General features: G+C 36.3%; 1 protein-coding gene and 1 long non-coding RNA gene across 4 annotated transcripts; one reads left to right on the top strand and one right to left on the bottom strand.

The window, feature by feature from the left end:
- Window positions 1-48,461: 48,461 nt before the first annotated feature.
- Window positions 48,462-127,387, top strand: CHD1 (chromodomain helicase DNA binding protein 1). Of its 3 annotated transcripts, XM_047859063.1 has the most exons (37): window positions 48,463-48,915; window positions 51,008-51,203; window positions 73,764-73,965; window positions 74,925-75,038; window positions 76,051-76,115; window positions 78,742-78,891; window positions 79,021-79,289; window positions 80,988-81,213; window positions 81,667-81,767; window positions 81,993-82,171; window positions 83,160-83,287; window positions 84,045-84,261; window positions 84,953-85,042; window positions 86,101-86,291; window positions 87,010-87,198; window positions 88,965-89,127; window positions 90,203-90,355; window positions 93,420-93,491; window positions 93,936-94,085; window positions 100,331-100,479; window positions 101,104-101,200; window positions 101,314-101,409; window positions 103,328-103,504; window positions 105,844-106,004; window positions 107,302-107,343; window positions 108,685-108,815; window positions 109,524-109,662; window positions 110,359-110,509; window positions 111,492-111,614; window positions 112,465-112,593; window positions 113,046-113,309; window positions 113,661-113,801; window positions 119,116-119,294; window positions 120,976-121,072; window positions 122,061-122,112; window positions 122,610-122,820; window positions 124,577-127,387. In XM_047859063.1, the coding sequence occupies exons 2-37, from the start codon at window positions 51,151-51,153 to the stop codon at window positions 124,920-124,922; spliced, it is 5,397 nt and encodes a 1,798-aa protein (XP_047715019.1). In that variant the 5' UTR covers window positions 48,463-48,915; window positions 51,008-51,150; the 3' UTR covers window positions 124,923-127,387. The 3 variants fall into 3 exon arrangements, with proteins under 3 accessions (XP_047715036.1, XP_047715019.1, XP_047715027.1); XM_047859071.1 differs by lacking the exon at window positions 113,046-113,309 and having other exon boundaries at window positions 48,465-48,915; XM_047859080.1 differs by lacking the exons at window positions 113,046-113,309; window positions 122,061-122,112; window positions 122,610-122,820; window positions 124,577-127,387 and adding an exon at window positions 121,315-122,042 and having other exon boundaries at window positions 48,462-48,915.
- On the bottom strand, window positions 64,329-78,800 carry LOC125165782 (uncharacterized). Its single transcript, XR_007152220.1, has 2 exons — window positions 78,722-78,800; window positions 64,329-64,595 (listed from the first exon to the last, which is right to left on the bottom strand). It is a non-coding gene; the product is annotated as an uncharacterized LOC125165782 (long non-coding RNA).
- Window positions 127,388-144,179: the final 16,792 nt, after the last annotated feature.

Raw genomic sequence — 144,179 nt, 5'->3', positions numbered from 1 at the left:
GAAAATACTTAAAGTCAAGGGAAGGAGCTGGGGTCCTGAAAGTCTGGGTATTACCTGGTATAAACACTTAAAAGGAAGGGAAAAGTAACTCTTCATAATAGAAACATAATAGAAGTTTGAGCTTCTGGGGAGTATTTGACAGGGGAAGAGAAGTGAGTTAAGTTGATGGATATATGAGCGAAGGGTCAGAGAGAATAAACCCCCACAGGCATGATTTCTAAGAAAGAACTTCAGAAATCAGTGATGTCCTACAAGAAAATGAACTGTGACATGAAACCATTCCTCCTTGTCCTCTACAGTAGCTCAAATGAAGCCCAGATTTATCACTAATATTTTAGTATGAGTCCATTTTTATACAGAATATCTGAGTTCTGCAACTTAGATGATATAAAGTAAAACAAATTGAGCATAAGGGGATGCAGTAGGCAAGGAAGAGGCAGTTCTTATTGTTACCTTTGTTATATCTTAAGACCACCATACCCAGGTTCTCTCATGACTGTCTACCAGATGGATTGTGTGACATGTGTTCTAAAAGAAATACTCTAATCTTATTACCAGCCAGTGGTTGTGTAGAAATCAAAAGTACATTTAAGAGAAGAGTCAACAGTAGAGACAAAGGGAAATTTTCTAGATCTTTTTTTGTGAAATTGTCTTACTTGATTAAGCCCATAACTCCATATTCTCTAAAATTGTTGCCTATCTCAAAAAGTATGGCAGATACTGTTCTAGATACCCCAAAATTCTTATCTTTGCCTAAGCACACAGATAGATGATATTTCCCAGCCTCCGTTGCAATTAAATGTGTGATAAGATTGAGTTTGAGCCAATGAAATATGAGCATCAATGACATAAGCCACTTTCAGCTTGACCCATAAAAATAGATCTCCTACCTGATTGAAGAGATCTTAGAGGAACTAGAATAGGGCAGAGTCTGGGCCCCTGAAAAATACTTGGAAGCCCTCCCAATCAGGGCCACAAAAATCAGACTGCAAAAGAATAAGAAATAAATCACTATGTTAAGCCACTAAAATTTGGCATTTAACTATTACAGTAGCTAATATTACAACTTAATTAATACAAAGAATAAGTTTTCACTACAAGAAAAGACTCATGTTTTCCAATGCTTAAAAATCACAGAATTCTGGAGTTAAGCATGAAATAAGAAATCATCCAGTCCAACATGTTCTGCATTTACCAAACCCCAAGATTGTCAATAATTCTTCATGAGCGCTCTTCTAAATGACATAATTAACTTCTGGCTCCATTTCTCACGGGCTCTCACTGTTTCCAGACTGGGTTTGCATATAGCTTCCCCAAGTATGATATATGATATCTTAATTATTCAGGAATGGTGCTTGCTTTTAGGTTATTCCCAAGTGGCAATGTAAAGTCATAAGCAAATTACACAACATTATAAATAACAAGTTTTCAAGGTGCTAATGTTGTTTTGGAAGAAATTATACTCCAAACATTTCTGTAAGCATATAAATAAGGTTCAATATTTTCCTTTCAGATTAGTAATATCTGGGAATTTAACACTTAGACTATCGTTCCTGTTAAATAGTTATTGTGATTTTCCATGATTTTACCTTAGGAATATGTTTATTTCTCCTGAATCTATCTTTCTCATTATGGTTACTCTGTTATTTCAAAATAAGCTCCCATATATCTGTCACTGATGAAAACTCTAGAATTACTTTTGATCTTTGGCAAGCCATGATTCTTCCAGAAGCATCTTTTCAATATGGATTTTTTATATATCCACACTTGTAAATATGTAATATATTTTTTGTATCACAAACATTTAGTCTCTATTTAAGAATCTTATTTCAGTGCTTAATAACATTAGCAACATCACTATATGATCTGCTTGATGAAATATTGTTTTGTGGTAAATCTTTCCAGACCACCTTAGGGCTTTCTGCTAACATGTTCTATTCCTTTTTTACAAGCAGTTCACATTTAACCTTAAAGGAAGGACTCGGTTCACTTCTGTTGTACAAAAATGTCTTTATACCTCATATTCCTTTGCTACTATAAAAGTTTATATTATAGCAGGTAATATGCAACAAAATATACCTTAAGCAAATTGCATGTTAGATGGTTTATTTAAATGTCAAAGTAAAACTTTGTCTTTTGAACCAGTTCATAATAAGAGCAACAAATTTCAAGTTCTGTATATTTTCAAGATTTGTGTTCCATTACAGAGTCAGTAATCTCTTGAAAAGCCATGGAGCATCAAAATAGTTCTCTAATATTTGAAACATGTGTAGTCTTCCTGCTTTGTAGTAACAATTTCCATTGCATGTTTTCCAGCATATCTTATTTGCTTCCTTGCAAAATAGATCTCCTTTTTCTGACAAAACAGTAACAGAATTCCCATCATGTCTTAATAATTACAATCAAGATGTTTCATAAAACTTATGTTTAATGTTACTATCTAGAAAACCATTTGATGAATTTTAGTATTATTTTAGTGGGGGGTTGTTTGTTTGGCTTTGAATATTTGTGATTCTTTTCATCTAACCCAATGGAAACATATACAGTTATACTGATCAAATAGTGATGTTTTGTTTTCAGAATAAACAAATACCATTCCTAACTGTAAGGCTTCAAAATAGCTTCCCATTATATTATTTTTATGGACAATATCTATTAGAAAAAATAATATTTCTAATGCTTCCTCCATCTTAATGTCTCATGATTTATTTCTCTTTTCCTCTTTCCAATGACTTATCCTAGTGGGCTAGTTACTGATACCTTTGGACCAGTATGACTATCATAGATTCCTAATTATTCTCTCTCTCTCTCTCTCTCTCTCTCTCTCTCTCTCTCTCTCTCTCAAAACTTCAGTCTCTTCTGTACACAATGGTCTTATTATTTTTCCTAAAATTATTACATCAGATCATTTTCTCATTCAATAACCTTCTATTGCTGACCAAAGTGGTAATTTCTTGGTCAATTGCATCTTATTCATTTTTGTAACCCTCACTCTAGTACCAAGTTCATCTACACTAAATAAATCATTTTAGCTAATGGCTTCAAAATTATTCCAAGTGGTACTAGAGGAGTACAAAGCAAAAGGCAAGTAATTCTGCAAGGCAAAGAAGAAAGTAAAGAAAAACACTATGTAATGAGCTCTTAGCATACTATCTTATATATTCCCCTCAACAGCCTGTGAGCTAAATATCATTATTTTCATTTCATAAATATGAAACTAAAGCTAAAGCTAAAGCTAAAAAGTTAAGTGATGGCCAAGTGCAGACAGCTAGAAAATGGCAAGCCAAAAGTCAAAGATGGGTTTTACTATAAAATCTTTCTTTTCCTCTTTTTCCGGCTCCAGGCAGTGCCATTCTTGTTTTGAAACACACATTTTGGTTTCTCAGCTGGGAAAGAAAGGGAAATTCTATGATAAGGAGAGGAAACAGTATGAACAAATAGGCTTATACACATGGGGCATTTGGGAAAACTTGAGTTGTCAACTATTGTTGGAGCACAGTTCCACCACCTCTTCCATTGGTGAATCAGGTAGATAGGCTGGGGAATCTGTCAGTGTTCTAGATTAGGACTTGGGGTACAGGGTAGATTTACCCACTAAGCAGTTAGCGATATTGGTATATGTGTCACCAGAAGTGCTCTGGAGCAAGATGGAGCTATCAGCTCTCTTATCTTCAAAGGTAACCATTATCCTAACTTCTGAAATTTAGTTTCTGAAATTTTTATTAATGGGACCATGCAGTTATTTGACATCTGGTTTCTTTCAGTCAACATTATATTTACAAGATTCATCCATAATGTGTAGATAGAAATAAAATATATTCATTTTCACTGCTGAAAGTATTCTATTTTATAATAGTGCTACTCATTATTTATCTACTTATTATTATTATTTTATTGTGGTAAGAATATTATGGATTAACTATAAGATCTATCCTTTTAACAAATTTTAGGTGTATATTATTGTTGATTATAGGTACAATGGCAGAAAGCAGATCTCTAGAGTTTATTCCTATTGATTAACAACTCCCTATTTCCCTTTCCACCCAGCCCCTGGTAAACACCATTTTTATCTTTATGAATTTAACTATTTTAGATGCTTCATATAAGTGAAATAATGTAGTACTTGTCTTTCTGTATCTTGTTTATTTCACTTAGCATAATGTTCTCAACGTCCATCCATGTTGTCATAAATTACGGAATTTTCTTTTTTAAGGCTAAATAGTATTCCATTGTATAACATACACACCATGTTTTCTTTCCATTTATCCATTCTAATTCCATCTGGATTGCTTCCTGTTTGTAGTCATAGTAAACAATGCTGTTATGAATTTCCAGTGTAGTTTTGATGTTTATGTGTATGTGTTTCTATTGGGTGTATGTCTAAGACTGAAATCGCTGTCCATTGAGTCCATATGCTTAATTCTATCATTTTTCCAAAGCTGTACCAATTATACTTCTACTAAATGGTATGAGAGTTCCAGATCAATACCAACACATGATATCCAAATCCACATCAACTTTTAGTATTGATATTTTTAATTTAGCCATTCTGGTCACTGCCTAATGTTAACTAATTATAGTTTGTTTTTCTTTAATTTTTTAATGTTTATTTACTTTTTGAGAGAGACAGACAGACAGAATGAGCAGGGAAAGGACAGAGAGAGAGAGACAGAATCTGAAGTGGGCTCCAGGCTCCAAGCTGACAGCACAGACCCACACAGGGCTCGAACTCACCAACTGTGAGATCATGACCTGAGCCAAAGTCAGACGCTTAACCGACTGAGCCATCCAGGCACCCCATTCAATTATAGTTTTAATTTTCATTTCCCTATTGACTTTGATGAGTGCCTTTTCATATATTTATTGAAAATTTGAATATTATATTTTATGACATATCTATACAAGTTTCTTGTCCCTTTTACTACTGTTACCTATCTTTTTTTTTTAATATATGAAATTTATTGTCAAATTGGTTTCCATACAACACCCAGTGCTCATCCCAAAAGGTACCCTCCTCAATACCCATCACCCACCCTCCCCTCCCTCCCACCCCCCATCAACCCTCAGTTTGTTCTCAGTTTTTAACAGTCTCTTATGCTTTGGCTCTCTCCCACTCTAACCTCTTTTTTTTTCTTTCCTTCCCCTCCCCCATGGGTTTCTGTTAAGTTTCTCAGGATCCACATAAGAGTGAAACCATATGGTATCTGTCTTTCTCTGTATGGCTTATTTCACTTAGCATCACACTCTCCAGTTCCATCCACGTTGCTACAAAAGGCCACATTTCATTTTTTCTCATTGCCACGTAGTATTCCATTGTATATATAAACCACAATTTCATTATCCATTCATCAGTTGATGGACATTTAGGCTCTTTCCATAATTTGGCTATTGTTGAGAGTGCTGCTATAAACATTGGGGTACAAGTGCCCCTATGCATCAGTACTCCTGTATCCCTTGGGTAAATACCTAGCAGTGCTATTGCTGGGTCATAGGGTAGGTCTATTTTTAATTTTCTGAGGAACCTTCACACTGCTTTCCAGAGCTGCTGCACCAATTTGCATTCCCACCAACAGTGCAAGAGGGTTCCCGTTTCTCCACATCCTCTCCAGCATCTATAGTCTCCTGATTTGTTCATTTTGGCCACTCTGACTGGCGTGAGGTGATACCTGAGTGTGGTTTTGATTTGTATTTCCCTGATAAGGAGCGACGCTGAACATCTTTTCATGTGCCTGTTGGCCATCCGGATGTCTTCTTTAGAGAAGTGTCTTTTCATGTTTTCTGCTCATTTCTTCACTGGGTTATTTGTTTTTCGGGTGTGGAGTTTGGTGAGCTCTTTATAGATTTTGGATACTAGCCCTTTGTCCGATATGTCATTTGCGAATATCTTTTCCCATTCCGTTGGTTGCCTTTGAGTTTTGTGGGTTGTTTCCTTTGCTGTGCAGAAGCTTTTTACCTTCATAAGGTCCCAGTAATTCACTTTTGCTTTTAATTCCCTTGCCTTTGGGGATGTGTCGAGTAAGAGATTGCTATGGCTGAGGTCAGAGAGGTCTTTTCCTGCTTTCTCCTCTAGGGTTTTGATGGTTTCCTGTCTCACATTCAGGTCCTTTATCCATTTTGAGTTTATTTTTGTGAATGGTGTGAGAAAGTGGTCTAGTTTCAACCTTCTGCATGTTGCTGTCCAGTTCTCCCAGCACCATTTGTTAAACAGACTGTCTTTTTTCCATTGGATGTTCTTTCCTGCTTTGTCAAAGATGAGTTGGCCATACATTTGTGGGTCTAGTTCTGGGGTTTCTATTCTATTCCATTGGTCTATGTGTCTGTTTTTGTGCCAATACCATGCTGTCTTGATGATGACAGCTTTGTAGTAGAGGCTAAAGTCTGGGATTGTGATACCTCCTGCTTTGGTCTTCTTCTTCAAAATTACTTTGGCTATTCAGGGCCTTTGGTGGTTCCATATGAATTTTAGGATTGCTTGTTCTAGTTTCGAGAAGAATGCTGGTGCAATTTTGATTGGGATTGCATTGAATGTGTAGATAGCTTTGGGTAGTATTGACATTTTGACAATATTTATTCTTCCAATCCATGAGCAGGGAATGTCTTTCCATTTCTTTAAATCTTCTTCAATTACCTTCATAAGTTTTCTATAGTTTTCAGCATACAGATCTTTTACATCTTTGGTTAGATTTATTCCTAGGTATTTTATGCTTCTTGGTGCAATTGTGAATGGGATCAGTTTCTTTATTTGTCTTTCTGTTGCTTCATTGTTAGTGTATAAGAATGCAACTGATTTCTGTACATTGATTTTGTATCCTGCAACTTTGCTAAATTCATGGATCAGTTCTAGCAGACTTTTGGTGGAGTCTATCGGATTTTCCATGTATAATATCATGTCATCTGCAAAAAGCGAAAGCTTGACTTCATCTTTGCCAATTTGGATGCCTTTGATTTCCTTTTGTTGTCTGATTGCTGATGCTAGAACTTCCAGCACTATGTTAAACAACAGCGGTGAGAGTGGGCATCCCTGTCGTGTTCCTGATCTCAGGGAAAAAGCTCTCAGTTTTTCCCCGTTGTAGATGATGTTAGCTGTGGGCTTTTCATAAATGGGTTTTATGATCTTTAAGTATGTTCCTTCTATCCCGACTTTCTCAAGGGTTTTTATTAAGAAAGGGTGCTGGATTTTGTCAAAGGCCTTTTCTGCATCGATTGACAGGATCATATGGTTTTTCTCTTTTTTTTTGTTAATGTGATGTATCACGTTGATTGATTTGCGAATGTTGAACCAGCCCTGCATCCCAGGAATGAATCCCACTTGGTCATGGTGAATAATACTTTTTATATGCCGTTGAATTCGATTTGCTAGTATCTTATTGAGAATTTTTGCATCCATATTCATCAGGGATATTGGCCTGTAGTTCTCTTTTTTTACTGGGTCTCTGTCTGGTTTAGGAATCAAAGTAATACTGGCTTCATAGAAGGAGTCTGGAAGTTTTCCTTCCCCTTCTATTTCTTGGAATAGCTTGAGAAGGATAGGTATTATCTCTGCTTTAAACGTCTGGTAGAACTCCCCTGGGAAGCCATCTGGTCCTGGACTCTTATTTGTTGGGAGATTTTTGATAACCGATTCAATTTCTTCGCTGGCTATGGGTCTGTTCAAGCTTTCTATTTCCTCCTGATTGAGTTTTGGAAGAGTGTGGGTGTTTAGGAATTTTTCCATTTCTTCCAGGTTGTCCAATTTGTTGGCATATAATTTTTCATAGTATTCCCTGATAATTGTTTGTATCTCTGAGGGATTGCTTGTAATAATTCCATTTTCATTCCTGATTTTATCTATTTGGGTCATCCCCCTTTTCTTTTTGAGAAGCCTGGCTAGAGGTTTGTCAATTTTGTTTATTTTTTCAAAAAACCAACTCTTGGTTTCGTTGATCTGCTCTACAGTTTTTTAGATTCTATATTGTTTATTTCTGCTCTGATCTTTATTATTTCTCTTCTTCTGCTGGGTTTAGGCTGCCTTTGCTGTTCTGCTTCTATTTCCTTTAGGTGTGCTATTAGATCTTGTATTTGGGATTTTTCTTGTTTCTTGAGATAGTCCTGGATTGCAATGTATTTTCCTCTCAGGACTGCCTTCGCTGCGTCCCAAAGCGTTTGGATTGTTGTATTTTCATTTTTGTTTGTTTCCATATATTTTTTAATTTTTTCTCTAATTGCCTGGTTGACCCACTCATTCGTTAGTAGGGTGTTCTTGAACCTCCATGCTTTTGGAGGTTTCCCAGACTTTTTCCTGTGGTTGATTTCAAGCTTCATAGCATTGTGGTCTGAAAGTATGCATGGTATAATTTCAATTCTTGGAAACTTATGAAGGGCTGTTTTGTGACCCAGTATATGATCTATCTTGGAAAATGTTCCATGTGCACTCGAGAAGAAAGTATATTCTGTTGCTTTGGGATGCAAAGTTCTAAATATATCTGTCAAGTCCATCTGATCCAATGAATCATTCAGGGTCCTTGTTTCTTTATTGACCGTGTGTCTAGATGATCTATCCATTTCTGTAAGTGGGGTGTTAAAGTCCCCTGCAATTACCACATTCTTCTCAATAAGGTTGCTTATGTTTATGAGTAATTGTTTTATATATATGGGGGCTCCGGTATTCGGCGCATAGACATTTATAATTGTTAGCTCTTTCTGATGGATAGACCCTGTAACTATTACATAATGTCCTTCTTCATCCCTTGTTACAGCCTTTAATTTAAAGTCTAGTTTGTCTGATATAAGTATGGCTACTCCAGCTTTCTTTTGGCTTCCAGTAGCATGATAAATAGTTCTCCATCCCCTCACTCTCAATCTAAAGGTGTCCTCAGGTCTAAAATGAGTCTCTTGTAGACAGCAAATAGATGGGTCTTGTTTTTTTATCCATTCTGATACCCTATGTCTTTTGGTTGGCGCATTTAATCCATTTACATTCAGTGTTATTATAGAAAGATACGGGTTTATAGTCATTGTGATGTCTGTATGTTTTATGCTTGTAGTGGTGCCTCTGGTACTTTGTCTCACAGGATCCCCCTTAGGATCTCTTGTAGGGCTGGTTTAGTGGTGACAAATTCCTTCAGTTTTTGTTTGTTTGGGAAGACCTTTATGTCTCCTTCTATTCTAAATGACAGACTTGCTAGATAAAGATTTCTCAGCTGCATATTTTTTCTGTCTAGCACACTGAAGATCTCGTGGCAATTCTTTCTGGCCTGCCAAGTTTCAAAAGAGAGATCAGTCACGAGTCTTATAGGTCTCCCTTTATATGTGAGGGCACGTCTATCCCTTGCTGCTTTCAGAATTTTCTCTTAATCCTTGTATTTTGCCAGTTTCACTATGATATGTCGTGCAGAAGATCGATTCAAGTTACGTCTGAAGGGAGTTCTCTGTGCCTCTTGGATTTCAATGCCTTTTTCCTTCCCCAGTTCAGGGAAGTTCTCAGCTATAATTTCTTCAAGTACCCCTTCAGCACCTTTCCCTCTCTCTTCCTCCTCTGGGATACCAATTATGCGTATATTATTTCTTTTTAGTGTATCACTTAGTTCTCTAATTGTCCCCTCATACTCCTGGATTTTTTTTTATCTCTCTTTCTCTCAGCTTCCTCTTTTTCCATAACTTTATCTTCTAGTTCACCTATTCTCTCCTCTGCCTCTTCAAGCCGAGCTGTCGTCGTTTCCATTTTGTTTTGCATTTCGTTTAAAGCGCTTTTCAGCTCCTAGTGACTGTTCCTTAGTCCCTTGATCTCTGTAGCAAGAGATTCTCTGCTGTCCTGTATACTGTTTTCAAGCCCAGCGATTAATTTTATGACTATTATTCTAAATTCACTTTCTGTTATATTATTTAAATCCTTTTTGATCAGCTCATTAGCTGTTGTTATTTCCTGGAGATTCTTCTGAGGGGAATTCTTCCGCTTGGTCATTTTGGATAGTCCCTGGCATGGTGAGGACCTGCAGGGCACTTCCCCTGTGCTGTGGTGTATAACTGGAGTTGGTGGGCGGGGCCGCAGTCAGACCTGATGTCTGCCCCCAGCCCACCGCTGGGGCCACAGTCAGACTGGTGTGTGCCTTCTCTTCCCCTCTCCTAGGTGCGGGATTCACTGTGGGGTGGCATGGCCCACCTGCACCCTGCCAGGCTTGTGATGCTGGGGATCTGGCCTATTAGCCGGGGTGGGTAGGCAAGGTGCACGGGGGCAGGAGGGGCAGGATTAGCTCGTTTCTCTTTAGGTGATCCACTTCAGGAGGGGCCCTGTGGCAGCGGGAGGGAGTCAGATCCGCTGCCGGAGGTTTGGCTCCACAGAAGCACAGAGTTGGGTGTTTGCGCAGAGCGAGCAAGTTCCCTGGCAGGAACTGGTTCCCTTTGGGATTTTGGCTGGGGGATGGGAGGGGGAGATGGCGCTGGCGATCGCCTTTGTTCCCCACCAAACTGAGCTCTGTCGTCCAGGGGCTCAGCAGCTCTCTCTCCCTTTGTCCTCCAGCATCCCGCTTTCCTAGCAGAGCTGTTAACTTATGACCTCCCAGACGCTAAGTCGCGCTTGCTGTCGGAACACAGTCCGTCAGGCCCCTCCGCTTTTGCAAGCCAGACTCGGGGGCTCTGCTTGGCCGGCGAGCCGCCCCTCCGCTCCGGCTCCCTCCCGCCAGTCCGTGGAGCGCGCACCGCCTCGCCGCCCTTCTTACCCTCTTCCGTGGGCCTCTCGTCTGCGCTTGGCTCCGGCGACTCCGTTCTGCTGATCCTCTGGAGGTTTTCTGGGTTATTTAGGCAGGTGTAGGTGGAATCTAAGTGATCAGCAGGACGCGTGGTGAGCCCAGTGTCCTCCTACGCCGCCATCTTCCCTCTCGCCACAGTCCTGTTACCTATCTTTCTTATTAATATGAAGGGTTTATTTGTTATATGCATTGCAAATGTCTTTTCCTATCTTAGCTTGCTTTATCACTCTCTTGATGGTAGCTCTTGATGAAAAAAAGTTCCTAATTTTAATATTATCCACTACTTCAATATTTGCCAATCTTTTCCTTTATGGTTAATGTACTTTATAATGATGGTCAAGAAATCTTTGCCTATAGAAATGGAATGATAAATAAGAAGTGTCTCTAAGAGTCAGGAGTCAGTTAAGAACAAGATCAAAACAGATACAGAAAAAGAACAAATGAACAAGGTCAAGTCTTATATCTTTAGGTTCATGGTATGTGGATGTGTTTGGATTACTTAAGTCTACAGAGTTGAAATGGACACTACATCCGACTGAGATCCCCTCTGCCAAACAGGGCTCAGTCTAAGTTTCTTTGGAATGACATAAGAAAAAGCTGGTATATATTCAAAGCTAATCTTGGTAGGAGGTTAATTGCAGCATACTAGGTTACCAGTGTACTACTTTTACTATGTACTCAGATTCTGAAGCTATCTGAAGCTATCCCATCTGAAGCTAGGTCCTAGATGTAGAGCAGTGTGTCTGTCAGCCAGGTTTGGCATGAAGAAATAAAAGAGCATAAATGAGCAGGGGTAAATATAGGTGGGGATACTAAAGGGTTGGTTCACTCAGCAAATTATTTTAAAGAACCTTATGAATTATCCTTATAGAAATGCAAGTGTAAATGCCTATAAGGTAGAGAAAGCCATCCAGTGTTTCCCATTGGTCTGTCTGCTTTGATGTTTGGTATAGGTTCTATACACTTTATATTGTTCCTTCCATATTGGATAGTATATTATTCAGGTTTTCCAGTTTTGAGATTCAAACTGACTTCTGGAGAAAAGATAGGAAGGGGAGATAAATCTCTGCTTTTTTAATTGAAAAAAATCAAGATGTTTATAATTTCAGGCATAACTAAATATTCAGGGACTCAAAGACAACTTGGTCTCTGTCACTCTCTCTCTCTCGCTCTCTTTTTTTCTGAAGTCTATGTTTTTGTAAGAGCTAATTACCCGTGCAACATACTGGTAATGAACACAAGTTCTAGATCCAGAATCTAGGTTCAAGTCTCAGCTTTACCACTAGCTGTGAAACTTTGGGCAAAACATTTAGCCTCATTTACCGCATCTGGGGATGATAAATCTTTACCCTGCCTCTAAGGATGATTATAAGACTACAACAACTTGTAAGACTACAAGTTGTGTGGTTGACTGTCATATAGTAATTGCTCAATTAATATTATCTAGCCATATCTTGATTCTGTTTTCACCTGCATTAACTTCAATGTCAGATAGGTTCTTCTTAAGCAGGCTTTTCATACATGGTGGCAAAATTGTCACCAACAGCTCAAGTTGTTTATTATTGGTTTAAATCTGTTATGAAGAGAGATATTTAGCTCCCCAGCAATTCCAAATATAGCTCAGAAATTATTTTCCTGTCTTCTGTTGCATAGTTATCCATGACCCAAGTACTATGGCTCGATTAATGTGATTCTCCAACTGGATCACATAATCAATCCTGGATCAAAGCCAGGAGAGGATCAGTCCCAACCTAATAAAGTGAATTAACAATGGAAGAGAGGTGATGCCCTAAAAAAAGCTGATGGCTTTGTCATAAGAAAAAATCACATGCTGGCCAAGTTAAAACATTAAATGTCTAAGAGAAGCAGGGACCATACAGGTTTTCTTGAGCAGCTCATCCACGTAACAGTCAGAGCCTTGTATTTGGAAGGACAGGAAATGGGGAAGTAAGGATGGAAGCTTTGATTGCATGAATGTTGTGATTAGCTGAATGGGTAGAGCAATACACTTTGAAAATTACACTGTAGTGGATTATGCCTTGGGCTTGTATAGTAAGTAGCAGTGGAAATAATCTTCTAAAACATGGTTGGTGTAGTAACTGGTCTAAGACGGTCAGTGATGGACAAATGGATCTGAAGATACAGAACCTTGAGCAGAGAGTGTTGGAAGTATGTAGAATATCAGGATTAGGTAGTTTTTCTTAATAAATCATATGACAACAATGACTAGGGGAACTGAAGTTTCAGTAAAGAGAATGAGGCCTGCCATTTTGGTGAATGTATCTACCAAGTTTCTGATGTGGTCTTTGAAAGATGTAAGTATTTTATCAATCTAGGGTAATGGTTTTGCAGATGGGCTAGGGGGATTGGAGTGAATAAAGAAAGTCTTCCAGAATGTCCTAATCCCAAAGAAAGAGATAGCTGGGTTGTGCTATAGTATGGGGCATTGTGTTTAAAGAGGGAGAACTGAAATTTCTAAGAGCAACATCAGCATAAGAGTACAATTAAGACTTATGTCTGTATTTCCTCATTTAAATGGTGGAGCATGGTGTTTTTGTCTAGTTTAGGACCTGATGGGGGCTGTGTCTGGCTTACTACCAGACACTAAAAGGCATAATCTCTACTTGTTGTTTCTGCCTAATTGTCTCAATTATTGTCAACTGTGGCCAACTAGTGGACTCACAGTCTGGGCCAGCTTCCCAGTCAGCTCTCTCTTGAGGTCCTCCTGATCTAAGTCATAAAGTGTGGGCCAATTTCAGGCCAGTTGCTGCTAGAAGAACTTAAATTCTACACTTACACTTTCCAATACAGATGTGCTAAATATTCTGTTAGGGTAGGCTGGACATTTCAAACATAGTCTAGAAGATGGCCAGAAACCCACACACAATTCACCAATGGGAAACTGCTAGGTTACCTAAATAAAATTATGCATTTTCCTATGGCTAATTAGCAAAAGACTAAAAATATTACTTTTTAGATTCCATTTCCATTCATTAGAAAGTATTTACTGAGCACTTATTATGTGCCAGGAAACTGTGTGTGTGTGTGTGTGTGTGTGTGTGTGTGTGTGTGTGTGTGTGTTTTAAGTTCTGGGAATGTTTCTGTGATTACAGCAAATAAAAATCGCTGCCTTCATCTAGCACACATTCTAGAAAGGTAGGACAGACATTTTAAACATAGTAAGTAAAATGTACAGTATGGAAGGAAATGCCAGAATGTCTGAGATTTGCTTTAAAATATATCAAAAGTAGTGGGGGTATAGGTTAAATAACATTAGTAAAATATTGATAATTATTGAAGCTTGGTGATGAGACATCGCAATTCATTATACTATTCATACACACACACACTTGTTCATTTGTGATAAATGCTATATAGAAAAGTAAAGCAGAATAGGAGAATAAATGGTAGTTGGGGAACTATTATAAACAGAATGGTCAGAGAAGGCCTGTAGGAAGGTAACATCTGAGCAAAGATCATAGGGATAGGGTCACACATTTACTTCCTACACTCAGATATACAATAACTGGGGTATTTTCATTTTCTGTAACCTATTTGATCTTCCTTATAAGCCCCCACTAGCTTTTGGGAAGCACATAAGAAAAAATAAATAAATAAATCTAAACTTAATCCTGTCCAGGAAAACCGCAGCCTAATCTACTTGTTGCTTCAAAGGTGCAGGATGGGACACACTAATGAGGCAATGAAGACACACAAACTTTTATTATCTCTATACTGAACACGACCTTCTCAGTTAAATATAACAGGGCTAAGGCATCCAAGTACTTTCTATGTATGCAGGTCTATACATATTTATGCCTCACCCGAGTTTATTACCATTTTTATGTTCTCATCTTTCTTCCACAATTTCTCTCCCTTACCCTCCAATTGCTACCTTGTTTTTCCACAAGGTAACAATAACTAGACCACAGGTTGCTCTACCGCTGTTTAACCATGACTTCGTTTTCTTATTTTCTCTTCTTATTAAAATATCATTATCATGAAGAGGGATTACATTGCTCAGGACATCAGGAGTGTGGCCTTCTACAGCATAAGTCAGTTAGAGCCTCTCCTTTGGTCAAACTACAATTGTGGTCTTTAGCTCCTCCTATGCTTATCATCATAAGAATGTAAACATTCTGCAGTTGCCTCATCCTTATCTATTTTTCACAATGTTTTGCTGACCTTACACTTTCCCCTGAATTCAGTGACCTCATACATTTTGCTCTGGATAACCCACATTAATATAATTTCATCCTCTAATAGAAGATATTTTCCTTCTGATCAATTCTACTCCACATCAAGGATTTGAATAGTCTAATCCTTCTGATTCTCTCCCTTAAGCTTTGCCTCAGCCCCTGCTCTCCCGTCCAGAAACTGACTGAACCTCCTTCCTTTTTCTGTCTAATTGAATTCTCCCTTTTAAAAAACCACTAGGCTAGTTTTTTTGTTTGTTTTTTACTCTGATCACAGTTCAGTGTGTTGTGAATAGTGTATTAAAAAGAAATGAAATTATAATGAATAAAGTATATCAAAATACATTGCAAACAATAAGAGTTTTTTATGTAACAGCTTCATTTCAGCTATAACAGAGATAGATGATAGATAGAAAGATGGCGGATAGATAGATAGATACTGAATATAATACATACAAGTGAACTGGGTCATAACACATTGTTTTCTATTGTGATTAGTGGTGCTTTGAAAGCCCAATAGCTATCAGGCCTAGCTTTTGATATGTTAAATGCAAGTAAGAGGAGTTTGGGAAAACCTTTTCACTCTCCAGGTTTGCAAGACAATTCTCTTCCTAGAGAGGTCAAGAAAGTCAGCTTTTGAGTCTAAAGCTCACCAATGCCCTTTTTGGTGCAGCTTCTTTTGTATAATAGTCTCTAGCTCTTTTTTGTGTAAGAAGTCTCAAACCCTGGGGGAGAAAAGATGCAAAAAAAAAAGCACTAAATTGTATCAGTGTTATATTGTAAACTATTACCCTATTAAACATGCCAATTATAAGTCTTGGGCTTCCATGTAGATTTGCAGTTGCTTAAGCAAGAAAGGCATTTTTTCTCATTGACCTCGAGACATGTTTGAGGAGATGAAGCGATGTCGACTTGCAGATCCCTGGGACAGCTGTGGGAGAAGATGCTGGTACCTGCAGGACAAGCAGTTTCTTTTCTTAACTAAGTAGTTCAGCCAGGTGGGTAGGTATAAATATTATGGTCAGCATTCCCCTCCCTCATCTCTGGGCTTCAACAGATGTGCTTATCCCACTAGACTACAAGCATTTTCGTTGACTGCTATATCATTAGCAATCAGAACTGCATCTAGCGTTAGTGTATACTCAAAAAAATTTTTTTGTTGAAAAAAACTGCTGATTTAAAGCGTATTTTTGCACCCATCTTTAGGAAATGTATGTTCCTAGAATCAACAGCCGCAGAACGCCCATTGTCCCCACACAGGGATTAAGTATTAGGCTGCCCTGGGCTACAGACCTTCAAGCATGGGAAAGACCACGGTAACTACATTGACTGCAGAGGCCCAGAATAAAAAAAGTTAAGTCAGAATCTCAAAATTCAAGATTTAAGAGCCAGAACATACACACAAATGCCAAGTTTAGGAAGTAGAAGAGATGGAGTGAAGACTCAGTGTGTGTATAAGAAATGGACCAGAACCAGGGAAGTGGGGCCCAGAATGGGTTTTGCAACCACCACCGAGTAGTGTCTTTTATAGGCCTACAGTTAAGTGACCTATAGTGAATTAGACTAAGAGGTACAGGACTGAGAGAGAAAGTGGGGGGATGGTTAAAGGAGCAAAACTTGATATATAGATGGGCTTTTGGGCAAAAAAAGTAACAAAAGAGAGAGGGCCTGAAGAAAGTCAAGGAAAAAATAGATTTGGGACACATTTGTTTTATTGTAATCTTCAAGATTTGGTGACCAAGTGTTTGCAAACTCTTAAGAATAACCATGATTAAGGTAATCTACTTTGAGGAACTGAGAAGATAGTGATTGTACTAAAAAGGAATGGAGACTATGGGGGAGCAGTTTTGTTTGTTTTATGAGTTTACTTCTGAACATAATGAAGTGTCTGTAAAACATTCAACTTGAGAAATCAAAAAGGCCTTTGGAAAATTTTATGTACATCTTAGAAAAGACATTAGAGCTGGAACTAAAGATTTAGGAATCCAGAGCACCTGGGTGGCTCAGTCAGTTGAGCATCTGACTCTTGATGCTGGCTCAGGTAATGATCTTATGATTTATGGGTTCAAGCCCCCACATCAAGCTCCTCACTGACAGCTCGGTTCCTGCTTGGGATTCTGTCTCTCCCTCTTCCTGCCCCCTCCCCTGCTCTCTCTCTCTCTCTCTCTCAAAATAAAGAAATAAACTTTAAAAAAAGAAAGATTTAGGAATCCATTTGTAAGTGTTAATGAATTTCATAGGAGTAATTTGAATGTAAAGATTGCTCATAGAATCGTATAGAGAAAAAAGAATGAAGCATGGAAGGATGAGGTAGTTTAACATTTAGGGATATATGGAAGAAGATCATCCAGTAAAAGGAATATAGATAAAATAGGGCCAGTGGTATTTAAGAAAATTAATTTGTTATTAAAGTCTTATTTTCTTATCCTTCCCCCATGATTATACTACATGTGATAGCGAAAATTAATCACCTCATTCAGATTCTTCCTTTCTCTCCTCCATTTCCACATATATAAATATGTATATTATTGCAGATTGGGATCCCAGGAAACAGACTCTAAGATTCTAAGATCTGCATGTAGGGGTCCCATGGAGGAGGGAGATTCTCTTGGAAAAAAGAGCTGTGAGAGGTAAGAGAAATAGGATGGGAAAGAGGGTTTGCTTATTTTTAAAAATGTTTATTTATTTATTTATTTAGGCCAGAGCAGGGAAGGGGCAGAGAGAGAGAAAGGGCAAGAGAGAATCCTAAGCAGCCTCTGCATTGATGGGGGGGGGGGGGGGGTGGGGGTGGTGAGAGGAGAGGGGTTCAATCTCCAGACTATGAGATCATGACTTGAGCAGAAATCAAGAATCAGACACTTAACCAACTGAGCCACCCAGGCACCTCGGAAAGAGGGAGAATTTGAACTGTGACGCAGTTATAACACAGGCCTCAGTTAACCCAGTTGGAGCTCGGAAGCCCCTTGAGAGAAATTCCCGACATCAACAGAGGGGGTGTAAATTTGATGCAGGAGTTTTTTTTAGGTCAAGATGAATTTCCAGAGAATACAACTATGAACAGTCAGCAGCCAATACTCTAGGCAGATACAAGCATGGGTGTCTCAGTCCTTAAAGGGTTGAAATCTGGGTGTAAAAGCACAGCATCCACTACAGACTCTCGTTTATATCTTCATAGGCGTGAGCTTGCTCGCATGCGTGTGTGTATTTAGTTATTCTCTGGTTTATCAGTCAGTATATAGTAAAAAAAATGATTACTGATGACAAAAGCATTTTGGCGATTTAACAAATATGTTGGTACACTGACTGAACCTGCTGTTGTTGTGAAGCTACTAGTAAGAACAATTTTCCAACTCATATCCCAGAGGTGGAAACAGCATAAACCTGGGTGGGAAAACCAAGGTCGAGAAAGCTTATCTCTTCCCTAAGAGAAACAGTCAATTAAACTGTCTATTTTGGGGTGCCTGGGTGGCTCAGCTGTTTAAGTATCCAACTCTTTATTTCAGCTCAGGTCATATCTCATGGTTTGTGAGGCTGAGCATTGAGGCAGGCTCCACAGTGTGGAGCCTGCCTGGGATTCTCTCCCTCTCTCCCTGCCCCTCCCCCATTCTCTCTCTCTCACTCTTTCTCTCTCTCTTAAAATAAATAAATACGTATTTTTTTAATGTCTCTCTTATGCCCTGATCTTTACAGTTTGCTTATATTGTAGCATTAGAATGGGAACTGTATTATATTATTCAGAGCTACCTACATAATAACAAATGAGATGTTTGCCAGAAATTTTCACAGCCTATCATAGTGCTTACTAAGGATAATTTTTAACAGACATATAATGTGTTGTAATGATTTTTTTTTTTTTTTTGGAAGGGACTTACACTATTTCTGCTTGGGTTCATTTGGAGCTCTCAGAGGCACTTATATGACAGTGAGGGCCAGGCTCTCGCCAGGACTCTGGTGTCTGGAGGTTATGTGCACACAACATAACCAAGGTTTTAGCTTTTTGGTGGTAAGGAGGGGGAACCATAGTTCAGAGCAGGGAAAGCCCCCAGATGCACCATAAGCAGGGCAATGCAGAGTTCTTACTGACTGAATAATAAAAGAAGCATCTAGTCAAGCAAAGTAGTACAGACCTGGATTTCATATGCAATTATTTTTATAGATCATCCAAACTTAATACTATAGTACAAAGCAAATCTAAGACTTCCACGCTTTATAAAAATATGTTTCTGGGTTGTCTCAAATCCTCTTTGTAAAGAATTCAGATGTATGTAAATACTAACATAGTAATAGAAATAGTAGTAGTCAGTGAAAACCAGGAATAGGATCAGGAAGAGGCATCAGATTTATTTGTGAATTCGGGTAATACAAATTAATAATTTTTGACTCATTTTTTTGAATTATTAAATAATTCTGAGGGGATAAACTTGACATTATTCAAGCCTAAATTTCTTTAGATCTCTTCTAAATCTACTGCAAAGTTCATAAGTAGTTTCCATTTCATGGACACATACTAAAAAAAAATGGTTTGTTGTGTGGGTGATATTAAGGGCAAAATCAAATTCTGCCATCAAATGGTTACATAATTTTGCATATATCACATAAACTCTTTAGACTTTCATTTCATTTTCTTACCTATAAAATGAGGGGTTACACAATTACTAAGGATCCTTCATGCTATAAGGGATACATTTGAGGTATAAATGATTCATTAGTAATGAATTTTAAGAGCTTAAAGAACATAAAACTGAAGGAAGCATCTTAAAAGCAAAATTATAGAATTTTGCCTCTGACATATATGCTAAGCTATAGAATTCTTGAAAGTAGTCTGTTACTGCCCTCTCCTGTTAATTATATGGTGAAGATAAGAAATAAACCATAAGAAATGTGAAAGGTACTAATAGGTACATGAAAATATACACAATATCACTAATCATTTGGGAAATGAAAATTACAATCACAATGAGATATCACCTCACATCTGGCCATCATCAAAAAAAACAAGAGACAAGAAATGCTGATGAGGATGTGTAAAAAAGGGAACCCTCGTGCAATGTTGTTGGGAATGTAAACTGGTGCAGACATGACAGAAAATAATATGGAGGATCCTCAACAAATTAAAAATAGAACTACGGCATGGTCCGGCAATTCCACTTCTGGGTATGCATCCAAAGGTAATGAAAACCAACTCGAAAACACATGTGCACCTCCATGTTCACAACATTATTTACAATAGCCAAGATATGGGACAATCTAAGTATCCATCAATGGATGAGTGGCAAAGCAGTCATTTACCCTCCTACCTATACACACAGTGGAATATTACTCAGCCATAAAAATCCTACCATTTGTTTTGTGACAACGTGGACAAACTTTGAAGGCATTATGCTAAGCGAAATAAGACAGAGAAAGACACTCTATGACCTCACTTGTATGTGGAGTTTAAAATAAACCAAAACCAAAAACCAAAAACCAAAAAATCGAAACTCATAGAAAAAGAGATCAGACTTGTGGTTAACAGAGGCAGGAGGGTTGGGGGAGAGGGAATTGGAGGAAGGTGGTCAAAAGGTACAAACTTATAGCTATAAGATAAATATGTATTAGGGATGTAATGTATAACATGATGACTACAGCTAATACTGCTATATGATATATAGAAAAAAAGTTACAATAATTCCTAAGAGTTCATCGCAAGAAGAAAATTTTTTCATTTTTCTTTTCTTTTTATTGTATCTATAATGAGAAAATGGATGTTAGCTGAAGCTATTGTTGTAATCATTTCACAATATATATAAATCAAACCATCATTCTGTATGCTTTAGTGATGTATGTCAATTATTTTTCAATAAAACTGGAAAAAAGTAAACCAAATATGAAAGATTTTATTTTAAACTAACTTATTAGATTCCTAATACCTCTCCCAACAAATATTCATTTACTCAGAAAGGAGGAAAGATATTAAAATACTGCATTCATGTTGAGATTGATCAAACATTGTAAATTTTTATAGTTAATAAAAAAGCCCATGACTATCACTGCATTAAGAAATTGATCCAAGGAAATAATATGCAACATATGAGGCATCATGAATTCATGTTATTAAATTTAAGTGTAACACTTCCAAAGCAAAAAAAAAAAAAAAAAAAAAAATTAAGTGTCATAAAGGATCACAGCTGATCTAATCACTATTTTGCCTTTGAAAAAACAGCAAGGAAATTTCTTTTATATGCAGGCTTGCCAAAATCTCAAAGTTCAAGGATATATCTCAAATATCTTTAATGTCTCCTGACAACTAATGCTGCTATTAGGTATTTTATGTATATTTCCTGTTTTTATTTTGTTTCCTCTTGTCTTTCGTTGTTGTTGTTTTATTCTGAGCATCAGAAATAAACATTTTACCTTACAACCCAGCAATTGCACTACTAGGCATTTATCCAAGGGATACAGGTGTGCTGTTTTGAAGGGACACATGCACCCCCATGTTTATAGCAGCACTATCAACAATAGCCAAAGTATGGAAAGAGCCCAAATGTCCATCAATGGATGAATGGATAAAGAAAATGTGATACACACACACACACACACACACACACACACACACATACATACAATGGAGTAGTACTCAGCAATCAAAAAGAATGAAATCTTGCCATTTGCAACTACATGGATGGACCTGGAGGATATTATGCTAAGTGAAATTAGTCAGTCAGAGAAAGACAAAAGTCATATGACTTCACTCATATGAGGACTTTAAGAGAGAAAAATGATGAAGATAAGGGGAGGGAAACAAAAATAATATAAAAACAGGGAGGGGACAAAGCAAAGAGACTCATAAATATGGGGAACAAACTGAGGGTTGCTGGAGGGGTTGTGGGAGGGGGGATGGGCTAAATTGGTAAGGGGCATTAAGGAATCTACTGAACTCATTGCTTCACTATATACTAACTAATTTGGATGTAAATTTTTAAAAAAATAAAAAATAAAGTTAGGGGCGCCTGGGTGGCGCAGTCGGTTAAGCGTCCGACTTCAGCCAGGTCATGATCTTGCGGTCCGTGAGTTCGAGCCCCGTGTCGGGCTCTGGGCTGATGGCTCAGAACCTGGAGCCTGTTTCCGATTCTGTGTCTCCCTCTCTCTCTGCCCCTCCCCCGTTCATGCTCTGTCTTTCTCTGTCCCAAAAATAAATAAACGTTGAAAAAAAAAATTAAAAAAAAAAAAATAAAGTTAAATCAAATAAAAAAACTGTACAGCATAGCACATTAACATTGAAATGTAAATTTTGAAATATAATTACTAATAACTGTATTACCAGGTCATTATTTATTAAATATTGATATGTACAATCTGTGCATTAATTTTAGAAATGCTAGCATCTTGTAATGAATACATACATTACCTATAAAAATAAAATTCACAGGGAATAAGACAAAAAAAAGAAATAAACATTTTTAAATTGCTACATGAATTAACGTCTACATTCAAAATGCAACATTTTATTCACTCAACAACTTTTTTAAATGTTTATTTAGGTTTTGAGAGAGAGACGGGGCGGGGGCGGGGGGAAGAGATTGTGAGTGGGAGAGGGGCAGAGAGAGAGGGAGACACAGAATCTGAAGCAGCCTCCAGTCTCCAAGCTGTCAGCACAGAGCCCGACGCTAGGCTCTAACTCACAAAACTGAAGTCAGAAGCTTAGCCGACTAAGCCACCCAGGCATTCCAGCAACTTTTTTAAATTGACATGTAACTCACATACCATAAAATTCACAACTCTAATGTACACAGGGCAGTGATTTTTAGCTAAGTCACAAGGGACAACAACTATTTATCGAATGCCTACCATGTTCCAGGTTTCTGGTCAATTTGATCTTCATGTACTAGCAGAGTTTTCAAATTACAACATGAAAATTCCTTATCTATACCATATAAATCAGGCAGTGTTGGAATAATTCTTAGTTCCTGACCAGAGATGAATTTAGCCAATACAAAAAATGAAATATCCTTCCAGAGTTAAAGACAATTCAGAGTACAATCAAGTTTTGTTTCCCCTTTGGCATAGTCTGCCTTGTTCATGAACCTAGATTAAATCTCTGTTATCACCTGGATAGATGTGGAATGGTTTATAAACAGGTAGAAGGAGATCATAGAATTTTAAGACTGAGAAGTGCCTTAGAGATCACCTATATCCTATATCTCCACTGAGAAAATCAGGGAACCTAAGACCAGAGAAGGTGAATGACCAGCTCAAAATCACAAACTCAGAGCATAGCTTTCAAAATCTTACCTAGGGCTTATTTCTCTGTAACAGTTTCCCAGCTGCATTTCTTAGGGGCCCAGGATTCTTGAAGGAGCCAACAGGACTTCCAGGACGACAGACAGGTAGCTGAGTGGAAGAACCTCTGCAGCCCTCCCTTACCTTCAATTCTACCATCTTTACTTTTACTTCCTTGATTGCCTATGATTCTAAACAAGTTTTTGTTTAAAGATAGCTTGCCTGCTAAAAAATAAATACATTTAAAATTTTGGAAATGCTTAACACCCAAAAAATAAATAATCTAATTTAAAAATGGGCACAAGACATTAATAACATTTTTCTTTTTTAAAAAAATGTTTATTTGTTTATTGAGAAAGAGAGACAAAGAAAGAATGAGAGGGGGAGGGGGAGGGGCAGATAAGGAGGGAGAGAGAATCCCAAGCAGGCTCCATGCTGTCAGTGCAGAGCCTGACATGGGGCTCAATCTCATAAACTGTGAGATCATGACCTGAGCCAAAATTAAGAATCAGAGGCTTAACCAACTGAGCCACCCAGGCGCCACATGAATAACATTTTTCTAAGGAAGATGCACAGATGACCAACAGACACATGAAAAGAAGCTCAACATCACTCACCATCAGAGAAATGCAAATCAAAACTATAGTGAGATATTACCTCATACCTGTCAGAATCACTAAAATCAACAACATAAGAAACAACAGGCTCTTATGGCAAGGATGTGGAGAAAGGGGAACCTTCTTACACTGTTGGTGGGAATGCAAACTGGTGCAGCCACTGTGGAAAATAGAATGGAGGTTCCTGAAAAAGTTAAAAATAGAACTACCCTACAATCTAGGAATTGCACTAATAGGTATTTACCCAAATAACACAAAAATACTAATTCAAAGGGATACATGCACCCCAATGTTTACAGCAGCATTATCTACAACAGGCAAACTATGGAAATAGCCCAGGTGTCCATCGACTGATGAATGTATACAGAAGATGGGGTATATATACACAATGGAAAATTACTCAACCATGAAAAAGAATAAAATCTTGCTATTTCCAACAACATGGTTGGAGCTGGGGAATATTATACTAAGCCAAATGAGAAAGTCAAATACCATATGATTTCACTCATATGTGGAGTTGAAGAAACAAAACAAATCAGCAAAGGGAAAGAGAGAGAGAGAGAATGAAGGCAAACCAAGAAACAGATTCTTAACTATAGAGAACTGATGGTTACCAGAGGGGAGATGGATGGGGGGGATGGGTTAAATAGGTAACAGGGATTAGGAATGCAATTGTGATAAGCACAAGGTGACGTATGGAAGTATTAAATTATTATATTGTATACCTGAAACTGATATAACACTATATGTTAATTAAGTGGAATTAAAATAAAAACTTTATTTTTTTTTAAATTTTTTTTTTCAACGTTTATTTATTTTTGGGACAGAGAGAGACAGAGCATGAACGGGGGAGGGGCAGAGAGAGAGGGAGACACAGAATCCGAAACAGGCTCCAGGCTCTGAGCCATCAGCCCAGAGCCTGACGCGGGGCTCGAACTCACGGACCGCGAGATCGTGACCTGGCTGAAGTCGGATGCTCAACCGACTGCGCCACCCAGGCGCCCCAAAATAAAAACTTTAAAAAAATAAAATAAATTTTGGAAATGACTGAAGTACTCCATATTGTCCAGAGGAGGTATGCACCTTATTACTGCACACAGGGTAAATATTCTGCCTAGAAAACTGCTCAACACCACCTAAACACTTAAGAGGTTTCTTACTAAATGATATGTTTTACAAATTGCTCCTTTTTCATGCTAGCAGGGTTTTAAAAATATATTGTGCATATTTGAAAGTCTAAAAAGGAAAGCATTTTTTCATTTACTGACCTCATATTCAGGTACTGAAACTACAGAAAACAAATACACATGGGGAGATGATTGTATTTATTAACTGAATGTGAATATACATGAAAAAAAACCCAGATTCCTGACTATAGTTTCCATAGTATTAATTAATCCGAATTGAAAATAGATTAGCATCTTCCCAATAACACTTGATTTTTAAAAGAATTTATAAAGGCTTTAAAGTCTAATTATGCCTAAAGGAGCAATATAGACACTTTGCCAAATAGTTTACTCAAATATATACTCAGTACTAGTATCGTACTTCTACTAATATAGTATTTATTTCCTAGGGGAACCAGTTTTCAAGGAGTACAAAAGGCTGATCTGACACTTAGCGTGACCAACTGAACTAGGGGGTAAAAAGAGTGGGGTGAACACAATAGATTACCAAAACTCTGAAAATCATGTCAATAAATTGTCTTCTGTACACTTTGATACTTTCTAGGTCACTTTGTATATTAGTTTTCCCCAAGAAAGTACCACAGATTGGGTTTCTCAGAAAACAGAAATTTATTTTCTGAGTTCTGTGATGCCAGAAGCTCAAGATCAAGGTGTCGGCAGGGTTGATTTCTTCTGGAGCCTCTCTCCTTGGCTTGTTGGCCATTTTCCCCCGAGTCCTCACACGGTCTTCCCTTCGTACCCATTTTCAAATTTCCTTTTTATGAAGACACCAGTCATATTGGATTAGCTTAATTCCCTCTTTTGAAACTTTATCCCCAAATGCAGTCGCATTCTGAGGTACGGGGAGTTGGGACTTCAACGTATATATTTTGGGAAGGCACAATTTAGTTCACAATGCTTACCATGAAGCAATAAATGATGCTTGTAAATGTTTAACAAGCAGCTCTCCAAAAAGGAAAGGTCCTGCATGGTAGCATTTGCTAGTTTCTATGATAAAAATTCTCCCACCACAGCCTATTTCAAGCTACCAATGTGATTTCTCTGAATACAGATTTGGGAAGGGATATGCCACAACACACCATTTTTAAAATTATTTCTGCCATAGAAATATATAGACATAACTAACCTTAAGAGAGAAGGAGTCAACAACCTTTTCCGTATAGTGCTAGGTAGTAAATATTTTCGATTTGCTCACCTCTTGTGTTGTAGGAAGAAAGCAGCCAGGCAGTATATAAACAGAAGGTCATAGCTGTGTTCCAGTAGAACTCCACTTTCCCGTTGGCCTTTGCCTGGTGATACGGACTTGGAGAGATCTAGTGTTGTAATTGCTTCTTCAGTAGCTTTCAATCAGCCCTCCGTATTTCAGCCTTCCTTCCCATCCCCTGGATCAAGTTCTTTGGCTACTCGTTGCTGGCACACCTGAGCCTTCTCAAGCTAGATCTGTAGGGCAGACATGGAAGTGCACTACTTCGATCTCCCTTCAAGATAGAACTTGCAGTTCAGCTGCAATTAATGCCATTAAAGTAATTGCCTCTACCTGCAGCATTTTTGAGTTTTGATACAGCATTCCAGTGGAGACAACCTCTTCTCTGGTAGCCCTCAGCCATTGACTGAGCATGGCAATCACACTAGGGCACAGCCATTTCTCCCAATGTAGGATTTCCCCAACAGGCAATATTTGTTCCAGAGCTCCATGTCGTGTTGTGTGAGCTTTTGTCAGATTTGTACCATAATCTGAAAGCTTTGTTTCCCGATGCTGCTGTCTTTCCCTTTACCTTTCTTCCAATAGACTTCCTGTACAACTAACTTCATGTCATCTTTTTCTTGGAACACTCAAGGCAGCACAGTTGATAAAAGGTGTCGTCTGAGAAAGCAGTAGATGGGGTTTGGGAAACTAAATCAGAACTGTCCCACTGTCAATGAACCTCACCACACATGGTATCTGGGGCACGGAGAGGCACTAGGAGAAATGTGGTGGCCCAGTTATGCCAGTTGGCGCTAAGGCAATTATTCTGAAGCAGAGGAATGCCATGGCTGGAGCAAAAATTTCAGGCAATTCAAAAGTGTGTGTACATGTAGGAACAATACATACAGGGTCTTATTGAGTTGCACAAAGGCCTACAAAAGGTTAATGAAAACCAGAGAGCAGTTAACCAAGTGAAAACTCACTACTTCACTAGTAGCTTCCAAAGTCACTCTTATCCCCTACCCTGGGAAAACAGAAAAAGCTTGAACAGCAAACTCAAAACTTAATTAATCAAGAAAGTTTTAAAACAATTGAAGCCAAGGATAGGTAACTTGTTGGACAACTTGGGACCCTGACACATGGGATATGGACAGCTGTGCGGATGCCCCCAAAGATTCTGGGTGCTGAGACTCATCTGAACACTCAGAGCCTACGTATGTTCCCCACTTTTCTGATTAAAAGTTAGCACTCCCTTCAGGCAGAAAGTTACTATAGTGAGTGGTTCTGAACAAAGCAAAAGGAGGCTCTCTCAGAAACTTACTTCACCTTCTCTCATGGCTGCCATACCAATAACTAGGGTTAAGTCATAGCATAATCCACATGGGAATAAGCTACCCCTGATTTATATCCCAAAGAAGAGCAAGAACTAGTCAGCATATACTGATAGCAAACAGAGGAGTATTTGGGACTGGATTTTCAGAGTGCTTCATCAAGAGAACTAGAACATAAACTAGACAAGGCTGAGCTTATTGACTTGGAAGCGTTCTTGGAATATGGGATTTAACACCCTGGCAGGGTCCCAGGGGATGGTGCAAACCTCCTGTTAGGATGGTTCCTAGAAGTCTGGACAAAGTACTGGTATGCTGAGAGATGTTGAAATACCTGAATTGACATGGCAAGCAATGGAGGGCAAGATTTAAAAGATCAGAAAAGTAGATATATTATTGAGGCCAGGAGCCCACAGGGAAGATTATGTTCCATGAGAGAGGTCAGAGGATACACCATTCACCAAAACATTGGGCATGCCCTGGTAAGAGAGGCATTACCCTTACAAAGAAGTTCAGTGACAGCTTGCCTTTAAAGGCCAGAGTTCATAATAGGTGATATTATCATAGAACTTGGCTTATTAACAGCAACAGGAATGTTGGGACCCAAATGCACAATAGATCCAGAAGACAAAACTTAATGCTAGAAGTCAGGGTATTCACAATTATCCTAATAAGTGTCAAAACCAGCATGATAGCCAAAGGAGTTAACCTGGAAAGAGTTGTAGAGATGTTTTCTAGAACTCCGTGTTCCTAGGGGGAGAAATTGATGGGCAGTCAACAAGGATACTGCCTAATATATGTAATCAAAGAAAGCAAGAGTGGATGAAGATACTTGGTCATAATAGAAAAAAAAGTCATGATCCCTTGCCCAGTTCCCAGATCTGAGCTCATTTTCAGGCCCAGAACCTGTTGATTATAGAGGCAGCCAGGTCCTGGAGGAAAGGACTCCATAATACTATGGAAAATAGATATTATACTGATTCTTCTAGTTAGTCCTTCTCCCAAAGGAACCTCGGCCATTTTCTCAGGTGACTGAACATTAAGGAAAAGGAAATATCCAGACATTTCAGGGAAAATTGGACATAGGGTATGAGTTGACATTGATACTTGGAGACCAAGAGTATTATCCTGGTCTCCCCATTAAAAATAGGAACATATAAAGGCCAGGTAATAAATGTAGTCCGGGACAGATCTGGGCTCGCAGTGACTACAGTGGGTCTGTGGAAACAGCTAGCGCTCTCATTTCTTCAGTCCCTAAAGGTTACAAGTATGATTGACATATTCGGCAGTTGGAGTAATCCCCACATTGGGTTTTAGCTCCTAAAGCAAGAGCTGTTACAGTGGGGAAGGCTAAATAGGAGTCTTGGAAACTAATACCCCGTTCACTTCTGACTAAACTACAAAACCAAAGCAATATATCATATTTTGGGTACAGATGGTAAAGATGAGTGCCACTCCTAAGGATCACAAGGATGCCTGGGTGGTAGTCTGTAACGGTTAATTTTATGTGTCAACTTGACTGGGCCACAAGGTGCCCAGATATTTGGTTAAACATTCTGGGTGTGTCTGTAAGAGTGCATCTGGATCCAAATTTCCATTTGAATAGGTGGACTGACTAGATTGTCCTCCCCAATGTGAGTGGCCCTCATCTGGATTTATTGAAGACCAGAATAAAACAAAAAAGGCTGAATAATGGAGAATTTTCTCTGTCTGTCTTAGAGCTGGGAATCAGTCTTCTGCCTTTGGACTCAGACTCAGACTTGAACTTACAACATCAGCTCTCCTGGGTCTCAGGCTTTGGACTAGGACCAGAACAATACCATCAGCTCTCCTGGGTCTCCAGCTTGCCAAATGCAGATCTTGGGAATTAGTCTCTAAAGCATGAGCCAATTCCTTAAAAAAAAAAAAAAAAATTAAAGATATATATATTTATCTATCTCCTATTATTCCATTCCTCTGGAGAACCCTAATACATGGTCCCTATCATATCTGCATTTAATTCACTTGTCTGCCCCCTGCAAAAACTGGGTGAATCCTGGAGAATTATCATATACTACCATAAGCCCAAACAAGTAGTAGCCTTGACTGCAGCCCAGGCTTGGCCTGTCCCGTTAATAGAGCATATTAATATGGCTTTAGTTACAAAGTATATGGTAAAGCAAACTGAGCACAGAATCTTCTGGAAGTTTATGCTATTTTACTTTTTTTTTTTAATAGTTGCCTCACACACACACCTCATTTATCTGAATATTCTTGTCCAGTTGTCTTTCAGGTTTTCAAAATCATTCCCAAAATTTTTGTAGAAACTAGTTTCCCTTCTTAGTTCACGAGTTTATGTAATTTTTTTCAATGACTTAACTACAATAACAAGTACAACTAGCATTAACAGGCTTCAAAGAACAAACACATAATTTAAAATATGCAATTCAACTTATAGGAGCAGAAATATATATTGCACTAGAGTAGTTTACCACCTATAAGCCTTTAGAAGTTCGGCGTGCTGATGACAGCAGTCAGTGTGTTTTACAGAGGGAATGGAAAGGGTGGGTTCTTCATTCCAAGGAGGTGTAGTGGATTTAAGATTAAGTGGCCCTCAGTTGTCATTATGTTTATACTCAGAAAGGACATGATTCTCCTCTCCTTCCTAGAGCCATGTATGTGTATATGGTGGGGGCACAGATGAAATGAAAGGCAGTGGTACAGAAATGTACTTTTGATCTTTCCAACCCTAAACAGATCTGATCTTATCCTTTGCCTGCCCCAGACCATTGCTAGTTCTCATTGCTCTCAAGACAAATAAAAACTCCTTCAAAGTGCTGTGTAAATCCGTTCACCAGCTTGGAGTCCCTGTGTTTTCAATCATATTTGTACCTTTTTCCACTTCCCCCACCGACCCTCCTACCCTGCCAAAGCAGAGGGGATCATGCTTTTCCACTTGCTTATGACTTTGCCACTCAGTCTAGAATGAAATTTTCTTTCTTCTTCAGGGTGACTATATAATTTACTGTCCAAACTTGTCCATACTTGAGAGCAAAAGGGAACACGAACCAGGTGGGACAATGGGAGAAAATACAAAAACTGGGGTAGTCAATATTCATTATGGGCCCACTGATTTCCTCACTTCTGCGATCTCAGTGCCTAACACTCAGAGGATGCTCCAAAAATTTTGGTTGAAAATTGATTATATATTCTATGATCTTCTCCTACTGCTGTTTTTTATTTCCTTCTAACACATATAGAAACTGTGTGAATTATCGAATGTGCCCTTTCTTCATGGCAGCAAATTCCAGACTACATAGCAAGAGGACACAGGCTGGATTTCAGCCACTACTTTCCTCTCATGCGGGCATTTTTCTGTAGTGAAAAAAAAATTAAATGTGTCTCCAATTATTTATCCTATAAAAAATTAAGTGGTTGTGGGAGATACAGAAACACTCCACTAAAATATATGTTAAACAACATTTGAAATCTGGATGAGAAAAGACGCAAAATGAATTTGTAGTAAGAGGAGGAAAGTATCAAATTATCCATCTAGAATTTTATGCAGAGTGAACAAGAGAGCACTGTGAAAATCTATAGGGGAACGATAAATTTGCTTCACATTGAAACAGGAAAATATTTTACAAGAGGAGCATGGGGCCATAATATTACTTAGAGAAAGCATACTGTCAGTATCAAACTAAAAAAAAAGAAAAACTGATACTCTTATTGCTCAGAAACAGGTTATGACAACTGTATACATAAAATGCTCATTTTGTTCTAAGAAATCTTAACAAACAAGAAATATGGGTTGTTCAATACTTCTGCAGCATAGTACATACATTTAGAGATATTATCCACTGGGCACTTTAAAAACAGACAAACTTGCTAACTTTTTATCTTTTAAGAGCCTGCCTTTCTTTCTATGTGCACTCTCTATACCCCACTCTTCTATTACCATTCTCTACATCTAGGATGTCAGATACTTTGGTTAAAAAGTAATTAAAAAATCATTTTTTTAATGGACTCAGTTTAAAATTCTACACTTTAGGGTGCCTGGGTGGCTCAGTTGGTTGAATGTCCGACTCTTCAGCTCAGGTCATGATCCCAGGGTTGTGGGATCCAACCCCAAGTCAGGCTCCCTGCTGAGTATGGAGTCTGCTTGGGATTCTCTCACTCTGTTTCTCTCCCCCTACCCTCTACCCCTCTTTCCTGCTCATGTTCTCTAAAATAAAATAAAAAATTCTAAACTCCTTTGGTTCTTTTTGAAAAGGTCTAAAAAATTAAAGTACATGGTTAAAAAAATGAAGTAGTTTTGATGGACTAACAACTAGAAGAATAACCGATGCCTCCTTTCTCTTCTCTTCATCTCTGGGCCCTGAGGCAAACACTTTTCAGGTATTTAAAGCTGTTTCTTCTGTTAACAAGCCCCATTTCCTAAATAATATATATTAGAAGCTATTTTATTTCTTTATTTACATATTTTAGACAATGTCTCTTCACTTGTTAAGAGACTTATTAAGACAAACCTGATAGGGCAGAGGATACCTGCGTGGCTCAGTTGGTTAAGTGCCCAACTTTGGGTCAGGTCATGATCTCCAGTCCTGACAGGGTTTTGTCAGGTAGGATGCCTCAACTTCTAGTAATATCAATCCACCTCACTTAAGAAATAAGAACTGCACTGATTTCCACAATTGGAAGCCCAGAGTTTATTGTGAACCCGAGTCCACTTCCAGTGGCACTGGCTCCATTTCTCTGTGGTTCCCTCAGTTCTATTATCCTCGGTATGATGTCCCCATCCTTAGACTGCCTCTCCTGTGGAGGTAAATGGGTTGTAGGAATTCCTGGTTTCACATTAACACAGCTGACATCCAAAAGAAGAAAGAGGCCATTCTCCGATTTTTCACATTAAAACAAAGAAATCTCTTTTTCTGAATACCTAGACAAACCCCCGATAGACCTCTACTACAAATTGGGTCATATGTTCATTCCTGAACCATTCCCTGTAATCTAGGGGATGCCATGAATTTATTGGCTTCAAACTGCCCATCCACAGATTTATTAGAGTAGCAAGGGGAATTGGATTACAATAATTGATTTCATCAGGATGAGCTCTTAAGGGACTACATAGCCACTATGCAATGGGGAAAGGGTGGAATGGATGTTGGATCAGCAATGCCAACTTCCACCATAGGCATTTAGCACTCACTTACTACATCCACCCCCTACCACTCCAGGAGGATTACATTGCCGTATGTATTAAAATCCCTAATAGTGTCAACTTCATGATAGCCATGAAAAAGATGGCAAGAGGGTACTACAATTTTATTTCCTTTCTGTAGAATGTTTGTTTTACCTGTAATTTTTAATTGCTTTTAAAAATCCTACCAAAAAAAAGTTACTTTTAACATATCCTCAAACTTTTCCACATGTTTCATCGTATCAACTGATCAGGAAGATTATCTTGTAGTAGGGGAGAAAACAATAGGCCAGTAAGACAAGTAAAATGAGATAACTGTAAATCCTAATCACTATTTGTATGAGGAAAATAAAGAAGGGAACTAGCAAAAGTAACTGAGGAAAGCCTCTTTAGAGAATGCTGTTTAGAGGGCCTCTCTGAGGAAGTGACATCTGACCGGAGACCTACAGGATGACGGATAGCCTGCAGGAGAAGAGCTGAGAGAAGCATTCCAGGCCTAGAAAGGACAAGAGCAAAACCCTGCAAGTGGAGAAGAATTTGGCAGGCTTGCGGATAGAAAGGAGGCCAAGTGGCTGGGACATAATGAGTAGGGGGGAGAATGATGGGGTAAGACTCTGCAGAGCTAGACTGAAGTGAGGTCATGCAGGCTCTTGGAAGACCATGGAAAAAGGTTGGATTTTTCTGAAAGGGTGTCAAACAGTGGAGCAATAGGATTTACTTTACGTTTTTAAAGACACTCTACGGATTCTTTGTTAAGAGTAGATTCAGAGGGTGGGTGGGATAAGAGCTGAAATGGAAGTATGAGAATAGGCACGATACTGGCTGCCACTCCCTTCCTCATAGCAATTCTACAGACTGTACTCTTTATACTATGTTATTTATTTATTTATTTTTTGTTTATTTATTTTTGAGAGAGACAGACAGAGCATGAGCAGGGGAGGGGCAGAGACAGAGGGAGACATAAAACTCAAAGCAGGCTCCAGGCTCTAAGCTGTCAGCACACAGCCCAACGGGGGGCTTGAACTCACGAACCGCAAAACCATGACCTGAGCGAAAGCTGACTGAGCCACCCAGGTGCCCCCATCCTATGTTTTTTTTTTTTTTTAAAGTTTGAATAGTGTTGAAAATGTTTAATCAGCTTTATTTATTAATGACTAGATGTTAATTTAACTATGAAGACAGAAAGAACATCAAATTTAAAGTACTTGTACTTGTTTGTCTTATTCATTTATTTCAGATGAATCAGGTAGGCTCACCTACCATCTTCTCTGGAAGTTTTGCTAGTGACATAAATAAAAGGATAGTGTCATGTAATTTTTACTTACATTTCTCTAATGAAAGTGATCTTAACTAGTCAGAGTAAAAAATGGGTGATCCGCCATATTAAATAATATTAAGAAAGCATAAAATCAAATTGATTTTTAGTTTTTTTTTTTAAATAAAGCATTTATGCCTTAATATGCTATACCAAATCTCTAAATATTTCACATTTCAGGGTGAAAAATTAACAACTATGGGGAATTTAAAATGTGAAATGTGTGCCGGGATGGCTCAGTTGGTTGAGTGTCCGACTTTGGCCCAGGTCATGATCTCATGGTTTGTGGGTTCAAGCCCCACGTCGGGCTCTGGGATGACAGCTCAGAGCCTGGAGCCTGTTTCAGAATCTCTCCCTCTCTCTCTTCCCCTCCTCTGCTCATACTCTGTCTCTCTCTCTCTCAAAAATAAATAAACTTAAAAAAAAATTTTTTTTAATAAAATGTGAAAAGAGATAGAGAAGCTTCTGGCTAAATGAGCACTTTTACTTCCTCAATGTTAATACAAAAATTAGTATAAACAAACAAATAATTTGAATGTGAGTGCTCACTCTACTGAACTCAAATTAGATTCCTTGTTTATTATTATGTACCCTCTGGCCTTATGGCTTTTCCTCTCTCTTCCTTCTGCATGGAATGCCCCTGCCCCTGCCAAATATCTGCACGACTCTCTGCTTTACTTTATTCAGTTTTTGGCTCACATATCTATGACCTTATCAGAAAAGCTCTCTGTGACCTTGTTTAAAATACCATCTCCATCGCCCTCTATCCCTCTGAAAATACGTATTTTTTTCTTTGCAGCGCTTACCACTACCAGATATAAGGTATGTTTAATTTCTGGCTCCCCACACAGGAATACAAGTTCCAAAAAAATGCAGAGACTTGGATTTTTTGTTGATTGCTGTATGTCAAACATCTAAAACAAAAAGTACAATATGTATCTGTTTCACATATAGGTGTTGAATAGAATGTGTCCCTATCAAAATAGGACCTACATTCTTAGCATTAAATGAGTCTCTGCTGTATTAAATTAATAATGACTCAACTATATTCTTTTCAATGGAAGACTTTCTTTGCCCCTATATAGTGAGTCCCAGGGACAGGCTCTGGGGCATGTCCTCCTTGTCTCCAAAAATATAAGGTCCTCTGAAGCTAATGTCACAGCTCTATCACTGGTCAGCCCTCCACAGCTGTCCATTTCTAGTCATTCTGTTATTTATTGACCGCTTTATTTCCTGGTTTATTATCCTATTTCCCCTTTCCAACACTATACGTAGTCATTCTCAGTGACTTTCAAGTATATTTAGATGATCCATCCAATGGCATAGTCTCTTAGTTCTTTTGTTACGTTTTTGTTTTTTAACCTCTATCATTCCTTTTTGTTTCTTTCTTAGGATTTCCAACTCTCTCCGTACATTGCCCATCTGCTCTTTTATGCTGCCTACTTTGTTCATTATTGTTCATTGTATATTAATCATAGTTGTTCTAAATTCCTCATCTGATAATTCCCAACAACTCTGCCATGTCTGGTTCTGATGCTTACACTGTCCAAGTTGTGTTTTTTTTGCCTTTTGGTATACCTGGAAATTTTTTCTTCATAGTTGGACATAATGTACTGAATAAAAGGAATTGCAGTAAATAGACTTAGTGATACAGTGTTGAGGTGTTGGTGGAGGAGAAACATTCTACAATCAGGTGACTAGATCTTAGTCTTTTAGTGTCCCTAGGTCTCTGAACTGTGAACTGGGTTTCTCGGTTTTTTTCTGTCCTCCTGAGGTGGGACAGGATGACTAGAGTGGGTAGGAATTGGGTGTTTCCCTTCCCCTAGGTCAGTTAGGCTTTGATAATAGCCTAGCAAGTTAGGTAGGTGCTGGTTAACTAGTTTCTCCTGAGGGCAAGCCTGTTTTAAAAGAAGAGAATGATCTGAAGTATGTTCAAATGGTTCTTTCCCCCTCCCCCTGTAGAAAGCACAAGGGAATTCTTGTCAGATATTTGCTGTGGGAACCTAGTCAAGCTCTTGGAGGTAAATCTCACAATATTTGGGTAGGCCCGTCTATGACTGGGTCCCCTGATTTTGTAACCCTCAGAGTTGTCTACACAAAGCCTCCAGCAATTCATCAATGACAGTTCAGACTTTTCTAATCTGTGTATTTGTTTGTCTTGCCAATCTTGGTGGCAGAGGTTTGTCCTGTGTTGTCCCTTCTCTTCCTGATCCAAGAAGAGTTGCTGATTGTATAGTTTGCTAGCATAGAGTGGAGACTTCCAAGCTCCTTACACATGGAACCTTTGTCACTTCCAAAGACCATTGCCAACCTCAGTTTATATCCTGGACTAATCCTGGACTGTGTAAACACTGATAACTGTACTCTGTGAAATATCCATTTTGAACACCCTTTTTGGTCCACTACTTCCTATACGTCCAGCTCACTTTAGCTTGGCTGTAAGTCTTTAGCTTCTTACAGACCTCCAGTTCATTGACATCCTCCTCCACTCCCACTGCTTTTTAATTATCTATATTCACTCTTACATTTACCCACCTTGGATTTCATGTTTTCATCATACGACCATTCCTTTTGAAGTGAAATCAACTGCCTTGGTTCCCATCTCTCTGTTGAGCTCATTTCACAAAATCTGAAATCTGCTTGATTTCAATTATTTGTTTCTTTGTACAGAGACCCAAGCAATTTCATAAAGAAATAATACAATCAGCTAACTCATTTCTCTTTACACTCATAACCACAAACTGCAAACAAACATCCAAGATAATCTGGCAGTCCTACTATGCTTCCCTAGGAAATTCGTCTTTACATCCTATAAGGGGAAAATGCCATATATATATATTTTTTTTCCTATCACGTCAGACTCCTTCACTTTTACTCATTTTCAGCTGATGATCTATTTCCATAAATCATGGTGAGTACAGAAACCATCAGACAGGATTTACTTAATTTTCATTATAACAAATATTCAAACCTCTCTGCATCTGCACTCACCTTCTCAGCCTTCTTTTCTGTTAAAATGGAAATAGTGTCATTTTCCCAATCATGGGCGACTGTAACTCTTGACACCTATGTTTTCTCTTCTTCTCATTGTTGCTTCTTCAGTTATTCTGTCTACAGCACATCATTAAACTTTCATTCTCTGCTTATTATTCATGCCAGTGTACCAACATATATCAGTATTTTCAACTAAAAAAATGCTTTGTTGACTTATACCATCCATTACCACACACCTTTTCACAACAAAGGTTTTATGTACACACACATACACACACACTTTAGTAAACAGTGATATTGAATGTTTATGGGAAAAAAATAGCATCTCCCTCTCCCAGTCGTCTCCACTCTGAAATACCTTCAACATTTCTAGTGCTTTGATATTTATCTCCACATTCCCCTCCAAAAATACTTGTTTGCTATTTACTGATATATTTAGATTCTACTGTATAGCAAATAAGGTCCTCAACTCAAATGTTGTTACTCTTCCATCCCAAATTAATCTTGATTCCACCTTTTCTACATTTCAAAGATACTCTTCTAATCCTCACAGCTATTGTATACTAGAATAGCTTTATAAGTGGAGAGTTAGAGCCATTTTCACTTTTGCTACTATTATCCATTTTCTACATAGCAGCTACAATTTTGTAGAAAGTAAATCAGATTATGCTATTCTTTGGTGTAAAGCCTTTCAATAGCATCTTCTTGTGTTTGGAATTAAACCCAAATGCTTTTCAGAGACGACAAGGCTCTGGATCAAAGGAGGTTCCTTGAATGTCTTGAGTCCATTAGCAACTTAACTTCTCACACACTGTGCTACAGCTATACTTGCTTCCTTTGGTTCTTCACATAGAAGAAACCCCTTCTTACCTTACGGTCTTTGCACCTGTTCTTCTTCCTGCTTTTCCCATGGTTCTTCATACAATAGGCACTTCCTCATCCTACCAGTAACAGGTCAAAGAAGCCTTCCCTGACCACTCTACCTCTCTTTCCATTTAAGTGTTTTTACTTTCTCTGGCGTTACCTCACCTTTCCCCTACAGAGCCCATCCCAATTTGTAACTTCTTTCCTTAAGGATCTCTCTTCTTTCCCTCCCCCAAAGTAGAATATCAACTCCAAGTGAGAAAAAAACCCAGTCCATCTTAACACTGCTTTCCATGTACCTACCACAAGGATAGGCATAGAAAGCGAACTTAAGAGGGGTGCCTGGGCGGTTCAGTCGTTTAAGCCTCCGAGTTTGGCTCGGTCATGATCTCACGGTTCCTGAGTTTGAGGCCTGCGTCGGGCTCTGTGCTGACAGCTCAGAGCCTGGAGCCTGCTTCGGATTCTGTGTCTCCTTCTCTCTCTGCCCCTCTCTTGCTCACACTCTGTTTCTCTCTCTAATAAACATTAAAAATTAAAAAAAAAAAAAGAGCACCTAAGAAATACTTGAATAGGGGCACCTGGAAGGCTGTTGGTTGGGCGTTCAACTTCGGCTTAGGTCATGATCTCATGGTTTGTGAGTTCCAGCCCCGTGTGGGGCTCTGGACTGACAGAGCCTGGAGCCTGCTTCGGATTCTGTGTCCCCTTCTCTCTCTGCCCCTTCCCCTGCTCACACTGTCTCAAAATAAACAGTTAAAAAAAAAATACTTGAATTCTGCAATATGGGGACTAAATGTAAATTCAACTAGTTCAACTAAATTATATATTATATCCAGCAGGAATGGGATAGTAAATAGGCCCTTGAAATCTTATCAGGCATGAGCTAATAGACCCACTTCCTAGTAAGTTATTAGGAAATCTGGCTGCACCCCATTTGTATTCTCATTTACAGAGTCTTCCAGGGCCACCCCTGACAAGGGACACTAAGGTTCTTCATTTGGGTCAAGGGTGCCCACTTCTGGCTGGTGCATTCTTTTGTGCTGGAGAATGAGAGGTGTTTGAGGTAGTCTGTGGTCTGAGTCTACTCTGGGGTTTATGGCATGCAACCGTTCCACTGTGAAGGACTGCCTGCCAATTTTCTTTCAGGGAGATTTGTTTTGTATTTAGCTAACGCTGAAGACCTTAGTGGGTCAGGTTTCTCCTAAAGTTGTCAATTCTTCTGGACTTCTGTTTCTTAGCAACAGCTGTGATTCTGCCCATCCTCATTGTTCTGAGTTAGCCTCAAAGCAAACAAGAGGAAACGTGTGCATGACAGCTTGCAGTGTGCCATTTAGTAACATTCCCAGACACATAGTGCATTCCAATCTTAGCAGCTACTGATAGACAATCTAAAGGATCATCACACTTTTGTGAGGCATGGAAGGGGATGGGCAGTGAAAAATGTTTTGAAGGAAACTGAAAAACTGGAGTTCCTTAAGATCATTTGCTTCTTCTTGAGTGTTCCATTGCTATTAATAAAACTTCACTTTCTGGAATTCAATGTAAAAACTTAAGTGTTAAGAACAAGGTGGCAAAAAAAAAAAATGTCGCAATTCAATAAACCCCTTAATTTCTGGAGCTGTTTATATGCTTTCAGACCAAAGGCAAATTGGCTTCCAATAATTGTCCAATGTGCTAAATTTGGCATAAATAGCCAAATTTGGTGCAACTGATTTTCTTCAGAGAACTTTTAGAATTTCTCTTTTCTAATCAACTTTTAAAAACTCAAGTGCATATAGTAACCAATGCACTTGACTTTTTTTTTTAATGTAGCTACAAAATTCTCTAATGCCTTGCCTCAGTGTATATATACTTTGAGTTCTAAGAGACTATTGGAGAAAGCCTAGGTAAAAGATTCAGAATTGTGTAACACAAGCTAACAAGTCCGCATGTTAGGGGAGGAAGTATTGTCTACGATTCCACTTTGATTCAGTCAGTTTCAGTTTCTCTGAGCTTTGTTATTTTCAATCCCATTCACAGTCAAACTGGAGACTCTTCTAGTTGCAACTGGCAGAAATTCACTCAAGCTAGTTTAAACAACGGCAAGAAATTTTATTATAAGGATAAATTATGATGAAAAATTCAGAGATAGGAAGCAAACTCAATCTTTTCAAGGCAATGAGATCAAGAAATGGAAACCTATCTGGAGCCAAGGCAACTCTTACAGCTGTGTCTGATCTGTCAGCATGGCTTCATGGAAAGCACAGACTCTGGAGTCAAACTGCCTGAGTTTTATTTTAGCTTCCTCTCATGTTTACTTTGGTCAAGATTCTGAATTTCCTCACCTGTAAGGTAGGGATAATAGTACCAACCTCACATAGTTAGAACACTGAATGACATTATAATCTGAGATCATTCTTAGTCTGCAACACAACTCAGATTGAGTTTCTACTGGAGAAAGAGAGGTGCTTGAGAGGTTGAGGTATCTGTGGTCTGATTTGCTGCTCCCAAGTAAGGTAGCCTTGACCTAACTTCCTTTCTCAGAACAGATCAACTGATAAACTTTCTCGACCCCAATTTTATTGTTTTTAATTTCTTGAGTAAGAGAGAGAGAGAGAGAGAGAGAGAGAGAGAGAGAATGAATATGAACAGGTGAGAAGGGCAGAAGGAGAGGGAGAGAGACTCCTAAGCAGGCTCCATGCTTAGCACAGAGTCCAACGCAGGGCTCCATCCCATGACCTGAACCAAAATGAAGAGACAGACACACTCAACTGACTGAGCCACCAGGTGCCCCTCTCAATCCCAATTTCAAATGCTCAAGAGAATCTGACTGGTCCAGATGGGATTCAGTTGTTCATCCTAGCTAAAGACAGAGGCATTAAGTTACTTAATACATATATATTTGCTGAAGCTCACCCCTGGATGTCTGTAAATATTTCTCAGTGGTGGAGGATAATGAAATAAGACTAAAATTAAAACAAAACAAATGGTGGATTTTTCTATACTTTTAACTCACTGATCTTCTGTTCTTCCATAGTCACAAAAAAGTCCCAATATCAGTGACTTGCCCAATGTCACATAGCTAATAATGAAGCTGTGGTTCAAAACTAGATATAACTCCAAATCTGAAATTTATTTTCACTAAAGCAATGCATTAGAATTGTTTGCATTGTGAACCTATTAGATAATAACACTGTATTTAACCAAGCACTTGAGATACAAGACTTCAAATAGTTCAAAATTAGGTTTCCTAGTTACCTTCCTCAATTTTTTTTTATTTTTTTTTTAAATTTTTTTTTTTTAACGTTTATTTTATTTTTGGGACAGAGAGAGACAGAGCATGAACGGGGGAGGGGCAGAGAGAGAGGGAGACACAGAATCGGAAACAGGCTCCAGGCTCTGAGCCATCAGCACAGAGCCCGACGCGGGGCTCGAACTCACGGACCGCGAGATCGTGACCTGGCTGAAGTCGGACGCTTAACCGACTGCGCCACCCAGGCGCCCCCTCAATTTTTTTTTTTTAAAATTAATATTTATTTTGGGGGGGGCAGAGAGAGAGGGAGACAAAGGATTTGAAGCAGGTTTCAGGCTCTGAGCTGTTAGCACAGGGCCCTACAGCGGCAGGGCTCGAACCCGTGTACCATGAGATCATGACCTGAGCCAAAGGTAGATGCTTAACCGACTGAGCCACCCAGGCACCCCTCTTTCCCAAATTTTTAAGAAATGGGGATATATTATATACACAGTAACAAAACTAAAATGTTCAGCTCAAACTTTTTCATGTTTACACTCATAGAATCAGCCAGATCAAGATACAGAAAGAACATTTCCATCATTTCATTTATGCCTCTTCTAATATCCATGCCCTGAGAGGTTACTATCCTTTTATCATCATAGTTTTAATTTTGTATAAATAAAATTATATAGTATGAGTTCTTTTATATCTATTTCACTGAACACAATTCCTGTGAGATCCATCCTTGTTATTGTAGGTCTTCTTTTTGACTGCTGGGTAGTATTTCATTGCATAGATATACTTCACTTTGTTCCAGTTTGATGCCATAATCAATCAAACTGCCACGAACATTTGTATATAAAACTTTTAGCAGACACCTACATTAATTTCTCTCGGATATACACGGGATAGAAACTGCTGATATAGGGCAGGTGTAAGTTCAGCTATAATGGATACTGCCATCAATTTTCCAAAGTGGCTGTGACCAATTTACACTCCCACCAGCAATAAGAGTTTCAGGTATGCTGTATTTTCTTTTAAACAAGGAAAATAACAGTCTATTAATGCTAGTTACATTTCTTTGTTCCGCAAATGTATTTGCGGGTTGTTTTGTTGTTAGCTACAAGCAAGGCTGAGTTTAGGCTTAGTAAATCCTCCTTCATTAGCACCCTTACCAAACCACAACTCCACTCGTTAACATTTCACTAAAAATACTACCTTGCTTGTCATCCTTTATAGGAGGGTTTCTCAACAATGGTACTATTGTCTTTTGGGGCGAGATGACTCCTTGTTATTGGGGCTGTCCAGTGGATTGTAGGATCTGTAGCAGTATATCTGGCCTCTACCCACTATATGTCAACAGCACCTGCCATTCATCTTGACAACCAAAAATGTTTCCAGATATTGCTAAATGTCACCTGTGGGCCAAAATTTCTCCTTGCCCCATTAATAACCACTATTGTCAAAATAAGTATCCTGGCCTCTCCACAGTTTATCTAAACTGTCATGAGTCAATGCAGTGTTAATACAATGATGTCCACAGTTTTCCAGTACTAATAGCACATTAGAATCATCTTTAAAAAAAGGTGAGCTTTTGGGGTGCCTGGGTGACTCAGTCAGTTAAGCGTCTGACTCTTGATTTCAGTTCAGGTCATGGTCTCACGGTTATGAGATGGATCCCTGCACTGGGCTCTATGCTGATAGCACGGATCCTGCTTGGGATTCTCTCTCTCTCTCCTCCTCTCTCTGCCCCTCCCCTGCTGGTGCTCCATCGCACAGATGCACTCTCTCTTAAATAAACGTTAAAAAAAAAAAAGAGGTGAGCTTTTAAAGAATGCATAGGCCAAGGCTTCACCTCAAAACAATGGGATGTAATCTCTTGAGGTAGGGCTTGAGCATTTTTCTTGCAAAGCCACCCAAACTTTCTTTTTGCACAGTTGAAAACTTACTTTATAGCATAGTACTCTTCCAAGCAATATATGCTTTAAAATAGATTTCTACCAACAATTTTTCAAACATTAGTAGAGTATGAGGCATACATATATTTGGGGAATAGAAGGCTGCCAGAAATTCTCAAATCACATTAACAACCTATAGCCCCTAAGTATAAACAGTGGTATCTTGTGTTTAGTTCCTGATTGAAAAAAAATATATATTTTTCTCAGATCAGACTTTTAATGTATTTCCTTTTTTGAATGAATATGTTAATCCTTCCAGCTAATTCTTATCCCTCTTTTCTAATCAGCCTCTCTCAAAAGGGCATTTCTCACTCTCTTTGAAACATGTTAAGTCTTTCACCTAAACTAATAAAAATCCACAGCCCTTCCCCTGTCATAAGCAAACAGAGCAGTTCATATTTCCTCCCAAGTCAAAGTCAAACCATCTGAAAGAGAATTTTAGACTCAATGATCCAATTTCTTCATTTATCACATTCTACTCCAGTCTGGCTTCTAGCCCTATTATTCCAACAAAATGGTTCTAAGGCAATAGATGCTTATCGTGTTACTGAATTCAATGCATATTTTGACTTTATTTCATGATTCTCAATAGTACTATACACTATTTACCTACCACTCTTTCCTTGAAGTACTTGTCTTTGTTCTCCATTGCACAACACCCTTAACATCTGCAACTCCTTATCCAGCTCATCTTCCTCTACTGGCCAAAAATTAATTTAAGTTCTTGACTGCATACTCCTAGGCTGTCTTCCAAGTTAATTTCATGTATACTTAAGACTTTAACTTCTCCGCACACACTTAACAGCTTTTATTCAGTCCAGATCTCTTTTCTAAGTTCTGGACTTCTATCTCAAAGACTTAGATGGCTCAGAGGCATCAGGAAGTCAGTTAAATCCAAAATTTATGATCTCCACACCTACCCATCTCCAAACATTTTACAACTGAAGTGAATGCCATTACCATTTTTTTCCATTCCGTTATGTGTACAGCTTCCCTCCTCCTCTTAACCCTGAATCTAGTTGCATTGGCAAATCCTGTGGACACTTACAAATCTGCTCTCTTCTACCATTAACACTATCAAGTTATTTTTTAGCCTAATTCACTTAAGAATGTTGTGTCTTCCTTGACATGCCACTAATCTTTTTTTAAGGCTAAACTTTCCAATTTGCAAAATAAACTCCACAGTTTAAACTCCTCCAAAAGTTTCCTTTTGTTCCAAGAACCCACTTCTTTACCTAGCTTTGGGCCCTGAATAGCCTGGCTCCTACACAGCTTCATCTCCCTCAGTACTGTCTGTTCTAGCAGTACCAGGTTCCAGACCAGTCCAAACCAGAGCATTTCTAAAAGTGAAAAATGCCCATCCTCGGCAAACTGGGAGAGAAGTTGACCTCATTTCTCTGCCCCAGAATTTTTGCCCATGTTCTTTCTTTTACCTGTAAAGCTCTTTACATTTCGTTTGCTTACCTACTTCATATTAATTCTTCAGTTCTCAGAATGTCACTCCTTTGGGGAGACTTTTCTGACCAGGATTCTCCATTATGAATTCTCTTATGATTGATTCTTCATACCATTTTTCTGTTATGATTTCACACTAGGATTGTTTCCTGTACTAGACTTTAACTCTTTAAAGTATCTGTTTTTACTCTATTATGATCCCCTCACAACTCTCCCCCTCCCCCCGCAGAATGGCTGGTATGCAATTTATTGAATAAATATCAACATAATGCACTGGGGACAGACAGCCTGTACTCAAGGAGCTCACGATGTAGTATGAAAACAAATGCTTTATTACAAAGACACGGCTGCACTTAGAATACACAATTTGATGACCTAAAAGGGAGGTGTTGCATAAGGCGTCAGTACAACTGCATGAGGACACTCAACAATCCTTCACGACTTACTTAAACTTGTAAGGGGCTAATTCATAAGATAAACTATATCCATTTACAATGAAAGGTACCTTTAGGATGACCTGAAGAAATGTATGGCTAGTGTCATGTGCCTCTTAGGAATGACGGGAGGCGATGCTGGGGTCAGATTGTGAAAAGACTAAATAAAATATGTAGGCAGATTTGTGGTATATTTAAATATGTGTACTTAAATCAGGGGAGCAATTTCATTAGATTTCAAGTCTGAAAGGAAGCCTACAGGGTGAGCTAGAGGAAAAGAAGTAGAGAAATTGAGGCCTAAATAAACATAGTGAGGATTAAGAGAAAGGCTGAAGACAACATATATGAGGTAAAATGGACAATAAAGAATCTGCAGGTGAGGAATGATACAGCATCAATGTACCAATTTGATATTAGTAGCGAAACTTTTTACCATCTGTACACTTAACTTTGAAATTAGAGGAGGTAGAATCTTCATATATACTCCAATGGTTAGACTTTATATATTGTTGCCCCTTAGTATCACCTCTTAAAACTTTCATTTGAAATTTAACTTGTGATTCAAGAATTTATCAGTAAAAATAACCCAAATGCAATGGCCATAAACATGGCAAATGAGATGTCGGTGGATGTCAGAAAAAATTTCTAAACACTATCCAGAACCTAGAAATTTCTGTGCATCAGAGAAGGGAAGGGAGTGCCCAATATGTATCTTTAGGAAAAAAAACTTCCTAGGTACAGACTCCTGCCCCTTGCCCAACGCTGGGAACCACAGCTCCTGTTCTAGAATTTTAATGATTAAGAAAATAGAAAATGTAAATATTCACTATAAGGTGACTTAGAATTTCCTGGGTTCTATTTATAGAGGGCTCTGTAAATTTAAGTATCATATTTGGAAAGCTATTCCTCTGTTTGGCAAGGATCTGGGGGATGATGACATAGGTTTAGATTCTAAGCTATTTTAATACTATTCTGATTGTTTTAGCAGCTTCTCAAACACAAATTCTCTAGGCAACAAGAACTTAATTATGGAATTAAAATCCTATCTTGGCATCCAAAACATTTATGAGAAAAAGAGTTACCATTGTCTTTATGTTGAACATCTTGCAATTCTGGATGTTTCTCAATCTACCTTCACCTACGGATACCCATCAGTAACTAGTCCCAGTAGAGCATATCAGAATCAAGGACCCACAAAGGGCTATCCTAGATTTTGTAAAAGTAATATGCTTTCCAAAGAATATGGAATTTCTCAAACAGGAAATAATAAAGACTTCCTGGTTGACATTAATTTTCAGGATTTTGCTAGTCATGTGCTGAGATTATCAACTGTCTTTTTAGTACCAGTAAAGACAAAGTTTGTTCAAACAAAGTGAACCTAAAAATTTAACTGTACAGATAACAAATATCAAAAAAATACACTTGCTTTATTTATCAAATATCTTAAAACACTTAACTGGCAAGAGTGTTCCCATTTTCCACTTACCTTGTTATTTTTTCACATTCTCAACAGTCATTCTAAAATTCTGTGGAGTCATAAAGTATATTATGATTTTACCAGAAATATAAATCTCCAAGGTTCAATACTTTCTTAAAAATTTATTAAGTTTTTTTTGCAAAAAAATCCAAAGTGTCTAGTGTTTATATGTAGTATATCACATCCGAATAGCAATCAGTAGTTTAAAAACATTTGCTATATGCTTTCAAAAAAAAAGAGTAAATTCATACAACTGTTTTTGTAACATAATGACAAATTACAGTACAGTTATAACCGAACACTTTATTATCTGAATCATACTTCTGATGATTCAGAATGGTTACTGCAATGGTTACTGCAATGGTTACTGTTTTTCTGGGCCTTTTTCTTTTTACTTACCACTCTAGTAATCCAAGAGAGATTAGAGGCACAAGAAGCCCCTATCAATAAGGCATCTTTATATTTTCAAAGCATAATATTAAAAACTAGCAGTTCCTACTTTCAGGGACTTCAGAAATGGATATTTGTTATGATCCTATCATTCTTCACAATCCAGCATTACAACTATTTAACAACTAGGAAAAAAAAATAAAGAGACTGAGGCATACATCATTTTGCAAATTATGGTAGTGTTACATTTTGTTTTACTAGTCATTAATATTTTTTTGAGTAGACCATGTGCACCTGTTTGTCCTTCCCTACTCCCAAAGGGTGAATGAATACACTCTTCCATATAACGAACAGGTATTTGGAGATACGTTTTGAGATCTTTTTGAAGGCTTTAAACCAAACTATTTCAACAGCTGGTAGACTAAAACATGAATATTTCCCACAGGAGAAAATCATTATTTTGGGGATGGAGCTACCACATTCAAACTCATTTGGCTTGGAAGGGAGGCCTTTACACCAAATCCAATCACTGGAGAATAGGATTAGAGAGTTTTATCATTAACCTCGATTGATTCAAGACTGATCAATGGACTGGAAACAAAGTATAAAACAATTTTGATTTTAAAAATGCTTTCAAACAAAGTGAAACGGGACACCACCAGGCTTGAAAAGTGTTTCCGTCGACATTTCTAAAGGTTTGTAACAGGCCCGCAGTTACAGTTATGAAAGAAACCGTCAACTAAATTGCAGCAGGTTAAACTGACACAGTTACCAACGTCCCTTGAGTTGTTTTTCTGTTGCGAGTTGGCACCGCACCCGCCACCCCGCCCTCCAGGGACTTAGAAAGGTAGTAAAAGCTTTTTACTGAACCAGGCAAGGGATACCCACAAATGAAGAAGAGTTATAGGAGGTCAATAACCCCGTCTCTATTTTTCTCCGTCTCCTCAGGTGCCCCGCCCGTTCGGATCAACAGCCACCCCTCACCCCCCCCCCCCCCCCACCCCGAGGGAGCCTGTGTCGCAGGTCGCCTAAGCGTAGTAGGCGGCGGGAGGTGACCACAGTTGCCCAACAGTTGGGTTCCCAGGCTGCCTGGTGTGACGCACAGCCCCTCCACACCCCTCCGGACAGGCGCTCTGTCTGGTCCGGGAGCCCGAGGGAGATGCGATTCGAGGCCTGGGCAACCGGACCCCACGCAAGACCCTGCTCCCTCCGCGTATCCACCTCGGCCCTCCCGCTGCACCCCCAGGCCCAATGTGGTTTTTAGCATTTCCCTAGCCCCCCTTCCCCCCGCCCGCTTCCCCGATAGCTTCTCAGTCTCTTCGCCGCGAGGTCCTTGCGCAACGTTCCAAGTGACAACAGCGTCCATACCCGCACGGAGCGGGCCTGCAGCTCCCACTTCCCGGAATTCAATTCCGGGCCTCTAAGGGAGGGCGCCGGAGGAAGGATCAGCAGCCCACGGCCGTGGCCAGAGTCCTGCGGCCTCCGCGCGGCCGGCGTGCGCGCCCCCAACCGTGAGCGTGCGCGCCTCACTCTCCGCCCGCCTCAGCACCAATAGCTTTCCTTCTACACCCCACGGCTCCACAACGTAGCCCCTCCCACCGTCCGCGCGCCAGCCGGAGGTGTTCGGCGTGCGCGCGCCCGTTCGCCCGCCGGCCCGCCTCGCGCCGAGTGGGGAAGGGGAGTGAGCAGAGGCGCTTACGTCGCGCGGGAGGCGGAGGCGACGACGACCTCGGTGGTGGTGGCGGCGGAGGCGGCTACGACGGAGACGGTTGCGCTCGCTCTCTCGGCGTCATGGCGGCTGCCGGGAGCCGATAAGCGGCGGGAGCGGGAGCGCGCGCGTGGCCGCGGCGACGACGACGGCTCGTTACTTCTCGCTTTTGCTGCCTTCGCCGTTGGTGCTTCAATAATGAATTGATTGTTGGATCCGCTCCGCAGGGGATCGCGCGTTGGTGCCGCGGCCCGGGGCTTCCCCTTCCCCTCCGCGTCCTTCCCCTTCCCCCTCCCCCTCGCGGACTCCGGCTTACCCCGAGACGCCCGGAGCCCGAGGACTCACTCAGCGGCGGAGACCGCGGGCCCGGGCGCGGGGGAGGCCGCTGATCCGAGTGGGCTCTCTCCGCCCCGCGAAGCCTGCACGCCCGCCGGTAAGAAAGGGGGTGGCGGGCGGGTCAGGATGTGGCGGGGAGGACGGGAGCCGGCCAGGCGGAGGGCGGGGGCGGCGCGGTGCCCGGGCGGCGGCCCAGAGGCCGGGCGCCGGGCGAAGGCCGGGCCGCTCTGCGAGGGCCGGCGGTGGCTGACGGGCTCGGAGCACAGGGGGCGTGTGAGTGGTGAGCGCAGGCCGGCGCCGAGGAGCGCATCCTCGCGCAGGACGGGCGGGCAGCTGGGCAGTCGAGCCCGGGCCTCCTCGGCTTGGGGCTGGCCGGGCCGCGAGGGGAGAGCTGCAAGGCTCGAGCGGCAAGCACTTGCCCGGTGCGTTGGTCCCGCCGCGACCCGGGCTCCCAGCACGTGGGGAGCGGCGGGGAGGGGGAGGGGGCGGCGGCCCGGGCGAGCCCGGGAGGGCGCGGGGCGGGTCTGCGGGAAGTTTGAGGCGGGAAGAGAGACTCTGGGACCGGGATGAAGGCCCAGAGAAGGACGGGGCTGGAGTGGGGTCGTGTGCGTCTGGTTGGGAGGCTGCTTGAAGCGAAGCTGCGAAGTATAGATGAGGGAGGGGGAAGGTTTCCAACCTCCTTTCGAGTACCGCTTTGAAAACTTAGCAGGAGTGAAGCAACTGTGAAAAGACGGGGCGCAGAGAAGGAAGATTGAAGAGGTTTAGCCACTTAGGGAAGAGTCATTGTTAAGACGCGTGAAAGGCACCAGAGAGCTGCGTGCGCTTGGAGCTTCGAAACTTAAGGTTGTGAGAAGGGTCTCAGAAAGAGGACTTACTCCGACAGGGAAGATGGGGGGGGGGGGGGGAAAGGAAGTTACAATGTACGGAGAAAGCCATTTTGAGGGGCGAAAGGAAGGTGAAAAGGAAATAACGAAAAGATGAGTGAACTTTCTCGATGAAGAGAGACTTTCGAGAAAGAGAGGCGGTTTATTAAGTAGCTAGATTTTTAAGACCTAATTGTTTTATGGTGTAAAGCTCTTTGACTAGTTGGAATTAATATTTAGCGTTAAGAATAAATGTTGCGTGGAATGGTTACTTTTTGGATGACCAGTTCTTGCAAAGAGTCTACTGGACTGTAGTCTCTGGAGAATTACAATCCCAGTGAAGATGCAGAGTTTGCTCTGATTGAGTTGGCAACAGCATATTTTCCCCCTCCTTTTTGTGGAGTGGAAATAATCGTAGGAGTAAATTCTCTTTGCTGAGGTCGGCGGACAGCTCTGCTTTCAGTCGCCTGTCTCGGTACTTTCTGGCTGGGGAAGGATCTGACGTCTCCTTCCCCCGCTTCTTCCTCTCCCTCCCCTGCCAGAGATCTCCTTTGTTTATTCGTGGATGGCTTGTAGGTGACTCTCCACTGTTGTGCTGAAATCTTGAAAGGTGGAAATGCTGTGTCTTGGCTCATGATTTCTACCCCAAGCCCCTTTTCTTAAATAATCCTAGTGTATATTACCTTTTTTGTTGTTGTTTTTGAATGGAACCCTGCAAGCCCAAACTGGATAAATATTATTTAAATTTTATCACTTCACTCTCGGTTTACCTGTGAAAGAACACAATTGTTTTGACCTATACATTTTTCGCTAAGATTATGTGATACCCTTTTATTCTGTTCTTAATGTGAGCATTTTCAAAACTTTTTCTCACTCAAGTACAAGAAGTTCTTGATAATAGGAATTAGTGCTTGATTAAGTTTTTCCCCCTTCATTTGTTTGACCAAGTATCCATTAAGACTTCATTTTCGGTTCTTGGGAAACATATACATGTATGTATATGTTATGTACTACCACTTTGCTTTAGTTATGTTTATCTATAATGTGTATATATGTGTACTGACACACAGTTTTAGTCTAAAAGTTTTGTCATTCCACAAATATTTTAATTTCGTCTGTCAAAAATAAGCAATAGTGTGCTAAATTCTAGTAAGTAGGCAGGAGTGTAGTTAGTAGAAGCCTAAGCATTTTGAGTGAAAGACTCCTACTCCTTCCTTACCATCTCTAATTAAATTGGCCTAGGTAGATTTGTATAAGTTCTAAATAGATGGATTTATCTTTTTTTCTACAGGATATTTTCTTAACTTTCTTAATATTTTTTTTTAGGTGAATCAAAAGGGCCCCAGGAAGCCTGTGAATGTTGGAAAGAATTCATCTGTGAATTTTTGATGTTTAAGGAGTTCATATTTGTATTCATCTTTTTAACTGGGAAGATTTGTGTTTTATTTTAAAACTTCTTGATATTTACAATGAATGGACACAGCGATGAAGAAAGTGTTAGAAACAGTAGTGGAGAATCAAGGTAAGCACTTTATTATCAAGTATGTATTATGAAGAGAATGTAAAACTTGTGTGACTCTTTAGTTTTCCTAATAGGTGGCAGAGTTTTCAGATCAAATTCTTCCTCTTAGTTATCCAAACAGTTAAAAGTTTCTCATACGCTTTGTCGATAATACAGGTTTTCATTTTTTTTTTTTTTCATTGAGATGTACAAAGAAGAATTTAAATACAGAAAGTTTAGGTGACTTAAATCTCTTTGGTGGTTTATATTGTTTGGGTCAATTAATGAACTAGAGCAAGTAAAAAGAAACATTTAAATTGATTTGCCTATTAGTGCACTCTCCAAATAAAGGCAGCAAGAAGTTCTTTACTTACTTTTTCCCAGGATTTTGTTTTCTATACCTGTCCTGTCCAGTATAGGAGCCACTAGCCACATATTGGTATTTAAATTTAAACGATTTAAAATTACAGAATATTCAAAATTCATTTACACAGTCATGCTCAACACAATTCAAGTGCTTAAAGCCATATGTGGTTAATGGCTACCATGGCGTATTGTGCACATAGAAAACCTTTCCCTCACTGCAAAAGTTCTTTTGGGCAACACCGTTCTGAACATCTGTTAAAGTATTGTTGCAACCCTTTTTCTCCTCTATTTTCTTTTTAAATTTGATTTTTAATTATATACGAATGAGTAACTTGGGCCATGTCTTTGCAAAGAAGATATAGTTAATGGGAATAAGCCATACTAAGCTGTTTGAATGTGTAAGAAACCTCTTAAATACAAAGACTCTTTAAATTCTTCTGTAGCCCCCTAATTTTGAGTTATCTGCACATTGATACAGCCCACACAGTTATGTGTACTTATCAGTAGAGATCAGGAATGCGAGCATTAGAGTCAGACTACCTGATTACTTTTCCCAGTTCTCCTTATTAGCAGTGTCAGGGAAAATTATGTTACCTCTGAGGTTTTGATTTTTCACTTACAGATGGGTATTACAATATTGTTTATTTTATTTAAAATTGAGAATAAGTGAGGTGTTCTATGTACAGGTCTTAAAATAGTTCCCGATATAATGAGCACTCAATATTTGCTTATTATAATTAGCATCATGTTTTATGTACCATAGGATACCACATAACTGGAATGTTAAATTACAGTAGTGGAGAAATGTGATGGACAAGAAACAGGAAAGTTTTGGCAGTTGGGAGGGGTTCAGAAAAAATGTTGGATAGAAAATGAGAAAATGAAGCAGTGGTATAAGTATTTGACTTGAAACTTGGTATTTTCTGGTCATGTTAGGTAAGGTTTATCAGCTTTCACAGGCAGACTATTTAGATAACAAGAACATAGAGAAAAAAGAGCAGTTATGGAAAGCAGCATTATTTAGTTGAATAGGTATGGTATCAACATTACAAAACCTGAGTTGACAACTCTGTGTTAACTTCTTTCTCAACTGTAAAAAAAAAGACTTAAATGATTTTGAAGTTTCATCCTACCACTTAATTTACAAAGTATAATAACGTATCAGACAACGGAGTTCCAGAATCACCAGTTGAGAGGTTAAATTATAAGAGTTGTGAATCTCATCTTTGATTCATATCTCTATAGCTGTATTGACTGTATTGATTGGAAGAATCACCTTGTCCACATTCTTTTATTCATCAGTGAGCAATGAAATGGTTAACAGAAATATCTAGAGAATACCCGGGAATTTAATAAACTACTCACAAAATAGGAAATAAGACTCGTGAGAGTAAATCTTATAGTTGAGTATTCAGATAGATCTTGTGCTTTTACGCTGTGAGCCCTTATTGCTCCAATCATGTTTTATGTATTTTGCTGCCATATCCAAAGCAAAAAAGGAGTAGTGGTAAGTCAGATTTGGTAGTATAAAGTGAAAAAAAACCCCCTGTGAAATCAAATTCACTTAAAGCAGTCTTTTATATGTATACTTATTTAAAATAATTGCAAATCATATTCTCTAATTATTCTGAGTCATTATTTCTAGTGTATAAGTTTTATGTGCTTCTGGGAAGCAAGTTATCTTGTTCTTGCAACTGCCTTGGTGTTTATCAGAAGGAGGGAGACCTGCTTCTAATTTGCTTTCATTTTCTTCCCTATTGGTGTTATGCTATCCTTTTCCTTTGCTCTAGTGTCATTGTTACCAACCCTCAGTCACCATCACCCCTCACCCCAGAAAAAAAGTTTTTATATTAAGGCAGTACAGAGAAGGGAGATTGTGCCTAGTTAAGAGTGAGGATATGAATTCATATGTAGGGGGATTTCTTGCAGAAACAGAATGTAACTATGAATATTAATATAGGGTTGAAAGAGGAGAAGTATGCTCTGCTTTTAAAGTTGATATCCATTGTAAATAGTTTTTAAGGTAAAATTTGATTTTTATTAGCTAGAAGGTTTAAATGTACTTGTGCTTTAGATTTTTTTTTTCTTTGTGGAGGTTCCATTTGTTTCATGAAATAAAATTAAGCAAGTAGCCATTTGACAATTTTGGTTGGTATAATTAGCTTTCTACTGAAAGTTTTTTTTATTCTTGTCATGTGGAAAGGTATCTATGACCATTGACTGAAAGGAGGAAGAATACACAGGAAGATGTCTCTTTGGCTATGCTATAACTGACAATTTTGAAACTTATTTACTAAGAAATGTGGGTCAGGATGCACCTGCACATCAGTTTAAACTCAGCATAAAGTTTATTATATAACTGAAGTTAAGCTTTCTAAAGATGATATTGGAAGATTTCAAAGCATCAATTCCCAGCTGTGTGGATTTGAGAAAAAAACAAAAACAATCCCTCCCCCCTCCAAGTTTTCCAAATCCTAGTTAGACTTTTTATTTTAAAGTTCTCTTGAATGATGATTTAATCCAGAAATAGATTTGTGGATGAAGACCAGAAATATATAGTCACATTTTGCTAATTTTTAGATGATTACTACATGCTTAATCCTCAGAAGAATTTCTCTCCTTGGCCTGCAGATTAAATTTTTAATAATCTAGAATTGTTCATGTAAATTTGGTTATGTATTTGAGTCACTTTGATTAGCAAACTATGCTCTTGAAAAATTTTTAGAGTGAGGGAAATTGTTGGTGATGTGCTACAGTGGTCTTAAGCATTTACACTTAATGTATGTCTGGCAATTGAGCTTTATCAACCTTACTCTTAAAATTCTTTGGATTTCAACTTTTAAAGTGTTTTGTATAACTATTAAGTAGGAAATACTATCAAAGAAAAGTTTCCAACTGAAAATCTCCTTTTGTAGAAACTCACAGTTCTTAAAAGGTTTTTTAAAAGACTTTCAGAAGCCCTGTAGTCTAAAGGACCTGTTAATTTTTTTTTGATGTTTATTTATTTATTTATTATTATTTTTTTTTTTTAACTTTTTTTTAACGTTTATTTATTTTGGGGACAGAGAGAGACAGAGCATGAACGGGGGAGGGGCAGAGAGAGAGGGAGACAAAGAATCGGAAGCAGGCTCCAGGCTCTGAGCCATCAGCCCAGAGCCCGACGTGGGGCTCGAACTCACGGACCGCGAGATCGTGACCTGAGCTGAAGTCGGACACTTAACCGACTGAGCCACCCAGGCGCCCCGGTGTTTATTTATTTTTGAAGAAGAGAGAGACAGAGCATGACGGGGGAGGGGCAGAGAAAGAGGGAGACGCAGAATCCTAAGCAGGCTCCAGGCTCTGAGCTATCAGCATGGAGCCTGCCCGGTGCGGGGCCAAACTCCAGAACCTGGAGATCATGACCTGAGCCAAAGTCAGAGGCTTAACCTACTGAGCCACCTAGGCACCCCTAGGACCTGTTAAATTTAAGGAACACCCAAGTTAAAGTTAACTTAGACACAGGCCATGTTGGTTTTTTTACCATATATTTATTTGTTAGTGTCTTGTTGAAAACTATTGTGGTATGCCATTTTTGGAAACATTGCATTTATGTACACACATTCCAGAAAGTTTTCTTGCATCAAAACAGTTTTTTTTTCACTAAGTAAATTTGAATAATTTTTAAAGACAATACTAGTTAAAATGGTATTTTCTAAGTTTCTTTGCATTTATCTCCGTTTTAAAAAAAGAATTCATTCTTAATTTTTTTTTTAATGTTTATTTATTTTGGGACAGAAAGAGCAAGTGGAGGAGGGGCAGAGAGAGGGGGAGAGAGAGAGAGAGAGAGAATCCCAAGCAGGGTCTGCAGTGTCACTGCAGAGCCCCACATGGGGCTGGATCCCACTGACCTTGAGATCTTGACCTGAACCGACATCACGAGGTGTGCACTTAACTGACTGAGCCACCTAGGAGCCCCTCAGTTCATTCATAAATTTCAAAAGGTTGTGCTAAGAAACATTTTCCCATGATGTCATTATTTGCAGGAAAGTATAGCTCTTTTATGCCATATTCTGTTAATCCCTGTTTTTCAGCTCTGTATATACTGTCTTCATCTTTTCCTGTTAGTTTTTTCTTTCCTCAAATATTCTGTATGTGCTACTTAATCTAAGATCATTTCTTACATTTTGAAAATTCAATAAACCATTATCCAGGAGCTTTAGCAATAGGTTACTCTCTTTCTAAGTAGAATTTATTGAATTAAAATTTTCATAGTGTTTCCTAGGATGGTTGTTAATCTAGATTACTATAAAGTGTTTACTTTATAACTGGTAAGGATAAGACAACTGTATATGATTTGACTTTCAAATACATTACTTTTATCTGCATAGGCATGAGATAGTGTGGAGACAGACATTAATTTGTAATTGCCCCTTTTTATACTGTTTACATAGTTGTTTGTTTAAGGACTTGGTGACTGGTAGGTTATATCTGGTACAGTTCTGTGTTTAAAAATAAAGAGTATTTCTTTGTGGTGAAGAGATAAAGAATAGATGGAAAAAATTTTCTTACCTTTTTTACAGAAAATTTAAAAAAATACATAAATAGAAAAGTTAAAGCTCCAGTTGTGGTCCTTGGACCAGTAGCATCACCTGGGAGCTTGTTTGAAATGTACAACCTTGGCCTTCCCCCATTCCCACCCCCAGCCCTCCTGAATCAGAATCTTCATTTTAACAAGATTCGCAAGTGATAACGTGTTCGTATTAAATTCATATGTATGTAGATGAAGCTTTTTGCCTGGAGTCATTCAGTGCCTTGCTATTTTTTTTGTTATTGAACTTGTTGTTATTACACATGCTTTCTGCCCCCCCCTCCCCCGGAACCCCCAAAAGATGGTGTCATGGCCCATGCCAGCAAGAGGTTGAATACATTTCATATCTCTTGAAACAATATTAATGGCATGAAGTAATTATTGAGCTCTTATTCTTACTGAGGCAGGCATGGTGCACATAGTGCACAGTGTATTACATGAATTTATCATAGTTCATTCTCATAAAATTCCTGTGATGTATGCAGTATTATGATTCCTACTCTCCAGAAGGGGAAACCAGATTTTTAGCCATTTTTAAAAATCTTTTTTAAAAAACTACTAACTAAATTCCACACTTTACTTGGATTTCATTGGTTTTTCCATCAATGCCACTTCTGTTCCAGGATTCAATCCAGGGTACCATGTTGCATTTAGTTGTCAACTGTCCCCAGTATCCTCTGGTCTATGAGAGTTTGTGTCTTTCCTTGATATCTTTAACAGTCTTGATAAGTGCTGGCCAGGTATCCTATAGAATATCCCCCAATTTAAATTTTTCTGATGTTTTATTAGGGTAAACTGGGGTTATCAGTTTTTAGAAAGAATATCAGAGATGAAGTGCTCTTCTAGTCACATAGTATGGGAAGCATTAATAGCCACATGATATTACTGATGATGTTAACCTTCATCACTTAGCCAATGTAATATTTGCCATACTTCTCCAGTTAAAGTTACTGTTTTTTTCCTTCCATACTGTATTCTTTGGAAGCAAGGTACTATATGTCCAGCCGTCTCTCACATGGCTGGGGGGAGGTTGGAATTAAGTTCCATCTCCTGCAGGGTGGGACTATCTAAATATATTAAATAGAATTCTTCTGTAAAGAACTCTTCTCTTCGATTTATTCAGTCATTCATTTATATGAGCCTGGACTTTCATGTATATGTATTTTATACTTTGGATTATAATCCAGTAAATTACTTATTCTATTGCTCAGGTTATTCTAGCCTTGCCCATTGGGAACTGACTTTCAAGTTGGCCACTGTATCCTTGTTACATACTTCTATCCTTTTGCCCTAGAACCAGCCAGTTTTCCAAAGAGCTCTGGATCCTTTTGTTGGAGACAAGGGTATTAGAAACCAAGGTTTGGGTGCTAGGTATGCTCGTTACTATGCAGTTATCACTGCTTCCAGGTCCTCTCAGTGGAAAAAGCAGACAGAGCTATGTAGTATATGTATGTATACTAAACTACCTATATCTGCCTATCTGTAGTTTCAGTGTCTATCAGTATGCATGTTAAGGTAAACATGAGTTCGTACTGATGTCTCCAACTCTAATTCTGTACTACAGGATTCATCCTAACCTTCCTTTCTTGCTCCTTTATAACTTCAATCTCCTTCAGAGAGAAAGCTGGCTCCTACCATCCACCATCCCATCATGCACTTCAAGCTCATATACAGGTAAAGCAGTTTCAGAATTTTTAGGCCATACTCCCAGAAGAAAAAAATTATCAGCTAGAATACAGTGTTTATGTATCGTATTTACACAGTTGGTAATATATTTAGCTTTACAGTTTCTAGTCAAAACACTGTTTTCTAAAGTTACTAAAGTTAGCTTCTTCCTCCCACCCCCTTCAGTGTGGTTGTCATAAATTTGTAATAAAGTTAGATTCATTTGGCACAGTTTACATTCCATTCTGTATTCGTCAGTCACATGGGTTGATTTTTTTTTTAATTTGCATATATTACATTTTCTCTGTGATGTACAGTTTTATGAGTTTTGACAAATGCACAGAATCATTTATCCTCCACCCCATTACTATACAAAATGATTTTTTCACCCTAAAAGTTCTCCTGTGTCCCAGATATACTGAATCAGAATTTTCATTTTAACAAGATTCCCAGAAGATTTGTATGCATATTAAGTGCATGTGCATATAGGAGAAGCTATTTATCTGGAATCATTCAGTATCTTGCCATATTTAAAAATTATAAATTAACTTGGGGGCGCCTGGGTGGCGCAGTCAGTTGGGCGTCCGACTTCAGCCAGGTCACGATCTCATGGTCCGTGAGTTCGAGCCCCGCGTCAGGCTCTGGGCTGATGGCTCGGAGCCTGGAGCCTGTTTCCGATTCTGTGTCTCCCTCTCTCTCTGCCCCTCCCCCGTTCATGCTCTGTCTCTCTCTGTCCCAAAAAATAAATAAAAAACGTTGAAAAAAAATTAAAAAAAAATTATAAATTAACTTGAAGAAAGATTATTATGATTTAGAGGTGATAATGGAATAGCTAGGTATTAACGCACAGTGAAGTGAATATACTCAAATTCATGGAACATATAGGTATACAAGTGAGGTGAAAGAAAATGGAATTACTGGAGTAAATAATAGGCTATAGGGAAAGTTTTCATGGAGCTCTTCAACTTTTGTAATCTTGATGATAAGAAATGATGTAGTTTGGAAAGAAAGGGAGAACAAATGGTATATATTCAGTAGTGGGATGGAGAGGAAAGTTTTTGCAGAGGTCATAGTCCCCCAATAAAGAAGTATAAGTTCCTAATAAAGAGAACGTGTTGGACCTGCTACCTTTGCAGTTCTTTACTCTGACGTTTAGTCCCAAATGAAGGAAGGAGAGAAAAGAAGTATAGCTGAATAAATGCAATGTGTATTTTTTTAAATGTTTATTTGAAGAGAGAGAGAGCACATGTGTGCATGCAAATAAGTGCCAGCAGGGGAGGGAGGGAGAGAAGGAGAGAGAGAGAGAGAGAGAAAGAGAGAGAAAATCCCAAACAGGCTCCACGCTCAACTGGAAGGCTGACATGGGCTTGGTCTCACAACCTTGAGATCATAACCTGAGCCGAAATCAAGAGTCAGACGCTTAACCAGCTGAGCCACACAGGAGCCCCAAATGCATCATGTACTGAGAGAAAATCGCTCATGTGAATAGACTGGTCAGAACCACTGGTTTAAGGAGATAGTCTAGAAATTTATTGTACCAGAATCAAGTTCTTAATGTATGAATGACTGAGAAAATTGCTGTTTATAATTAAGGATATATTATCTGTCACTGTGATAGGAGGTGATTACTTAGTCAACTTTAAGTAAATTGTAAACTGTATTTGAAAGTTCTTTGGTGTGGATGTATTGAGATCTAAGTTATCATTGAGATTAAAGTACAAAGACATGGAAAGTTTTGTCTAAACAGTACTGGTTTCTGGCATCCAATGTCTACAGTAACTCTCGGAGATGAGCCATAAGGCACAAAAATAGTGGGGAGCTCCTTCCCTCCCTCCCTCCCCCTTCCCCCTTCTTTCCCTCCCTCCATCCCTCCTTCCTTTCTCTCCTTCCCTCCTTCCTTTTTCTTTTTTCTTTTTTCTTTTTTTCTTTCAAGAGGGAGAGAAAGAGAATTCCAAGCAGGCTCTGTGCTGCCAGTGTAGAGCCCACCACAAGGCTTGAACTCATGAACCGTGAGATCATGACCTAAGATGAAACCAAGAGTCGGATGCCTAACCGACTGAGCCACCCAGGCCCCTAAGTCAAGTATTGGCAGTGACAGGTGGTTATAGTCAATACAAACAGAATGACAGCGTGCATCAATTTGAAGGTAGGAGACAGAGAAGTTTAATTGTAAGACAAATGGTTAGTTTCTACATCAAGCCCAATGTCAGAATTAAATTTTTTATTGTTTTTTAAAGAGATCACGTAAAACCCTGGTGATCTTAGATTTTATGTGTTAAAAGTCTTGATAATGGGGCTCTTATGATGGTGAGGTATATTGACAGGCTTAGGCAAAAAGCAAAGAGAAATTTTTATACCCAGGAAAATGATTGGTTAGATGGCAGTAAATACTGTGCTGGAGAGCTATTATGTAAAGAAATGGGGCCATTGGAGAAGAGTGGAGTTGCAGTCTAAATTCCTTCAAAGGAGACCATTATTTTTGTGCTTGAAGTAGATTATAATAAGATTATTGCCATTTGATACAAACTACTACAATATTCCCATTTCTAAATGAGTAAATCCTGAAGTAATAAGAAGTATATGAAAGGAAATTTTATAAGAATTACAATTAGTTGTACATGAGTACAAAAAATGTAAATTTCTTTATTACCGTTTTTCTATGTATTTTATAGCAAAGGATTGACTTAGGGTTTGGTAGTTTGTCTTAGTCATGTTATACTACTTTGGTGATTTTACTTAAAAAAAATTTTTTAATTGAATGGTTCACAGTAAGTGGAGGTTTCTATTGTGTGCAGTACACTCCCATGGGTATCTGCAGAGTGATGAAATACTATAAATAACTTTGTTAGTAAAGCATATAGTGCTGGGAACTTAGTTTTTGTAGTAGTATTCAGTAAAGTAATAAAAAGTATATACAATACATGTTTCAAAAATGTTTCTTTTTTAATTTTTTTAATGGTTATTTATTTTTGAGAGAGAGTGTGAGTGAGTGGGGGAGGGGAAGAGAGAGAGGGAGACAGAATCTGAAGTAAGCTCCAGGCTTTGAGGTGTCTGCTCAGAGCCAAGCTTGGGGCTTGAACTCATGACCATGAGATCATGACCTGAGCTGAAATCGGAGGCTCAACGGGCTGAGCCACCCAGGAGCCCCTCGAAAATCTTTTTTAAAACAAATTAATCAAATGGATAATCTCTTGAATGTTTATTTCTTTAATATTTGAGAGAGAGAGAGAGAGAGAGAGAGAGCAAGCGAGCTCACACCAGTGAGGGAGAGGGGCAGAGGGAGAGAGAGAATCTGAAGCAGGCTTCATACATGTGGAGCCTGATGTGGGGCTGATCTCATGACCTGAGCTGAAATCAAGAGTCAGACGCTTAACTGACTGAGCCACCAAGGTGTTCCTGGATAATCTCTTTAAAATTAAACTTTTAAATATAGTCATTTTATTATTACTGTTAACTTAAAAGTTGAGGATAATCTTAAGCATATGCAAAAGTAGTGACCAGTAGTAAAATGAACCCTCATGTACACATCATCTAGCTTCAACACATTTCATCTCATGGGCAATCTAGTTTAATTTCTAAATTCTCCCACTCATTTATTTTGAAATGTCGTAATTTCTACATAGATTAGACTTATGGTAGGAAATACTTATGGGGAAAACATAAATGTCATCAGTTAAGCTTTATCTACTTGTTATAAATTACAGAATTAGATTTGTGTCATGTCATTAATATTAACAACAGATTTTATGTGTTTTATGAAACTACTGTTTAGTAACTTTCAAATATATATAGTAGCCTTTATTTCTCATCTGTCTCCCTGAATATTTATTAGAGAAACTCTTTGAGTTTACTGTCTTTACCTGATATTCAACATGACTAAACCTAGTCATCTTTGCAATTAGTGATGCTAAATGTGACCCTTCCTAGCATGTTTCTAGCAGTTTTATTCTTATTTATGCAACTGGAAACTTTAAGGTGGTAGAAGCATACTGTATTGTGAGTTTATAGTAGAATTTTGACTTGGTTTTGTAATTTAGAATGCTAAAAGGAACTGTTGGGTTGATGTTCAGTGTCTAACAAATAGTGACATTAGTTGGTTTTCAGAACCATACAGATGGATAGATACATTCCATATTTTCTCAAAACTTTAATATTTATCTGATGGCTTATAGTGAAAGATAAGCTGGATAACAGTTTCTAATACAATGTAATTTTAAAGAACTTAAAGGTAGTCTGATCTTAGTTATCTAGATGAACTCTTATCATTTAAAAACTTTTTTAAATATTTTTATTTATTTTTGAGACAGAAACAGAACATGAGCAGGGGAAGGGCAGAGAGAGAGGGAGACAGAGAATCCAGAGCAGGCTCCAGGCTCTGAGCTGTCAGCACAGAGCCTGACGCCGAACTCTTCTCATTTTTTAAATGATTGTTCTAGGGTAATATATTTTAAATAGTAAGTTGCAGCATGTTAGAGGATTATGAACAGTTCTTTTTTTAGTGAGAGAGGATAGTGTAAACTAGAATAGAAAATACAGTATGCCTCCTGTACAGTAGTAGTTCGTCACACTTTTATGCCTATGTGTGCATGCATGTGCATGTGTGCACTGCATCATGATATAAAACGTATAAGTCATAGTCCAGAAAGTTTGAGAGCCATTGCCTTTGGCCACCAATTCATTTTCTTAGTTTTAAGTATTTCCTCAATACCTACTAGTTTCCATATTGTTTCTCTAGTCCTGTTGAAGTAGATAACAGTCTATAAAAATAACAGAAATGAAGTCCCTGACTTAATGAATCCTAGGATGTAGAGATACATGCATAAAAATAATTGTAATATTGTGAAAGAATAATAACAGCAAAATATCATGAACACACATGTTGGTACAGTGATGTGCCTGAAGAAATTGGAGAAGGTTACATAAAGAATATATTTTTGAGTAACTTTAGAGTGGATTATCAGTTACTTCAGAGATGACTCATTCTCTAGAGGGAAAATTATGGGGAATACTACCAGTGAGTTCTAAGATGACTCTTTCCATAAAGCCTTGCCCTTGATTCCATTTCCCTTACCTCTAGTTCCTTAATCAGGAATCAGTGCATCTTTATATCTTTGATTCTCATAAGTTTTACTTTTTACCATGGTATTTTGTCTCTTCTAAAAACTTCTGTTAATTGAAGAGATGAGCCAGTGAATTCACATTGTATATGTATAGAACTTATTCTTTCAAAAGTGTTTATTGCATAAACGTTACTATAGTATGTTAAGTAGAGAACCTGTTAAAGTGCTGTATATACTAGATACCTGAAAACACAGGGGCTCACATAGTCACTTCTTTTCCACTCTCAGGTAAGTGAGCTCTATTCCTTGAGGTTATTCAGTTACCGTGACTAGTGGGACAGTTTTGCTATCCTTAATACATAGCTTCTTTTGCTCTACTAGTTGCCGTTTTCAGACCACAGGAACAAAATAGGGTAGGGGCAGATTTAAGGCAAGCCACTTTATTAAGGCTATGACATAATAATCCCACATCACTTCTAGCCCCATCCCGTTGGCTGGAACCTGTTCACATGGCCACATGTAGCTGAAAGATAGACTAGGAAATCTAATCTTTAGCTGGGTGGGTGTATAGCAATGAAAACTGGACAACAGTTATGCAATACTAAAGGGCAAACAAAATGGATACTGGGTGAGTGTGGAGGAGCAAGTAGACAACGTACATAAGGCATAAATATAAAAAGTTACTTTAAAATAATCACTTGTACTAAGAAATTAGTGGATTTTATTTTTCTGAATTTTCTTTCATTTCTTCACATGTGTTCATAATTTGTACACTTGTTACAATACTGGTATTTGGTTTCTTCACTTATCCTTCTCTGAGCCTCAGTTTATTTATTATAAAAAAATGAAAGGATTAAATGAGAATCCAGGTTCTGGCACATAGCACCAATTAGTAATCACCCTGTTTATCCTTGTTAGTAATTTGTATTGAAAACTTGAGTACATCATAGGTGTTATTCATAGACACTTTATATATTTATAATTATGACAGTCTGAAGAACAGCTTAAAGCAGAACTTGAAGTAATGATTCTGGTCTTGAACTCAGGAAAAAGACCAATTTTTTTTTTTTTTAATTTCTGATATCTACTAGTATTGAATTCTCACAATACATCAGACTATATGCTTTACATCTCTTAATCTTCACAGTAATCCTTAAGTATATTTATTATTTCCATGTGCAGAAACCTGAGGCTTGTCAAATGGGTGTACATATATAAATATAATTAACAATGAGAAGAAAGAGCTAGAAAGCTAGGAAAAAATAGGTTAGGGTTAAACTTCAGAGCATTCAATCAGGTTAGCCCTGAATTTCCCCTGTAATTATTTGTCAAAAACTTCTTTCAAAACTTCCTCCAAAGAACTCCTTTTGAATGGTATTGATCTTAAAACAGTAATTAGGAGAGGGAACAAGGCTTGAAATGAGAATTTAGTGCAGTATGTTTGTTCTTTAGCAAGTAAATATAGTTGTTTGTTTATGTATTACTATGTCAGGCATTTAATCTTTTATTAATATTTCTGTGGAAAAGCAGTTTACCTTTTACCAGTGTATCCTATAGCATTCCTTCCCTATCTTTCCAGAGTCTAACCTACAGTTTCTTGACTTTGTCAGTCCATTCCTAGTCCTTTATCAGGGCCAGTTTCTTCTGTTGCCGATCTGATGGTAAGGGAAGCAGCTGCTCCTTGTTGCCATTTTCTTAGAAGATTATTTTATTCATTCTGCCTTTGTGTGCCGTTACAGACTTAGTTTCCAATTCCTGTGATAAAAAAGCAAAAAATACTTGACTTTTTTTTCTTGTAATACAGAAGAATCTTTGTTTATTCACTTGAGAATATATTCTTTTCATGTACCCATTATAGGTCTTGGTGGTTTTTTTTTTTTAGTTTAAAGGACTGATTTGAGTGGAGAGTTGAGTGCAGATAAAGGAGGTGTTGCTATGCTGTCATATGCTAGGTTAAGCTAAAAGATTCTCCTAAAGTATTTCCTACCCACAAACATATGAAAATCTAAATAAAATAGTGCAAGTGGGCAAAAAATAGGCACACTGCTAAACTTCAAAGAAGACTTCATTGTGCCAGCAATAAAAAAGACCTCAAAGCCAGCATTAGGAGCAGTGAGCTCTGAGCAAACATGGCAGCACAGGGGTATTTGCAGGGGCTATGGCATCTCTGGACAGCAGGGTGAGATCGGAATTGAAAATAAGTGTTTGACAATGGAATTAAGTCTCCTTAAAGTTGGGACCCTGTGTTGTATGGATAAATTAGAGTATAGTGATGAAGATATTTTGAAATCTGTGAAGAGCTACTTTAAGTTTTGTCTAAACTAGAGCATAAATGAGAGAAAGGACCATAGGGTCCAAGCCGATAACATAAATGAATGAAGTTGTCTGAATATAAGACACTTGTTTGTGGGAGGTGACCAGTGAAGGTCATGCAGAAATTTGGTGATTATGTGCATCATTGGAAGGAACCAGTGCTACTTGGATATAGACAATTGTGACCATGTGGGAAATAGATTCAGTGTTCTAGATTTTCTGTTTCCTCAAAATTACTTCCCCCAAACAATTTTATTTTTATTTTTTTACATTTATTTATTTATTTATTTATTTATTTCTATTTGAGAAAGAGAGAGAGCACGTGAGAAGGGGAGGGGGCAGAGAGTGAGAGAATCTAAGCAGGCATGGCGAACCTAACGCAGGGCTTGATCCCACGATCCTGGGATCATGACCTGAGCTTAAAATCAAGAGTTGGACGCTCAACTAACTTTACCACCCAGGCACCCCTCCTCCAAACAATTTTAAATTAGATGACTTAGAGAAAGAAAAAAATCTGAAAGAAGAAAAGTAGAGGCAGAGAAACCAGGAGGAAGGAACAAGACAACTTTGAAAGACTTAAGCTTATGATATTTTGAATAAAAAGCCAAGAGGTAGTAGTACTGTTTACTTACATATTTTTAGAGTCTGTTAGAGTCCTAGAAGGTAGGGGTAGAATTAAGTAAAATACCCAGGCAATACAACTATCTTAATCATGTACCACTGCCAGAAATCTTGCTAGGTGTCTTATGTAATCTGGGGGTGGAGATTTAGAATAACTTGATTGGAGAAGTGAGGGATGAGTAGAGTAGGAGCACTAAGGAATAGTGCAGAAAAGTTGCAAAAATAGTACCAAGAAATTCTTTATATACCCTTTGCTCAGATTTGCTACTTTAACTTTTTGCCTTTATATTTATATATGTGATGTATATGTAATACGTATTTATTTTTCCTGAATTGTTTAAGAGCACATTGGAAAAACCATGCCACTTTACACCTTAGAATATATGTATTCCAAGAATATAGGCATTCCCTTACATAAGGCATGTATAGTTATTAAATTTACATTGATAGAATAATCTTCAGTCAGTAGTGAGTTTGGTCAATCCTAGTCATCTTTCCATATAGAGTCCAGTCTGAGATCACATACTGTATTTGGCTGCCATGTCTCTTTAATCTCCTTTAATCTGGAACACTTCCTTTTTGTTTTTCATGGCATTAGTATTTTGAAGATGATAGGCTAGTTATTTTATAAAATATATTTCTTAATTTGGGCTTGTCTTGTATTCACTTCGGATTAGATCCAAGTAATGCATCCCATACCACATGCATCCCTGGCTGGAGTACTGTGTAAGTGGTGGTATATCTTTCTCAGATATATCTGGAGGCTCATGTTGCCTGTTGGTCCCTATTCACTATGTTTGTTTTGATTACCAGGACAGGGTGGTTTCTGGTTTTTCATCTGGTTTCTCATTTATCAGTTACACCAGAAACAATTTCTAAGAAGACACCTTGAGACTGTGCAGGTATCTTACTCATCAAACTCTGTCCCTAGATTTAGTGTCTCTTGATGATTCTCGCCCAAACTAGTATTTCTATGGTGATTGAAAATGGTAATTTTCTAACACTGCTCTCCTGGCCATATTGACCAATTGGTGGTCAGAGCCCTATCAGAGCCCTCCACTGTCTTTCTATTCTGCCTGTCTGCCTACCTCCCTACTTATTATCAGCACGGACTTGAGGATTCCTGTTTTATTTACTGGGTAGTAACCTTTGATGGACTGTTTCTATGCTTAGGTCAGATTTGCCAATGAAAGCTTCTTCAAGTTGGCTCCTATGTCCTGTTATGTTTGTTTGTTTGTTTTTTCCTGTTCTTTTGAAATGCCTCCATTTCTTTCTTTCTTCTTTCTTTCTTTCTTTCTTTCTTTCTTTCTTTCTTTCTTTCTTTCTTTCTTTCTTTCTTTTCTTTCGCTTTTGGGTATAGCAGGATAGTTTAGGTTCATCTTGTACTTTCCCTGTCTCTAGAATCTGCCATTTTTCAAAGGACTCCCAGTTTATTTAAGTGTGGAATAGTACTTAGCTATCAGGATCTGGGTGCTAGGCGATTATAAAATTTGAAACTTTAAAGGGATATGTTTACATTGGTTGATAAGTAGCAAATCAAAACATATGCTGTCATAAATACAAAAAGATGTATGCAGTGGGCCATGTTTTTAGGCTTGGAAGCAAAGCATATTCATCTTTGAGGGACAAAGTGAAACTGTGATACATCTACAAAATGGAGTATGTGTAGTTGCATAAAGGGAGAGGAAACAAATCTGCTGTGGAATGATCTCCAGAATACAATGTATATATATCATTTAAGAGTGTAAATATGTTAATGATTTTTTATGAAAGAGGAGATATATACAAATATATCCTTATTCATAATTTGCTTATATTGAAGAAAAGGGAAAGTACATTTAGAACTTTAAAAAAGAACTATAGGGGGAGACGACATAGTGTAGAGGAGATAAAGATGGAAAGTAGATTTTGACTTTAACTTCTGTAGCTCTCACATTGGATCCAAGTAAATAACAAAGCAAAATTAAGTCAAAATGAGTAAAAAGCAGTATCTAAAATGAAGAAAGGCAAATGATCCTAAGTAACCAAATTGGTGGCTCTACAGCAATAAATTATTTCAGTTGTTTTAAAGCAATAATTTGATTCTAGGATTATTCTTGGAACAAAAGAATTTTAAAGAGATTTTAACATTTAGTAATCATATTATTAATAAGGTATCATTTTGGAGCTATTATATACATTCTAAGATAAGGAAATAAATAATTTTAATGTCATTTGGAACAAAGAAACTCAACCCAAGTGATACTATAAATATATAACCGAAAAAATAAAAACCTACAAATTTAAATTGGAAATGTTAGTATAAATTCTTAATGCATTGTCTTTAAAAATGTATGTTACTAGTTCATTCCATTAAAAACAATCTTAAAAACAGTGACCAATCCCATAGTAATAGACTCACCTAGTACTCAGATTGCAATTTAAGTTCTAATCTAAACAAAAGCATTTTGATGAAATGGCTGAATTATATTCTGAAGCAGGAAATACACAAGATGAGCCTGGTTCATCTTGTCAGACAAGAAAGTAAGGAAGCTATCAAAGACTACTTGAGGTCTTGTCAAAAGGACTCTGGAACTAATAAAGTATTTCCTGTGGGCTAAAGGTGGGACAATTTGGACGTCAAGAATGATATAGTGGATTAAAACTTATCAAAGAATTCAAAACCATGAGTTCATGAGACATAAAAACTATTGGTCAACTTTGAAAGGATGCTAGCAACTTAACTCACTTTCAAAACTAACAAATATAAGGAAAACAAATAAAAATGGCTTTCAGGTATGAACTGTACCTCAAGGTTAACAAACATGAGGGAAAGTTAATTAATGAATAAGTGGTATAACAGGTAAGTGAAGAATGGTGTATTACCATTTTACTGCCTCTAAATAAATAGATGATAAAGCCATATGATCAGTGGCTGCTAAAAAATTAGGTGTAGAGGTTATAGGGAACTGTGTAATGGATGGATAAGGCTGAAAATGTCACAGCTAAAATTTATCTTTACTTAAAAAGAGACAACCAAACTTCAGTTTCTTCTAAGTCCACAACAACTCTTTAAAAATATTTTTGCTAAAAGAAAAGCTGAAGTTGAATCTGAACCTCTTGTTCTAACAGTTTACAAGAAATACAGGAGCCAGAAAAATATGTTAATACCACAGAGTTACAGTAAGCAAAATCTGAAAAAGCAGAAAAAACGACCTAATTTTTTCCACAAAATAAATTGCAAGGGAATGCAAAAAGGAAGAGGGAACTGTCACATTAAGAAGACTTAAAGAGTTAGAGAAAAAAAAAAAAAAAACAACATGATTTTACTCATCTATGGAATTTAAGAAACAAAACAAATGAGCAAAGGGGGGAAAAAAGGCAAACCAAAAAACAGACTTTTAACATAGAAAACAAACTGATGGTTACCAGAAGAGGTCAGGTGGGAGGATGCGTGAAATAGGTGATGGAGATTAAGGAGTACCCTTGTGATGAGCACAGGTGATGTATGGAAGTGTTAAAGCACTCTGTTGTACACCTGAAACTAATACTACACTGTATGTTAACTAGAATTTAAATAAAAACTTAAAAAAAAAAAAGATGCAAGTGCAATGTGTGAACCTTTAATGTTCAGGAGTAACTCATGCTTTAAAGGTATAGTACTGTTTTTTTGGATATTTAAAAATAGTGTTCATTTATAATACTTTAATACTTAAATATTTATGGATAAAATTTTAGAGTGCCTGAGATGTGTGTCTTTGGGAAGCTAGATTGTTTGAAACAAGATTGGTAAGAGTTGGTAATTGTGAAGCTGGTTTTTAGATATATGGTAATTCATTCTATTGCTCTCTTGTTTATATTTGAAGTTGAGTATAAAAATATGCCCAAAAAAAGACTTTAATTTGAATTGCTCTTTTATTTTTTAAATGCTGTGTTTCTATTTAATTTACTTTAAGAAACAATATAATTTTATCAAAGTGCCTATAAACTTAACAGTTGATTTTCTTGTGTACATTGAGAAAGGTGAGGAAAAGAATTCAGTGTTTCTAGTAACTACTGCTTTATTGTTATTGTGCTAGTGAGATTTAATATAAATAATAAGGATAATTCTTAAGTGGCTTATGTTGTTTAAAAAGTTACTGATATTGGTTATTACCTAAATAAATAAAATGTTAGAGCTCAGCAGTATTTCTTGTAAGCAGATATAATTGTGACTTTTATACAGGAATTCTAACCCATGTATCTTGGATTTATGCGTAAATCCATCTACCCATCATTTTTACAAAAATGTTTATTTATTTATTTTGAGAGAAATAGAACACATGTATGTGTGTGTGTTTGAGTGAGGGAGGGGCAGAGAAAGAGGAGAAAGAGAATCCCAAGCAGATACCACACTGTCCATGTGTGCAGAGCCCGTTGCAGGGCTCCATCCCATGAAGTGTGAAATCAGGACCTGAGCCAAAATAAAGAGTTGGACACCTAACTGACTGAGCCCCCCAGGTGTCTCCCCCCTCCCTATTTTTTTTATTTTAGAGCATGAGTAGGGGAGAGGGACAGAAGGAGAGAGAATCTTAAGCACACTCCACACTTAGTTTGGAGCCTGACACAGGGCTGGATCCCATGACCCTGGGATCATGACCTCAGCTGAAATCAAGAGTTGGTTGCTTAATCAACTGAGCCACCCAGGCGCCCCACCCATCAAACATATTGAGTTCTTTGTTTGGTGTAAAGGGCAACAAGTAAAAATCTCAACACTCTAGGAACATATGATATGATAGAATATTAAAGATGAGATACCAAAAAAAAAAGCCATGAAAGAAAGCAGAACTACAGTGATCATTGCATAGTGTACTCACAGCCAAGATAGTAGTATGTATACAATGTTTTGGGAGTGCTGAGGGAGGATACCTAATTTACAGTTGGTTTGGGAATACTCTGGAGTCAGGAGAGATTTGTTGGAGAAGTGCCTCTGAGATGAGGCTCAAGTAGGAATTATATAGTGAGGGAAAAAAGAGAAGTACTTGTACAAAAGCAGGAAGTGGAAAGAGAAACCGGCTCTCAGAATTACAAATAGTTTACCATTTGTAGAACTAAAGGTGTAAGTGGCTGGAAATAGGTTGGCAAAGACAGATTCCTGAAAGGCCTCATAGGTACTTGCACTTTATTATAGAAACACTGAAAACTTAAAAAAAAAAAAAGGAGGGCCATGCCCAGACTTTTATTCTGGAAAGAGCATCTTATAGCAGTGAGCTGAAACAGAATTACTTTATTAGGGAAACATTAGTCACCGATTTTAGCTCATAATTTTATGTCTCAATATAGATATTTTTTCCTAAACCTGTGTCAATTTTTCTTGAAATTTTTAGGATTTTCTTTTTAAAAAACTTATGTAAAACATATACATGGTTTGAATCTGATGATTCATTTCAGACCTTGTTCCCTCTACTCTTCCCTCTGTCCTGCCCTCTGTAGTTAACCATTTTTAACTTAATTGTTGGTTTATCTTGCCATTATTCCCTTTTTTAAAAATATAGGCAAATATGTATGTTTTTCCATTATACAAAGTAAGCATAGTATAAAACACTGTTTTGAATTTTGGATTTTTTTTTAATTAAAAAAAATTTTATTTTTAATCTTTATTTTTGAGAGACAGAGTGTGAGTAGGGGAGGAGCAGAGAGAGAGGGAGACACAGAATCCGAAGCAGCTCCAGACTCTGAGCTGTCAGCACAGAGCCCGACGTGGGGCCGGAACCCACGAACCGGGAGATCATGACCTGAGCCAAAGTCGGACGCTCAACCGACTGAGCCACCCAGGCTCATGTATTTTTTTTTTTTTAATTTAACTATATCCTGGAGATTGTTCTGTGACAGTATGTAAGATATTTCTTACTTAATCTTTGTATATATTCTTAATCCTACAAAAAGCAACTAAATAAAATAAATTCTTTGTGCTTCTAATGCATAAGGTGAAGACATTCTATAATAAATCTGTGTCATTAGAGTAACCTAGATTCAGGCTGTTTGCTTTTATCTGCAGCCAGAACTACTTCTACCTGAAGAGTATGAAAGGAAATACTCCTACTTTCACTTAGAGTTTTGTCATATTAATAAGGAATTTTGACCAGCCATTCATCTGGAATGGCTAATCAAGACATAATCAAGAGTATAGGCCCATGATAGTCCCCCAAATTCAGTCATTCTCATGTGTCTGCTTTTCAAGTATCTATTGAGCACCCTCATTGTGTAAGGTGCTATTGTTAGGTACTCTGGAAAAAATAAATGGTATCCTCAAGAAGCTTACAAGAAATCACAGAGATACCCCTCTGCTTAATACTCCTTTTCTATAAACTGCACTTTTTTCTCAGTGTTCCCCAATTACTTTTGTTAGACTTGGTTGTATCTTCAGTGCTCCCCATACGCCTGGATCTGTTATCTTAAAAATAGCACAGAACAGCATTTATTGGTGTATATGACTGTCGTCTCTCCATACCAAGTTAGAGGTTCTTATAATGGTAAAACTTAGTCTTTCCCAGTCTAATAACATACCTCTTAGTAAAATTTATTGAGTAAATGAGTTATTTCTTAGTGGGTTAATGAAGAAACAAAATTCTGTGTCAGGAAAAATATCTTCTTACTATTCTTGCTGAAATTTCTCAGAAGGGACCTGAGTAAAATATGAGTAAGTGGGGTTTGTTGTTTGCTTATTTATTAATTAAAATGCATTGTGTTGTTTTTTATCTCTGAGCCATGTGACCATTGGTTAGAAATTGTGGCAAAAGTGATCTTAGTATCACAGCCTTTAAAAGGCAAATTTTGCTTACTGTTTTCTGTGCAGAAAAACATTTATTCCTTTAGATTCCCAGATTTTAAAAATATGCATATGTTCACACTGAGCATTTTGATTTATATCTAACTTTTGGAATCAAAAGTCTTCTTTCATATTTTTATGTCTGTGTTTCCATGTGAATACTAAACTCCTTACTCTAGAAAAGGAGATATTACTTTTATAAATGAATTACTTTTAATATTGCAATCTATTTCCCTGGAGTAATACCTCCATCTGGTGGTATTTCTGAAAATTACAGCAGAGGACATGAAGTTGAATTTAGCTGTGTTGTGTATACACAAGCTATATTACCTGTCGTTTGTCATAAAGTCTGGTGAAATTATATCAAAAGCTGAGTCTACTGTGTGTGTAAAAAATTTAATGCCCTAGTTTTCAACAATTGATATGTAAATACTTTGTGAATAAACGGCCTTGGAAATAATAGTAATTTACACAATCACCTGTTTAGGCAAGACCATTTCTAGGTTACTTTGGACTGAAAATTAGTATTAGGAAAAAAGGTTTCTCAGTGAACTGTTAATTGTTTTCATAAGTGTATATACAGAGTTTAAGAAAGATTGTGAGAATTTACTATTATTTCATATTTACTGCTGTGGAACCATGACAGATTCAATGATTTCTTCAGAGAAGCAATTACTTATTCTATCTTTCAGTAAATTGTATTTGATCATAGCTTAATATCAATAAATTATTTTCCCCTGGAATGAAAGAACATAGATATAAATTTGAAAATAAGTAGAAGCTACAAATTTTTTTCTACCTGTGACTGTGAGAATTTTCAGGATGTGTATCCTTTTTTTTCACACAATTTCTACATTATATTTACTATGGTTAAATATTAAATAGCCTTTTAAGGATAAGGATTATGCCTTCAATTTCTTGTTTTCCCAAGTTCGTAGCCCAGAATTCTGTAATTTGATAGATTTTGCTCATTCTCTTTGAGAAAGATTGTGGTCTCATTGCTTATGTTTTTGCCAAAATTGTACTAAATTTATCAAGTATGTCAGTTACTATAGATTAACATTAATTCTTTTTTCTATTTGTTTGGCTGTAGAAAGTTGAAATATGAAATACAATTTAATGCTTTGGGGCTTTCTGCTGACTTAAGGAAAATTAAATTCCTAATAAATTTTGGTTGAAATCTGTTTATTTTCAAATTGTAGCCAGTCGGATGATGATTCTGGGTCAGCTTCAGGCTCTGGATCTGGTTCAAGTTCTGGAAGCAGTAGTGATGGAAGCAGTAGCCAAACAGGTAGCAGTGACTCTGAATCTGGATCTGAATCGGGCAGTCAGTCAGAGTCTGAGTCAGACACTTCCCGAGAAAACAAAGTCCAAGCAAAACCACCGAAAGTTGATGGAGCTGAGGTAATAAATACAATATCCTAAAAGGTAGATTTCTTGTACTACTTTGGGAAAATTTATAACATTGGTTTATAGCATTCTTAATCTAGCTTTTAGAAAACATTAATTTTAAACATTGAAATTACTTTCAGTGATTCTTAAACTTGTGGTTAAATATCTCAAAAATGGTTAATTGGCTTGGAAGAGAAGCTGTCAAGCAAGTACAAAATAAACACACAAATACAACTTTCTAAGGCATAAACTGAATTTCATAAATATTTATTGTTTCATGGATAAAAATTAAAGGCTTTGTGAGGTCTTTCTGTTAATCTCAGTGTGTCTGATCTCTACTTTCAAGATCTTCAAAGGAGATACTTTGTTGCTAATAGCAGGCGAATCTAATCGATTTCCTTCCTTGAAGATACTTGGTAGAGTAGGCTAAGGGTCCCTCTGAACAAAGCTTCTGTAAGATTTACTAAAACCTGTCTATACCTCATAATAGAATACAGTAGTGTTACTTAGAGTACCAGTCATGATAAGATGGTTGGGCCAGGATATACATTAATGCACTTCTTTTATGGAGGCAATCTTGCTATCTAATAAATAAAAAGTTCGTTGAACTGAAACTGCTTAGTGACATAGTTGATTTGCATTCTGACACAAGCTCTTCATCTTCACATCAATTAAAAAAACTAGGCACTTTTTGAGTAGCACTGGTGTCACATTGTCACATTGTTTTTTGAAAATAATATTCCACATCAAAGAATATGTTGATTAATATTGTTTGTCTCAGCACACCTTAAGTTTTTTTATATGCAACTAAGGTCAGAAGTTTAATTGCTATAATACCATATTACATATAATGTAAGGAAAATAGTCTGAATTTATTATTTGGAGGCAGTGAAAATTTTCAGTAATTTAACCTTGTTAAAATTTTTTTCAAAACTTCATCCTTCACTAGTTCATATTTCTTTTTATGATAGTTTTGGAAATCTAGCCCTAGTATTCTGGCTGTTCAGAGATCTGCAATGCTCAAGAAGCAGCAGCAGCAGCAGCAGCAGCAGCATCAAGCTTCATCTAATAGTGGATCAGAAGAGGTGAGTTTTCATTATGAAAGCTCTTATTTTAAAAGTAGATATAATGTGCCATCATTTAATTAGGTGTAGATATTTATGAAATTATTAGAAATAGTAAATGTTTTGAAAGGATAAGGAAATAACTATGTTTAAGTATATGTATCAAGAGCCTCGAAATATACTGTTATCCAATAATTCCAATTTTAGGAATTAATTCAAAATAACCAGTGAAAGTGTATGTGCATTTGTGCATCACAGCAAAACTAGAAATAAACTAAATGTGAATACTATGTGCACAGATATACACATTTGTCTATTAAACCATATTTGTTACTCATATTAAATAACAGAATTCTCAATGTTTTTAAAAATACAGGCTACAGCTTTAAACAGTATAGTTCCTATGCACACAAAAGCACACCTGCATATTTGCATGGAAACATTTAGGAAGAACTATATCAAAAGCTGTCTAGGGGCACCTAGGTGCCTCAGTCGGTTACGCATCCGATTTTGACTCAGGTCATGATCTTGTGCCTGGTGGGTTTGAGCCCTGCATCATGCTCTGTGCAGACAGCTCAGTGCCTGGAGCCTGCTTCAGATTCTGTCTCTCTCTCTCTCTCTCTGTCTCTGCCCCTCCCCGGCTCATGTTCTGTGTCTCTTTCTCTCAAAAATAAATAAATGTTAAAAAAAAAATTAAAAGAAAAAAAAGCTAATGGGGAAGAAAAATACTGAATCAAAATTTGACATACCAACAATTAGAATTCCTTTTGAAGGCCATACTAAGCAACAATAATGGTCTCTAAAGATAGTAGATTGTAATGTTTCCTTAATTTCAGTGGCTGTTATAAATTTGTAATAAAGATGTTATTAATTACTTTATGTGCTAATGATATAAATATAACATGGGAAAAAAGCTTTACAGTTAGTGTTATTAGCAAAGTGAATGTTAAATAGTATGACAAGCAAAAATTTGATATCATGGTCAAAGTCTAATCATTAATAACATTAACCCTGGTTTTTGTTTTCTCTGAAGGATTCTTCGAGCAGTGAAGATTCTGATGACTCATCAAATGAAGTCAAAAGGAAAAAACATAAAGAGTATGTTATTTTGTTCAACTGGTCATTTTCATATCAGGAAGACCCTATTGATTTTGTGTTTCTTTTATGAAAAATTATTGCCAAAAGTAGACTTTTGTAAATTCTTGGCTCATGACATTTTATTAGGTTAATTTAAACCATTAATCCATAACATTTATCTTTCTGTGAGGACCTGAGATTTTTTTGTGCCACTTGTTTATTGTCTGTGATCCCTCTCTCCAGAGGGGTGTTTTTAAACTCGAGAGATCCGGGGGCACCTGGGTGGCTCAGTCGGTAAAGCGTCCGACTTCGGCTCAGGTCATGATCTCATGGTCCATGAGTTCGACCGCCGCGTCGGGCTCTGTGCTGACCGCTCAGAGCCTGGAGCCTGCTTCAGATTCTGTGTCTCCCTCTCTGTCTGCCGCTCCCCTGTTCATGCTCCGTCTCTGTCTCAAAAATAAATAAACATTAAAAAAAAAACAAAACTCGAGAGATCCACCTAGTAATAGTATCAGAAAATATTAATAACTTGGGAAACCTACATAGAAATGTAGGACCAGTGGATGATGAATAGTGGGTATTTCTGTTAAATTTATGTTAATAGCTATCTTACTTTTAATTTGCACATGAAATTTACTTTCCTGTAGAACTCATTTAGAGACTCACTATAATTTCCTCAAGATCTTGACCTGGAACGTGTTTGAGTACTTCAGATTTTCACTTATTTAGATGGTCTGGGTTTTTTTTGTTTTTTGTTTTTAAGTTTATTTATTTATTTTGAGAGAGTGTGTATGTGCATGCATGAGAAGGTAAGGGGCAGAGAAGGAGAGAGAGAATCCAAGCAGGCTGCATTCTGTGAATGCAGAGCCTGATGTGGGGCTCAATCCCATGAACCATGAGATCATGACCTGAGCCAAAATCAAGAGTCAGCCACTCAACTGACTAAACAATCCGTGTGCTCTTGGTCTGAGTTGTTTTCTCCCTTGTTTTGTCAAAAATACTGTTCCATTGTCTGTGTCTTATTTTTCTACTTTCCTTGGCTGTCCTGCAGTTTTACTTTGGTATATCTACCTTTGGATTTGTTATTTATTTGTTCCACTTTATTCACTCCTGTTATACATCTTTAACATGAAGATTCCTATCTTTTATTAGTTTCTGAAAATCCAGTCATTGTATCCCTGGACATTTTCTCATTTTGTAAATATCCCTGGTACTACTTTAATATATATCTTTTTTACTGGATTGTGTCTGTGGTAGATATCTATTGGATCATCCATCTTCTGTGTAAATCTTACTGTATCATGTTTTTTATCCCTTTATTGCTGTGTTACATCCTGGCTAATTTCCTCAGATCTGTCTACTGGTTTACTAGAAGTTTACTAGTTTACCTTTTCAGCTACTGTGTCTCATCAGCTCTATAACTCTTCCACTGAGTTAGTAATTTCTAAACTTGGCATAGGTGCAGGCAAGGACTATTTTTAAAACTAGTGATTTGGGATGATGGGTAGGTTTGGTTAGGTATAAAGGTCATAATGTGTATTATAAAAAATATGGAGACATTTTCATATATTTTACCTATCTGTTGCTATTTCTAGTGTGCATACTCTCAAAAGATCTCAAGATTAAAAAGGGATTACTTCCCTGTTATGGTTTTACCATGAACCAGATTTTATCATATGTGCTTGCTTATGGAACCCTTAGCATAGTCATAATTGATGCTTGAGGTACAGAGCAGTGGAGTAGAAGAGTAGCTGTGAGACTAGTTAGGGCATATATATAAGAATTTAATGTGTATCTTCCACTTGAGGTTGATATTATAGCAGAATATTAATGTGTACATCCAGTAATTTTTCTCTACATGTTTACTAGAATTAAATAGACTGAGTATAGACTCAAATTAGCAATAAGGCTAAGATAATAATTGAATGTTGGTTAAAATGCACTAGTTTTTTTTCTTTATTACATTTTTCTATACTGAGTATATTTTAGGTTTCTTTACGAACATGTATTTAAAAATAAGTTTCGGAGTGTATTTTTTTTAAGTTATTTATTTTGAGAGAGGGAAAGCGAGCGTACGTGAGGAAGGGGCAGAGAGAGGGAATCCCAAGAAGATTCCTCACTGTCAGCACAGAGCCCAATGTGGGGCTCAGACCCATGGACAATGAGATCGTGACCTGAGCTGAAGTCTGATGCTTAACCAACTAAGCCACCCAGGCGCCAAGAGTGTATATTTTTAAAAATCAGTCTCCAGAAAGTTAAAATGAAAGAGATTAGAATCTTTTTTTTTTTTTTTGAGAGAGCAAGTATAATTATACAGGATTTTCAAAATTAAACCCTGTGACACTTTAAATTATCTTTCCATGTTTTCATTCGTAGTGGTAATCAGAATAACATTTACTTATTTGCCACTCATTGAGGTATAACTAAATGATTAACAAAACCCTGGAGTTATAGAACTGTATGAAGAATATTTTCCAGCATTTTTTTATTCTACACACATTTTAATATGTTAGTGTAAATGAAAGCAGCAATTTTTTTATATTAACTAAAACATAATTTATTTGATTTTTTTTGTACTTTTATAAGAGGTAAAATGTGCTATACAATATAAGGATAAATAAACATACTTTGTATATTCTGTATACAGTGAAGATTGGCAAATGTCTGGGTCAGGATCTCCATCTCAATCTGGCTCAGATTCAGAATCTGAAGAAGAAAGAGATAAAAGCAGTTGTGATGAAACAGAATCTGATTATGAGCCAAAAAACAAAGTTAAAAGCAGGAAACCTCAAAATAGGTAAGTATAGTTCTCAATTTCATGCTGGAAATTGTTGGTTACAGAGATACTCTTTTTGTATATAGTGTCGCATGTCTTGTTTTATGCCATTGTTTCTGTAAAACACCTCTATCTCTTGGTCTTCCTTAGATCTAAGGCAAAAAATGGAAAGAAAATTCTTGGACAAAAAAAGAGACAGCTTGATTCATCTGAGGAGGAGGATGATGAAGATTATGATAATGATAAAAGAAGTTCTCGTCGCCAAGCAACTGTCAATGTTAGCTATAAAGAAGATGAAGAAATGAAAACAGATTCTGATGACCTACTGGAAGTCTGCGGAGAGGATGTTCCTCAACCTGAGGAAGAGGAATTTGAAACAATAGAACGTTTTATGGATTGTCGGATTGGGAGAAAAGGAGGTATTTTCTTAAAAAGCCTATTTATTTGATTATTTCAGTGATATTTACTAGAGTAAATAAAGTATTTCTTGAAGTTATTTCAGTTTTGAAAGTCAAGAGGGTGGCTTTTCTTCTGTTTTACTTGTTATAAACTATAATTTTCTTAGCCTGAGTATTTTCTCCCCACAAAATGATCCATTTAACCTCACTTGACCTTACTTGATTTACTGCAGATAATTAGAAAAAATTTTAACCTGTGTATCAGTTTTTCTGTTATACCTAAATAATAGGTGTTATTTAGGTACTTTCAACTTTACAAATGGTTTGGTTATTTCAAAATGTTTTTATGTAGGTTATTTTTAGTTATCTTGACATGCATTTTTTTTCTTTTCGGTTTTATTGAGATATGACGTAGAACATTGTATAAGTTTAAGGTGGACAGTATAATGACTTACATATATTGCAAAATGATTACCGCATTAAATTTAGTTTCTATTTATCCATCATTTCATATAGGTAGAATAAGAAAAAAAATTTTGTTATGTTAATTTAGAATCTGTTCTCTGAGCAGCTTTTAAATATACCATACAGCAGTGTTAACTATGGTCATTATGTTGTACTTTATATCCCCAGTACTTACTTATTTGTCTTATAACTGGAAGTTTGTATGCATCTACATCATTATCCCCCCCCCCCCGTTGCCCCCCCCAACCTACATCCACTCGCTGCCTCTATTAACTACAGTTCTGATCTCTTTTTCTATGAGATTTTGTTTGCTTTAAATTACGTATATAAGTGAGATTATACAGTGTTTGTCTTTGACATTTCACTTGGAGTAATGCCCTCAGTGGTGTTCTACATTGTTGCAAATGTCAGGATTTCCTTCTTTTTTGTAGCTGAATAGTATTCTATCATACATATATAGATAGATATATATCTATATCTATCTATATATATCTACGTATATCACATTTTCTTTATCTTTTTGCCTGTTGATGGATACTTAGGTTGTTTCTATGTCTTGGCTATTATAAATAAAGCTGCATTGAACATGAGGGCTGCAGATATCTCCAACATAATGACTTTGGACATGGCAGTTTTTAAAGATGATTTTTCATTATTTTATTTGTAGTTATCAGGCTTCCAGTCATAAGTTGTTATAAATTGCTGTATGATCTTAGGTGTGTCACTGACTTTTAACCTTGTTTTTTCTAATTTTAAAACTGAGGAGATTAAATTAAATATTTCTGTTCTAAAATGCAGAGTTTCTTTTATGTATGTGTAATGCAATTTTACTTAAATTCTTGTACCCTGATATTTTGCCTATTTAAAAGAGAACTGGGGTGCCTGGGTGGTTCAGTCGTTTGGGCTACAGACCTCGGCACCAGATAATGGTGAGGCATGTGGGTGGCTCAGTCGGTTAAGTGTCCGACTTTGGCTCAGGTCATGATCTCACGGTTCATGGGTTTGAGCCCCACGTTGGGCTCTGTGCTGACAGCTCAGAGCCTGGAGCCTGCTTCATATTCTGTGTCTCCACCTCTCTGCCCCTCCCTTGCTTGTGCTGTGTCTCTCTCAAAAATTAATAAACATTAAAAGAAAAACATTAACAAAATAAAATTTAAAAAAAGAATATATTTTTCTATTTATATTGAATTTTTGAGTTGAAGGACATAAGCTTATAACTTAATTATATGGAATGTATTGTGCTTTCTTTTTCAGCTACTGGTGCTACTACAACCATCTATGCAGTTGAAGCAGATGGTGACCCAAATGCAGGATTTGAAAAAAACAAGGAACCAGGAGAGATCCAGTATTTAATTAAATGGAAAGGATGGTCCCATATCCACAATACTTGGGAGACAGAAGAAACCCTTAAGCAGCAGAATGTTAGAGGAATGAAAAAATTGGATAATTATAAGAAAAAAGATCAGGAGACAAAAAGATGGTAAGTGTTTTATATTACACTTAATTTTTTAGCAGTTCAAAGGTTATTACTAAAGTTTTGTTAATAAGGAATACATAGTTAAGAATCCAGTAATAACCTAAAATAATTATTTATAGACTTATTGTATTGCATCTCAAGGTAAAACTTTTTAGAAACAGCCATATCTAAATTTCTCCTTGGTGACGGTCATGTAGAATGTGTATCATATATAATGTAAATATATATGCATGTAATGTAAATATAATATAATATATAATGTAAATATAGCTTACACATTTTTAAAATTAAAAATTAATGATGCTTCACTTTATTTCAATTACTTCCTTATTCAACTGAGTCATATTTAGATGAGTGGCAAAATGGGAGATTTTGTGCTATAGAGAGTGTGGGGGGGGGAATGGGTTATTTAGAGGAGATTTTTAAGTCTAATTCTGGATTAAAATAATTTTTCAGGTTGAAAAATGCTTCTCCAGAAGATGTGGAATATTATAATTGCCAGCAAGAACTTACAGATGATCTACACAAACAGTATCAAATAGTGGAACGAATAATTGGTTAGTAATAAATGATTCTAATTAAACTTTTATCTTTCCATGTTTGAAATCAGAAAAAATAAATAAATTTACTATTTATACAGCAAATACAGTAGCTTAGTCTTACTGTAATAGGTTAGTATAAACCAGATGGCTAATTTTTGCTTGTGGTGTTGTTTTACCAAAAATTAGTCCTTGGATAAAATTCATTGTAAAAATAAATAAATAACCTGATTTTTCTCACAGCTCATTCCAATCAGAAGTCAGCAGCTGGTTATCCCGATTATTATTGCAAATGGCAGGGCCTTCCATACTCAGAGTGCAGCTGGGAGGATGGAGCCCTAATTTCCAAAAAGTTTCAAGCATGCATAGATGAGTATTTTAGCAGGAATCAATCAAAAACCACTCCTTTTAAAGATTGCAAAGTGAGTATTGTTTGAAATTTGTAATTGTTGAGAACAGTATTTATGCATCATAAAAATATTACAAGCTCAAATAAAGAATGGATCCTGCCTGATTTCAGATAGGCTAAGAGAGAGAGAACTGCTTGGTTGGTAGGTCTTACAGGAAATGGTGTTCCTGTAATTGATATGTGGTCTTAGATGTGGCACTGTCTTTTGGCCCTGGTGAGTGAAACTATGTCAGTAAGATGATAAATTGGTGGTGGTGTTGTGAGGAGTGGCTTGGGGAGACCAAATAGGAAAATTTCCTGAAAAATAGGTGTGTGTATGTATATGTATATGTATATGTATATGTATATGTATATGTATATGTATATGTATATGTATATGTGTGTATATATATATATATATATATATATATATATATATATATATATATATGCTTGGTTTAAAAGATCCGGGAGTATTTTCTTTGAAGGTAGGAAAGAAAAAGAAGGATGTACCCATAGGAAAAAAGTTAGTACCTAAGATTACCTTGCTTTAATATAGGATGTTTATACTTAAAGTGATTATTAGCAATAGTTTTGAGGATCTATATGCTAGTAAAACTTGTTTTCTTATTACAAGATTGAATTAAGTTGATAATGGTAATTAAGAAATCAGAAATTTAAGCCAGTTGTATGGTTTATTTCTGGGTCAGGGCTGCAGCAGCAGTTAATTGAATGAATTTAACATAGGTTTTGTTTGTGAACTATGTGAGGCCCCAGGTATTTCAGCCAGAACTTACTTCTATCATTTTTTGTCCAAAAAGGGCAAAATATTTCACTATACTTTGTTATAGTAATAGAAAACAGTCTTTTGATGAATCCTGAGATACATCTTGAGTCATGGAATTTCTGATTTTGATGATTTGAGATGAAATGTCAAAATTTATGGTAAAAGCTGAGATTTTCATGTTTTAAAATAATTTCCCACATTTAATGGTTCTTATTAACATTTATTTCTACTAAAGGTATTAAAACAAAGGCCAAGATTTGTAGCCCTGAAGAAGCAGCCATCCTACATTGGAGGACATGAGAGTTTAGAATTAAGAGATTATCAACTGAATGGTTTAAATTGGCTTGCTCATTCTTGGTGCAAGTAAGTATATTTTGAATTACCTGTTTGAGAGCATACGAATTTTACAAGTAGAGGATTTGGAAAAGATTTCCACCAACATGAAGGATAAAGACTGGTTTTTATATGCAGGTTTTCAAATTTCCTTAGTATATAAATAATACTTATTATATACTACGAAGAAGATCCAGTGGAGTTTGAGGTTTAACCTGTTTGCTGCAGCACTCCATATTGAACTTAAAATCAGCATACATATATATATTTCTATCCTACAGTCCTGGACTCTTTCTCTTCCAGTTATTTCTAATATTTAGGCCTCTTCCCCTGCCTCCCCCCCCCCCCCCCCCCGGCCCCACCCTGTGTTTCTTGTTCTATCCTTGGCAATATAGGTAACCCTAGGGTGCAGATTTTTTGTATTTAAATTTTACTGTAGCTATAGTTTATCCTGCTGTATATTTTCTTTCTGCTAATTTTTTTACTTATTTAATATGTCTGGACTCTATCACTTGTAGATTGTGTTCTTGGCTGCATAACTGATTAAAAATAATACGTTAATCTTTAAGCTTCTTTTGTACTAAAATGGTAAACTTTGTCCACTTAAACTATTACAAAGGCCTTTATTTACATTTATTATTTATAGGTAATAAAAGTGGTGTATTGTTTGTATACCTGTCAGATTTATTTTAACTGTTCATATAAATTTGTACATAGGTTATGTAAAAAAGTTTCTTTACAAATTTGAATCTTTATTGCATACGTAATTTTTGTTTTTACTTTGTAGAGGAAATAGTTGCATACTTGCTGATGAAATGGGCCTTGGAAAAACAATACAGACGATCTCATTTCTGAACTATTTGTTTCATGAGCATCAATTATATGGACCTTTTCTGTTAGTAGTACCACTCTCCACTCTTACTTCCTGGCAAAGGGAAATTCAGACATGGGCTTCTCAGATGAATGCTGTGGTCTATTTAGGTGACATTAACAGCAGAAATATGGTAAGTTGTTTCTCCACAAATTTAGAAATCTAGATATACTTGTCTTTCAGGATAGGTATTGTATGTATCTTTGTAGTCTTAATTTTTAGAGTAAAACTTGCCACAAGTAAGTGCTCAATACGTGTTTAATTGGCTGAATACTAAAAGTCAGTTTTCAGTTGAGTGTTACTTTATGAAATAATTTTTTCTCCTAATTTGTTGTGGAAAATTTCAGATACACATGAAAGCAGACAGAAGAGTATAATAAACCTCCATGTTACTCATCTCCAGCTTCACAGTTTTAATGCATTGCCAGTTTTGTTTCCTCCCAGATATTGTGAAGCAAACCTGAATATCATTTCATCCATAAATGCCATGTTATTAAATGAATTAATCACTTATGTTTTGTTAAATGAGAACTTCCTTTAGTGGAAAATGTGTAAGAAAAATATATCTGCTATTTTTTTGTAGGTTTTGATGTGCTGTGGCATTTACATTTTATTTATAAGTAAGATTAGTGCAGCTTGTTAGGCATTGTTAAGAGTAAAATGATTTTTAACGAAAATTTAAATAAAATAATTAAAATGATTTTATTACATAAACATATACATTGTTTTTTGTGTATTTTGAGCAGATTTTATTTTAGATATTCAAGTACAAGTATACTTTTCATAATGATTATCTTAAAATTATCTTTAAAATTTCTTGATAGATAAGAACTCATGAATGGATGCATCCCCAGACCAAACGGTTAAAATTTAATATACTTTTAACAACTTATGAAATTTTATTGAAGGATAAGGTATGTATTACTTATGGTTTTCTGTTTGGTGTATATCCATTTTTCCTTTACCATGTGTTGTGGGTAGGATGAGAAGATAATTTAAATCAGGGGTCAGCAGACTACATCCTGTGGGTCAGATCTGGTTTATTTTTTATGACCTTTGAATTAAGAATATTGTTTACATTTTTAGTGAGTGTAAAAACCAAAGAATATGCAGTACAGGTCACCACACATTTGTCTGCACAAGCTAAAATACTTCATGTGAGTCTTTACAGGAAAAGTTTGCCAACTGCTGACTTACATGCAACGAGTTTGGCATAGTGCTTTGACTTGTAAGGTCTTTGAAAGAGGAGGAGAATACCTAAAAGGATTAAGCTACCCATGGATGAAGCATTGTACTAAATGCTTGATAGATGTTGTCTTATTTAATTCTTTATAGTTAATATGTCAAGTAATTCTAATCTATTATGTAAGATCCTGCTGTCATCTCTACTTTATTGGAAAGAAAAATCATGTCTCAAAATGGTTATTGAGCTTGTCTCTTGGATCGTACAACCACTAAATAGTAGAATCTGGCCTGTCTCTGTTTTAAGTCAGAGACCCATATTTATATACACAGATCCACAGTGTTTAAAGGTCATACAGTGAATTATTCATACACTTGGAGTAAAGACACTTCCAAATTTATATCTTACTTTCTCCAAATTGACACTAATAGAAGCTTCTGCTGCCCTTCGCCTAAAAATCTTTTGTAAAAATTTTTAAATGATAACTATTTTAAATGATAGTTATCATTTAAATTTTTTTATTTTTTCTCTCTCTCTCTCTCTTTTTTTTTTTTTTAGAATGTGTATGCTATTATGCTCTGTTTTCCAGTGGGTGAATTAGTCATGGAGGGAGCTTTATTTTGCATGTTGTTACTTGATTTGAAGATTCCAATAAATCTTGAAATAATACGTAGTTTTTATCTGAAAACAAGACAAAAGCATGTTCTCAATTTTAATTTGCCTCAGTTTAATAATTTGAATTTCACTTTTCTCTTAAAACATTAACTGTGTTCTTCTGTTCATTTTAAGGCATTCCTTGGAGGTCTGAATTGGGCGTTTATAGGTGTAGATGAAGCACATCGATTAAAGAATGATGACTCTCTTCTGTATAAAACTTTAATAGACTTTAAATCCAATCACCGTCTCCTTATTACTGGAACTCCTCTACAGAACTCCCTTAAAGAGCTGTGGTCTTTGCTACATTTCATTATGCCAGAAAAGTAAGATAAGTTAGGATATGCAATTTTAATGTTAGTTTTGAATGTTAAGCTTAGCAAGAAAATATTAGTATAGGTAGTAATAAGGTCTGTAAGAAGTATTAATTATCCTTGAACATTAGATTACAGATTTTTAAGAAGGAAAAAAAAGGGGGGCGATGCAGCACTTCACATTTCTAATAATATTTTAACTTTTCAAATTTGTAAATAAATAAGCTTGAGTCATGTGTAATAAATTACAACAGTTGATTCTGCCCATGTTCAAAATATACTTTGCTTGAAAAACAAACAGTATCATTCTTAGTACTTAATATTAGCAATAACAACAGTAATAAGGTACTGGTAATCCCTTTTTCTAAATGGGGAAAACTAGACTAGATCAGGATAAATAACTTGTCCAAGATCACAAAATTGCTCCCTTTCAGTAGATTCAGAACTTTAATATATTCTTTGAGAAATATTTTAGTGACAATTCTGTACTTGAAAATATTTTATTTACTATCTTTAACTCCAGGAGAATCCTAATTTTCATAAAATAACCTATTTTTCACCTTTATGTAGATATAAGATGGGTTTCTTGGGAAGGATAGTCCTTAGAAGTGACTAATGTTAGCTAGTCTTTTCCTGAAAGTCTATATTTTGCTTATATGTGACTACCCTGAAAATTTTCATATGCAGTATGACTTTTTCAGTGATTTTTCCATTTTCTTAAATTTTTAAGGTTTTCTTCCTGGGAAGATTTTGAAGAAGAACATGGAAAAGGCAGAGAATATGGTTATGCAAGCCTCCACAAGGAGCTTGAACCATTTCTGTTACGCAGAGTTAAAAAAGATGTGGAAAAATCTCTTCCTGCCAAGGTTGAGCAGATTTTAAGAATGGAAATGAGTGCTTTACAGAAACAGTATTACAAGTAAGCTGTAAACAGAGCACATGTTCTGGACCTTTAATTCTAAATAATCCCCCTATCCTTGTCTCATGGAGGTGCTGTCTCTCCTCCCAGTAGGGTCTTAGAGCAATAACAATTCTTGAATATTAAAATAGGTTTATATTATGACATATTGAAGCAAAGAGAGATCAACTTGTCCAAGATAACGGGTAACCTAAGATTAATTAAATCATCATTAATTGCATTTGTCTACTTTATGCTCTTTTAACATACATAGGGTTTCTGTTAAATATTAGTTAATACTGACTACTTAAGTGTTAGTGATACTAAGGCATTATTATATAATTATGATAGTTACATAATTGACAGAGGTAGAGGCCAGAAAAAGAAAGTTTTAGGACACACCCTCTCTTTTCCCCCATGTGGAAGAATATTAATTGCACTTTAGATAAATTATATATGTCGGAGCACCTGGATGGCTCAGTTAAGCATCCGACTCTGGCTCAGGTCATGAACTCTCAGTTTGTGAGTTTGAGCCCCACGTCAGGTTTTGTGCTGACAGCTGGGAGTCTGGAGCCAGCTTCGGATTCTCTGCCCCTCCCCTTGCTCATGCTATGTCTCTCGTTCTCAAAAATAAACATTAAAAAAAAATTATGTATGTCAGAACTATACATAATGTTTCAAAGAATCAAAAACAGAATATCTATCCTAATATCTGTTTAAACATTTGTTTAAACATGGATTGCATAAAATCCATGGCTACCTGCATTTGGATTTTCAGAAATTTATGGTAAAACTGTAAGTGCCATTACATTAAAAAAAAAAACATTCATTGCATGAATTTTAGGTTTGTATTATGGAAAATCTCAAGCATATACAAAAAGAGGATGACATAATAAACCCCCAACACTCAGCTTTGTTTTCAATTCAGATAGCCAGTCTTATTTTATCTCTAGACATTCCCATTTCCTATCATTTTGAGGCGAATCAGAGATAAATTATTCCAAGTTCCTTCAAAGACTAATCTTAAAAAATGAAGAAAATAAAAGGTGGTAGAAGACAAAGTACATCATAATGAGAGGAAATGTTACATAGTTATATAAATAGTTTGGAGTAATAAAATCTACCTATAATTTTTCTACAAGTTGTAATTGTATTGTGTTAACTGTAATTTAGAGAAGGCATTGTGGTTAAACCAGGTATGCTCATGAGGTTTTTTTATAAGTCTACATATTGGTTGCCTAATATACTAAGATTTGTTGGAAGGTTAATATAGATAATAGTTAACCATTAAAAAAATTTTTCTTTAATGTTTATTTTTGAGAGAGAGAGAGGGGGACAGAGCGTGAGTGGGGGAAGGGCAAAGAGAGAAGGAGACAGTGTCAAACAGGCTCCAGGCTCTGAGCTGTCAGTACAGAGCCCGATGCGGGGCTTGAACTCATGAACCATGAGGTCATGACCTGAGCTGAAGTCAGATGCTTCATTGAGCCACCCGGGTGCCCTGATAGTTAACCATTTTGAAGTAACTTTGGGGGGAAAAGGATTAATACACTATACTCACTATGTTACATTAAGCCTTTACTGTATATTGATCGGATTCTCAGTCTTATGAACAAAGTTCACGAGTCTTCTGAACGATGTTTGGACCATAGTATATCCAGTTGTGAACTTCATAATGGTACAGTTTTGCTTTGGTGCTTGATTTTTTTTTTTTTTTATGGTTTTAGAATTCATCCTGGTAATTATTCTGCTAACCATCATTTTCATGGTATTTTTTTTTCTTTAAACAGATGGATATTAACTAGGAATTACAAAGCCCTCAGCAAAGGTTCCAAGGGCAGTACCTCAGGCTTTTTGAACATTATGATGGAGCTAAAGAAATGTTGTAACCATTGCTACCTCATTAAACCACCAGATAATAATGAATTCTATAATAAACAGGAGGCCTTACAAGTAAGGATTTTTACTTTGTAGTAAAGCAAAATTCTAGAAATGTTTATTTCAGTTATAACTGAAAATGGCATGATGCTTTAATGTATTGGTTAGAAGTTTTCTTTGGTTATGGTATATTAAATAATGGTGTTAATTATTTTCTTTGTCTTTATTAAAAAAGCCTTCAGAATTATAATTCATACAATTATTTTGATCATTTTTATAAAAATGGATTTGTATGGACTACCAAGAGTTATCCAGGAGAAATCCCTTAGTATATTCTTAAATGACAAAAATTCACATTATGATGCTGAATTTGTGATATGGCAAATGATAGTTTTTTAATAAATATATATATATTTTAATGTTTCTTTATTTTTGAGCGAGAAAGACACCGCACGAGTGTGGGAGGGGCAGGGAAAGAGGGAGACAGAGAATCTCAAGCAGGCTCCAGGCTCTGAGCTCTCGGCACAGAGCCTGACCTGGGGCTTGAACCCACGGACCACAAGATCATGACCCCAGATGAATTCGGATGCTTAACCCGTTGAACCACCCAGGCACCCCAAATGATAGTCTTAAGAAAGGCATCTTGAGCTTAGAGTTTACACTTCCTATTGCTTTTGGTAGATAGATGAGGTGTGAAGAGGGCCACAATTGCCATTCAACCACAGTAGTGCTTTAAAAGAGCTAGGTTCAGTGGCTGATACATATAAATTAAAATCTGTTTTCTTTTAACCTTTAGCTGCTTAGTTGCTGCTGCTTTCAATGTACTGTTTTTCAGCTGAGATTTTTGGAGAAGTAGTGTAATAACTAGCAAATATAGTGAAACACGCCCCCCCTTTCCCCAAAACACAATGAAAATCTAGGTGCTAAATGGCAAGGAAAATTTTAGCTTAAATCGTAGATAAAAATGATCCTAGAAAAGGTTCTAGAAAATTTTGGAAACTGAAATAAACTTTTTCAACATTATAAAAATACAAAATCTCAATTTTCAATAATTAAAGAAGCTGAAGTTTTAAGTGGGGCATTTGTTTCATTTGGTTGATTCTTTGCACATGCTCACATGCTCTAACCATTGTAATTTATTGTTTCCTAGCACTTAATCCGTAGTAGCGGAAAATTGATTCTTCTTGACAAACTGTTAATTCGCCTAAGAGAACGAGGCAATAGAGTTCTTATTTTTTCTCAAATGGTGCGGATGTTAGACATACTTGCAGAATATTTGAAATACCGTCAATTCCCCTTTCAAGTAAGCATTTCATTTTTTTCCTTTTTGTTGACAAATTTCATCGGATCTTTACAAAATTACCTGTGAAATTCTTGTGTAAATGAAATATAGATTTTTTAATAAACTGTATTTTCAAGATAATATATCTGTTTTAAACATTTCTATTTGTCATTATTCCCTTTTTTCTTCTTGACCTTATATTTAGCAGCAAAGTAATTTTTCTATTCTCTAGTCTTTATTTTAATTTTGTATTTCTCTTCTATGCTCAAATGTAAATGGGCAGCCTTATGAGTTAGGCTTTATTTTGAGGAAGGGAGAGAGAGCAGCCTTTGTGAATGTTACCAGGACTGCTGCAGATTCTTTTGCGGTGAAGGGGAGGGTGTGCTTTTCCTGTGCTCACCCCCCCGACTCCTGTCTCCCTCCTTTCTCTGCAAGCAAAAACAGCTCCCTGCCCTCCGCAGCTTCTTTCCCCCCCAGTTCACCTCTCCGTGCCGTGTACCTGCTGAGTTCTGTAGTTCAGGTTGTGCAGATTGTTGTGTTAATCCTTAAATCAGTTTTCTAGGTGTGCAGGATGGTTTAGTGTTGATCTGGGTGTATTTCATGGATGCGAGACGCAAAAAAAAAACTATGCTGTTCCCTCAACGACTTTTTATTCAGTGCCTGCTATGTGTCAGCCAATATCAGGACTGTTACAGATTCTGAAGAATAATGTTCTATAATTATTCTAATGTATAGTTTACTGAATAAAACTTTTAGATGACTTTAGGGAAGGTATTAAAGACCAAAATGAGCTTATATTCCATCTATTCAGTGTTTATGTTGAAATCAATTCAGTGTAATTAAAGCTAGTATGAATGAGTGTTTAATGTTAGAGTCAGGTGCTAGTTTCAGTACTTTTCTAATAATTTATTTAATCCTTATTTAATCCTTTCTTGAACAGTGCCTAGAACATAGCGAACATTCACATAAATAGTAAATGATGAATGTTAGTGCAGGCAATAAAATAGAAGTAGAATTATAATGATGAATCTCAACAGACATCATTTGAGGGACGGGTCTTTGGTGATATAAACGTGATTGAGAAATATATGGTCATTTAGGCTAGGGAAAAATATAGAAAAAGTACTATTGTTTGATTTTCTTAACATCTTTATTGAGATGTGATTTCCATTCCATGCAATTAATTCATCCATTTAAAGTGTACAATTCAGTGATTTTTAATATATTCACAGAGTTGGGCAGCCATCAACAAAATAAATTTTAGAATGTTTTTATGACCTCAAAAAGAAACAGTACCCTATAACTATCACCCTGTTTCCATTCCACCCCTCTATCCTTACCCCAATCCTGTGTTGGTTTGTTTTTAGACAAATTACTGTGTCTACATGGTCAAACAAAACAAATAGTAAACAAGTGCTGGTAATTAGTTCTCTGCCCCTACTCCCTTCTCATTCCAGTATTATTTCCCAGAGAAAATTATTTTTAACATTCTTTTAGTTTAGATCATGCCTTAATAAATGATATACACTGGGTTTTCTTTTTTTGTTCTGTTTGTTTTTTTAAATTTATTTTGAAAGAGAGAGAGTGAGCAGCAGAGGGGCAGAGAGAGGGAGAGAATCCGAGGCAGGCTCCGTGCTGTCAGCACAGAGCCTGATGTGGGACTCAAAGTCATTAATCATGAGATCATGACTTGAGCCTAAATGAAGGGTCGGATGCTTAACCGACCGAGCCACCCTCCCTGGTGCCCTGATATGCCACTGTTTTTAAGAAGTTTTTACTAATAGTAATTTTTAGTGAAAATGAAACCAGTAGCACATTTAAATTTTTATGTATTTATTTATTTATTTATTTATTTTTAAAACGTTTTTATTTATTTTTGAGACAGAGAGCATGAACAGGGGAGGGTCACAGAGAGAGGGAGACACAGAATCTGAAACAGGCTCCAGGCTCTGAGCTGTCAGCACAGAGCCCGACGCGGGGCTCGAACTCACGGAGTGTGAGATCATGACCTGAGCCGAAGTCGGACACTCAACCGACCAAGCCACCCAGGCGCCCCGTACATTTAAATTTTTAAAAAATGTTTATTTATTTATTTTGAGAGAGAGTGAGAACTGAGGAGGGACAAAGAGAAGGAGAGAGAATCCTAAGCAGACTCCACTCTACGTGGAGCCCATTCAGGGGATAGGGGCGGCTGGATCTCAGAACTGCAGGATTACTACCTGAGCCCAACTGAGCCCCCAGGCACCCTAAATTTTTTTTTTTAATTTTGGACATCAGCTAATGTTTAGTAAGCACTCAATATATATATGCCAGACACTGTGGTAAGTGTTTTACTTTGTTCTCTCACTGAATCCTCTGAATTTTATGAAGAAAGTACTATTATGTTCATTACCTAAGAAAGAAACTGACAAGATGAAAAGTCAGATCGCTTGCCCAAGGCACCCATGGATATTGAAGATACTCAGATGCGGGCTTTTTGACTCAAATCAGTGACTTTGAAACTTTAATCAGGGGCTTTGCTGTACCTCTTTTCTCAGAGTTTCTGATTTCAGTAGATTCAGTAGATCTGGGATGGGGCTCAAAAATTTGCATTTCTGAGTTCTCAGGTGACAACGATGTTGTTGGTCCACTAACCACACTGGACTTCACCACTGTTTTTAAAACTGTGGACTGTTACCTGTTAATGGATCTGGGAATCAGTTTAATGGGTTGTACCAACATTTTGAAAAAATGAAATTTTAATATATGAGACCATATCATGATACATGTGTCATGTAACTTGCTTTGGATGTACGGTTGTGTACTCATTCACATGTAAAATATATTTCTTACAGTGAGACTCAGACACAATGATAGCCAATGCTATTTACTATTATTATGTGGGAAAATAGTCCTAACGGTTAAGAGCACAGACTCTATAGACAGAATGCTTGGGCATTGTTTTCTTGACTAATAAGTACCTTCTACTCTTATAGTCTTAACGAAAGTAATGCCGCATTTTCATACTTAACTTCATAATTGATTTTAATACCTTTTTAAATATTTGATTCTGTTATGTGAAGTATTTTAATGTGTTTTATTTTAGAGATTAGATGGATCAATAAAAGGGGAGCTGAGAAAACAAGCACTAGATCATTTTAATGCTGAAGGATCAGAGGTATGAATGCTTTTAAAACTAAATAATTTTAGTCATAATTTTAGTAAATTATTTTTGTCATTTTTTTTTAAAAAGTCTTATTAGCTAGTTTTACTTTCTAAATGAGGTTTTAAAATCAGTATTTTATGTTAATCTGGAGAATTTTGCCCTTATCAATACTGTTTCAGCATAGAACAGTTAATTTGCTTCTAAATAAATTATCCCATTTTCATTTAAAATTCATTGTAGATTTGGTGTTCATTATTTCCATGTATATTTGTATTTTGGAATCCTGCTGATTGATTTTGCTAGAGGTTTTTGTATTAGTATTTTTAAAACTATCTTTCGGTTTTATTGGTAAAATACTTTTAAATTCAAAAAACCAGTTGTAAAATTCTCTTGCTGATTATTCATATTCACGGTTCAGAAGAATTTAAAGTTGAGCCTATTTATAATTTCTTACAGGATTTCTGCTTTTTGCTTTCCACAAGAGCTGGAGGTCTAGGAATTAATTTAGCCTCTGCTGATACTGTTGTTATATTTGATTCCGATTGGAATCCACAAAATGATCTTCAGGCACAGGCTAGAGCTCATCGAATTGGGCAGAAGAAACAGGTATTTTTTATTTTGTTTATTTTGCTTTTAGAATCTTTTTTTATGATTAGTGTTTGGAAGTGATTTTGGTTTATTCTTCTGGAAACCTCATTGGAACACAGTCATGTATGTTGCTCTTTAACATGTAAAATACTAAGGAACTCAGATTTACCAAAATCACCTGTAAGGTTTGACAGAATTGAGGTAACTATGCCAAAATAGGATCATGCCCTCTCTTTTAGTCAGTGTTTACAACTGTAGAATACAGTGTTTTTCATTCAATACATAAACCTTAAAATGTATTTACTTAATTTTAACTATTGAAAGAGATTTTGCTTAGTATATTACTACCTTTTTGTTAGCCTATATTTTATCCATTTGCCTATAAAATTCTTTATGCAAACAAGCCATTCTAAATTTGTAGTTTTTGTATTGCTCTCAGTAATAGGCCTTGAGAAAAACCATCTGTCATCATTCTGATGTGTTTGTTGTATTTTAATTGATTTACCACCATCTAGGGCAGTGCTTCTCAAACTTCTTTAATGCAGAAGATATGAACGAGTAGCACAGAAGGACTTTACACATTTATATTACCCTTTAAAAATTTCATATTTTCTATTTAAAAATGTATCCATCATTTTAAACTAAAAAAGTATTTTACCCAAATAATTCTCATAAAACTATTTCATTGGGAATATAGTACACTTCTTTCTGTAATGTTTTAATACTCTGGAACAATGTTGTGCACCCTTAAGTGAAATCTTGTATTTAGAGTAGTAGTTCTTAACATCATCGGACCCAGTGACCCCTCTTTACAACAACTCTTTTTAGCAGCCCCTCTTCCTTGAATTGGATACATTAATTTGGAAGGTAATTTTAATGCCCTAACACCAATTTAGGTTTAAAAAAAAAAACAGAGTTCTTTTTAAATGTATATATCTATATATTTTTTACACTTTTATTAATTTTTTATTTATTTAATTTATTTTTAAAATTTACATCCAAGTTAGTTAGCTTACAGTGCAACAATGATTTCAGGAGCAGATTCCTTACTACCCGTTACCCTTTTAGCCTACCCCCCCCCCCCCCACCCCTGCGGTAACCCTCTGTTTGTTCTCCGTATTTAAGAGTCTCTTATGTTTTGTACCCCTCCCTATTGTTATATATTTTTGCTTCCCTTCCCTTTGTTCATCTGTTTTGTATCTTAAAGTCCTCAGATGAAGTCATATATTTGTCTTTGACTAATTTTGCTTAGCATAATACCCTCTGGTTCCATCCATGTAGTTACAAATGGCAAGATTTCATTCTTTTTGATTGCCGAGTAACACTCCATTGTGTATATATACCACATCTTCTTTATCCATTCATCCATCAGTGGACATTTGGGCTCTTGCCCTACTTTGGCTGCTGTTGATAGTGCTGCTATAAACATTGGGGTGCATGTGCCTCTTCAAAACAGCATACCTGTATCCCTTGGATAAATACCTAGTAGTGCAATTGGTGGGTCATGGTAGTTCTATTTTTAATTTTTTGAGGAACCTCCATATTGTTGTCCAGAGTGGCTGCACCAGTTTACATTCCCGCCAGCAGTGCAAAAGAGATCCTCTCTCTCCGCATCCTCGCCAGCATCTATTGTTGCCTGAGTTGTTAATGTTAGCCATTCTGACAGGTGTGAGATGGTATCTCATTGTGGTTTTGATTTGTATTTCCCTGATGACGAGTGATGTGGAGCATTTTTTCATGTGTCATTTGGCCATCTGGATGTTTTCTTTGAAGAAGTGTCTGTTCATGTCATTTGAAGAAGTGTCTGTTCATGTTCATTCTTCACTGGATTATTTGTTTTTTGGGTGTTGAGTTTGATAAGTTCTTTATATAGATTTTGGATACCAACCCTTTATCTGGTATGTCGTTTGCAAATATCTTTTCCCTATTCCATTGGTTGCCTTTTAGTTTTGCTGATTGTTTCCTTTGCTGTGCAGAGCTTCTTATTTTGATGAGGTTCCAGTAGTTCATTTTTACTTTTGTTTCCCTTGCCTCTGGAGACGTGTTGAGTAAGAAGTTGCTGCGGCCAAGGTCAAAGGTTTTTGCCTACTTTCTCCTCGAGGATATTCATGACTCCCTATCTTACATTTAGGTCTTTCATCCATTTTGAGTTTATTTTTGTGTGTGGTGTAGGAAAGTGGTCCAGGTTCATTTTTCTGCATTTCGCTGTCCAGTTTTCCAGTGCCACTTGTGAAGAGACTGTCTTTATTCCATTGGGTATTCTTTCTGCTTTGTCAAAGATTAGTTGGCCATACGTTTGTAGATCCATTTCTGGGTTCTCTATTCTGTCCTTTGATTGGAGTGTCTGTTTTTGTTACAGTACTGTACTGTCTTGATGATAACAGCTTTGTAATACAGCTTGAAGTCCAGGATTGTGATGCCTCCTGCTTTGGTTTTCTTTTTCAAGATTGCTTTGGCTATTCAGGGTCTTTTCTGGTTGCATACAAATTTTAGGATTGTTTTCTACCTCTGTGAAGAATGCTGGTGTTATTTTGATAGTGGTTGCATTGAATATGTAGATTGCCTTGGGTAGTATTGACATTTTAACAATATTTGTTCTTCCTACCCAGGAGCATGGAATATTTCTCCAGTTTTTTGTGTCTTCTTCAATTTCTTTCATAAGCTTTCTATAGTTTTCAGTATATATATGTTTCACCTCTGGTTCGGTTTATTCCTAGGTATTTTATGGGTTTTGTTGGAATTGTAAATGGGATTAATTCCTTGATTTCTCTTTCTGGTGTTTCATTATTGGTGTATGGGAATGCAACCGATTTCTGTGCATTGATTTTTACATCCTTCAGCTCCCCTGAATTCATGGATCAGTTCTAGCAGTTTTTTTGGTGGAATCTTTTGAGGTTTCCATATAGAGTGTCATGTCATCTGCCAAGAGTGAAAGTTTGACCTCCTCCTGGCTGATTTGGATGCCTTTTATTTCTTTGTGTTGTCTGATTGCTGAGGCTAAGACTTCCAATACTATGCTGAATAACAGTGGTGAGAGTGGACATCCCTGTCTTGTTCTTGACCTTAGGGGGAAAGCTCTCAGTTTTTCCCTCTTGAGGATGATATTAGTGTTGGGTCTTTCATATATGCCTTTTATGATTTTGAGATAGGATCCTTCTATTGCTACTCTCTTGAGGGTTTTTATCAAGAAAGAATGTTGTATTTTGTCAAATGCTTTCTCTCCATCTGTTGAGAGGATCATGTGGTTCTTGTTCTTTCTTCTATTGATGTGATGAATCACATTGATTGTTCTGTGGATATTGAACCCGCCCTGCATCCCAGGTATAAATCCCACTTGATTGTGGTGAATAATTTTTTAAATGTACTGTTAGATCCAGTTGGCCAATTTCTTGTGGAGGATTTTTGCATCCATGTTCATCAGGGAAATTGGTCTATATTTCTCCTTCTTAGTGGGGTCTTTGTGTGGTTTTAGAATCAGGGTAATGCTGGCTTCATAGAAAGATCTTGGAAGTTTTCCTTCCATTTCTATTTTTTGGAACAGCTTCAAGAGAGTAGGTGTTAACTCTTCCTTAAATGTTTGGTAGAATTCCCCTGGGAAGCCATCTGGCCCTGGACTCTTGTTTTTTGGGGGGAGTTTTTTGATTACTAATTGGATTTGGGTCTGTTCTATTTCTTCCCGTTTCAGTTTTGGTAGTTATGTTTCTAGGAATTTGTCCATTTCATCCAGATTGTCCATTTTATTGGCGTATAATTGCTCATAATATTCTCTTATTGTTTGTATTTCTGCTGTGTTGGTTGTGATCTCTCTTTCCATTCTTGATTTTATTTATTTGGGTCCTTTCCTTTTTCTTTGTGATCATACTGGCTAGGGGTTTATCAATTTCGTTAATTCTTTCAAAGAACCAGCTTCTGGTTTCATTGGATCTGTTCTAATGTGTTTGTTTGTTTGTTTTTTGGTTTCGATAGCATTGATTTCTGCTCTAATCTTCATTATTTCCCGTCTTCTGCTGGTTTTGGGTTTTATTGGCTGTTCTTTTTCCAGCTCTTTAAGGTGTAAGATTAGGTTGTGTATCTGAGACCTTTCTTCCTTCTTTAGGAAGGCCTGGATTCTACATACTAATAATTTATTTACACGTTATAAAGAGAGGGAAACTTGAAGTAGGAATAACATGCCAATATAAATTACAGATTGTCATAGAGGAGATGGTGAGAAAATAAGATAATTTCACAGGTGAGCTGGGCCTAATGTAGATGTGAATACTCAGACCTCTTTTATGAATGAGATGGGGAATAGTGATTAATTGCACTAAATAGCAGATACCTCCTATATCGAAATCCTCGACCATGGCTGAACTCGCATTCCGTTTATACTTCTCAAACAACCACTTAAAGACTATTTAAAGGCCACCATATTTTCTAATAGGTGATAGAAAATAGAGGGTATTAGAAGAACCAGTTAGGCAAGATACTGTAGAAAGTTGTGTGGTAGACCTCTGGGAAGAATATCTGATAAGATGGCAAAATAATGGTGACATGTATTTCTAACCATTATGTTACAAAACTGCATAAAAACAAATGTGATATAAATATGAATGTTTTAAAATATGATTTAATACATTAATTATTGTACATTTGTTTAATACATTATTTAATAACATTTAAAATATAAATGAATATATAAATACATTTTTGTTAATGATTTTGAGATGTTTTTAATTATTTCTTTATTGATGCACTATGGTAAGATTCCTGTGCTTTTGTACCTGCTCTTTTTTGTTTTTATGTAAATTCCAATTAACATACATTGTACTATTAGTTTCAGGTGTATAATATAGTGTGATTCACCACTTCCATACAGCACCCAGTGCTGATCACAAGTGCCCTGCTTAGTACCCATCACCTATTTAACCCATCTCCCCACCCCTTTCCCCTCTGGTAATCATGACTTTATGCTCTGTAGTTAAGAGTCTGTTTGTTTGTTTGTTTCTCTCTTTTTTTTCTCAATGATCATTTGTTTTGTTTTTTAAATTCCACATATGAGTGAAATCATATGCATGTACCTGCTCTTTTTTTACTAGTATTTGGTTCTAAATCTGACACAGGTGTTTCATATTTCTTGTTAAGTATTTCCATGCAAGAACTACAAAATGAGTATAGATGAGCAATACAGGTGAGCTTTATTTGTGACACCAATACTATACACATTTGGAGATGATAACTTTGGCAGAGATCCAAATAAAACAGTATCTAGTTATCTGCTGATTCATGCAATAGTTGCAGTGCTGAAAAAAACTATAATGTTCATTTAAACTCTTATTTACATTAAAATAGAGGGTGAATTGAGACTCAAGATAATTTTAAAAGTTTTGAAAAATCATTTGAAAGAAAAGACTCAGGATAGTTTTTCTTTGTGTCTGAAGGTACAGTTTAGTGCAGAGGGTCTAGTGTCCCAGGTCACTGTGCTCTTAAGTACTCAGAAGCCCACCTAATCATTGCAAAAGCTACAATGTTCCTATAAATTTTGAAAATATCCCTTTGGGTGCTATTTGATGTAGAACTGCTAACCTTGAGAAATAGGGCAAATTACTGCACATCAATTTTTGTGTATTTTGGAAGTCTTCGTTTTATGGCAGGATTTCATCATTAACCTGGGGTATGGTTCATAGAATTTTGAACTATGTGGAATATTGAAACATTAATTAGAATTAAGGAAACAGGTAGAAATTGTTATAAATTTACCACTTTTTTTCCTTCTCAGCTAAAAGATAAAAATTACTGTTATCCCTTTAAAAAAATAAAAAGCAAATAAAATCTGTTCAAAATGCAAGAAGTACACAACCATAAAATACTTTTTAAATTGAAGAAATTTAGCTTTTTTTTTTTTTTTTTTTCAACGTTCATTTATTTTTGGGACAGCAAGAGACAGAGCATGAACGGGGGAGGGGCAGAGAGAGAGGGAGACACAGAATCGGAAACAGGCTCCAGGCTCTGAGCCATCAGCCCAGAGCCTGACGCGGGGCTCGAACTCCCGGACCGCGAGATCGTGACCTGGCTGAAGTCGGACGCTTAACCGACTGCGCCACCCAGGCGCCCCAAGAAATTTAGCTTTTATATATATTGTTATATATTTTTTAATTTTTATTTTGACTAGTGAAAATTTCACATAGTATGAGCTTCACTTTGTGTACAGTATTTGGGTATTTCGCATTAGCAAAACAAATACTTTTTGCTACATTGTATTTTCATTGTGTGTATCTTTACAGGTGAATATTTATCGTCTAGTTACTAAGGGATCAGTTGAAGAGGATATTCTTGAAAGGGCCAAAAAGAAGATGGTTTTAGATCATCTTGTGATTCAGAGAATGGACACAACTGGGAAGACAGTACTACATACAGGTTCTGCCCCGTCAAGGTAGTTACCTTAATATATTTTTAAAAAGTCATTTTATAATCGTACTGTACTCATTTTCCTGAAATATTACATGCTATAAGCAGATCTTTGAAGTACTATGTTTAGGGGCGCCTGGGTGGCGCAGTCGGTTAAGCGTCCGACTTCAGCCAGGTCACGATCTCGCGGTCCATGAGTTCGAGCCCCGCGTCAGGCTCTGGGCTGATGGCTCAGAGCCTGGAGCCTACTTCCGATTCTGTGTCTCCCTTTCTCTCTGCCCCTCCCCCGTTCATGCTCTGTCTCTCTCTGTCCCAAAAATAAATAAATGTTGAAAAAAAAATTAAAAAAAAAAGAAGTACTATGTTTAGTATTGTGATTTTTTAAAGCATTGGAGTAATTTCTAGTCAAAGGCACACATTCATTACTGGTTTTTATCACTCAAATTTTGTTAAGTCTTGGGAGAAATTCCTTTAATTTCCAGGTTTCAAGTACTTTACTTTTAAAATAAGTAAACTAAAAATATTTCACCTAACTCTGTCGTATAACTTCCATAGAGTTGACTGTGTCAATAATTAATAAAAGTGCAACATAAATGTTAAATTGTTAACTGTTAGTAGTATTAAGCTTTTTTGTTTTTCTTGGTTTTAGTTCTACTCCTTTCAATAAAGAAGAATTATCAGCTATCTTAAAGTTTGGTGCTGAGGAACTTTTTAAGGAACCTGAAGGAGAAGAACAAGAACCCCAGGTTAAAAAAACATATATATATATATATGACATTTCTTTAAACTATAAGCATAAGGTGTATTTACTTTAAAATATATTAAAGTATACTTAATAAAGATTTCTTTCTAATTACAGGAAATGGATATAGATGAAATCTTGAAGAGGGCTGAAACTCATGAAAATGAACCAGGCCCTTTAACTGTAGGAGATGAATTGCTTTCCCAGTTCAAGGTAGATTTTCTTTCTTTTTTATTTTTCTTTGTAATTATTTCAGTTGATAGTGATTATTTTTTTGTCATTATGTGTTTTCTTAAAACCTCTTTAAGCACAATCAGCAAGATCATTTCTTAATATTTTTGTTTTAAAATTTGGTATGGTGTATGAAAACTTTTCTCCCTTATACTGACAAAGCAGTAGCAGCTTAATGTGGAAAGGACCAAATTGTATATGAATAGATACATTTAGTGGAATGAGGAGGGCAGTTATTTCCTAATTAGCATGTAAAAAAATGCTTGGCAAATAGCATGTCTTCAAATATTTGGGCAAATGAGGGAACGTGGTATCTCTAAATTTAGATTTCTGTGACCAAAGGCTTTTAGCTACTGTTTGTTGGAGTAGTTCTGCAGTTTTTGACATTAGATTAAATTAAGCATTATCACAACTAAGAAAACCCAAGTTAATCAGTCCAAGTAAGCAACGAGCTCCTGTTAATACTTATAAATACTCCTGGTAGTTCCTCTATAGCCATTTTCAACAAATTGAAGTTTTTCAAATGGGGAGGGTTTTTTTTGTTTTTTTGTTTGTTTGTTTTAATTTCTTTTGTGTGTGTGTGTTTATTTTTGAGAGAGAGAGCAGCAAGCAGGGCAGGGTCAGAGAGAGAGAGAGGCAGAATCCGAAGCAGGCTCCAGGCTCTGAGCTGTCAGCACAGACCCTGATGTGAGGCTTGATCCCATGGACCATGAGATCATGACCTGAGCCAAAGTCAGACGCTTAACCGACTAAACCACACAGGCGCCCCCACAAACTGGAGGTTTTAAGGAGCAGTCCAGTTTGTGTCATTTGTTCATTCACCAGTTATTTATTGAGCACCTGTAGTGTGCCATGCACCAGGGACATAGCAATGAATAAAAACTTTTTTAATTTTAGTGAATCACTCTGGCTGCAGTGTGGAGGATATACTATAATGGAACAAGAATTAAAAGCAAGGTGATAAGTTAGAAGACTATTCTTTAATCTTGAGAAGTAAACGTTTCTGGAACCAGTACTCATTCTGGTGTGATGAACTCTACATTGAGTTATACTATTTGGTTTTAATTTGACTAACTGGCAGTCTGAAAAAAATGTCACTGATAAGCTAACCAAAGTAAATACAGATTATTTTTACACGTGAGTTGATATACTGCTCGCTTTAGGATTTTCATCACACTTAAATAATAGACATGAGAAATGAACACTATTTGTGCAGTGTTATTCCTTACACAGGGTGAGCATAGGTTCTTTCATCTAGCTTCTGTAAGTTTTAATGTTCCACTATTGGCAGTTAGCTTTAATGAGTGCTTTCTGTGTACCAGTCTTCATAGTTCCTTAAATGTATTCTCTCATTTAATCTTCACAGAGTTAGTGAGCTCTTTTTATCCTTTTTTTTAAGAGATGAAGAAACTAGGAACCTAAGTAAGTTTATGGACTCAGAGCTCTTTTGTGTTTTGTTAGCTCTTTGTACTATTTATTATGATCCTAAAAATAAGAATATTGTATTGTCTACAGCACTTTGTAATTAATGCATTGGTGTGGTATTTTCTGCAGAAGATGATTAGCATGTTACTATACATTATTTTGTTATTGTTCTGTTAACTAATTTTGTTGAGCAGCAGGACAAAAGAGAATCATTCATGGAAGAGATTTCTTACAAGTCTTTTGGTTTGATCTACTTCGACCTAATAAAGAAATCATAAGTAATAAAGAACTAATAAAGAACTTAGTTTAGCAGGCAATTTTGGTTCAGTCCATAGTCATATTCATTATCCTGAGGATATTTAAGTTTTATTGTCTTGTTCTGGCATGTCACTTCCTCTTCTCTGAAACGTAAAATGTAATTTAAGGATGAGTTCTTCTTTAATTCTTACTATTTCTTAAAATTCTGGAATTTAAGGTTGCCAACTTTTCAAATATGGATGAGGATGACATTGAGTTGGAACCAGAAAGAAATTCAAAGAATTGGGAGGAAATAATTCCTGAAGATCAACGAAGACGATTAGAAGAGGAAGAAAGACAAAAGGAACTTGAAGAAATTTATATGCTCCCAAGAATGAGAAACTGTGCAAAACAGGTGACATTTTAATCTAAAATATATGTCTGTTGATGTAAGAGTAGTCATACCTGGGCTGATCTGGTTTTGTTAATAAGGCATACTGGTCCATCCTTTTCTTCTTTTGTAAGTGTTTTCATATGATTTGATCATTTTTGCCTTATAAAATGAGTTGGAAGGTATTCTCTCCTCTTCTGGTTTTGAGAAGAGTTTGTATAGAATTGGTATTCTTCACTAAATGTTTGGCACTATTTGTCAGGGAAACTATCTAGGCTTGGAGTTTTCTTTGTTAAAATTTTTAACTCTTAATTCCTTTTATAAACAACTATGCAGAATATTTCTTGAGTGAGTGAGTTTGGTAGTTTCTTTCAAAGAAATTGTCCATTTTATCTAACAATTGAATTGTCTAACAACAATTGAATCAAGACCTCCCTTTTCTAGTATTACTAGCATTTAATGCTATAATTTTCCCATTCTTAACTACCTTTTCTGAATCTTGTAAATTTTTGATACCTGTTATATTTTCATTTTCATTCATTTCAGAATATTTTCTAATTTGCTGTATAACTTCCTCTTTGGTGTTGTTTTTGTTGGTTTGTTTTGTGCTTTTTTGTTGTTATGAAGGGTGTTGTTTAATTTCCAAGTACTTGGGAGGTATTCTCAGTATCTTTGTTAATGGATTCTGTCATTGTCATAGAACATACCTTGATTTGATTTGTGTGTTTTGAATTTTTAAATATTTACTGTTTATGACCCAAGTGAAGACTGTAGATTTTTGAATAATGGTAAAAGTGCTTCGCTAGGCTGTATCAGATCCTACAGGAAAAGGAAAAAGGTTTAATACTAAATTTTTTTCTTTGCGTTAACTTTTGTTTTTTTGGATATTGTGTAACAAGATTATTATTGTTGATTACGGAATCTTTTGGTGCCTCCTTAAATTTTGAGTCTTAGGCATGGAGGGAATTGCCTAGTCATTATTCTGCTATCTTTCCCCCGGGGATAGAGTTTTTTTTTTCTTTTTTTCTTTTCCTTTTCCTTTTCCTTTTCCTTTTCCTTTTCCTTTTCCTTTTCCTTTTCCTTTTCTTTTTCTTTTTCTTTTCCTAAAACTGTATTACTTCTTCTGTGCCCTCAGTGCAGTAGATGACTGCTCCCTTTCTCCAGGCCATCTTCAGGAAGGAAAGTTTTTTTCTGATCTTCTGTGCTCTGATTCCAGTCTTTCTTCTGAGCACCTGTTGGGAGTTTTGTGGAGGAGTGCCTGAGAGGGAGTACAGGTTCTGTTCTGTACAAAGCTTGAACAGCCGTCCAGTTTGGGTGGGTGGGAATCTTTTCTGTCATTCTTTTCAAATGGATGATACAAATGGAGATAAAAGGTGGAAAATTAAAAAACAAACAAACAAGCAAACAAACAAACAAAACCATGTCTTCGGTTTCCAGGAATCCTGTGCTGTCATGGTCACCCAAATGCGGCCTTTAGCCAATTTTAGCTAACTTCCCTTTACCTGCTTATATATTATTTGGTGTCTACGACTCATGCTTTTCACAGGAAAGCCAGTGTTCAAGTATCATCTACTATATTTCCGTATGTTTTAGACTATTAGATTCTCTTGTGGTTTTGATGCGTATAAAAGAAGTTAGGCTTTGGAGATGAGGTTTATTGTTAGGATGGGAGCATCCTATCAACTTTCTACATCCCAGGCAGAAATGGAGCCAAATAATGTGTGTTTGGTTTGAAAGTGCCCATATACAGTTTGTTATTAGTGATTATTTCTGCCAACCCCAAAATGATCTCCTTTTATAGTACATGGGAAGCATAGCATTATATTACATCTTGTCAAAGTATGAAAGGAGGGTAGAATGAGTGAGAACTGTATACCAAGCTTGACTTTGAATTAGCTTCAACATATTAGGGGTTCAGAATATGCACTGTGACTGTGGAAAGACTCCAAAGACTTATAGAAAGTATGTTTTGATGTTTCTGTTAAATAATAGATGTTATAAATAAATAGTTACTTTAATTCTCATTTGAAAAAATTAGCAGTGAGGTTCTATAATTCTGTATTTATGTTATTTGATTAATTGCTTGTTGATAATTTTTCTCATATTTTTACCGAAGGACAATCTTGTATTTTCCTGCTGATTTATGAGAATGTTTTAAAAAAATATTAGGGCTGTTACTAACTCTTTGCCACTAACCTGCCATGTTTTTCTCTGTTTTGTTTGCTTTTTAATATTATTTATAGGAAATTTTTGATATACAGACCACATTTGAATTTGTTCTGTTGATCTTTTGTAGTGTTTTCTTTGCTCTTACCATAGAAGCCGCCTTTAAGCTTCGGTAAATTTTTGTTTTCCAATTCCAGATTAGTTTTAATGGAAGTGAAGGGAGGCGCAGTAGAAGTAGGAGATATTCTGGATCTGATAGTGACTCGATCTCAGAAAGGAAAAGGCCAAAGAAACGTGGAAGACCACGGACTATCCCCCGGGAGACTATCAAAGGATTTAGTGATGCAGAAATTCGGCGGTAAGATGACATAAGACTATTTTACTTCAACTTGATTTTTTTAGAAGGTGAAATAAAATATACAAATTCCATATTTTCAAAGATTAAGATGAAAGTTTTAGAGGAGGCAAATACATGATTGTGCAGGGATTAGATGGTTCTGGTTTTGGGTGTTCATTATAGCTATGAAAAATAAAGTTTGATTATCTAGTCTCTGCATGTTATTTATTGTTAGTCTATTTAGACTGCTACATTTTTTTGCTTTTACTAATCTGGTTCAGAATAGTGGCCCTATTGAATAATATATATTTTAGTACATTCAATTTGTTTATTAAAATTTCTCACTGCATTTATGATTCCCAGCGTTACTATTTTTATGTGAGAATACTTTAGTTCCATATTTTTCTAGGTTTTTTAACACTGAGATTTGCTTTTTGAAAGTAACAATGTTAAAAGTATTTCTGATATGTCCAGGTAGGAATTGAGGTAAGATAGTCATGTAGGATAAATTGTAGTTCTCTTTCAAAATATGCGTTTCTTTATACACGTTTATTTAAGGGGAACGGGATAACAGCCAACTTTTGTTTATGTCAATTTTTGCTTATGAAATTTGTGAAAAGGTTGCTCATTGCTGTATTTTGGGAGTTTGTTGTTTCTTTCAAGTCATTGTAACTCTTTTCTTTTAAACCATAGACCTGACTGATAAAGTTCTTCCTCCTCCTTTCTGCCAGAAAACTAAATATATTGTTAGATTTTATTAAGAGTACTTTTATGACCACCTGATTTGCTGGACTTTGTGTCTTTAGTTGAAGAACATTTCAGCTTCTACTTTTCCTGGATATTTTCCCTCATCCATCAACCACTTGGGTAGCTTTGTTCTTAAGTAAAATTTTTATTTTCCATTGTTGGTATAATAACCATACATCTGAGTTAAAGGTAGTATTTAGAAAACAGTACTTGGAATTTGAGGAGGTGTACTATGATTGATAATTTGGGAGACACTTCCTGTGGTAGCCTTGAACTTGTCTTGTGAAAATAATAAAGTAATTTCTAAAATAAAATTTAGCTTCTATTGTTTTATTTATATTGGTTTCTGAACATCATCCTGGGTGTTAAAATATGTCTTGTCTTACTTGGTATATCTTAATGTTTTAACATTTTTGTCTTTAGCATAGTTTATTCATTTGTGTTGGTAGTAAACAGTACCTTGAATTAATTTTTGAACTAACAAGTATTTTCTTATTTCTGTATATTTACAAATCTATTTTTTAATGGATAGTGAAGCCCACATTTAAACCAAACAATTATTTTCTGTTAGGTTTATCAAGAGTTACAAGAAGTTTGGTGGCCCTCTGGAAAGGTAAACATGTTTGTCATTCTCATAGAATTACATGTGGGTTACCTGCTGTCAACTTTATTTACTTATGGTAATACTCACTTTAGCTACTTTGTTAAATTTGCTTTAAAAGTCATTTACAGGGGCGCCTGGGTGGCGCAGTCGGTTAAGCGTCCGACTTCAGCCAGGTCACGATCTCGCGGTTCGTGAGTTCGAGCCCCGCGTCAGGCTCTGGGCTGATGGCTCAGAGCCTGGAGCCTGTTTCCGATTCTGTGTCTCCCTCTCTCTCTGCCCCTCCCCCATTCATGCTGTGTCTCTCCCTGTCCCAAAAATAAATAAACGTTGAAAAAAAAATTTAAAAAAAAAAAAAAGTCATTTACAAAGTCTGTAGAAAGCAAATTTCAAGTAGACTTTTAAAAAGATTTTTATATTCTCAATTCCTTCTAGTCTCTAAAATTTTATCTACAAATGAAGTTTTCTTTAAAATACATAGATCTATAAAATACTCAGCATTTTTTTTTTAATACTCAGCGTTTTCATAATTGTACTTTGCATATGCTTTTATCCCTTTTTTTCCATCACAAACATGAAATGCAGATTTATCCTTCCAGAAGGTGAGCTGCTAATTTCAGTCTTTTGACTTAAAGGCCAGTTCTGTTTCCCTACTAGGGAAATTTTCTTAAGTTTCCCTAATTAGAGTTCCTTCTTATACAAGCTATTAAAATTCAGATTATCAGGACAGGTTTTTTTTTTTGTTTTGTTTTGTTTTGTTTTTAAGTTAATGGTTAATCTCAGTAATTGTTGGTGATTTGAATATTCTTTGACCTTTGGTTGTGGCTAACCCACTGTCTGAATATACAGTGGCAAAGACTCAAATTGGCTTAGTTCTATTTTTTCCTCTCTTAACCTCCATTTTAAAAGTATTTGTTTTATTTTGAATATTTAGAGTACTATACTGTATTTATCGAAAAAAATCCAGATAACTGGACCTGCCCAGTTCAAGCCTGTGTTGTTTAAAGTTCATCTGTATTACAGTGCTTAACTGCTTTTGAATTTAATATTTGGTTATTAAAAGCTTTTACAGAATTGTTACATAATCTTCAATTTGAAGCATACCATTCTGTAATTAATTGGTTAACTTTATTATTCTTGAATATATAAATGAATTGTTTCCCTGCCAAATATTTTCACATTTAAATTTTTTTTTTTTTTTTTTAATGTATCTTGTGCCAGTTATCTGAACCAGAATTTGTAGGGCATGGAAAGTGACTTGTAGAGCTTGAGATAAAGTGAAACTTAGTCTCCCTTAAATGGTGCCACTTTATTCTGCATATTTACCTGAGAATTATATTATTTCATTAACAGATTAGATGCAATTGCTCGGGATGCTGAATTAGTTGATAAGTCAGAGACCGACCTCAGACGACTAGGAGAATTGGTACATAACGGTTGCATTAAAGCTCTAAAGGATAATTCTTCAGGAACAGAACGAACAGGTAATATTAAAGTGAGAATGATTTAAAGGGAGGTAAATAGAAGTTTCAAATTATGCTTTTATTGAGTTTGGTATGTATTATATCTTAGCTACCTACTCATCACTCTTGAAAGATGCTTTAAAAAACAAAGCAGGACCATTCCTGGGTAATAGGAAATGGGTAATAGAATTGTATTACTGAAACCAATAGAGTTTGTCTTTCTGTCTGGTATAGTCTAGCTGGTAGGTAGCATTAGGTGTTACTGTATTTTTTGTATATAAATGGCTAGGAAAAGATAGTGTACATGTATAATATGGTTTTTGGACATAATTACTTCATTATGCTTATTTTGTAATTTATCTACCTAAATGAAAATATTTAGATAAGATTTAGTAATAAAATGTACTGGAAAAAATCATGCTAGAACTCTTATTTAGAAGGTGACAGCATTAATAGACTGAAGTATCTTGTGCAATTGGTAAAACAGTTAAGAAATGCTTTCTGTGAAATGCTTTCTGTGAATTCACATCTGCTATAATGTAAGTACTAGTATGTACTGAAAAATCTTGTAGTGAATTTAAAGTTTGCCAACAAGTGCCCCCTCCCAATAATATAAACAGGTAAAATGAATTGATTAGCTAAATAAGTAATGCTTATTAATATACATCATAGTGTATCTTGCTTAGAATTGTATACTTCATACTTTTTTATGTCTTAAAAAAAATTAAGGTGGTAGACTTGGAAAAGTGAAGGGTCCAACATTCCGAATATCAGGAGTACAGGTGAATGCCAAGCTCGTCATCTCCCATGAAGAAGAATTGATACCATTGCATAAATCCATTCCTTCAGATCCAGAAGAAAGAAAACAGTGAGTTATTTACTATACCCATTATAAAATATTTATTGTTACTCAATAATTGGGCTGTGTATGGATGTTCAAAATGTTTTTTTTTTTTTTTTTTAATTTTTTTTTTTTTTCAACGTCTATTTATTTTTGGGACAGAGAGAGACAGAGCATGAACGGGGGAGGGGCAGAGAGAGAGGGAGACACAGAATCGGAAGTAGGCTCCAGGCTCTGAGCCATCAGCCCAGAGCCTGACGCGGGGCTCGAACTCACGGACCGCGAGATCGTGACCTGGCTGAAGTCAGACGCTTAACCGACTGCGCCACCCAGGCGCCCCCAAAATGTTTTTTTATGTCACTGGCTAGCTTGAATGAAATGTTTTTTTTTTTTTTTTCAGTGTTTATTTATTTTTGGGACAGAGAGAGACAGAGCATGAACGGGGGAGGGGCAGAGAGAGAGGGAGACACAGAATCGGAAACAGGCTCCAGGCTCCGAGCCATCAGCCCAGAGCCCGACGCGGGGCTCGAACTCACGGACCGCGAGATCGTGACCTGGCTGAAGTTGGACGCTTAACCGACTGCGCCACCCAGGCGCCCCTTGAATGAAATGTTTTTAAAGATAAAATAAAGCATAGTATTTTGAAGTTCTAATCAAATATGTTTTTCAAAATTTTAATATGGCAGTTATAAACTTGACAGTGGTTATTAACTTTGTTATTAGGTATACTATCCCATGCCATACAAAGGCAGCTCATTTTGATATAGACTGGGGCAAAGAAGATGATTCCAATTTGTTAATTGGTATCTACGAATATGGATATGGAAGCTGGGAAATGATTAAAATGGATCCTGACCTCAGTCTAACACACAAGGTACTTAAAATTTGTTTCTGTTGACCACTGATGTTAGATTTTTTCTTTTAAATTATGTTATAAATTAATTAGACTGATGGGAAACCAAGGCCCTAACGAGCTGTATGACCTTGGCTTCTTGGTTTTCATGAAGGGATTGAATTTAAATGATGTGAGATTTTGCTTTACCTCTAAAATTATATACTTGTTACTAAGGCATGGGTATATTTTTCTTCATAGCATTGAGTTTAAAGTAAACCTCTAATTCCATCATTATCTTATTTTTAGCAAAAAAAATGATTCTGAAATATTTTATGATTTTTTGCTAAAATCAAACAATGTTTAGGGATTTTGGTGATTTGATACTACCCTGGTAGCTAAAATCATTTCTTTGCCTAAACTGGAAAACACTGGAAGCATTGCCTTTTTATCTTATTTAAATTATATTTTTATATTTTACTTTTTCATAGACAGGGGAACCTTTTGATATTGGTGCTGTGTCATTTGTTGCCTGTGAGGCCAAACTTAAAATAGTTTAAAATCCCGCTGTGGATATTTTCTCAAGGTGCATGCTTTGGGTCACCTTAAATAGATGATAACATTGTTCTAGGACTCTTTGTATACTGTACAGTTAAATGTACTGTTAATTGAGAAAGGAAGGATATCTAAGAATACTGTAATGTTTAATAACACTGGATGCTAAATACACTTGTATATTGGAAAAGAAATTTTTAACCTCACACTTTGTATTATTATTTTGAATGTAGGCATTTTTTTTTCATGTATTTATTTAGAACTTATTCGCAGGCAAATTAAATCTTTGCTGTGGGGTAGGTATATAAAAATGTATTTTGCACTCTTAGTTGTTTAATGCCCATAAATTTTAACAGTTGTAACCTGTCAGTAAATTATATGTATTTCTTTCAATGAGTGAGAATTTTTTAGGCAGTAACATTTTCATGTAATTTATTAAGAACAACCTGAAAAAGTTAATTTCTTTCAGATTCTTCCAGATGATCCTGATAAAAAACCACAAGCAAAGCAGTTGCAGACACGTGCAGACTACCTCATCAAATTACTCAGTAAAGATCTTGCAAGAAAAGAAGCTCAGAGACTTTCTGGTGCAGTAAGTTAAAATTTAGTGCTTGAGAGCAATTTACTTTTCAGTAAATGTAGTTTAGTGATAGCCCTAGACATCTGAGTCTAATATGACCTTATAAATGTATTTTTCTATATTTTAGTAGCTTTAATTGTATATGGTGATATTTGCCTTCAGTTGTCTCTGTATTTCTTTTAAAACTGGTAAGTCTTTCAGAAGTAGGATCCTGGGGTGTGTGTGTGTGTGTGTGTGTGTGTGTGTGTGTGTGTGTGTGTGTGTGTGTTTCCTGGTGTTTGGATAGGTGACAGGGGCAACTTGTTTAGAGAGGAGTAATTTTTGAGAGGTCGGGCCTCTATGACTATTTTATTTGGTGTTATTAGAGAGCTAAAGGTACAGCATTAAAGGTCACAGAGCTTATTTATGAGAGGGGTTCAGAAGAGTAGGAAAAATACACTGAAAGAGAGGTCATTAGAAACAGTCTTTACAATTTACATTATAATCACAATGTGATTATATAATTACATTGTGTAAAATAATTTTTATGTAAAATAATTTTAATGCTATCTCTGTTAGGATCAAATTTAGTTGAAGATAATTGTAAATTAGGAAGGTGAAAAACCTCCCATTTTTTTCAACTTCCACTTTGCTTTAATTCTTTTTTAAAGGAATAATTATAGTTAGTATCAGTTACTCGTGATAATATGTACTTGACTCATTAAATTATGTCAGTTTTGTTGACTTTCTAAGATTGGTATAACTTATTACCAATAGACCAAGGATTGGGTAGGAATATGTGTTAACTTTTAAGATTTACTACTTAAGGAATTTTTTAAAATTGAATCTCTGGAGTTGGTTAGAATAAAATAATTATTTTTAGGGAGGTTCAAAGAGGAGAAAAGCAAGAGCTAAGAAGAATAAAGCATTGAAGTCTATAAAAGTGAAAGAAGAAATAAAGAGTGATTCTTCACCCTTGCCCTCAGAGAAGTCTGATGAAGATGATGATAAGGTAAGAATGTGTTTTGGAAGAACAGCCTTTTTATATTAGAAAGGGAACATAACGTGTTTTAGTATACTTGCCATTTAAAAATTGAACTAAGACCTAAAATTTTACATTTAGGTACTGAAGTTCCTTTTGTGTAGTTTATTACATAGTCTCACATGCAGAACAGAATTCTACTTGTCCCATAGAATGTCACTAAGAGGTATAGAGCAAAGGTTCTTCCTTTTCAGAGGTTTGCCATTTAAATGAGGTTCTGTCTCCTTTGATTTTATTTTGAATGGGGCTGGCTTGCTTTAGTTTTTATAGGAAGGTTGAACATTGCATGTATCATTATTAATGGGATTCTGGGTTATTTCTTTCCGAATCCACATACATGCAATCCATAGTCATACAAAGAAAGAAATTAGTCTTTGTCAAGATTTGGTTAGTAATACATTGGCCATACTTGCACTTTTCAGGATGAGATCACTTCTGTGAAACATCCAAATAAAAAAATTAAAACAGAAAGAGACAGTGAAGAAAGACCTGAGCCAGATGTTTTTATAAAGAAGGAATCAGAAGAAAAGAGGGAAGCAAAAGAAAAAGAGAATAAAAGAGAACTTAAAAGGGAGATAAAAGAAAAAGAGGATAAGAAAGATTTAAAGGAAAAAGATTTTAAAGAGAAAAGAGAAAACAAAGTAAAAGAAGCTATACAGAAAGAAAAAGACATAAAGGAAGAAAAGGTATGCAAATCATAATGTAAAACTTAGAAAGTGACAAAATCAACATATTTACATTTTAGGAAAATAAACTGCCTATCAGCCCAAATTAGCCTGAATAAGTTCTTTAAAAATACATGTGGGTATCTAGAAGAGGAGAAAAATAGGTTTGGATCTGTTTTTTTAAATGCCTTATCTGTAGGGTAATGGTACATAGTAATTTATTTTTGGTTTCCCCAAATAAAATTGGGGAAAGATAGAGTATGGAATGTGAACAAGCAATTATAGAATAAAAAGAGACATTAATTGTTTTCTGAAAGTGTTAATCATTTCACCTTTGTTGTTGCTGGATTTTTTCCCCCTCTTTTTCTTTAGTTGAGTGAATCCAAGTCTGATAGCAAGGAAAGATCCAAGAAATCTTCAGTGTCAGATGCTCCAGTTCATATCACAGCAAGTGGTGAACCAGTTCCCATATCTGAAGAATCTGAAGAGCTAGATCAGAAGACATTCAGCATTGTAAGTAGTAGACTTACTGGTTATTAGTAAGAATTCATATAATATTTTATTTTAATTGGCAGTTTTTTTTTAAAATTTTTTTTTTTTTCAACGTTTATTTATTTTTGGACAGAGAGAGACAGAGCATGAGCGGGGGAGGGGCAGAGAGAGAGGGAGACACAGAATCGGAAACAGGCTCCAGGCTCTGAGCCATCAGCCCAGAGCCTGACGCGGGGCTCGAACTCACGGACTGCGAGATCGTGACCTGGCTGAAGTCGGACGCTTAACCGACTGCGCCACCCAGGCGCCCCTTTAATTGGCAGTTTTATCTTTTGGAGCTTTTAATTTAGAAATGTATTTGAATTGGGTAGTATTGCAATTCAGATTGATAAAGGCAATAGATTTAAATTTTGAAAGTTATCATAAATGTACAATTAACTTGGAAAAACTTCTTATTAAAGACTTTAGGGAAAGTCATTTAAGGAACACTTAGAGTGAACTTTTTTCCCTTCAGCTTCAGAATTTTAAAGTTTTCAGTTTCTGAACCTTTTATCTATATAAAACAGTGCTTCTTATCTACAGTAAATGACTAGCTATTTTCCCCCCAGTATCTTATAGGCCAGTATTCTTAGAAAGTATAGTAAAAAAAAAAAAAAAAGTAAAAATAATTTTGTTAGAGAAGTGAAAGTAAGGGAAAAATACACAAAATGTAATAAGCCCACTGGGGCTTATGACAGACATAAAATTGCACTGTCAAACTGATATGAAGGTTTCTAAAATTTCTGTACCTGTCCCCCATTGTGAACTAGTACAAGTTCATAGACCTTGAGTAACACTGGTCTAAAAAATACTGGTTTTACATGGTACCATGATTTTGTGTTCATCAGAGTCAGAGAGGAACTATCTTGGCCTTTTTCCAGATGATTTATTTACTGAATATAATCAGGAAACCAAAATAGTCTCAACTGTGAAATTAACTGTGATACAAATTTTGAGGAAAACTTTATAGTGAGGTTGCAGTGTGGAAAAACAGTTTGGTATAGTAATTGAATATACTGGCTCTGGAGTCAGTTCGAAAAGTAAGTATAATGATTAAATGAGTTAATACATGGAAAGTTTTTCAGCTAGTGCCTTTATTTTAAGAAATTGTTGTAGTGGATGTCGTTATTGAATATAGATATGCCATCAGATTGATAAAGGACTAAAAGAATCCAGATACAGAGCAAAATCAAGAAGGAGTAATACTGTTAGAAAAAAAAGACTGCATGATATGAGACCGGTACAAATTATCCTTGAATAAGAGACATACTGTTATTGGTAGCACCCAAAGTGAAAATTTATAGTCTGATATATAAATGTATATCTCATTGGGGCGCCTGGGTGACTTGCTAAAGCGTCTGACTCTTGATCTCGAGGTTGTGAGTTCAAGCCCTACACTGGGTACATCCCCTGGGCATGGAGCCTCCTCAGAAAGAAAGTATCATATTTATATATAGTTACAGTATGCACAAATACGTGTAAATATATACTCTTATAAGAAAGAGTATTTCCTCTTTAGGATCCCTAGAATCTGAATCTTTGGCACTGCTAAGGTGTAATCTTAAGTTTATCGCTGGTATAAATTAAATACTAGACTTGAAAGGTGGAAATTTTCACTTCTAAAATCACATTTTTGTTTTACCTACTGTACCATTCTAGATTCCCTGGGTTAACTTCTTGTCCTGTTTGCTTCTACTCTGTATCCTAACTAGAGAAGGTTGATCAGTGAACCCATTTATTCATTCCTGCTAATTCCATGGCATGCCCTAATAGGGCTTCAAATATTATTCATGCACTTTAAGTATGATAGTTCCTACCGTAGGTTTTTCTCCTCCTTATTTTTGGGTGTTCACATCCCTCCAATCCCTAATAATATTGGAGACATTCAGATAAGCTACTCTTGTTCCTGTCTTCCAGCTCACTTATTTGTACATATCTCTAGACTTCATTTCTGTGTCTTCAGGTTTACAGGCTGGCATTACTTAGCATCTTTTTAAGATTAATCTTTCTGTTTGTGACTTGGTTCTTCTTAACCTAGCCTGTCTATTTTCTATTAATTTTTTATTTTAAACCCCTCTCTGTTGGGTAGAAATGGGAAGGTAGATGGCGATATGCTTTTGCTTTTCTGAGGTGAAAATGAACTCTTTGAACTGCTTCCTTTACCTGCTCATTACTGAGTTTGGTGAAATTGCACCTCTTGCCTCTTTTCTTTGCCCACATTTCCTCCTTGGCTTTCTGACTTGTTCATCTAACTGCCTTAAAGGAAAATTTCCTGTTGTGCCCAATACATGAATTTCTTCTTCACTAACCTTCATAATTGATCTTAAAATCTCTTGTATTATGGAGATGAAGAATGGAATAATTTTAAACATAGACTCTGGAGCCAGAGCTTACATGATTACGATTTTACTACTGTATAAATTTTATTTGGGAATAGCTGTAATTATAAATTTAATGGCCTTTTCTCAGTCTTCATTTTCCTTCACATCCTTGCCTAATTTAACACCTTATTTTGTGCCTTATTGATCTGTCTCCTAAATGTGAGTATAATTTAATAGTCAAGAATGAATACAGAGTTCCAGGTCAGACCTGGGTTTGCCAGATGTTATTTCAGTCTGAACTTCAGTTTTCTTCAATACAATAAATAGTATTTATTGCAAAGGCCTACTACTGGAATCAAAAGAGGTGCCTTTTACACAACACACAGCTTCTGATACATAGTAAGTACTTTATAAATATTTATTACCATTGCTCCATTTCCCATCTTCAGGCCCTGGCCTTATTGCATGGATTTTTGTCATGAATTCCTCCTTTTTTCTTATCCCCTTCCCCCGCCCCCCAGTCAATGAACAAATGATACTGGACTAAGCAAATGATATTGGCTCTGCCATACTGCTTCAAGCTACAGCCATCTCTTCCCTGGATTCTTTCAATAGCTTCATAGCTGTTTTCACCATTCCCACTCTATCCCCTGCTATACCCTTTTCGTTCCTCAGTGCATACTCCCCACAGCAACCAGAGTGATAGCGACTGTCAGGGAGAATAAAGTCACCCCTCTTACTTTTTACCTAAAATCCTTGAGTGGCTTTACCTCTCACTCAGGATTAAAAGATTCATAATTATAGGCCAAAAGATGCTGCATCTGATTTATTACTCCCATCATCTCTGCTACTTCCCTCACTTAGTAGGTCCCAGCCACACTGTCATTTATACTGTTCCTTTGAACATAAAAATTTTAGAACTTCCTCTGCTCACAATGGCTTACTCCTTCATTTTCTTTAGATGTCTGCTCAAACATCACTCTTCTCTGATACTGTATATGAAGTAGAAACCTCTCTACTTTTTCTTGCTTTCTTTTTCTTTATCACAGTTGTCACCATACAACACATAGTCTATTTATTTATTGGCTGTTTTCTCCTACTAGAGTACAGATTCCACAAAGGCAAGGTGTCTTTTTATTTACTGCTCTATTTCCTGAGTCTAGGACAATGCTGAGAACAGGGTATGCAGTCAAATGACATACACTGAATGAATCATTTTCTAGCAGAATGTAAACTACCAAAATTGAACAAGAAGCAGGAAATGTAGGGAACAGATACAGTAGTAATGCTAAAAATTAGAAAGAAAAAGATTTCTTTAAAAAAAAAATCAGGCCTGGCTGAGTTCTAATTTTAAGCAAAAAATATTTGATTCTAATGTTATTTAAGTTATTCCTGACAAAAGTTGGATAACTTCCAAATGATTTGGACAAATAGGTCAGTAAAACAGAATAAAATCCACAGAAACAATTCCACACATAATATAGACAGTTAATTTATAATAAGAGTGGCCCTTCCACAGCAACAATACAAGGATTTTTTTTTTTTTAATGTTTATTCATTTCTGAGAAACAGCACGAGTGGGACAGGGGCAGAGAGAGGGGGAGACACAGAATCTGACGCAGGTTTTAGGCTCTGAGCTGTCAGCCCCGAGCCCGACACAGGCTTGAACTCACTAAATATATTGTCTGTAATCGATCCATCCTTAACATTCCTGAACTAACCCAACTTTACTACTTGTAAATTATTATTACTAATCATTGTTCATTTTAAATTTGTTTTACATGTTAATATATATTAATGTATGTTAATATATATAAATTAGTTTGCTTTTTTAGTGATATTTTCATTCTACTTTTGGTGTAAGGTTATAGTTTGTTTTGTTTTTTAAATCTTTTATTTATTTTTGAGAAAGAGCGAGCAGGGGAGGAACAGAGAGAGAGAGAGAGAGGGAGACACAGAATATGAAACATGTTCCAGGCTCTGAGCTGTCGGCACAGAGCCCAAAGTGGGGCTTGAACTCACAAACCTTGAGATTGTGACCTGAGCCAAAGTTGGATGCCCAACCAAATGAGTCACCCAGGCGCCCCTAAGGTTATAGTTTTTATTGCACAAATTGTATTTTAACTGAATCATCAATTTTTGTTATGTCCTCTTTTTATTAGCATGCTAGTGATACGTAGGGTAAGGAAAAAGGTTGGTTTCTATCAAGTATCCCCAACTCTTTGAGTAGCCAAAATATGGTAAGAGCAAAATTCATTAGTTACTTTGTTTTGCCCCAAAGGTTTAGAAGAATAGACAATTTATACTTATAGGTCAATTGATTTTAATAGTTTGACAGCATATTTTATTTTATAAAAGATCCTCATATTTTTACATTTTGTTCTACATTAGAGTGAGTCTAGGGTATTAAGTTATAGTCTGAAATATTTTATTTTTTAACATTCTGTGTTTTAAGACTGCTTGATGATGATTGGGGCGCCTGGGTGGCTCAGTCAGATAAGCACCCAAGTCTTGGATTCAGCTCAGGTCATGATCTCAACCTTGTACTGTCAGCATGGAACCTGCTTGGGATTCTCAGTCGGTCGGTCTGTCTGTCTGTCTGTCTCTCTCTCTCTTTCGGCCCCTCCCCCACACAAGTGCACATTCTCTCTTTCTCTCTCGAAATAAACTTAAAAAAAAAAAAAGACTGCTTCATGATGTGTTGCAGTGCAGAAAGTAACCATTTTTACAGAAGGTAAATTAATCCAAAGCTTTTACATGCACAAAGGTTGAATTTAAATGATAATGAAAAACCTTACTTTCTGAAGAAAATCTGAGGGGAAAAAAACCCTGATATTTAAGATCTGTGAGGCGAGCTTTAATGCTTATTTTAACATCAAACAGTGCTATATTTACTCATATAGATATCATTGAAAGAAGTAGATCTTTGTTGAATTCTTATTTTTAATACATGTTCTTATTTTCCCATTTTAAAGTGTAAAGAAAGAATGAGGCCTGTCAAAGCAGCTTTGAAACAACTTGATAGGCCTGAAAAAGGCCTTTCAGAAAGAGAACAACTGGAGCATACTAGACAGTGTTTAATAAAAATTGGAGACCATATCACAGAATGTCTGAAAGAGTATACAAATCCTGAACAAATCAAGCAGTGGAGAAAGTAAGTGATGTACTTTTCAGGAAATGTTAATTTCCTAAATTGTAATTATGTAACCATCTAATTGTCTTATATTTCAGTTTATTTTTCCTATTCTGAAGTTTAGATAACAAAATACTATTTAAAGAAGTAATCTGAAGGCGATTGTTTTCATGTTTTCCCTTTAAAGCTTTTTATTTATGAATGATTGCTTAATTCACATCATGATAAGGCACAGGTGGCACCTCTGTCATTAAGAAATAGTCAACATTGTTTCATTAAAATTCAGATTGCATTTTATTTTTAAAAATCTCTGCACTTCACCAAATTATTGTTAGTAATATCTTTAGTTTGCATTTCCAAATAAACAGATTTGTTACATAAATTTAGCAATTCATCTTCCAGGTGTGAGTATATAGCCTTGTAAGAATTAATATTCTCAAACAGTGTAAAATGCACACTTTTATTTTCCCTTTTATTTTAGAAGCAGCAGCACGGTTGATCTTAAAATTTTAAGTCTGAGCTGCTGTATTATACAAATCACTTAATGATTACCAGATCAGATCAGTGTTAAGCCAAACTGCAAGACAAGTTAGGAATACTATAAAATCACCATAAACCAGTGCTGTCAGTTTATTAGTCTGCTGATTTCTTGCTTTATGCAGTGCAGCTACATACCAAAGCAAAAAACTGTAAGGACATATTTCTGAAGGAGTGATGATTAAAGTTAAAAAAGAAATTCTATCCTTGTCCCCTTTCTCCTTAATGCACATTATCTGATGGTGTCTTTACTCAGACTACTAACATAGCTTGTTTCTTTTATACCTAATATAAATCATAATACGAGTCCCTTTTTGACTGGTAAATTTACATATTTTTGGTTTCAATAAGATGGATTACTGCTTTTTTGCTTTAAAAGGCTATAAAATTAAGGGATTTGGAAGAGAACTAAAACAATGTTTGGTTTTATTTGGAGTCTTACCCAAATGGGGACACCAATTTGGCTCAGTGGGTGGAGCATGTGATTCTTGATCTCAGGGTCATGAGTTCAAGCCCCACGTTGGGTGTAGAGATTACTTAAAAAAAAAAAAAAAGGTTGGAGTCTTAGCCATATAAAGTTTTTATTTTATTTTTATTTATTTATTTTTGAGAGAGAAAGCACAAACAGGAAGGGGCAGAGAGAGGGAGACCCAGAATCTGAAATAGGCTCCAGGTTCTGAGCTGTCAGCACAGAGCCCGATGAGGGGCCCGAATGCCTGCACTGGAGATATGACCTGAGCCAAAGTCAAAGGTGTAAACAGCTGAGCCACCCAGGCACCTCCATATAAAGTTATTTGTTTATTTTTTTATTTTTTTTAATTATTGTCAAGTTAGCTAAACATACAGTGTATACAGTGTGCTCTTGGTTTCGGGGATATATTCCCATGATTCATCACTTCACATACAAAACGCATTGCTCATCCCAATAAGTGCCCTCCTCAATGCCCATCACCCGTTTTCCCCTCTCCTCCGTACACCACCGCCCCCATCAACCCTCAGTTTGTTTTCTGTATTTAAGAGTCTCTTACAGTTTGTAGAAATAATCTTTTTAGACTTTGTTCTATGGAAGGCTAAGTATATGTGTATGTGTTTCTACCTAGGGGATAAGGATTCCATGAAAAAGCTAAATATTTTCTACCAAACTGATTACCTGTTCTTTTTCTAGAAACCTGTGGATTTTTGTATCTAAGTTTACGGAGTTCGATGCAAGAAAATTACATAAGTTATATAAGCATGCTATTAAAAAACGGCAGGAATCTCAGGTAAATTGATGCATCATATTTTTCCTTTAATTTATGTTATTAAAACTGAGACATTCTTTCTTGTAGAATAATTCAATTAATAAATGTAGGAGGAATAAAGGAAATACAGAATCACTGTCAGACCACAATAAAAGTTGCTGCAGGTAGATGTTCTGAAGGAAACTAAAATTAGTGGGTGAGAAAATAAGATATTGGCATTGTCTAAAAGTATCTCATCTAAGATGTTTATTAATTACAAAGAGAAAAATAATGACTTTATAGAAGAGAAATCTGCGTACACCACCTTAAATGGTGAAGGGTAACATCAGCTAAAATAAGACCTATCAACATCATGAACCATCAGTATAGTGCGCTAATAAGAAAGGTATATCACTTCTGTGGAATTCTTGGCAAAAATGTATTACCTTAATTTGATCATGTGAAAATACCAGACAAACCCCAATTGAGAGAGGTATTCTACAAAATAACTGTCTTACATTTCCAAAGTGTCAAGGTCATTGAAGACAAAAAAATGTAAAAAGCTATTCATTAGATTAGAGGAAACTAAGAAGATAAGAAAACTCAATGTAATACGGAGTTCCAGATTGGATCCTGGAACAGAAAAGGGATCTTAGTGGAAAAATGTTAAAAATTTGAACACAGTTTCTAGTTCATTTCATAGTATTGTACCAGTGTTAACACTTAGTTTTGATTATCATACTGTGGTGTTATGTGAGATGTTAACATTAGGAAAAGCTGGGTAAACGGCATATGGGGACTTTACTGTTTTTGCAGCTTTTCTGTAACTCTAAAATTATTTCAAGGTCGAATTTTTTAAGAAAGACAGTCTGTTTTAAAAAAAAAAATCTGCAAGTGATGCATTTATACATGTGTATGAGAACTTCTTTCAGCATCAGGATTTCCGTTTTGGGGTCTTTTTTCTTTTTCCTATTTTGTAAGGGTATTTTAAGCCACTTAAAAGATTCTTACATATGTGCATTTATTTTAGCAAAATAATGACCAGAACAGCAGCCTGAATGCTCAAGTAATTAGAAATCCAGGTAAGTGTTACTAATTGTTTTAGAAAGTAAATTTAAAAACTGTTTTCCTCTTTCAGGTTTGTTTTAGATAACACATACTCAGGTTTTAATATTGAATCTTTTATCTTAAACAATAACTTTAGCTTATTAACCTTTCCATAAATCAACCTTTTTTGCCAGTTTCAAGAAATGATAGAATAATTGTTAAAATGAATGTATTTTTAAACAATATTTAGAATATAATGTATTCTGTCTGTGCAAGAATCACAAAAGTATAGTCTGAGAAGTAAATGGTCTCCAAATTGTTTCAGTTGTGGTTTTTCACACTTCAGAATACAGTAACTCTTTATAAGACTTAGCTCTGCCTTTATAGACCGGTTCTGAAGTCTTTAACAGTATTTGGCAACTGATTTTGTTTATCCGGATTTGAAATAAGAGTTCTAGCAGCAAAGTTACTTTTGTTTACCATGTGTTTTTTTTTAAGTCATTAACAAAAGCTGTACTCTTTTATCTAACAGATGTGGAAAGATTAAAAGAGAATACAAATCACGATGATAGCAGCAGGGACAGTTATTCATCTGATAGACACTTATCTCAGTATCATGATCATCATAAAGACCGACATCAGGGAGATTCTTACAAAAAGAGTGACTCTAGGAAAAGACCCTATTCTTCCTTTAGTAATGGCAAAGATCATCGTGACTGGGATCATTACAAGCAAGAAAGCAGGTAAACTGGATGGTTTTGCGGTTTTGCTTATTTGTGTCCTTCTCTTTTTGACCTTTATGTACTCAATTTGACCTTACCAGCCAATTCATTATTCAGGTAATCACAACAGATCTTATGTGAAATTAATTTGTTTACAAATTAAAAAAAAAACAAAACTGATATAGAGTACTTTTTGTTAGTATTAAGAACCGAATTTCTCCAAAAATTTTTTTAGTTACAAAGTGTGCAGTAAGAGATGAAAGTATAGGGAGTTCTGTATAAGTCATAGGATTCATTTTTGTTGGTTTTAGAGGATATTGGCTCAAATACTCTTCAAAATACAATAACAGAGTAAAATTAAAGCTTGATGGAATATCACTGAAATTTGATGAGCAGAATTCTGTGTTCCATTCCACTAAAAAACTCCTAGGGGAAAAATTAATTTATGTGAAAACACCCTACTGAGGATAAACTTAATCATGGCAGTCTGGGCTAGTCCTGGAATCAGGAAGTTTTCTCTGTTTAGTATTGTTTTGTTGTTTTTTGAAGCCTTTAAGTAGTTAAACAATCTGAATATAACAACAGAATACATTTTATTTCATAAAGGAGTATTTTCATCAGTTAGTTATAATTAAGAAAAGCAAAAGAAAAAACTGAGAAGAAAAAAAGATCAGAAATAGAGGAATTAGATTTTCTTCGCATTTTAGTTGTGCTTACTTTAATCATTTCTTCTCTATGATAGAAGTGCTGTCACATAATAAGTATCAATTGTAGAATGGCTCTTATAATTAGAAAAGGGCACAAAATGCAAAGCCCTGTTTGTAGCAGTAAATACTTATACTTTCACAGACTTATAGAACATAATTCATATTTTTTTTGTAACAAGGACTTTTCCCCAGCCAGTGAAAGTTCTCTTCTACAAATTAGTTCATAGACTGAATTTTAGAGGTTTTTATTTTTTCTGCTTAGAGTTTCATAAAAGGCTCTAATTTCAAGGGTATTCTATATCGTTATCCTAACCCCCACTTCCAGATAATTAAGATGCATTAATACAAATGTCCCATAGAATAAAAAGTAACAATCAGTTGAAAAATGGGCATGTGAGCTAATTGAAATAAGTTAGAGAAAGACAAATAGCATTAAATTTCTCTTGTATCTGGAATAAAAACCAAAAACAGTGGACAAACAGAAAAGCAAAAAAGACTCATAAAGACAAGAGAACAAACTGGTGTTGCCAGGAGGGAGGGGATTGGAGTCAGGGAGATGGGTGAAATAGGTACAGGAGATTAAGAGGTACAGATTTTCAGTTATAAAATAAGTCATGGGGATATAAAGTACAGCTTTATTGTAATAACTTTGTATGGTGACAGATGGTAACTATACACTTACCATGGTGAGCATTTCATGATGTATATAATTTCATATCACTATGTTGTACACCTGAAACTAATATACTGCATGTCCATTATAGTTTAATTAAAAATAAAATTATATTAAGTAAATAATTAAAAATGGGCATGTAAAATTAGATGGTATCTGAGGTTCTCTGTATGGTTCACTTTAGTTTTGTGAATTGAATGATTTTTCCACAGAGGCATGCAGAGACAGGTCCAGTGACTTAAGCTCACTGAGGAGGTCTTGTTGTGAAACACAGAGCTTCTATACAATTTAAAAGGATGCCTTAAAGTATTTTTCTATTTTATTTTTTTAATACTTTTTCTATTTGGAAACATTTAATTTCCATCATTAATTTAATCCCTAATTTCTCTTCCATTAGGTATTATAGTGATAGAGAGAAACACAGAAAACTGGATGATCACAGGAGTAGAGATCACAGGTCAAATTTGGAAGGAAGTTTAAAGGACAGATCTCATTCTGATCATCGTTCTCATTCAGACCATCGGTTGCATTCAGACCATCGGGCAAGTTCTGAATATACACACCATAAATCTTCCAGGGATTATAGGTATCACTCAGATTGGCAGATGGACCACAGAGCTTCCAGTAGTGGCCCCAGATCACCACTAGATCAGAGGTCTCCTTATGGCTCCAGATCTCCATTTGAACACTCAGTTGAACACAAAAGTACACCTGAGCATACCTGGAGTAGTCGGAAAACATAACAAAAACTGATACTTTTTGTCTTTCTGGACTTTTCTTTTAGCCATATATCATAAACCAACACAGTAATTGCCTTACATGACTTGAAAGATATAAACAGATCTTCTATCAGTAGCAGTATTGTTACTTCTTTCCAGGATGCAAGGTCTATTATCCCAACAGAAGAGAAAATATTTTTATATTTAAGGATTATGCTGCACTGTACTACAAATACTGTAGTACTTTTTTTTTTTTTTTCTTTTTTAAAGAAATGGAAAATGTTTACTATTACAGGGACCTCAACACTGCCCTTCCATATAGGCTGGATAAAACTGTTTTTAAGTCAGTGATTTTAGACTGACCTCCATTTAAATTATGTTTGTATATGAACTTTACTCTGACCTGTGATCATGTTTCAGGAAGGAATGAAAGAGAGTTCTTTTCTTAATAAAGAAAAAACACTCAAGGACTTTGTTCACTTTCCAAAGCTACTTGTTTACATTGTACACTGCGACCACCTTGCCGCTTTTCATCACAAGCTTGAATATTTAAATTCTGTACTTATATCTGTAAAATAGCCAGGAATTTCCTGTTTGTGATCTGTTATTATGCCTTTTTACACATACACACACATGGCTGTAAATTATTGTAAATGGATTAAATGAGCTTTCCTTACTTCCTTTCCCTGCTCAGGCTTTTTTTGACTGTTCCTTTCCCTACCAACTCAGGCCTTCTTATCATTTAAAAAAAATTATCAGTGTAATAACACTTTTTAATGATTTGTCTTGATGGAATCATTGTTTAGAATGTAAAAAATGGGGAAAGGGGCCACTTAATTCCATTAGTCTCTTTTTATATTGACTATTTTATTAGATAAATGTTATTTCTTTCATTTTTTCTTTTTTAGTAAATATTGTGTTTGTAGTAACAAAATGGTGAGATAATATGTAAAATCTAAACTGCATGCTCTGGAAACATTTTTTTCAGATGCATTTGGTTTAAAAGGGTAGGTGTATGAACACTTCAGAATCCAAAATGGCCAAAAGTTATTGTAAAATCCATTTGTTTTCCCTTTTCATGTGGGCAATAATGTCAAATGTGCTATGCAGCCAGGTAACATTTTAGATAAACTTGATTGACTTTTAATATAAACTGTTACAATGCACACTGATTGTATATAAAAACCTTATATATGACAAATTAAATTTAAGAAAAAGGATATGTGGGCTCCTGTAATTTTCTGCTGCATTCTTACTCGCTCAAGCACTTAATTTTTTTTTTTTTTTTTTTTTAAGTAACGTTTAGCTACCAGGCAAAAGGTATTTTGGTAAGCAGTTGAATATTAAGTGTGTGGCACTACAAAACTAAGTCTATTTTAAAGACTATATGAATCTATGAAGTAAAATTAGATCATAGAAATCTTTGTTGGTTTCCTGCAGATTTTATTTCAGAATGCCTTATATTTATTCACAGATTTTTATTTTGTTATATTCAGTGGGGATTTTTGAACATGTGACACATTCTTGGATGTGCGCTGTGATGTAACAAATTTGAATCTTAACTTTGACAAATATAAGTATATTGGTATATGCCTATAATAGTCTTTAAAGTGTCCCATGTTGATTAACTGTGGGAATAATCTACAGAAATTTGTCCATAGATGGATGTATTTTTTTTAAACATTTTAATTTTTCCATTAAAGTCTAAAATTTTATGTGAACAAAGCTTTCCTTTTTTTTTTTTTTTTTTGGTGATCCCTCTTTTAGTTGCCTGAAGAACGATAATCTGTTTTTTCCTGGCATATCAGATAACATAGGAACACTAACTCAATTTTTAAATGTCAATTTATAATTAAATTTAAAAGTGATAAAACATAGTGCCGGTACACATTTTTAAGCTTTTCCACTTTTTCCACATTTAATGTAAATGATTATTCCACAGGATAGCATTTAACACAACAAGATAATGCTTAACGAAGTTATAATATTGACATAGTAAAAAGATCAGGGTTGCATTTTTAATTCATCACTTTGTAGCTGGGATATTTGCATTATATCCTATTATACAAAATATCATAGAAGAACAATATTACATTTTTTGAGGCAATGGAATGGGCTCTTTCTTAACAATGCCATATTTAGTTGAATAGATCAATCACCTAATTAGCTGAGTTGAATGGAAAACCTAAAACTGTATGTAACATTAATTGATGGAAAATATGTTCATTATTTGTAAAAAGTCAGCAATCATGTAGAAGAGGAACAAGCCATAAACTTACTAAGACACAATGGAGAAGAACATTGGTACATAGATATAACAGGGAACATTCTCTATAAAATATGCTTAAATTTTGTCTATTACATGCTCATTCTGCTTTGCTATTTATATCCATTTGTGTTTAAATTTTTAAGGGTGAGAGATTATGCATAGTACTGTACCAATTAACCCTCCACTTTAATAATATACAATAAATGATTTCTTATTAAAAGCAATGGCCTGTTTGCTTATAAAGAAAGTATTCTTTGTTCAGGGTATGTTAGAAAATAATTTTAGACTGGAAAGCTGTGGAAAACTGGAGTGTGAATGATTTGTTCACTAATTTCAGAGTGAGTGGCTTAATAAAACAAATTTTTATAGAAGTTGCATAAGACATGGTAGATTACAAATACGATAATTTCTGTAATTCATTTTTGTAGTTAAATTGTGAAAGGGTTGTATAGATACACTGATTTCACTTTCTTGAGATTTATCAAGACTATACAGTGGTATAAATGGCATAATTCCTATCTTCGTTACTCTGTTTCTGACTAGACAATGATCTTTAAGCCATAAATAATAATGTAGGTTCATAGTTGTGATATTTATTGTCAAGGGCTGTGGTGATTTGAAAGGGGGAGTGGGTTGGAAAAGCAACTAGTTTTTAAATACGGGCTTCATTTAGACTTAACCTGCTTCGTCTGAAATTTTAATGTGAACTCGTAAATGTGGCTTAATTATTAAAATTTTGAGTAGTTCATTACTTAGCAAATAATGGAATAATATTTTTAAGTGTTTCTAAATTGATGTCTAACATATTAATATAAACAACTATCAAACCCATTGCTTAAGTTTAAGACTTGATTTAAAAGTACAGATAAAACTATTACATATGTTGCAGCACCTTATGCAAGATTTATGAGCATGTTTAAGGGGAGGCAACTAGGTAATAGTACAACAAAAATATCTTGACAATGTCAGAATTTCTGTGTTAAAATTCTCATCTTCTCATTTTAGACATTTAAAACAAACAATTCAATTGAAATTATATTTTCTCCTGACAATGACTGTAGTGAGTAATTTTATAGATTCTTTATGCTAATATTTTTATTTATTTTTTTTTTTCTCCAAGAACCTAATAGACTGATTTTATTAGGAAATCTTTGGATTCTTTTATAAAGAAAGACCTAAGGATAGGAATATTAGCTATGTTAAAGAATGAAAGATAAGATTACTTGGTAAAGTAGGATTAAAAAATACTTTCCAGACTGTTTCCAAGTATCTATACAAATTCTTCAATGGATCTTTATGTGCCACATTTTCTATCCTAAAAGGCTATTGCCATCTTGGCCTTCAGTTAAAAAACAAAAACAAAACTGGGGGTGCCTGAGTGGCTCAGTCAGTCAAGCATCAGACTTTGGCTCAGGTTATGGTCTCATAGTTCTTGTGTTTGAGCCCCACATCAGCTTCTATGCTGTCAGCATGGAGCCTGCTTAGGATCCTCTGTCTGCCCTGTCTCTGCCCCTCCCCTGCTCCTGCATGTACTCTCGCTCCCCAAAACAAATAAACATTACAAAAACATAACCAACCTTTATTTGAGACAAGATTGGTAGTTCAAACTGAAAAATGAGTAAGATGCTTTTAATTCTATGTCCCAGTCTACATTTGAGTCTGGATCTAAATATTAAGTTGAGAAGGTATAAATAGCCTCAAAACAAAACCTGAGCTCATAATGCTTCTGTTAAATGAGCTAGGATGATTGCATTGATGCGTTGATTTACATTATCTGGCAGAAGTGGGAATTGCATTTTAATTTTATTACTGTAGGCTACTATTAGGTTTCCAGTCTGTACATGAGCTGTGGAATTAACCTGGCACTCATTGTTTTTTCCTGTTACTACCTTTCAAAACTTTGCTTTGTCTCTGTTCTTCAATTTCACTCTGCTGAGTCTGGGTGTGGTTTTGTTTATTTATTTATTTTTGTTCAAGTCTTGTCCCTTGACCAGTTCTTTCTATTTTCTGGAAACCTGGTATCACTATCACAGTATTTTTGATTTCTGTCCTCTGTCTTAACAACTTTACTATTTTTCCTTCTCTTTCCATTTCTCTGCTTGGTCTCTTCAGCTTCAGCCATTCCCCAGAACTCACCTCCACTTAGATATCTAATAGGTATCTACTCTTTTTCTTTATTTTTACTCATTTTAGAGAGCAGGAGCAAGGGAGTGGGTCAGAGGGAAATAGAATCTTAAGCAGACTCCAGGCTAAGCCCTACTGGGGCTTGATCCCACACACCTGGGATCATGACCTGAGCCTAAATCAAGAGTCGGATGCTCAACCAACTGAGCCACGCAGATGCCCCTAATAGATATCTACCATTAAAATACAGAAAACCAGACTCTTCTCCACCAATGACATTAAAAAAAAACAAAAAACTGGCAGGGTGCCTGGGTGGCTCAGTTGGTTGGGCGTCTGACTTTGATTAGGTCATGATCTCATGTCTTGTGAGTTTGAGCGCTGTGTCAGGCTTGGTGCTGACAGCTCAGAGCCTGGAGCCTGCTTCCAATTCTGTGTCTCCCTCTCTCTGCTCCTCTTATGCTTGTGCTCTCTCTAAAATAAACATTAAAAAAAAATTTTTTAAGGTTCCATAATTTTTGATAAGGGAGTAAACTCAGCATTCACAACTTTTATAATCTATGGCGCTTTATCCCTGGTTTTTTTTTTTTTCTATTTTTTCTGCCTCACTCACACTACCCTCTTATAATGCACCAAAGAATGCATATGGATCTTTGTTTCGCTGTTTCCTCTGTCAAGAAAGCCTTTATCCCTGATTTGTACAAAGTTTGTTCCCTCACTTGAATGAGTCCCATCAAGTCTCTAAACTGGTAAACATGCCCCTACCATTTTTGTATCCCTTATCTTGCTTTTTCTTCTAGCACTCACTATTACTTGACTTCATTTTTTTTTTAATTTGTCATTCCCTCCTTACTAACATGTAAGTTTCATTAGGGGAGGGACCTTATCTTGTTCATCACTGTATCTCCTAGCACTTTAAACAGTGTCTCAACATATCAATTGTATTTTTTTCCATTATTTTGGTTCTTTCCCAGAAATGCTATGTCCCATAAGTGGCCAGCATTATTAAACTTTTTGTCTTTCCATTGTTACCTGATCTGTTAATGTTTTTGGAGACATTTGTATCACTTATCATTATATAACTAGAGTCTTTTGCTATCTTGTTTTTTAACTCAACTAATAAAAATCACCTGAAACATAGAGAAACACCCAAGTCTCATGTCTAGAAATTAAAATAGGCAGAGAAAGGCCTCAAGTAATATGATTGTAAGAATTTTAATATTTATTCTGTTGACTTGAATAATACAGAGGTTAATTCTCCTGTTATAATTAAAACACTTATGTAATGAAAAACTAGTTTTTGTAACTTATCGCTATTTAAGAAATATGATACTTTGTGGAGAGAGATTCAGAGATGTATGTTAGGAAAATATAAAACATTTTGATGTGTCTTTATCTTTTGATAGGACATGTTTCTAGGTGGCATGATAGATTGTCTTTTTCTACTCATAAGGAAAGAACACAACTTGTAAAGGCACCATAATACAAGAGAAATATGTTGCATTTCCAGTGTTTTTAAAGTGAAATAGAAAAAACATCTCTCTGGTTTTTGATGTTTTTTTCCCATTAAAAAACTTTAGATCGTGTTTATGTAAGGTAAATTCATCCTTTTTAGATGTGCATTGTAATAAGCTTTGACATATTATACAGTTGTTCAACCACCAACATATTTAAGATCTAAAACCTTTCCATCACCCCCAAAAAGTAATCACACGCTGATTTCCCCACATCTAGTCCCTGGCAACCACTGATTTGTCCCTATAGTGTTTACTTTTTCATGTTATTTAAAGGAATCATACAAAATATTGGCTTTGAGCCAGCCTTTCACTTAGTATGTTTTTGAGATTCATCTGTGTTTTGCATTTATCAGTGGCTCGTTACTTTTCATTATGGAGTGATATTCTTTGTATTGAGTGTTTACAATTTGTTTATCCATTCACCAACTGGTTTTCCAGTTATTTGGCCATTTTGTTTAAAGATGTTGTAAACTTTCACATACAAGTCTCTGGGTACATATTCTAAATTTGGGGGGAAGTGCTTTGGAGTGGGATTTCTAGATTGTATGCTAAAGTATATGTTTTACTTTGTAAAAAACTGCCAAACTATTTTCCAAAGTGGATATACCATTTTATGTTCCCACCAGCTATAGATGAGAATTCTTGTTACTCTTCAACCATGTGAGAACATTTTGTATTGTAGGGTTTAATTTTTCATGTAACCATTCTGATAGGTGGGTAGTGATAACACTTAATTTGTATTTCCCTAGTGACTACTGGTATTCAACATCTTTTAATGTGTTTACTTGCCATTCTTATTTCTAGTATTCAATTTTTTTTAAATTTTACAGAGTAGATTTGTTGATAAAATTCATGTATCAGATAAACTATGATATGAGTTTAGATAAACTAGTCTATGGCTTATCTTTTTCTTAACAGTATCTTTTGAAATGGAGAATTTAAAAAATTTTGATAAAATCCAGTGTTTACATTTTATTTCTACTATGGATGGTTCCTTCTTTGTGTGTAGAAATCTTTGCCTAATCAAGATCACAAAGATTTTTCTCCTATGTTTCATTTATTACAAAATTTTTTTTTTAATATTTTGGAGAGAGAGAGAGACACAGCATGAGCAGGGGAAGGGCAGAGAGAGAGGAAGACAGAATCCGAAGCAGGCTCCAGGCTCTGAGCTGTCAGCACAGAGCCTAATACGGGGCTTGAGTTCACAACAAGAGATCATGAGCTGAGCTGAAGTCGGATGCTTAACTGACTGAACCACCCAGATGTCCCTCCTATGTTTTCTTTTAAAAGGATTATTATACCTTTAGGAATTGCATTAAGTCTATGAACCATTTCAAGTTGATTTTTATATGTAGTGTGGGGTATGAACCAAGCGTTGGGGTGGGGGGGGTTGGTTTTTAGTTTTTGACTTTGTTTTTTGGATATGCATATCTAATTTTTCCAACACCATTTGTTGAAAAGACTATCACTTTCCACTGAATTTCTATTTTACCTTATTGAAAATCAATTGTTCGTATATGGCTGGGCCTCTTTCTGGGCTGCCTATTCTGTCTTAATTTATATTTGTTTATGCCAATAACACGTCTCGATTACTGCACTTGAATTCGTAAATTATGAAATCAGGTAGTCTAAGTTCTAAATTTTATTATTTTTCACAATTGTATGGCCTTCCAAATTCCTTGGCTTTTCCACATACATTTTAGAATCAAATTGTAAATTTCTACCAAAAGCCTGCTGGATTTTGACTGAAATTATATTGAACCTATAATCAATTTGGGGAATATTGTCCCTTTAACAAGATTGAGACAGCTGACTTCGGAACACAGTGTTTATCTCCATTATTTAGGTCTTTAATTTTGCTCAACATTGTGATTTTTCAGTGTATAAATCTTGCACATATGTTGTTATATTTACCCCCTTAAAATGCTTTTTTATTTCCATTTTTTAGTCTGTATTGATTTTTGGACTCAACCTTTTTCCTGTGGACCTTGCTACAGTCAACAATTAGTTAAAATAGCTACTTCCAAGTGCTTTAAGATTTTCTACATCAATCTTCTCTGAAAAGTTTTATTTGTATCTTCACAATCTTTTATACCTTTTGTTTTTGCCTTAATGTACTTCCTAGGACCTCTGTTATACTGTCTGTAAGTATAGGTATCTTATTATAAGAATTGCCTTATTCCCATCTGGGGTGAATTCATTCTTTTCGCCAATGAGTATGGTATTAGCCATAGTTTTTTTGTATGTGACCTTTATCTTGTCAAGGAGATTCCCTTCTAATCTTAATTTTCTGAGTATTAAAAGAAAAAAAATGATATCTTTTGCATTGTTAATATAACCACAAGTACTTATTCTTGAAATATGTGCACCTGTTGTACAACTCCCTAAATCATGGAATCAGATTGGAGTCTGCCACCCTCATTACCTATTCTACATTGATTTTCTCATAATACTTGATTCTTATGAAAGAAACCATCAAAAAAACAACTTTGTAACGTAGTGGGATCTAATGATGAAACTGAACTATCTCAAGTGGATAGTTAATGTTGTTTTGGACAAATGGACATTATCAATATGTTTCCTTCAAAAATTTAAAATTTCCTGTAGTACCTCTGTTTTTTCTGTTTTTGCAAACCACAGCACTAGCCCACAATCAGCCTTTAAGAATCCATTAAAAATTAATGGATTGGGGGTGCTTGGGTGGCTCAGTTAATTAAGTATCTGACTCTTGATTTTGGCTCAGATCATGATCTCACAGTCATGAGACCGAGCCCCGTGTCGGGCTCTGCACTGTATTCTCTCCCTCTTTCTCTCTCTCTCTCTCTGTCCCTCCCTCATGTGTGTGCTCTCACACACACACTCTCTGTCAATAATAAACATTTAAAACATGAAGAAAAAAATAACTGATTTATTCTTTTAAGTTTATTTTTAAGTAGTCTCTACACCCAACATGGGACTCGAGCTCATGACCCAAAATCAAGAGTCACATGCTGTTCTGACTGAGCCAGTGAAATGCCTCTAACTTATCCTTAATTGCTTTATGCACGTCAATATACAGTTCATTTATATCAGCTCCCTTTGGAGAATCTTGTCACTTTTTAGAATTCAGCTCACTCTGTTGCCTGGTGACCTCTACTCTCTAATGGGTTCAAGTAAAAACTATGATTTTTAGATTAACTGTATTGTTTTCTTGTTAGGATAGGAGGAATGTTCTCTTATGACTATATCCTAAGAAGAAGCACTCCAAAATGTGTGTGTGTGTGTGTGTGTGTGTGTGTGTGTGTGTGTGTGTTTCTTTTTTTAGTCACCTTTATTGAGGCATAATATACCTACAACAAATTGCATGTACTGTACTTGTGCAGTTTGGTGAGGTTTGAGAAATGTATATATATTAACATAATCATGATACAGAATATTTCTATCACCCTAGAAGTGCTCATTGTCCCCTTCACTGTCAATCCCTACACTTAAAAGATAGTCCAGGAAAGCACTTACTGATTGGCCTTATATTACTTTATATTACTACAGATTACATTTGTCCAACGAGAGTTTAGTAAGTAAATTAATGAAATCACACACTCTTTTTTTGTCCGGATTCTTTTGCTCAATATAGTGTTTAAAAAAAAATTTTTTTTTAACGCTTATTTATTTTTGAGACAGAGAGAGACAGAACATGAACAGGGGAGGGGCAGAGAGAGGGAGACACAGAATCTGAAGCAGGCTCCAGGCTCTGAGCTGTCAGCACACAGCCCGACGTGGGGCTTGAACTCACGGACTGCGAGATCGTGACCTGAGTTGAAGTTGGACGCTTAACCGACTGAGCCACCCAGACGCCCCTCAATATAGTGTTTGTAAGATTAGTTAATGTTGCATGTATCTGTAGTTCCTTTTTATTGCTTTATAATACTCCACTGTGTAGCTATACTGTTCACCTAACGAATGGGTTTACAGCTTTTAACTAATATAAATAAAACTTCTATGAAAATTTCTTTACGCATTGTTTTGTGCATATGTTTTCATTTCTTGGGTAAATATCTTAGAAAATAATTGGCAAATCATATGGTAAACACTTAATGAACTTTTAATGAGGCTGGCAAACTTGTACAATGTAGCTGTAGCGTTTTATATGAAAGTTCCAGTTGTTTTGCATCCTTGCCAGCACTAGCTATAGTCTTCTTTTTTAAGCTATTATAATAGTTATGTAATGCAATGACATGGTTTTATTTTGCATGTTACTGGTGACTGATATTAATCTCTTTGTGTGCCTTTGGCTATTTATATGTCTTATGTGAAGTACCTATGAAAACTGCCCATTTTGTAGTTGGATTGTTTGCTTTCTTGTTACAAATTGTAAGCATTTTTTTCTGTCCCAATTTTTTAATAGATTTTTTAAATTTTATTAGAGAGAATGCACATGTGAGCGATGGAGAAGGACTTAGGGAGACAGAGAGAGAGACTCTTAAGCAGGCTCCATGCTGAGTGTGGATCCCATCGCAGGGCTCAATCCCACGATCCTGGGATCGTGACCTGAGTGGAAATCAAGAGTTGGATGCTCAGCTGACTGAACCACCCATGCATCACTAGATTTTATTTTTTAAAGCAGTTTTACATTCATAACAAAATGGAGCAGAAGGTAGAGATTTTGCATCGATCCCCTTCCCTCACACATGCACAGCCTCCTGCATTATCAACATCCTCTCTAAGCATTTTAAATATAGATATTTTATGTAAATGTAAATAACATTTTTAATACTAATCTTTTATCAAATATATGTATTGTAAATATTTTCTCCAAACCTAAAAGGTTTTTTTCTTAACAGTAATTTTTAAAGAGCAAAAGTTTTAAATTTTTATGATGTCCATTTTCTAATTTTTTCCTTAATATTTCATACATTTTGTATCACACCTATATAAGGAGATTTTGTCTACCCTAAAATCAAAAAATTTCTTGTGTTTTTCTTAGAAGAGTGATTTAGGTCATTGTTTCATTTCGACTTAATTTTTCTGTATGATGAGAGGAATAGTTGGGGTTAATTTTTTCTCCATGTGGATATCCAGTTTCTCCAGTATCATTTACTGAAAGGAGTAATTTTCCTCATTGAGTTATTTGACTAGTTTATAAAAAAAAAAAATCAGTTGACCACAAATGTGTGTCTATTTCTGAACATTCTATTCTATTGACTAAATATCCATGCCTATGCTAAAATAAAATAGTCTTGATTATGATAGCTTTATATTAAATCCTTGAAGTCAGACAGTAAGAGTGTTTCAACTTTGTACATTTTTCATATTGTTTTGGCTACTAGAAGTCGTTTATGTTTGTTGGCCATCAAAAAGCCAGCTATTGAGTTTGTTGGGGAATAGCAGAGGAATTGGATTTCAGGACAAATAAACTATGGTGAACCAGAAGCAAGTCTGGAGAACAGAGATGGGCTTTTACAGAAGAAAGGAGGAAGCTGAGAGGAGTGTTTCACTGAGTTCTCATTAGCTGGGCTGTTGCTGGACAAGGAGAAACTCTTCCTTCCCACTGCTGGAGTATGTAAAGTAAGTTTCCTCTTGGGAAATATCAGGTAGACTTCTTGCAGTGACTGACAGTACATGAAAGATCACCCTTTGGGACTTCCTGATTCCATTTTAAATGAGGTTTTCTTTTATTTATTTTCACATTTCTCCCTTTTGATTAAGATCTTTCCTCAAAACACTACTGCTCAAGATCAGGGTGTTTGTTTGTTTTTTTAATGTTTATTTATTTTTTGAAGAGAGAGAGAGAGAGGGAGACAGGGGATTCAAAGTGGGTTCTGCACTGACAGAGCTCAGTGTGGGGCTCAAACTCACAAACCATGACCTGAGCTGAAGTCAGATGCTTAACTGACTGAGCCACCCAGGTGCCCCAAGATCAGGTTTTTGATATTCAGTGGTTTTGTCCCTTGGTGCCAGAAAGGACATTTACAGGTTGTCCTGTTTCACATCAGAGGGAAAGTGCACAGATTGCAAACCATTGAGGCCATATTTGACTAAAAGGAAGGGAATGAGGGCAAAAATCTCAGGTATTTTCCAGCTGAGGTCTATATCTTATCAAGGTTGTAAGCATTGGATATCATCTCTAAGTGCTGAGCTAACACCACCCACCTGGGTGCATCACTTATGTAGAGATTTGACCACACGCACAATGTTTAAAAATGATTATATAACAGGACAATGACTCCAGTTTGTATGTAGTTCTAAACCAGGAGCAACCAGGTTACTTCAACCTGGTTGAAGGCAACCAGCTAAAGAAGTATGGCTATGGTTAGAGAAAGGTTAAAACAGGCATGAGAACATCTGGCTCTAACAGCATAACTGAATAGGTCTTGCAGATATAATTTTGGGATACTTGCTTACTGATAAGACCAAGGGATCCCTGGCATCATGAATAGACTGGAGTTTCTGATAATAGATCCAATAGTCAGAGAGTTTTCCTCTTTTTTGCAACAAATTGGGTCAAGAAAATAAAGAAGGAAACAAGGTAAGCAGCAACAGCAAGAAAAAGGCATACAAGCCTGGTTCTGTCATCCTGGGAAAACTATCTCCTTGAGCTGCTTCAGTTGCTGGAAATCTTTATTTTCAGGCCACCGTTGGTGTCAGGTCCAGTCAGGGTTTGGTGCCTTCTTTAGATGCAACACATGGATCCAAGAGTCTACTCCTTGGAGTTTGGCTGCATAAGGGTTGGTCAGCAGTACCTGAGAGGGGCCTTTCCAACAGAGGTGCAGTCTTTCTGGAGATATCACTTCCGATAGACAAAATCTCCAGGCTGCAAGGTGCGATGTTTAAGGTCTTCGCCCCCTGGGGTGTGCTGTGTAAAGATTGTTCTACTAAAGCGTGGTTAAACAGGACTTTACAATAACGTCAAAAGGGGTAGACCAGAGATTTAGAAGGATTAATGGCAGTGCCTTTGGCCAAGGTATCTGAAGGGTCTCTGCAAATTTTGCTAATTGGGTCTTAATTATGCAGTTTTTGTGCTTGAGGACTGAGGGTAGTAAGCACAGTGGAAGTGTAAAACTGGCCAACCAAACAGCACAGACCTTTCCAAGCGTTTGCCCAGTGAAGTGAGTTCCCCCATCACTATGAAGTTCCAGGGCGGTTCCTCAGGTGGGGATAATCTTTTCTAGTAGATCAAGATCTTTTCTTGTTCTGAAATGAGGGGCCCCGAATATCAAACCTCCTTTAGGGAATGTAAAGTACCTGGGAGCAGTGTGGACAGGTTTTCTTGAATTGCATTTTGGCAGGTGGGGTGGGCAAGCAAAGTAGGCACTTTTTGCAGCTATATTAATATTTCGCCACCAGTGTTCATCCATGAAGATTATCATTTTTTTCCCAGTATGCCAATGATTCAATGCATGGGTAGCAGTCAGTAATGGAAATTCAGAGTCTCTCGCAAGACTGGATTATTATTTGGCCTAAGCCGGAGTTTTCTTTTTTTAACCAAAAAACAATTAGTAGATTGCCAATATTGGTTTTCCTTTTCTAGATCCAATTGTTGGGCATCTCTGGTCAACATTTCTAGATTATCATTTGGAGGAACATCTCTTGGGCCACGACAGGAGTTTGGTTATTGGCTCCTTTGAGAGCAGTGCTCTTTGTGGCGTTCTAAAGTCATGAGCTACTGCAAAGCATACCTATTGTCCTATAGGAATATGCAGTTTTGTTTTTGGCTAAAATACAGGCCGAAGTAAGACAGTTCAGACTATTGGGCCGAGGTAACCAAGGGCAGATGACTTCAAAAGGAGTTGATATAGCATATCCAGGAGTTTCTGGTAAGACATCAGTCAGGGGGGTGATCTATCAAATAGTTCTGAGAGCACCATCCACAGAAGAGGGAGGGAGGGTAGCAGGGTGAAGATTAGTTATGTGGGGAGTGGGTAAGTGTGATGAGAGTTTAGGAGGGAGAGGAAAATAGGAAGTTGGTCATTGGGATGATCAAGAGCAGGGGATTTCTTTAAGCTTTCCTTTAGGGTTTTAAAGGATAAATCATCCTGATCTTCCCAAATGATAGGGTCATATGTGTTGTTTTTTTCATACAGTAGCCTGCTTGTCTGAGAAAACCTTGTAAATGGCACTTAATTTTCGGTTTGGGCAAGTTGAAGATGCCATGGAAACTATTTGGATCTAAATGTAGCCCTTGTTCTGAAATTGGGCGCCCCAAATAGCAAAGTTTAGTGTAAGCAAATTGCAATTTCTCCATGAAGACTTTGCGTCCCCTTAAGGCTAAAAGTTGTAACAGGTGGATGCTATCTTCCTGTGAAGAGCCCTGAGAAGGAGAGCACAGAAAGCAAGTCGTCTGCAAATGGTCAGAAAACAGAGCCTTCAGGTAACTCTGTATCATCTAAAACTGCTTTTAAATTTGGGGAGAAGTAGAAAGGACTTTTGGTAAATCCTTGGGCATTACTGTGAAGTTGTAATGTTTTCTGTCCTAAATAAAGGCAAAGAGATATTGGCAGATCTTATCCCCAGGGCAGAAGTAACGAGGCCCTGAACCTTCTTATAATATTTTATTATAATCTTTTATTATTGGGGTGTGATGCTCTACAGAAGATACAGTAGGGAACAATTGTTAATATCTTTAAAATTAGGTCTAGTGTTTTCAGAGATGGAACAAAGATGATGAAGTTTATTAGATTCATCTGGTTGCCAATTTTGGTTGCTGCTATCATATTCTAGAATTATATCCCCCTTTCAGGAGAAAGAAATTCTAGCATGATATTTCTCTTAAGAAATCTCAGCCCAAAAAGAATAGAGGTGAAAGAAGTAAGGAGAAAAGGATGAGTATCTCTTAGAGGGCTTAAATAAAAGAGCAGTGGTTGAGAGACAGGAATACATTGAGTTTTATTAGAAATGCCTGGTATTTGAACCATTTGAATACTCTGAGGCAGGGGTTATTTAATAACAGTGGGACTGAGCTCCAGTGGTGTAGCCTTGCTGTCAATAAACACAGAAAGAGCATCATTTCCAAACTTAAGCATGTACAATGAACTGTAACTATAAATAAGTTAGAGATTCTCTGATACTCATATATATAACACAGCTGGGGCCACTCTGTTCGTATCCTGTCTCCTACACCTGCTCTCCAGTAACAGGAGAGACTGCTGTGGTCAGGTTTGCTCTTTGTGACTGTATTAGTCAGGGTTTTCCAGAGAAACAATTTCTATCTCTATATCTACCTATCTACCTATCTGTATTTATAGGCAGAGAAGGGAAGGGGTCAGAAGGGGAAGGAAGAGAGGGAAAGATTTAACTTTAAGGCCCTGGGCCACATGATTTTGGGGGCTACTGAGTCCCAAATCCTTATAACAAGTCCGAAGGCTGGAAGCTGAGAATTTCTATTCTGCAGACTTGAAACAAAAGTTCTTCTTTGAGAAAACTGTCTTTGCTCTCAAGGCTTATAACTGATTGGATGAGGCTCCCTCAAATTTAGGGGAGGGAGGAGGGAGTTAATCTGCATTACTCAAAGTCTACTGATTTCAATGTTCATCACATCTAAAAAAGCCTTTACAAAGCAGCATATCTACTGGTGTTTGACCAAACAACTGGGCAACATAGCATAGGCAAATTGATGTAAAAATTAACCATCACAGTGACCCTGCCACTCCTTGGCCATAGCTAATTGAGAAAAGATGCACAATTTAAGCTTAGACTAATCCGGTCTCTCTCATGGAAATTTATTGAGGGAGCCTAAGAGACTCTTGTGGGTCTTTATTGATCCCTTGACCTAAAAAGTTATATACTGGAAGTATTCAAAGGAGCAGAAGAACGAAGCAGACATGCAGAGACAAGGAGGAGCAAGAGACTAAGTGTACTCAGAGAGGCCCAGTGAATTCTCTTCTAGGGCTTGGCTGTATTTCCTGCCCTTAGATTTTGTGAGACAGTAGAGATTTTTGTTTTTCAGATGAATCTTTGTCTACTTAAGTTACTTTGGGTGAGTTTATATTCTTTACCATCAAATCATCCCTAAGATACCATTTGCATCCGCCATATTTTTTTGCTCATTTGAGCGGTCAACTGTCAGAAGTTGCCAAGGAATCTATTAAGAACAGAGAAGGGTTTATTGGATTTGGTGTCAGAATTAAATTTCTCACCTTGACAAGCCTCAGTCAAGGGGAAGGACATTATTCCATATGGAGTAGATTGAAGAAAGCATGTGATAGAAACTGTGAATATAGACAACACTTTCAAGATATTTAATGATGAGGGGGAGCAGAGAAATCAATCATTATCTTCAGGGTTATGTGGAATACAAAGATTTTTTTTTTTTAGTGGGTACAAGTTGTTTGTTTTAAAGAGAAGCAGATATATGAGGATATTTTTCGTTAGAAAGGAAACAAGATGATGCAGAGGAGAATGGGTAATTGTGGTGGTCAAGCCTTCATGAAGGTGAGAGTGGTGGAGTGTCGGAACATGTGAGGAGAGCAGGTCCTCCCCATAGTGAAAGAAGTGAGCATGGCATAGCTGTCAGCGTGTGACTAAGGGCAGGCTGGTAGTTGTGGAGGCTGCATCTAGTTTCCTGTTACAAACCAAGTTCAATCACCTGAGGATGGGAGGAGAGTGAGCAAGTTTAATACAGATAGAAAAAAGGTGAAATATTTCTCTCAGAGGGTAGGAAGAAAAACACTAAGGAAGATATATGTGATGGCACTGCTGTGACTGAATAACTCAAAATGACCAAGATACCTGGAGTGATTCCTTGTGACTATATTCTGTGTCCTCCAAATGGAAAGACCTGCTTATCTGTCATGAGTGTAAAATAGCAATAATTACATTTGGTTGCTATTTTTGAGCACCTTATCTATGTGTTTTTACAGTTGTACATGGCATCCGTGAGGTCGGTTATTTACTGCTGTAGAAACTGTCCAAGAGAATTCTATTAATTCTACCAAGATCACAGTTAGTGATGGGTTGGGTAAAAATTCAGACACTATTCTTTCCGATTTCATTATCCCCTGGTCCGTCTACTATGCCACACTCTTTCCATAATGGATATTGTAGTTGTTGACAGCACCAGGGCATGGGGGGCCCCCGGGGGTAGAGATAGGAGGGAAAGGGCAAGGAAGGAGGAAGTTGTTGCAGAAACTGGAAAGGAGGTAAACTCCACATTTGCACAGGGAACAACCCGAGAGTATGGGCTGATTTTGAATTCAGCTGATGGAGTGTCCACATCATGGGTCTAGACTCTTATGTACAGTCTAGATATCTCTGGAAAGCAAAAATCTTGTTACTTGGTCAATACCAAATCACAATTATTGAATGCAGACAAGCTGGGTTTTTTTGACCCATTTGGTTGTTATATACTAACTTTCAAATCCTTTTACTATATCTTCATTTCATAAAACTAGTACGAGTATGTGAGATGTAGTCTTCTCTATGACCAGTTGCTATTTATTCAATGCAACAAGAAGGAAGTGCAATTCCTGTGTTTCCAAAATGCCACATGTCCAGGTTTGTACTTCATGTGTTCCACCAGTGAAACCACAAGAGGGCAGTGGAAATCCACCCATTAAAGTGGGCAGGGGTTCTGCAAAATTTTTGCTCTCAGACTTTTAAAAATAATTTTAAAAATTGTGAATCCCCTCAGAGAATTGATAACTAAATTTAAGATATTTAAAATTCAGCATCTTTATTTACGTTGGTATCTAAAAATTTTCAAGATGAAGGCATAATTTTTATGTTACAACATGTCATTTCTCATACATTTTTAAATACTGACATTTTGAAATAAAATGTATATAATATTTTCTATACATCCAAAGGAATATAAACACATGACAATTTGATAGATATCACCATCCATATAAAAGTTAAGATGGTGGGGTACAGAGGAGGGAGGTCCCAAGGGACTGTGCTTTCTATGGGTGGTGGTCCTCTACTCCTGCCCTGCCTGGACTCACCCTTGTATTTAACTAATTTAAAAACAAAATAAACAAACTTTGTAATCCCTAAAAAATCATAAATTGAAAACAAACAACCTTTGCAATTCCTTAAAAAAGTTATAAGGAAAATCTTCCTTTAAAAATTGGAAAATTTGTACTTTTCTACTTCTTATATATAAATTCCACTTCCATCACAACATATATACTTGTAGGGTTTTCTAGATTGCCCTTTCAACTTTTTCCTGCAACAAATAGAAAACTGAAAGAGTTTATATTAAAAAAATCAAGTGACCATAATTATTAGTTATTACTAATATATAATCATGATAGCATAAATATATTATGAAGGTTGATAATTATTGAACTTAAAAAGTAAAACTGTATTTGAAATGTAGATGTTGATGAGATGGATGAGGAGATGTTTATTTTAGAATGATACAGGATTCAGCATCAATTTTATTTCTTCTATTCTGACAAACTTGATCACGTAAATATGTAGATAAAAATGGAAAGTGTTTTGTTGAGGCAATAACATGATTCCTTAAACTCTTCCCATGTCATATGCTGATAATCACAGTGACTGAGCATCAGAAATGTTTTAATGGTCTAGTAGTTTAATGACTGGATTAGATACTCCTACTTGGTGGTAAGAAGAATTGAAAACTACTTGATTTGGAAAATGCTTGTTCCCCATTCATGAGAGTCATTCACTTGTGTAAGTAGTATTTTGACTTGTCCCAGGGCTTGATGCTCCAGAGGTTTTTCAAATCATGGCACTGTCTCATGATAAAACGAGGGATGAGTGAAGGACATGCATTTCATTTTGTATATTGGGAGAAAGGCAGTTATGTAGATGGAATGGGCAAGAAAAACCAGCATTGTCTTCAACCCCAAGGATGTCTTCAGGCAGAACAATTTTAGGACATACTACAAAGGAAACAAGCAAATCTGGAAATCATGGGCACAGTGAAAAGTATTAATGTAAGCTAGTTGGAAGTTTGTTGTCTAACTAAAAACAAAATACAAGGCTTTTATCACATCTAGACCTTTGAGATCAATTGAGTTGAGAACATGTGATGAACACTGAGAAGGATGCAAGCCCCATATTTCATTTGTATCTAAATAAACATCCTGTTTATTTCTTCAAGGAAGAAATTTCTTTCTCCAAATCAATATATTTATTAATTCGTACCTTCTTTTTTTTTAAGTTTATTTATTTATTTTGAGAGAGAGAGAGAGAGAGAGAGAGCGAGCATGCACTCTGGACAGAGAGAGGGAAAGCATCTCAAGAAGGTTCTGCCCAACGTGGGGTTCAAACTATGAGATCATGACCTGAGCCAAAATGAAGAGTCAGAGGCTTAACCAACTGAGCCACCCAGGTGTCCCTATTAGTTCATACCTTCTTTTAATTCTTGTTCATATTACAATAGATATGATTTTGTATTCTGCATTTTAACTGTTTGAAATATACTTT

The sequence above is a fragment of the Prionailurus viverrinus genome, chromosome A1, assembly GCF_022837055.1.
Source record: "Prionailurus viverrinus isolate Anna chromosome A1, UM_Priviv_1.0, whole genome shotgun sequence".
In the NCBI taxonomy this organism is placed as follows: domain Eukaryota; kingdom Metazoa; phylum Chordata; class Mammalia; order Carnivora; family Felidae; genus Prionailurus; species Prionailurus viverrinus.
The sequence above is the reverse complement of the archived record's forward strand: the minus strand, read 5'-3'. Positions and strand labels throughout refer to the sequence as shown.

Bases quoted from the DNA above. Each gene is read 5' to 3' on its own strand.
- CHD1 (XM_047859063.1), top strand. From the start codon at position 51,151: ATGAATGGACACAGCGATGAAGAAAGTGTTAGAAACAGTAGTGGAGAA. The intron at 85,043-86,100 runs GTATGTATTACT...GTTCATTTTAAG, and splicing joins AAATTTTATTGAAGGATAAG to GCATTCCTTGGAGGTCTGAA. The intron at 113,310-113,660 runs GTATGCAAATCA...CTTTTTCTTTAG, and splicing joins AAGACATAAAGGAAGAAAAG to TTGAGTGAATCCAAGTCTGA.